We start from the raw sequence: 144179 nt of genomic DNA, 5'->3' as shown, positions 1-144179 counted from the left end.
ATGAGTAGTAGCGATATATCTGCGGATGAGAAGCTTGCAGGCAGCGATTGTATGGGAGGCATAAGGAAAGTGCCTACACGACATAGCAGCATTGCGCTTGTCTAGTAATAAGAAAGACGAGGGGAGCTGCAACTTATCGACCTAGCTGAGCTCTATTTTGGAAAGCTAAAATCATGATTCTACTGTCTATTTTTGTAAAACATACACAGAATCTTGCATTAAAAAGGTGGGCCTATGTTTCTACCTTGCGACTGTATTCAGAGATGCCCTACATGGAGTTCAACTTTACTTGGATTGTCAAAGAATTTTGTGTGAGATTGTTAATGATGACAAACCTCCCTCGTTTATTTACCAAGTCAGCATATGCAAAGTGAAAATACAAAGCGTTGTGTCCATGATCCAGCGAATGGAGGGAGCATGCGATTATTATAGTACAGCAAATACGTAAGATTATGAAAGGTTCAAGTGTGAAGCTTTGCATCTCCACACTTTCGACCCCGTTGGACTGCCTAAACAATGCCGCTACATTCGAAAATCTTTAAGGGTGATTCCTTCTTCAATCACCTAATGTATATATGCATCGCACACTTCATGGTCCCTTTTATATGGTTAGCCTTAAGGACCTTCCGAACTGCAACAGAACAATTTGTAGATATAATTCCGACGTACTAATAGGACAACATTCATTCGAAAGATTGACCTTACCGTTGGTATAAGCCTGATCTACCACAGCCTCAAAGCCTCTCTTAAGGGAGGACTTCGTCTTCTTCTTCATGCCAACCAACTTCGTAAATAAATCACCTTTCTCCGAAGCAGGCTTCACATCTAGCAAGTCCACAGGTACGTCTATCATGGTGCATGGCAGTGATGTAATCATGCATGTGGCAGAGCAGCTCACTGGCACTCCTGCTTCACGACAGAGTCGTGACTACTTTAGTGAAACAGACTTCAACGAAGACCGCAGCTAACGAGGGCTTACTTTAGTAACTCAGATTGTAAGGGACATCGAAGCTATTCTAATTGTTAAATTACACGGCACAACGGAATAGAAACTGAAAAAAGAATAGAGAGTACACAGCAAACTGGAGACGAATAAAATTTTCTTTCAATACTGATGTAGTACAGATGATCGCTCCGTCCACCCGTGCACTCCCACAGTGGAGCTTAGATGGCGATCTAGACAGATACTAGGTGAAGAGCTTCTAGCTCGAAGATCTCTCCTAGAAGATCTAATCTGATGGGGATATAATGGACTGGGAAGGTCGCCTCTTTATAGCTATGAGGGCGGTAGTCGGATCAACCTAGTCGGTGGAGCTGACCAGTCAACCTAGTCGGTGGAACTGACCAGTCAACCTAGTCGATGGAACCGACTAGTCGTCCATGGAATATTCAGGGAATATTCCCTATACTGTCGCCTCGAGGGCTCTCACCCCTGAACCCCCACCAAGGGGGCCAGCTGGCCCCCAAACCCCAGCGAGAGCAAGGGGCTCCCACACAATCACCTTTCTACCATCAACGGTCTCATTGATAGACCTCATCTGACATGCAAGTCAGGATCCATCTAGTGTCCCGAGCTCACACATGACTTCTCCTCATATGGGGGCCTTACAACTTGAGCAACTTGGACCACTGGTGGTTACCAAGAGGGTGGGGCATTGAGCATATCTAACACTAATGACCAAAATATGGGTAGTGAGTCACTAGAGTCTATCGACCTATATCTACTGTGGTACTAGTAGAGCCCTTCTAAACCTCAGATGAATTGGCATCGTCAGTGCAACAAGACCCTCCCTTTACATCATACTTCTTCAATTCTGCACACGCAAACATAATACAACCGAATCAAGTAAATTGGAATTCTGAATTGAAAATAAGAAGAAATGGAAGATGACCGCAGGACGTGCACGAGATGCAAGCAAGCAATACACACGAACGTGACAAAACGGTGAAAAAATCAAGAAATGAAGGTTGCACTATTTCATTGAACAATGGAAGAACGGATACCTCGACCAAAGGTACCGCTTCTCATGTCCATCGATTCAACATGACCTCCGTTGCAAACATTTGCAGCCTCACACTTGCGAAACAATCAAACTATAGCTCACATAAAAGATCTGAACACAGAAAGAGGTTGAAGGAGACATTTATAACGCATGGAAACTACACTTACAGGGACTCGAACTAGGTGTTCATAAATATGGACAGTCAGTCCACTGCCCCACGTTGCAGGAACTGCAATTAAGAAGACTACCTCACATGCACAATTGGTGGACAATTCCAAGAATGGCCAATTACCTGATGCCACACAAAAAAGAGCTAATTGGAAAAATCAGCAATGCAATTTCAATTCTTTGCAGTGGTCTCGTTACTATGACCTAGGCCAAAAAAAAATCATCCCACTCCAATTCACTCGTTCTCCCTCTCCTTAGAGTTGGGAACCTTGGGTAGGCCCCAATAAAAGAACTAGATTTGCGGTAGGTACGTAACAACTAACTCAAAGTTAAACTTGAATCCTAGTAATTTATCTATTTTTAAGGAAACATCAAACGAGTAAAACGGTAGACATGGGACACGACACAGGGTCCATTACAACCTGATCCTCCCTGCAAATGTTAGGGGTGGTGATTTATTATTGATTTCATGATGTACATATTCTAGAAGCTGAAGTCCAACAAATACATGAATAAGGCGATACAATAACTGATCCTCATTGAAGTCTATACAATATTGTTACATGGACTACAACCATATGAATAAAGGTATCATCATCCTTCAATCTTGCATCCATCTTGGGTTTCCTTGCTCCCTCACATCGACAACATGCATTAAAAGAGAGGAATGTTGTAAGAATTCAGATTGAAAGCAAGCAATTGTGATGGACGAGCAATTGAAAATATTTATATGATAATATATAATATATAATTACTATAACCACACAGTGTGGGCGGGGAGGTGGCGCGCTTCCTTCCCCAAAGAGTTATAATCTGACGAAACGGGCCCTTCCCTAGGTGCTGAGATAATGCCAAAATATAAACGCTGAGTATATTAGCGCCGAGATAAGTCTTGCAAATGGATAAGATACTGGCATACTTTGAGAGCTATACAACAAAAAAAGGGAGAGCTACAAAATCTGGTACCATGTTATAAAACAAGGGAGGGTGCTCAACAAGAGAAGAATGCTCAAATGGGGGGGACGGTACACACACACATCGAGAGAGAGAGAGAGAGAGAGAGAGAGAGAGAGAGAGAGAGAGAGAGGAGCTAATCCAACTAGATAACATTAGCTATCACCTACACAACACAAAAGGCTAAGATGGTCCACACATACAAATGTGGTGTCCACCAATTACCATGCACTCATCTCCTAATCAAAATCCTACCCTATATCCTCATCCACCAATCATGTGGATGTAGATTTAAACAAATTTAGTCACACTGATGTACGAATCTTGGCACCCCCTTCTACTCTCCCCTTCCCCCTCATTGATCATGCCCATCCCCTCCCCCGCTACCCCCCCCCCTCTGTGCTCATCACGTTATCTCACTACTCACCCCCCTCAACATTTGTCACCCCCACAAGTGACCATGCAACCACCCCTTTGGCCACCAATCATGTGGATGTAGATTTAAACCACTCCACTCACACTGACATACAAATCTAGACACCCCCTGCTACTCTCTCCTCCCCCCTCAATGCTCACCCCCTTCCCTTCCCCCTATAGCCCTCCCCGCTTGCTACCCACCCCTCCGTACTCATCACATCATCCCACTACTCCACACCCTCAACATTTGTCACCCCCACAAGTGCCCATGCAACCACCCCTTTTCCAACACACTGCCACCCCTCACCTAGCTCTCAATTCCCACCTACCCCACTCCTCAATCCTGTCCACTCTCTCTATGCCTACCCTCCATCACTCTTGCTCCCCAAGCCCCTCTCACTACCCACCCCTTCACTCCCTTGCACTACATCAGCCCTTTGTGGTCGCCCCCACACCCTCACTCCCCTACACCAAACCTAACCCTCCCATACCTTATCTTGACCTAAACCTTTTGAAACAAAAATGACTAAACCTAACTAACCCCCACTACATCCTAACCTAACCAATTATATCTAACCCCAATTACTTAGACCTAACTAACCCTAGTGGACATTTATGGATTTATGTCCATAGTAGGGAGCAAATAGAAGATAACATGGAGTACGTTACAAAGAGTGCATGAAAGCATGAGGAAAGAAGGCATAACAAAGAACCACTCACCCGCTCATCGTGAAAGGAAGAGAGATGTTGGCAGATTTGCAAAGGGCAAGACAAGAACTTTGCAATTTACAACAAAAGAGAGAGGAGATCTATTCTCTTCTCAAGATCATATTTTTTCATGGCACTTCCTCCCCATGAAGTAGAAGAAATAAGAAAAGGGAAAAAATTACAAGCACACATATCATACCTCTTAGAAACTTTTACTTATGCAATGTGACTAACTATGAGGATGCCAAGGTGGCCAAAAGACAAATGGCCTCTAATGTGGAGAGGTCCAATATGGGAGTAGCATAAATGAAAAAACGAGTTTGTTGAAAAAAATGCTCCAAAAATTTGAAGGCTCCACAACAAAGATTAACAACTTAAGCATGAACAAGGCTGGCTACATACTCTCTTGAGTGTCAAATCTGTTGCAATCACTTTTTGGGGCACATATCCTCGAGACTAGTAAAAGCCAACTTGAAACAATAGAGAGATTTACGGAATTGGATTTTTGACTCCATAAGAATCTTAAGGTGTTGTGCTGTGCTATATGATATAGATGTAAATGAAGGGGAGGGTAATGGCTTTTGACATAGATGTGTAAATCCTAATGGTTTTTGGGGAAACTAATTCTGCTTTGTTTGAAGAGTTACTTTGCATGTAGACAGCTTCTACCGACTGATAACCCCAATGCGACCTCCTAGCAAACAAGAGAAACATGATTGAATGTTGCAACAACGAGGACGTATGAAAGACATATGTGTTGAAAAGCATATGGAAAATTCTTCAAAATTATGCCTTTTTAGAATGACTAATAATCAATCGTAATTGGAGATACTAGCAAATAATTAACATTATGCCTTTTTAGGATAACTAATAATCAATTGTAATTAGAGATACTAGCAAATAAAAGGCTGAATGTAACCAGCACCTAACAACTAAATGGAACTCCTCCAATATTCATTGATCAGTTGACTAAAAATGGTGACTGGCAATGGCGACACTTTAAGGAATGTCAACAAACTGTAACTTAAAATAGCCTTTGATACAAAAGCCTTCAATAGCCTTTGAATTTCAAGTCTTTCAATGCTAGCCCTCTTCCAATGCTACTCCTCTTACTATAACATTGAAGAGACAACATGGAGGAGACAGCGGTGACTAGTTAGAATCATCGAGGCTTGTAGAAATGTTTGAGAACTACACAATAAAAACAGGGAGAGCTACAAGCTCTCATACCATGTTACAAAATAAGGGAGAGTGCTCAACAAGAGAAGAATTCACACACACACACACATAGAGGACCTCAAGATAGGAACTAATCCAACTAGGTAATGTTAACTGTCACCTTCACAACATGGAAGGCTAAGATGGTCCACACATAAAAAGGTGATGTCCACCTATCAAGTAGGGAGCCAAGCCCTCATCTCCTAATCCTAAGTAGGGAACCAAGCCCTCATCTCCTAATCCTATCCTGGATGTAGATTTAAACAAATCTAGTCACACTGATGTATGAATCTTGACACCCCCTGCTACTCTCCCCTCCCCCTTAAGTGCTCATCCCCATCCCCTCCCCCTGCCACCGTGCACGCTTGCTACCTACCCCCTCCCTGCTTGTCACGTCATCCCGCTACTCACCCCCCTCAACATTTGTCACCCTCACAAATGAACATGCATCCACCCCTTTGCCCACCAATCATGTGGATGTAGATTTAAACCACTCCAGTCACACTGACATACAAATCTCGACACCCCCTACTACTTTCTCGTCCCCCCTTAGTGCTCATCCCCGTCCCTTCCCCCTACAGCCCTCCCCTCGTGCTATGCACCCCCTCCCTGCTCATCATGTCATCCCACTACTCACCCCCTTCAACATTTGTTACCGCCATAAGTGCCCATGCAACCACCCTTTCGCCCACACACTGCCCCCCCTTGCCACCCCTCACCTACCTCTCAATGCCCACCCACCCCACTCATCAATCCCCTCCTCTCTCTATGCCTACCCTCCATCACCCACTCACCTTGCTCCCCAAGCCTCTCTCACTGCTGCATGCCCCCTCCACTCCCTAGCATCGTGGCGGCCCTTCGTGGTCGCCCCCTACCCTCACCCCCTCACTCACCTACACTAGCCCTAACCCTCCCACACCTAATCTTTACCTAAACCTTTTGAAACAAAAATGACTAAACCTAACCCCCACCACATCCTAACCTAGCCAATTATATATAACCCCAAGTAGTTAGACCTAACTGACCCTAGTGGACATCTTTTAATTTAAGTCCATAGTAGGGAGCAAATAGAAGATAACATTGAGTACGTTACAAAGAGTGCATGAAAGCATGAGGAAAGAAGGTATAACAAAGAACCACTCACCGTGAAAGGAAGAGAGATGTTGGCAGATGTACAAAGGGCAAGACAAGAACTTTGCAATTTATAACAAAAGAGAGAGGAGGTCTATTCTCTTCTCAAGAGAATATTTTTTCATGGCACTTCCTCCCCATGAAGTAGAAGAAATAAGAAAAGACAAAAAATTACAAGCACAAATATCATACCTCTTAGAAACTTTTACTTATGCAATGTGACTGACAATGAGGATGCCAAGGTGGCCAAAAGTCAAATGGCCTCTTATGTAGAGAGGTCTAATATGGGAGTAAAATTTGTCACCTTATTGCTCTCCAAAGCATTCTCATGTTATTGGCTTCTCCTCTTCTTACTTCTAAAATGGACATGTTTATAATAATATCTAAAGTGGAGCAAGCTATTTCTACGAAGTTGGAGTAGGTTAGGAGGCATACGGAGTTTATAAGGATTGCAAGCAAAGACTAGAAGCATGAAGACACAATATGAGAAAGATGAGTTTGTTGAACAAAATGCTCCAAAAAATGTCTCTCTCTCTCTCTCTTCTCTCTCTCTCTCTCTCTCTCTTCTTCTCTATGTGTGTGTGTGTGCAGGGGGTGCCGGGGATAGCCTATGGTTCAAAATTCAATAATGGGATGTGATTAAAGATCCTTTTCAATCTTGGTTTTGAGTCCATTGCATGCAAGGTACCCATGACATAAAGTAACTTACCAATCTAACCTTTCCCTCTCAATGGTGTAAGATATTGGAAGGCACCCATGACATAAAGTAACTAAGTACCAATCTAACCTTTCCCTCTCAATGGTGTGAGATATTGGAAGAAAAGAAGAGGCATTTGTTGGCCATGCTAGGTGAGGATGACAAATTGGCAAGCTTCAGCCTTCCTCATGAATGGAAATATATGTCAAAATGATGTTATTTGACTTGAAGATGAGAGAATTCAAGAATTTATTGATGAAGTATAGTTAACAAACTGAACCAAAAAAAAAAGCATTCCCAATGAGTATATATGCAATTGAAATTTATAAAGTTTTATTAGACATTTCATAATGTTTTTGTAGAATAAATGTGAAAATGGCAATGCCTCTCAACCTTCTTTAGGATTATCATTTAGCCTCCACATGATTTTGCACATTGCCCATTGTTTTCTAATTCCTGATTGCACTTGTGGGTCAATGGTTGCATGTTTTGTGAGAGCTCTACATGGGTTAGAGCCTACCATTGGTTATTGTTTGTTATTCTGGTAAAGTATGCTCTTAAGTATTTGGAAATGTATATCCTTTGTAAACGACATCTTTTTCCTCTCTTGTTTTGTGGGCAAAGAGTTTTGCAAGCTACAAGGAATGTGGATTTTAGTCAACTTATAAATGTGAAATAAAAAGTAGACAATCGCTTTGTATGTCTCTAGGGTATGCATATACACATGCACGCACACACTCACACACATAGTGTGTGGGGCCTTACTCCCATACATGCTTTGCCATAGCTTAGTACTTCTGGCACACCTCTCATCTGGAAGTATACGCCTTAAAAGAATATCCTTTTGAGAGTATGAAGGACTTTTCCTCGCTCCTTGCTCTCTTGCCCCAATTAATTACCCTTGAGCTTACAAGAACTATAATCGCCCTTGTAGGTGATGTCATTCGAGCCCAATGCCCACATAAGTAAGCTAAACCTTTTGGGATTTTTAAAATCATCAAAACCTTTCATGTTTGTTTTGCTAACCAAATCTAGCATGCATAAAATTCTCCCAAGGGCTTTTGTAGCTGTCATGTGAACTTGAACTTATAAAGTCCATGGATTGTCATGAATGTGGTACAAAGGTCGTATATTTTATTTGGAAATATATGTTCTTTCTTGCCAGCCAAAGAACCAACCTTTTAGTCATGCAATTTAGAAACTAGGAGATAGGGAATCATGAGAAGACTTGTAGAAAGGTAGTTAGTTAGGAGGTCTCTAAAAAAGGCACACTCGGTCAATTCTAGGTGCAAAAAGAAACTAGAATGGGTGACTTGATAGCCGGATCACATGTTGTAAGTGCACAAATGGCCATCTACATTTGAAAGGCTATATGATCATATAAGAGGGTGTATGAACAACTAAGGTAGGTTCACTCCATTCATGAAAGTGCTAGTGTATAGTAATGGGATGGTGACATTTATCATAAGATAACCATGGCCAATGGCAACTCAAGCACATGGCTATTTTGAAAATTGCCATGCATAATGAGGGCTTTATTGAACAGACATAGATTTTTCATATTATTAGCTCTTCATAGCTATACATTTGCTCCCTTTGGCTTCAAAGGGGGATGATTATGCCCCTCATTGTTCATAGTTAGATAAATCTACAACGTCACACAGGGGAGCCCTTTGAACATGATCCTAGGTCCTTAGCTTGCAAGTTTTAAATGTGGGCAAGGGCAACCATTTACATGCATGTGAAAATAGAAAGAGGTTTCATTACTTAGTACTTTTTGGTCTCCTTATCTTTATAGACTCCAAGCTATGTTTTGGCTAGAGTGGTTAGCTCTCAGAGAGCCGTTGCATGCACTATAAACTTGAAAGTGTATGAGAAGCCATTGGCTTCCTATGGCTTCATCCAACCTTTACTCCAAGAACTCTAGAGATAGGTCGAATTCCACAATCATGTGTCTAGCTTCATGCCAAACTTAGCTAAGATTGTGACCATGTATACGTTTTAGGATGTCAAAATTAGATGTGGGGGCATGTGACTAACATGCATGGTTGTTCATGGCATAGGTGGTCGTCAATACTTGTGCCTGCTAAAGGTTCGCAAGCTATAAGCCAAAGAAAAACCTCATGGGATGTCAACATGAGCAGATAAAAATTAGAGGTCGAGGGACTTTTTCAAATTGCATTGAGACATTCACCCTTGTTGAGGGATTGATGGCCCTCTTCATTCGCAATGGTTGGCTTTTGCCTTGCTTAGATGTGTTGCTTGAAATCAAGGGTTGTAATAATGCCCAAACTTTCGATGTCTCCACTTGATTGCTCAAACTAGTAGGCACAAGAAGTTAAAGATGCCACAAAACCAGGGAATCTAAGGTGGTAGGTATGGCTATTGAATGTTTTTTAAAAAGTAAAAAAATAAAAAACTTAAAGCTAAGCATGTGGTTGCGAATCAAGGGTTGTAATGACCCCAAAATTGTGATATCTTCCTTTGGAAAGTTGAAGATGCTTCATAGTTTGATTTGGCAAGTATGGCTATTGACTACTTTTTTAATAATAAATAAATAAAGAGATGCATCGATTGTTGCATGGAGATGTGTTATGTTGGGTTGCATGCATGCTTTTTGGCCTCCCCTATGTGTGGGAAGGGTATAGTGATGGTTCTCCAACTTTTGAAAGGTAAAATAATATTCTATCAATTTAACGACTACATGCTAGGTGGAAATAGTATTGAGAGTGCCACATGTGCATAGGATCCCCTCTTTAAATGCTTTCACGGCTCTTGCATTAGACTTATTTGTTCACGGCTCTTGCATTAGACTTATTTGCAGGCCTCTTGAATGATATAAATCATTCATCTTGTCCAGCTTGGCATGCTTTTGTCCATAGGGCCATTTTCCTTGGCTACTTTGTGTGTCTCCTATCATGGATCTCATCATCATCATCAATCGACGATTGCCATGCAAAGACACATCAACCCGCGAGCCGTGCGGTAGGCTTCTGGCAACTTTGTGTCATTGCCATTGCCTTTTGCCCACTCGTGCGTCTGGCTACTAGGTCAAGTGGCACATCCACAAGTACGTGTTGTGCTATTGTGGTGTGGTCCTTGGTGAGGCAGGGCGACGAGGATGAGTGGTGGTGCTAGAGACTCGAGAGTCCAAAAGGGAATCTGTGCACTGACTACGTACGTATAGATAATGATTATTATAATTACGTAAAGGCAAAAAACAAAACAGGAGACTGTAGCGATACCATGGGGGTGAAAGTACGACCCGCGGGTTTTGATTTACACAAATAATACTGAATAAGAAAAAGAAAAATGAGCCCCCGACTTTGCATCCCCTCCGACTTGCCTATAAAATTCTTTATCATCCCCACAGATTTCGTCATCTCCATCTACTCTCGCTCATCATCCGCACCTTTTCATCCCCTCCTGCACTCGCTATTCATTCCCTCTGATCAATGCAACTCCCTTTTCTCCCCTGCTTGCCCTCTGCTTTTGCACCCTCTCTTATATCTCTTTTTCTTTCCCACGCTCGCCCTCTTGCCCTATCACCACCCTTTGTGCTTTCAGGTCTTCTCCGCTTCCTCCATTGCAGCGGCCCTCTCTACTCACTACAATGACTCTGTGCCCTCTTTGCATCCATCCATTAGGTGCCTGATTTGCAAGGCGAGGGCCCTCCGCTTCCTTTCACTCCAGCGGCAGGTAGCTGCGGATTGGAAGGCGCTATGTGGACGATATGCACTGCGATCGGCCTGCTCTGTTGCCTTCGGCTGCTGTTTGGGTGGATGCGAGGCGAAAGCAAGAAGAGAGCACCATTACCTCCCGGAAGGATGGGATGGCCACTTCTTGGCGAGACCCTGGAGTTAATAGCGGCGTATAGAACACCCAATCCCGAACCTTTCGCAGAGAGCAGGCGATTAAGGTAACTGGCTGAATCCGCCGCTTAAAGCTTGTTGAGAGTCGTTGTGTTCATTACGCAAATAGGCCTAAGGCAAGAACTTCCCAAATATGTGAGTTTGCGAAGGACGCTTATGATTAGCACCTGCAACTCCATGATGCATGGTGCAGGTATGGGCCTATCTTCAAGACGCATCTCCTTGGCAAACCCACCATTTTCTCTACAGATCCGGAGACCAACAAGTTTGTGCTTCAAAATGAAGGGAGGCTCTTCGCTTCAAATTACCCGCAGACTTTGGTCAATCTATTAGGGAGACGTTCTCTGCTTTTGACCCACGGCGATCTGCACAAACAGCTCTATTCGCTGACTTGGAGCTTCACAAACTCTTCCGTGCTCAAAGAACATCTCATGGCCGACATAGAAACTTACGTCAGCATGACCCTCGATGGATGGAAGGATGAATTGGTTTACGTTCAAGACGAAGCCAAGAAGGTGCTTACTCTTATGTCGTTGGTTCCTGGAAGGGAAGGGCGGTGTCAGCATAATAATTACCATGTTTCGTTGCTTGATGGTGTGGATTCTCGAAATTGTGCAGATTACATTCAATCTCAGTGCAAGGCAGCTATTGAGCGCTAGTCCTGGCGATTGGACGGAGAGCTTGAGGGAGGAGTACTTGCGGCTGATTGAAGGGTTTTTCTCGATTCCCGTCAACTTACCCGGGACAACCTATGGTAGAGCTTTGCAGGTACTAATGGGAAACCCATATGATGTTCGTATATGTATCGAAGTACTATTTAAACTACTGCGGGCGCATGGGTTCACACTGTTTCTTCTGTTATGGCAGGCACGAGCAGATATCGCAAGAAAGCTCAAACATGTAGTCGATGAACGGAAAAAAGAAGGTACTGTTGAGCAGCATGATCTCTTGGCAGCACTTCTGAGACAGAATATGACAGATGAGCAGATTGTCGACATGATTATTTCGTTGTTGGTGGCTGGGTACGAGACCACTTCGATGATCATGACGCTAGCGGTCAAATTTCTCACCGATAATCCCTGCGCCCTGGAGCAATTAAGAGTGAGCTTCTCTGAGTACCTGGGCTCATGTGTTGTTATGCTCTGTAATTTACTGCAGGAATCCTCAGGGGATAGAAGATCTCGGTTAAGTATCTAGATGTTTACTGTCACTGAACAGGCTGAGCACTACTCCATCAAGGAGCGAAAGGAAGCTAGAGAAAAGCTGCTCTGGAGCGACTACAAGTCCATGATCTTTACTCAATGCGTGAGTGATTCTCTTCAATTGCAGGCCTTGGGCTAATGAGACTGCTCATGAAGATGTTTTGGCTACACATTTTGAAATTCCTATGTCGTAGGCACTTCAAGGGCTTTATATTTGTCATGAATCCCAGTCCGTCAAAATTTCTTTCCTAGCCCAAAACACGCTAAGGATGGGTCCTCGGACATTGCAGGTCATCAATGAAACACTTCGAATGGGTAACATGGTTGGAGGAGCATTTCGAAAAGCCTTGCAAGATGTAGAAATAAAAGGTATGGTTGTTCATCTCTTCTGGCAAACAACCTTCTGCACATTTCTCTCGGAGAGATGGCTCACGCTATAACTTAAAGCCCCCCTTGAAGTATCGTGCTCCTAGCATATTAGACCTCTATTTACATGCGTCGGGTTTCTGAGTTTCAGGTTTTACTGTTCCCAAGGGTTGGGTGGTTTTCACGTCATTCCGTGCCGTCCATTTTGACGAGGCTAATTATACTGATGCACATCTGTTCAATCCACAAAGATGGCAGGTAGGGGTGTTTGCGGAGTGCCTCTGAAATATACTCTCAGTATTGCCTAAAAGTAGAAACATCTCTTTGATTTTACAACTTGTAATCCAACTATCTTCCTCGTTCAACGTAGGGAAGCAATCCGAGCACCAATTTCAACGTCAAATTCACGCCATTTGGAGGGGGGCCCCGCTTTTGCCCTGGACATGAGCTTGCTAGAGTTGAAATCTCCATATTTCTGTATTATTTGACAACCCAGTTCAGGTAATTGGAAGGAGATTTCAAACAGCACTTAAAAACATATCGTGGCTGGAGGACAAAAATCGTAGAAACTCCTTAAGGCAAGTTTTAAATAAGAAATTTTGACGTTGTGCAGCTGGGAGGCAGCAGAATTGGATGAGCTGATATTTTTCCCAACAACGAGAATGGTGAAAAGGCTTCCTGTAACCTTGAGGCGATTGCCCAACACTAAATTAGGTTGCTAGCGGTTTGCGAAGGAGCGTCCTCTAATTCATTCTTTGGGAGGAAATCCTTCAAGCCACTGCCCATAGGAGCAGTCCATGATCTGTTGCAAAAATGTGAGGCCTCCCAAACTAGCGGCTCTTGAGTCGTCAAATTTTTGAATGGTATAACATTTTGTATTATAGCCGGACTCATTGAGCTAAGTGTTTTGGGCTAAAAAAGCTTGTAAACCGATCCCCTGTACTCTTTGTGTTTTGGGCTAAAAAAGCTTGTAAACCGATCCCCTGTTCTCTTTGATGATGACCCTTTTTTGTCGTCTTGACCCTTTTTCCCACCCTTCGATACCAGAACTTTATTAATACGATTCTCACGGTGGAAAAGCAAGGGGAGGGTCATGAGGACGTCCCTCTATTTGTAAGAAGACGGTCCCCCCTCCCCTTTTATTTATGAGGTTGAAAATTTATAACCTTGTACTTCTTACACAATATCTTTATACATCCTTGTGGTAAAACCTTTAACATTATTAATGGAGTCAAATGCATGAAATTTTGAAGCTATCTACTCAATTCAATTCCTTAAAAAAGGCCTTTCTCCTTGAATAATTTTTTAACATTAGCAGGGTTCAACTAATATGAATGTCTTGGTCTTAAATATGAACTTTCGAAAGCAAAAGACCTTTATCCTACTTATATGAGAGTGCTTTGTTGATTAATGAATTTTGGTTTTTCTCAAACTAGGGAAACAAATAGAGTGTTGTCCATCCACTCTAATTTTTAAGATTTTCGTGCTTTTGGAACACCATGGTGGGGATAAGTGTAATTTCTTTGGTAATGGCTCATGTTTAATCAACCTATCGGTCTAGGTAAACAATGGCCAATTGCAGATCTTTTGAAATTCACATTACTTTGCTCCCATGTTAAAAAGGGGAGGAGGGGGGATCCTTTCTCAAAGACTAGAACTCATAATCTCCTCCTAGACATAACCACTAAGATATTGGCAATGTTATGTCTAAAGGGGACCACAATGTTAAATCCCTTTGCTTAATGTTGTCCCCTTACTCCCGCACTCTTACCCCCTCCCTTTTGTATTGTTCCTCCTCCATTTGGTAGTAATAAGCTATATTAGCTCTCATGTATGTAGCTATTACGCTATAGTCAAAGCTCAGCTTTTGTTTTTTTGCAAAAAAAAAAAGATCAATTGGTATAGGAGATTCTCACCATGGGATTCTCAATTGCTTCAATGTAGCTCCTCATGGTAGAAACTCTTAGTTGAATATGGTCTAAATGTCTTGGTTTACCTAGTTCTTGACTTAATGTCTTGGTTTACCTAGTTCTTGACTTAGTGTCTTTGAGGCTTGGGAGTTAGCATTATTAGAAAGTTTCGTTATGGTTTGATTACATATTGGTTGCCAACAATGAACGAGAGAGTCTATAGACATCTCATTAGTCCTTTATAATATATGTTATGATGTAAGCTCAATGGTAGAATTTATTTATAGCAAGCGTATTGGAATGCCACCAAAAGCATTATACAGTACATAAGAGGTACAAGATAGTTGGAATAAAATACAAAAGAAGCCATAACAAGTTACCTGCTTATTGTGATCATAGCACAAGAAGATCAACCTAAGGTTATATGCCTTGTTCCTTGGACACGGAGCAATTTTATGGCTATTAACAAACAACCATCCGCAAAAGCCACATATAAAGCCATTACCATAGGACCCTAGAAGAAATATGGCTCAAAGGACAATTATTTTTAACAAATTACTTTGATGAGACAAAGCCGACCATGATATACTATGATAATCACTTAGCTCAAGCACTAGCAAAGAATCCAATATATCATTTCTATAGAAAATATATTGAGACAAAGCCGACCATGATATACTATGATAATCACTTAGCTCAAGCACTAGCAAAGAATCCAATATATCATTTCTATAGAAAATATATTGATGTCCGAGAGCATTTCATCAAAGAAGAGTGGTACTTGGTGACATTATATTGTTACATTGTGATAGCAAAGATAATGTTGTAGACATCGTTACCAAACCAATTGGAAAAGAGCTTTTTGAGAAACATGGACAAGTTCTTACTTCGATTCAAAGGAAGGGCATTCCCATTAAAGGTGAGTGATGGAATGTAATGCTCATCCCTTCTTTAAAACCCAAAATCACCATCTTGAGAGAAGGCCTACTTCATGATGTTGATCTTGGAATGGTGGCACCCTTGCAATCTTGCATATGAAAAAATTTCTATGCATTGTCGACATACTTGTGGTATCTACATCTCTTCAAAATTCAATACTAAGATAATAATGCACGAGTGCAAGGTTCTTAATGTCAAACTCTACAAATAAATCTTGTTTCAGTTCTATGATGAAGCCTTCACTTCTTCTTGGTATTGGCAGATCATCTACATGTCTTCCCCTTGAACTTCATAGTAGAATGTACTCTCTCTCTCTCTCTCTCTCTCTCATCTGTTTTCTTTTTCCAATTCCATATTCTTCCATAACCTCTAGCTTCAGTCTACCAACAATGATTCTCCACAGTGTAATATGAAGCCCCAATTACGTGAGAAACCCAAGATGCATTGTGTGAATGTTTAATCGTCCTTGTCTTTCTTTCTTACACTCTACAAGCATGTATTATATTTTACTAGTTCCAATCTTCTTAATCACTTCCTCTCCAACCGATCTGTCCTTAAAAACTTCACTTCCTCCCTTAAATCTACCCCAATCCCTCATCATCTCCATTTCAAGTCTAATCCCATTTTGCTAGTAGCATCTTCTCAAGATCTTGACCACCCTTTGTTGAGAGTTCATGCTCAACATCATGTCATCATGTGTGCATAGCACCATCACGTGATCATATGTGCATAGCACTAACCTTATAGAGTGCTATAAAGGAAAGGGTTAGATCCCCTAACCCTAACCCTAAAAGGGTTTGTATATATTCTATTTTTTCAACTAAATCTAGTGTACAATTAGTCATTTGTGGTGTGCTCTCTAGCTGTGCCCTCTCTCCTACACAGCTAGAGAGCACACCACAAATGACTAACTGTACACTAGATTTAGTTGAAAAAATAGAATATATACAAACCCTTTTAGGGTTAGGGTTAGGAGATCTAACCTTTTCCTTTATAGCACTCTATAAGGTTAGTGCTATGCACATCTAATCACGTGATGGTGCTATGCACACATGATCACATGATGTTGAGCGTGAACTCTCAACACCTTCCCTCAAGATCAACATCATGAAGTAGGCCTTCCCTCAAGATGATGATTCTGGGGAATCGAAGAAGGACTGAGCATTACATTCCATCACACCCCTTTAATGGGAATGTCCTTCCTTTGCATCAAACCAAGAGCTAGTCGGTGTTTCTCGAATAGCTCTTTACCGAGTGGTTTGGTAAAGATGTCTGCAACATTTTCTTTGCTATCACAATGTTGCAGTGTGATGTCACCAAGTAACACTCTTTCTCTGATGAAGTGCTCTCTGACATCAATGTGCTTTGTCCTGGAGTGATATACTGGATTTTTGGCCAATGCTTGAGCCGATTGATTATCACAGTATATTGTTGTTGGCTTTGACTCATCAAAGTAATCTGTTTCTGACAATAGTCTTCTGAGCCATATAGCCTCACATGCACCTGTAGTGAGTGCTCTATATTCTGCTTCAGTCGAAGACAAAGAAACAGTTGGCTGTTTGTTTGACAACCATGATATAGCACCTTGACCAAGGAAAAATGCATATCCCTGTGTCGATCTCCTGGTCTCATGATCTCCAGCATAGTCACTGTCACAGTATCCATGCAACCGTGGATGACTTCCTCTGTATTCTATCCCAAATTGTCTTGTACCTCTGATGTATCTCAAGACTCTTTTGGCTGCATTCCAGTGAGACTGTTTTGGATTTGCCATAAACTGTGCTAGTGAGCTTACTGCATAACAAATATCTGGCCGTGTGATTGTCAGATATATAAGAGATCCAATGAGTTGTCTGTAGTATCTGTCATTGACTGTAGGCTTTTCTGAATCTTTAGTAAGTTTCAAACTCTGTTCCATGGGAGTGGCTGCAATCTTGCAATCTGCCATATGAAACTTCTTCAGGAGACTGTCAACATATTTGAGCTGACTCATGAATGTGCTATCTGAATCTCTCCAGAACTCAATTCCAAGACAATAGTGCATAAGTCCAAGATCTTTCATGTCGAACTCTGCAGATAAGTCTTGTTTTAATTTTCTGATGAAGCTATCCTTGCTTCCTGTCACAATCAGATCATCTACGTACAAAAGTGCAATAGTAATATCTTCCCCTTGAACTTTGTAGTAGAGAGTATGATCTGCATTGGACTTCATGTATCCCAGATCAGCAAAATACTTGTCAATTCTGCTGTACCAACTTCTGGGTGCTTGCTTTAAGCCATAGAGACTTTTCTTGAGATGGCAAACCTTGTTCTCCTTTCCTGGTTCAACATAACCGGCTGGTTGTTGCATGTAGACTTCTTCGTCTAGATAACCATTGAGAAATGCATTCTTGACATCGAGCTGATACACATTCCATTTACTGAGTGTCGCTAGTGATATCAAGAACCGTATGGAATCCATCTTTGCTACTGGAGCATAAGTCTCATCATAATCTTGACCATATTGTTGGGCAAATCCTTTTGCAACTAATCTGGCTTTGTATCTCTGAATACTGCCATCTGGATTGTACTTCACTTTGTATACCCATTTGTTGGCTATGGCCTTCTTTCCTGGTGGAAGGTCGCATAATTCCCAAGTGTTATTTTTATACAAAGCATCCATTTCTTCATTCATAGCAGTTTGCCATTCTGGCTTATCTACTGCGTCTTCGAAGTACACTGGCTCTTCTATAGCCATGATGGTAGTCATAAGAGCATAGTTGGTGGTTTCCACCTGAATTGCTTTGCCTTTCTGAGCATATGTCAATCTGGCTAGTGGTCTGCTTTCCCTAGTAGACCGTCTGAGCTGCTGTGGCGCTGCTTGGGGTGTTGCTGGCAATTCTTGCTCTCCTTCATCAACCTGTTTTGTAGATGACTGTGAAGTCGATGCTTCTATCTCCTGTGTAGGTGAGGTTTTCCATTCTGATTCCTCATCGAAGATTACATCTCTGGAGATAATGACTTTGCGGTTGATGGGATCATACAATTTGTATGCTTTGTTGTCTTCACTCTAGCCAACCATGATGCATTTGCGTGACTTCGCATCCAATTTCCTGCGATGATCATCATGTATGTGGGCATATGCTATGCAACCAAATATGCGGAGATGCCCAATGCGTGGCTTGTGTCCAGTGAATGCTTCATAAGGAGTCATACCTGGTATCGGTTCGGTAGGAAGCCGATTAAGCAAGTAGTTAGCTGTAGCTATTGCTTCTGCCCAATACTGATTCGAAAGATGCTTTTCACTAAGCATTGCTCTAGCATTGTCTGCTAAAGTCCCATTCTTCCTTTCAGCTCTTGCATTTTGCTGAGGAGTATCTGCACATGTGAATTGTCTTCGAATGCCGTGATTTTTGCAAAAGTTCATGAATGCTGAAGACATGTATTCACCTCCTCTGTCAGATCTCATGACCTTGATTTTTCTGCCTGTTTGGTTTTCTACCATGGCTTTGAATTCTTGAAATCTGGCAAACACTTCAGATTTCTCTTTCAGAAAGTAGACCCAACAATATCTGCTGTAGTCGTCGATGAAGGTCAAGTAATAAAGTGAACCATTGATGCTGCGGGTCTGGGCATAACCCCATACATCTGTATGAATCAAATCAAGAATACCTCGTGCACGAGAGGTACTTCTGACAAAGTTGGTTCGCTTTTGTTTGCCGAAGCAACATGCTTCACAAACTTTTCCAAGAAACTGTAGCTTCGGAATCCCAATTGCCATATTCTGATTCCTGAGATCTAACAAGTACTTGAAGTTGACATGACCATATCTCTTGTGCCATTTTGCAGATAGTGGCATCTGTTGCATTTGAGCTGACATGGCATGCTTATCTGGTACTGTAGCTAGCATTCTGTATAAGCGTCCTTCCTTGACACCTTTTGCTACTAGCTGACCTCTTTTGGATTTGTCTCTGATAGTGCATTCATCACCGTCGAAGATGACTTTGTAGTTGTGTTCCGTCATTTGACCTACTGACAAAAGGTTCTTGCTGAGCTTCGGAACATAGAGCACATCTTTGACTAATCCTTTTGTACCAGTGAAATTGTTCATAGGGATAACACCTGTCCCTTGAACCGGATTCGGTGTATTGTCTGCTGTGTAGATGACATTCTTTTGACCTTCTAATGGCTTCATTTCTGTGAACCATTCCTGGTGATTTGTCATATGAGATGATGCACCGCTGTCGATGTACCAAGGATCCTGTTCCACTTGGTCGACTTGATAGCTAAAATCCTCTTTGGGATTGAAATCAGTGTCTAGGTGCATTGTATCAGTCTGATGCAATTCCTCACTTGCAAGAAACATATTTCCATGTTCATTTGCAAAATGACTGTGACTAGAATGTCCACCGCGATGATTTCCTCTTCCTCGGCTGGATTGACCGCCTTGGTCATACTGCTTCTTGCGGCAATCTCTTTCATAGTGTCCAAACTTGTGACAGTAGTTGCATTGAATGTTTGACACATTGGTGGATGCATTCCCTCGTCCTTGGAATCTTCCTCGGTTGGAATGATTTCCTCTTTGCTGATTCTGATGTTGCTGGGGATGATGCTGATGCTGATGCTGATTTTGACTTTGTTTTTGTTGATGATGACCACTTTTCTGATATGATCTACCTCTGTTTCTGCCTTTGCCTCTGCTTCTGTCTGAAGCTGTGAATGCCTGATCATTAGAATGACCTTTACGTGCTTGAATGGCCTGAGTCCTGAGTTCTTCACCAAGTAGAACTGACTGAAGTTCTTCCAGTGTTGGGATTTGCCGTTGGATGGCAATACTCTGGACTAGATTCTCATATCCTTCTCCCAGTCCATTCAGGATTACTTGAACCATTTCTGCGGGATTCATAGTCTCTCCTGTTGCTGCAAGTTGATTGTTGTAGTCTTTGATGCGGAGTACATAAGCATGACCGGTTTCATTGCTATTGCGAAAACTCTGGTTGATCTGGTTTCTCAGGGTGAGAATCCTGGATGTGTTCTTGGACTCGTAGAGAGCTGCGAACATATCCCATGCTTCTTTTGATGTCTTGACTGTGTTGAGCTGTCCTAGCATGACATCTTGCACATTCTGCTTGATCAGGTGATAGGCATACTTGTCTTTCTTATCCCATTCTGTTTGAGCTCGGGCAATGGCAGGATCTGCTACTGGTGTGGAAACTGTTTGTGTAGATGTAGATCCCGATGTAGATCCCGTTGCTAGTACTGTGACAACAGATGGAGTAGAGCTACTGGTGGCTGGATCGGCCAATGGTCTAGGTATAGATCCATCGACATACTCCCATTTGTCCTGAAGCACAAGAATGGTCTCCATTCGGTATTTCCATGTACCGTAATTGGAGTTGTCTAACTTAGCAGATGCCTCCAGATTGAGGTTGCTAGTCGACATGGTGCAAACAATGTACTCAAAAGTGTCCTGAAAAACTCTGTATGAATCAACTGCAAATACACTGAAGATGCCAAGTGAAATCTCTGTACCGTCGGTGAAGATAGAATTGCAGTAAATAAGATCTGATCTGTGTTACAAGGCTTGTGGCAATGATGCAGGGAATAGCCAAGAGGCTTTACAAGGCTGAAAAATGATGTGCACGATGCCGTGAGATAGCCGAATAGGCTTTACAATGGTGGCATGTGTGTGTGAAATCAAATGATATCTGCCCACTGAACCAATCTGCAATGCCTCTGTACTCTGAAGTCTGCTCACTGAACTGATGAACGTAAGGTTTCAGGTAATGTAATGATGTGAAATTGGATGTGAGCGTATGGACTGACTCCGAGTAGGTACTAGTCGGGAATTTCGGGCATGGCTTAGATTGGCAACTTGGGGAATTCAAAGCGTCCCCTCTATGGCGATCTAGTCTACTCTGATCTAGATCTAAACCAACCGTCGATCGATGAAAGAGCAGCAAATAATTCCTTTTCTTTTGTACTTTTTAAGTGCTGGGTCAGATGCGTCGATGTAGAGGCAAATGTGCGTGAAGGAAGTGGTTTTGTCGGCGAGGCTCAAATGTGAGTGTAACTTGCGCCAAAATGTGCGCGTGATGTAACGAGCGCGTAAAGCACGAAAAATCGAGCGACTTTCCTTTTTGGAGCACCCTCAAATTCTTCCTGGATCAAGAGATACGACTTGATCTAGGTGGAGGGGCAAAAGGAGTGCAAATGGTGCTCAATGATGATGTGTCACTGTGAGTCACATGCAGTGATGATGTGGCACTGTGCTTAGCAAGAGGTGTGCCAGTGAAGCTCTGTGCTGAGGTGGCAGGAGTGTGCACATGCAGTGTGTGCACAGTGTGCCTGGCAAGGGACTGTGCCTGCAGGGGTCAGTGCTGACTGGACTGCTGAGGTGGCAGTGCTGAGGTGGCACAAATGATGTCAGCAGGGTGATGTGGCAATGCTGATGTGGCACTGATGACGTGTCTTGGTGATGTGGCACTGATGACGTGGCCTGATGATGTGGCACTGATGACGTGGGCTGGTGACGTGGCACTGATGATGTGGCACTGATGATGTGGGCTGGTGACGTGGCCTGGTGACGTGCCACTGATGATGTGGCACTGATGACGTGGCACTAATGATGTGTCAGGTGATGTGGCTGATGATGTGGCATTGTGGATAAGTTGATGATGTGGCAGTCGGTGACGTGTCAGCTGACGTGGCAGATAAGATTGACACGTGGCAGATTAGATGACGTGGCGCACGGGCCACGTGTCACGCTGTGGGAAGCCGGAATCTAAAAAGATTCGGATGGAATCTTCTGGATTCCGTCGTCTTCTCCGTCAATGAAGGCGGCCGTCGAGTTCGTTGTAGGAGGCGGCCAATCGTTCGAGGGCTACTGCCGTTGGCTTGTAGCCCAGCTATGGTCGTCGTCTTCGCTCTCTCAAGCTATGGTCTGCGGCACCACCACCAGGGGGTGATGGCCGCGGCCCTGGCGCAGCAGATTCATTTCCTCCAGCGAGGCGTTCATGTCGGAAAGGAAGAGAGACGGAGCTACGAGGGTGCAACCAAGGTCATGGACTGAGGCTTGGGGAGAAGGCAGGGCAGGGGCGCTCCTCTTGGTCGTCTTTGCGTGCTATTTGCTGGAGCCGCAACACAGCCTGTGGCTGTAAACGCGACCGTCCACTGGAGGCAACTACTACGCGTCGGCTTGCATGGAGCTTGGAGCTAGGAGCTGGAGCCGCAACTACTTCGTTTGCCGTGGCTACAGGAACGACTGCACCGGTCGTGCAGAAGCAGCCCTTAGAGCGCTAAGGGCTGTCGTACGTGAGCTGGTGGAGGCTTTGGAAGCTGGTTGGAGAGGCGCGAGCGTGGCTGTGTGAATTGTCTGCCTTGGAGGTCGTTGAAGCTTTGGAAAGGGCCACCGGCTGGAGAGCATGGCGCACAGGGATGCTGTGCTTGCTGATGGAGGCTCCTGCACTCCTCGTAGATAGCCTCGCTGCTTGTTGGTGCTCTGGTTGAGCATAGAGCCAGGTCGAGTCGTCCTGAATAACCTCTCGTCACCTTGAGCGCCGCAGTTTGTGAACTGATGGGTCTCCTCTTGTGCTTTGGAGCTCACTGTTAGTGAAGTAGCTCGAGAGTAGAGAGAACCTCCTCCTTAACATAGAACCTTACAAGAAATCTCGAGCTCTAAACTCATGAAGGAACCTCTCATGAAAAATAACCATATATGAGTCTCCACAGCTTGGAATGATGAGCTTCTTGAACCAAATCGGAGAGGAGAAGGAGCTCTACGATGAGAGCTAGCTGAGAGATGAAGATGCCTCATGAAAGAGGGCTTGTTGCCTTGACGGAACAAGGTCTTGACTCTCTCAATGGAAGTGAAGGGAAAAAATCTCACAATCACTCAAGAGAACTCTCAATCTCACAATCTCTCTCACACTCTCAAGAAACTCAATGTCTCAGCGGAAGACAAGGAAGCTCTGATACCATGACAAAATATGAAGAGGGGAGAGGAGAAGAGTGGAGATGAGGAGAGAGGGCACAGCTAGAGAGCACACCACAAATGACTAACTGTACACTAGATTTAGTTGAAAAAATAGAATATATACAAACCCTTTTAGGGTTAGGGTTAGGAGATCTAACCCTTTCCTTTATAGCACTCTATAAGGTTAGTGCTATGCACATATGATCACGTGATGGTGCTATGCACACATGATCACATGATGTTGAGCGTGAACTCTCAACAATTTTGTCATGGTATTAGAGCTCCCTTGCCTTCGCAGGGAGCTCTTCCACTGAGGCATTGCGATTCTTGAGAGTGTGAGAGAGATTGTGAGATTGAGAGTTCTCGAGTGTTCTTGTGAGAGTTCACTCCTATAGAGAATTTTCGTCCATTGAAAGAAATTTCCATCATTGTTCTTGAGAGATTTCCATTGTGACAAAGAGAGTGCTTTACTTGCGAGGTATTCTTCCCTTAACTGAGAGAGATAGAGAGAGAGATATAGGGAGAAATTCTGCTGTGATAATGTATGAATAGAGTCTTGTTTGAGAGATAGAAAGCTTAATGCTGTTAGTGGAGATAGCCGCGCAGCTCCTCGAGCCTTCAAAGCACTGATTCAGTTGTGGACTAGTCTTCAAAGCCCACAAGAGCTCTCCACGGCCAGCTACAATGCCAATGCTCCAAACGTATCTCCGAAAACCAACCTTTCTTTGGGCACCTTAGCCCATCAACGACTTCATGGTAGCAAGCTCCAACCTTGTGACTCTGCTCTCTATTCCGAGACTACAACGACCAAGCTAACAACGAGCTTCTGCCTCTATCGCCTACGAATAGACACGACTCCAACAACTGCACTATATCATCGATGGTCGTGCTCTAGCCATCTACAACAGGCTTCATAGCAGCTCCTCTACGAGCCTCCAAGATCTACAGAAGCCTCTCTAACGACCGTCTGCTCTCCTTCACAGTCCAACGGAGCAAAGGTGATGCTCCAGCTTCTCCATCCAGCCAGCTAAGACGATCTGCTCCTCCAACAACCTACCTGCAGGCGACTATATCTACTAACACAAACTCCTACAAAATGAAGCTCCAACGACAACTTCTTTGATGACTTTCTAGCTAGACACAATGACCTTGAGGCTCACGAACGACCAGCTCGGTAGCGCCTCTACGCATGGGTCATCCAACGAGTTCTTCTATTCTCCAAAGGTCATCCAAGCTCCATCAGCCTGCTGCAGAATGCCCAAGCGCAACGGAATAGCCAGCAAATGGCCAAGCCTCTAAGGCTCATAGCCACCACGAGACAACAGCCGACGCGGACTCAACAATGACTGCTTTGAGAGCCTCCTCTAGAAGCTCAAGGTCCAATCGCTCAGTGCCCTGTATGCCACCGGGACTCCAACCCATTGCCAAAGGAGCGACTCAGTGCCTTCAGAACCTTCTACATAGCAGCGCAACAGCACGGGCATTGACGGGGCGACGAACTATCTCGTCTACAACGGTGCACCTACAATGACCCGTCAACCTTTGTCCCATGTCCACAAGTTTGTTGACGGAATCTAATAGATTCCGTCAAGCTCTTTGATTCCATATGCATTACTCATCCAAGGTTTGGCCACCCAAGCTCACCACACAAAGGTTTGGTCACATTTGTGACACATGGCACCTTATCTCGAAGTGCCACATCATCTTATCTGCCACGATGGCAACCACGTAATCACTACCACATCACCCTGCCAACTCAACTGCCATGTCATCAGCACCACGTAGGTAGGCCACATCAGCATTGCCACGTCCTCTGCTGACATCATCATCTGTGCCACCTCAGCTGTCCAGTCAGCACTAACCTCTGCAAGCACACACAGTGCTTCACAGTCACTGCATGTGACCACTCCTGCCACCTCAGCACAAGGCTTCACAAGCACACCTCTTGCTAGGCACAGTGCCACATCATCACTGCATGTGACTCACAGTGACACATCATCATTGAGCACCATTTGCACTCCTTTTGCCCCTCCACCTAGATCAAGTCGTATCTCTTGATCCAGGAAGAATTTGAGGGCGCTCCAAAAAGGAAAGTCGCTCGTTTTTTCGTGTTCTTCATGCTCGTCGCATCACATGCACATTTTGGCACAAGTTACACTCACATTTGAGCCTTGCCGACAAAACCACTTCCTTCACGCACATTTGCCTCTACATCGACACATCCGACCCAGCACTTACAAAGAGCAAAAGAAAAGGAATTATTTGCTGTTCTTTCATCGATCGATGTTGGTTTAAATCTAGATCAGAGTAGACTAGATCGCCATAGAGGGGACGCTTTGAATTTTCCCAAGTTGCCAATCTAAGCCATGCTCGAAATTCCCACAACTAGTACCTACTCGGAGTCAGTCCATACGCTCACATATGGTTTCACATCATTACATTACCTGAAACCTTACATTCATCAGTTCAGTGAGCAGACTTCAGAGTTCAGAGGCATTGCAGATTGTTTCAGTGGGCAGATAGCATTTGATTTCACACACACATGCCACCATTGTAAAGCCTATTCGGCTATCTCACGACATCGTGCACATCATTTCAACCTTGTAAAGCCTCTTGACTATTCCCAGCATCATTGCCACAAGCCTTGTAATATAGATCAAATTTTATATACTGTAGTTCTATCTTCACCGACGGTTCAAAGATTTCACTTGGCATATTTAGTCACCAGTGTATTTGCAGTTGATTCATACAGAGATCTTCACGACACTTTTGAGTACATTTCTTGCACCATGTCGACTAGCAACCTCAATCTGGAGGCATCTGTTAAGTTAGACAACTCCAATTACGATACATGGAAATACTGAATGGAGACCATTCTTGTGCTTCAGGACAAATGGAAGTATGTCGATGGGTCTACACCTAGACCATTGTAGACCCATACCATTGGACAATCCAGCCACCAGTAGCTCTACTCCATCTACTGTCACAGCACCATAAATGGAATCTACAACGGGATCTACATCTACACAAACAGTTTTCGCACCAGTAGCAGATCCTGCCCTTGCCCGAGCTCAGGCAGAATGGGATAAGAAAGACAAGTATGCCTATCACTTGATCAAGCAGAATGTGCAAGATGTCATGCTAGGACAGCTCAACATAGTCAAAACATCAAAAGAAGCATGGGGTATGTTCAAAGCTCTCTACGAGTCCAAGAACACATCCAGGATTCTCACCCTGAGAAACCAGATCAACCAGAGTTTCCACAACAACAGTGAAACCAGTCATGCTTATGTACGCATAAAAGACTACAACAATCAACTTGCAGCAGCAGGAGAGATTATGAACCCCGCAGAAATGGTTCAAGTAATCCTGAATGGACTAGGAGAGGGATACGAGAATCTAGTCCAGAGTATTGCCATCCAACGATAAATTCCAACACTGGAACAACTTCAGTCAGTCCTACTTGGTGAAGAACTCCGGACTCAGGCCATTCAAGCACGTAAAGGTCATTCTAATGATCAGGCATTCACAGCTTCAGACAAAAGCATGGTTTCGTTCATGATTGGAAGTAAATTCCCATAACTATGTTTCTATTACAATTGCAATCCTATGTGTGTTTGGATTAATGCATCTTACTCTAATTGTAAGCATTCCTTATGGGTTTTTAATTTAGATCATGCAAAAATCTGCACATTTTCAATATCCCTATCTTGCAAGATACTACCTTGCAACTTTCACAAAGGAGATTTGTAGCCATGTCATTAAGGGAGGTGAGCCTCTAGACAAATACAAAGTAAGGTTCAAAAGAGTGAGCACCAACTTGAAAGAAATGTGTTTGGGGTGTGTTTGTAGACTACTTTAAACAATTCTCTCATACCAATTGACCCACTGTCTGATCTCACCTTTGTCATTGGATGATCGCACTCCTATGTGTGTTTGGATTAATGCATCTTACTATAATTGTAAGCATTACTTATGGGCTTTTAATTTAGATCATGTAAAAATCTGCACATTTTCAGTATCCCTATCTTGTAAGGTACCACCTTGCAACTTTCACAAAGGAGATTTGTAGCCATGTCACTAAGGGAGGTGAGCCTCTAGACAAATACAAAGTAAGGTTCAAAAGATGAGCACAAACTTGAAAGAAATGTGTTTGTAGACCACTTTAAACAATTCTCTCATACTAATTGATGCAGTGTATGATCTCACCTTTGTCATTGGGGATGATTTTAAATACCTAGGCACATTGAATTTGGAAGATCAAACTAATGTTTTATGAGATAATCCCCAAGCTACATAGAACCATAAAATCAATTAAACACAATAAGGAATCTAGTTTCCAATCTTACAGTTCTGGACAATACATAACTTTAGCTAGTATGACCTACTTGTAGGTTAACCACCTCACTGGTGTGGTCAATAGTAGTTAACATCTCAGTAGTAGTTACCTCATTGGTACAATAGCACACATAGACAACCTATACTCCCATATGGCCTCTACTAAGCAACTAAAGAATCTACTAAGACATGCAAGCGAGCTTGTTTTATGAGCTATTATTAAAATAGGTTTAAAGCATACAACTGGGCATGACTCAACCAAAATATCTCCATATGGCATAAAGCAGTTGTATACATTTGCCTAATTAATTCCAACACAATTATTTATTTATTTGGTCATGGTAAGTGACATATATATTATTGACAAGTGGACTACAAAACATGATTACTCTTTTCTTTAAAGATCAAAGATTGTAGTTAATTTGAATTTTCCCTTTTGATTGCATTATGGACATTGGTGGATGTTGATGCACATTCATGATTTGCAAAAAACGTACTCCAAGAATCTAGGTCCTTCCATAAATTTTCACAAGTATAAGTGTGTTTCTATTAAAATTGTACTCATATGTGTGTTGTTATGTAAGCATTCCTTATGGGTGTTTGATTTTATTCACAAAAAGTCTTCACATATTTAATCACTGTCTCTTCCAAATGACTACTTTGCAAACTTTTACAAAGGACTTTTGTAGGGATGATGCCAAGTGAAAGAAGCCTCTAGACAAATATGAGAGTTGGCGGCATCCTCAATGGGCTCAAGATGAATGGAGAGCAACAATGTTAAAGAGTTGTAATTAAAACCAAAAGCCATATATCCAAACCTAAAATATGATCAAATAGATCTTAGGATTGATCGACACTAGTGATTACTATTAAGATTTAGATGGTGCCAAGTGAAGGAAAATTTTGGAATCAAAAAATGTTCCTTTTGTAGAATCCAAATTATCTGGAAGAATTACCATTCATTATTATGAATCTAGAGAGGATATATGTCATGTTGGGGATAGAGCCATTTTTTAACAAGTGATACTTTGGATATTGATTAGAAAAGACATACCATTTTGTTCAAAATGGCATAGATGTACATCTTCAAAGTAATTTTGTTGATCCACCCTCAAATATTTTATAAAGCCTTTGGAATAACACATAATGGTGATTTATAATTATCAACATATAGCTATTCATTTTTCAATCGTGTAGAAATAATTCCCAAACTCTTACAAGAATTATTTATCAAAAGAATAAGGAACGATTACCTTGATGATATTCTAAAGGAATTGCCTTAAGGGGTACTAGGAGTTGTTGATCATCAAATAGATCTACTTCCTAGTACTCAACCTATAGTCATTAATCCTTATAGGTTAAATCAAAAGGAACAAGATGAGAATACAAGCCAAATTAAATAATATTTAAGGATGGTTCATATTAGACCAAGTCAATCCCATGGGTTGCACATGAGGATGATAGGATACGTATATACATTGATTTTAAGAAATTTAATAATTTTACAATCAAGAATAAATATCCTATTTTCAGAATGGACGACCTCATGGATCGATTAGTAGGTGCTAAATATTTTACAAAAATTGATCTACATATGGGGGGTATTATTATATAATAATTTATGAAGGTTTAGAATACTATATGGCCATTATGAATTAGTTGGCCTCACTAATGCTCTTCCCCACTTTTAACAAATGATGAATGACATATTTCATTCCTATTTGGAGAAATTCATTGTGATGTTTTTGGATTATATCCTAGTCTATAGTAAAACTTTATGGTAGCATGATAGCCACCTTAGAATTTTCCTTGATATTCTAATGGCATGCAAATTTATATGTGAAGAGACTAAGGAGTGAGATCATATACCTTGGCCATTTAATCTCTAGGGATGCAAATTTATATTGATGGTGCTAAGGCTAGGAAGGCATTCGAATGGGTGACGCCTACAAAAATTAAATAGATTCAATCTTTTCTTGCAGTATTATTTTGAAATCATATTTGATATTAAGCAAGGATAGCTCCCCCACTAACAAAATTTCTCAAGGGGGAACAAAGAAGAACAATGAGCTTGTAAGTTTGAAGAAGGAGCTGAAGGATAGTTTCAAGACCCTAAAAACATTAGGTTAGTATTGCACTACACCTATGGCAGCTATTATGGATCTTAATAAACTGTTTGTGATTGAAACAAATGCTAGTGTGAGGAGTAAATGATGAGGTAGGATTGTTTCCACAATGTGATTGTCATGACGGTAGGCTAGGTAGGTTTAAATGGCTAAATGCCATATGGATAATGTATTGGATATGTCAATTGATATGGAATAAATGGTGCACTCACACATGTAGGTCCTAGGATAGGAATGAGTAGGAATGCATGGGTGCATTAATAAATGGTAGACATAAAGTGTCATAGGCTAAGGGTAGAATAATGGGGTATGCCTAAGGCATGGATCCGAAGAGGCATGAGAGGTTGTGACCTCTGAGAGTATGCATAGAGTGTGTGCATGAGGCATTAGGCATTCATATGTGGTTTGTGGATTGCAAGAGCATTCTAGAGTGGTCAATAGCAAAAGTACACTCACGTGGGCACTCCTTCCACCCCATTTGGAGGGCCAATGCTTCTCAATTTATGCATCATTCTTTCACACATGTGCATCCTTACATGATAAGTGGTATCAGAGCAGTGAACCTCTGACTGTGTGGACCTGTCATGTGGAAGTTGCGACATCAGCGTGACATCAATGCACAAAGAAATTTACCAAGGGGCTCTCTAATTCTCCATTTTCTCTCTGTAGATATCGTGATAAGAGAAGTCATTAATGAAAAAAAGAAAGAACAGAGATAAATGGAAATATTGACTAGGGATATGGTGGCCAAATTTGTCTCTTCTCCCAAAAACTCAACGGGGGGGCATAGACTTTTTGTGTGTTGCAATATTGCATTTTTCTCCCCGGTGTTTGTGCCTACCGCCCTCGAAATCTGTGTCATTTTACCTCCTTTATGGCCGCATGTGCTCGTGTGGTGCGTACCGTCGCACAGTCATTTGAGTCTCTGACTCTTGACCTAAGTAAGGCCTTGTGTAGGCCTTTTGGACAGCCTTGTGCATCCTCGACACGCAAGCCGTGTGCCATGTGGCACCGTAAATTGCATCATGATCTGTGCCGCTGCAGCCTCTATCACTATCCACCAGCCTAGCTCTCCCTTGCGACCCTGCCACGTGTCAGCGTAGCCCTTCTTGTAGTTGACGTCTCAACCTCAGCCCTGCCTCTATCATCGCACCGCCGCCGTCGCCTTTGTCTACCTTAGTTCTGCCACGTGGTGACGCTTCAGCCATGTCATCCTCTCTGCCGCTACCTCTGCCCCTCTGCCTCGTTCAACCGCCGTCGTCGGCAATTAAGGCCATTTGTCCCTCCCTTTCATTTCAAACCCCTCTCCCCTCGTATTTTATTAGTTAGTTACCCCTTTTCCTTAGTTCCCTCAGTTAGTCCCCTTTCCCTTAGTTCCCTCCCTTTCTTTAAGTACCCCTTCCTTCCTCCCTCTCCTTATTTACCCCTCTAGAGCTTAAATAAAAGACAACATATTTTTAAAAAAAAGGGAGATTATTGAGAGAACAAAAGGAAAAGGTTTATTAGAAAAAAAGAGAGAGATAAAGATAAAGATCAAAATGGAGGAAATAAGAGGAAAAGAAGGAATTAAAAAAAGAAGTTAAAACATAGTGCTTAAAATAAAAATGAGGATTATATAAAATAGAAAATAGAAAGCAAAAGTTATATAAAACAATTAGAAGTTAGAATATAAAGAGAAAAGTTATATAAATCCAAAAAAAAAGAGAGAGAAAAAGAAAAATAAGAAAAGTTTAGAAAGGGTTAGAAGAAAAAAAAAAGGTGGAAAAGAAAATTTTTATTAAAAAAAAGAAAAAGGGGTTAGGCATATTTGAGCGGTGGGATGAAGTAGATTGACATAGCGTGGTCGCTTCGCAAAAGAAAAGGGAGAGAAAATGCAATATAATACTACTATATAATACACAATTGCATGGTGACAAGGGTCAAACGAATTGACCTACTTAAACTTAAGAGAGCATTTAGGACAAAGAATGAATTAATAATGCATTTGCATGTAGGATAATGAAGTAATAAATGCATTTTCATGTAGGATCATACACTAGAAATAGGAAAAACTCAAGAATTCAGCACATGCACAATTATTACCTTGGAAATGTACACAATGGTATCGTACAGAGATGTTGGGCAAGCTGGGCTTTGGAAGGCATCCATGGTGCCACGAGTCTTGAAGTTGGAGTACTAGAGATGGTTAACTCATTCTCTTAGGTTGGGTTGATGAGCCAAGGTAGTACTTGGGCTCTTCCTAAGCAAGAGGGTGACCTTAGAGAGATCTCAAGTAATTGGTAAGTCATGGACGCATGACTATGTGTGGATCCACAATTAGACCTGGTTTAGAATGAGTACTCAAGCAATATCTGGTGATCTTGATCCTCTAATTTAGGCCTATCTTGTAAGTTTTGGGTCTGATCAACCTAAAACTCATGTTTCCAAACTGGTCACTTGGAACTTGGACCAATGCATGCATATGAGAGAGATAGATTAGGAAATGGTATCTTATTGGAAGGAAAAGTAGATCAAAAATGGATTCCTACTAACCCTAATGGATAAAGTTGAATTAGTTTTTGTAGGAATGTCTAAAACAAAGGAGTATATGGATGACACAACATGAAAGATAAACACTATGTCTTTCTTATTGACTTATTTGAAAATTTGCTTTAAAGGAACATACTAATGTTGGACTTGTTGGCAGGAGTACCAGACGTGAAGATGAAACATTGAAGATGTTGGATGGAAGTTTATTCAAGAACCTAATGACTGCTAAAGACCATGAAGACAAAGAAGAATACCTAGTAGATGAGGGCATCTATGTCCCAAGCAAGAGGGCATGTCACCACACGATTTTGTAGTCTAGAATGTATTAGGCTAGCATGATCAAATGTAATAATTAGAAGGTAGGCTAGGTAGGTTTAAATGGCTAAATGCCATATGGATAATGTATTGGATATGTTAATTGATATGGAATAAATGGTGCACTCACACATGTAGGTCCTAGGATAGGAATGGGTAGGAATGCATGGGTGCATTAATAAATGGTAGACATAAAGTGTCCAAGGCTAAGGGTAGAATAATGGGGTATGCCCAAGGGATGGATCCCAAGAGGCATGAGAGGTTGTGACCTCTCGTATGCATAGAGTGTGTGCATGAGGCATTAGGCATTCATATGTCGTTTGTGGATTGCAAGAGCATTCTAGAGAGGTCAATAGCAAAAGTACACTCACATGGGCACTCCTTCCACCCCATTTGGAGGGCCAATGCTTCTCAATTTATGCATCATTCTTTCACACATGTGCATCCTTCAATCGGTACGTGACAATGATGCAGTCATTTTAATGTGAGAGCCACTAAGTTTTCTTCTTAAAGTCTTCGATGAAAAATTTGGGATAAAGTGTACATTGGGAGTTGCCTCATAAAGATTAATAAGCAATGTGTTTTATTTTTTGAGTTTGCAATAGGTCATGGTGTCAATTGGCCTCTCATATGTTTTTGCTCTAGCTCATTCCATTGGACATTGTACTAGAGCATCATAGCAGGATGACCATGGTGATTTTCAAGAAGGTCCTCATTGAAAGGTACTTTATGTTTTTCTTAATTTCAAGATGGACCTCCACCAAAAGATAATTGATTGGAAGTCAATTATTACATTATACTTATTGGTTTGATTTATGAAATCATCTATTGGAACTAAAGAGGGGATAGCATTCAGTTTGATTGTTCTATAATTGATTTAGTTTTGAGGATTCCAAAGAAAAACCCCACAGTTTGGAGACGTGTTTGAGGCATGAAATGTTGTGTCCTTACTTAGAAAAGTGAAAAATAAGAGTGTGCATTACTATTGGAAATTAGTATTTATAGAGTAATATCCCTATGCATGGATTAATGCTTACCAAAATGTCCCCCATTAGAATGAATTAGAAAACAGCTTGATAACTTAAAGATTTGATACATTGACCATATTCTCGAATACACTAGACTATTTGAGCAAACTCCAAGAGTGTGCATGGTTGTATCATTTCAAAGCCGCTCGAAGACAACTAGTGGGTTATAGCCCACTAGTTGGAGAAAGTAATGACTTGCACGTGTGTTGAATTATGTACACTACTCTTACACTAGCATGTGAACTATACTAGAATAGCCATTGGTTTACCATTTGGTATGAGTATAATGCTGGTCTTAAGCCCGGGCCTAAAAGCTAGAAAGCCTCTACATGGGAGGTATAAGCTATCCCGGCGAGAATTCCATTCTAGACTTAGTCAACTCTCTCACTACGACATGCCCAATGCACGTTCTAAGCGCTTTGGTGTTAAGGAAGGTATTGACGACTCTCAAGTACAAATATATCTGTTTGATACTAATCTAGAATTATAGAATTAGAGGTTTGATCAATCGTTAATGCCAGACTTGTGAAAGGGCGCTCGATTTTACCTTTTCATGAATCTTGAATCCGATCGTCTCATTACTTGTCTTGCCAATTGTGATTTGCACCTTCTTGCAATTAGTTCTCAGGGTCATCACAGCTTGATGAAGTTAATTTCTCTCAATTGTTGTTGTGATTCTAGACGTACATCATCATTACTACAAATTTAATGGTGCTTCTGAACCAGAGACCCCAACCAAGGCTGTCTGAAGGATTGGAAAATACTTGCAAAACTTGCACGAGAGGTCTCTAGGATGCTTACACCTTTGGGTCAATAGCATGCAAGGTAATAATTGTAACTTTGAAATCCATGATGTTTACCAGCTTTTGATTTGGAAATTCGATAGATGAATTTTGTGAGATGCACATCTGAATGAGAGGGGTCTTTGATTGCCACATGTGGATACAACCTTCAAGCATTGGAAAGATCTACAAAACTTGCTTCTGTGGTGCAATTCGCTTCACATATCGAATTCCCTCAACTGCTCCACGGCCTTTTCTCCACCTCTAAGATCAAAGAAATCACCAAAAGATGACAAACATTGGAATTTCTCTTGGCGCGCCGCTTGTGATGATTTTACCAGCATTCGATTACGATTATGACTATTGACATTTAGGTAATATGCTAGTATCTTATCCATTTGTGAGACTTATTTTTGGCGATAATATTCTCGGCAATCTCAATCTCGACGCACGGGGAAGGGCCCGTTCCCTCGGATCATAACTCTTTGGGGAAGGAAGCGCATTGCCTCCCACACTATGCGTGGTTATAATAATTATATTGTATATTATCATATAGAAATACTTTAATTGCTCGTTCATTCAAAATTGCAATCTACTTACAACATTCCTCTTTTTTTATGCATGTTCCAAAGCTGGATACAACATGAAAGGATGACAAGACCTTTATTTATATGGTTGTAGTCCATTTCACAATATTGTATAAACTGCAACAAAGATTAGTTATACTTATGAGCTCTTGTGAGCATCGCCTTATTCATGTATTTGTTGGGCTTCAATTTTCAAAATATGGACATCACCAAGTCAGTAATAAATTATCACCCCTGACATTTGGAGGAGGATCAGGTCCTAGCGGACCCTGTGTCGCGTCTCATGTCCATGTTTTTACTCATTCGTTTTTTTCTTTAAAATTTTGATAAAATGCTAGGATTCATATACAATTTTGAGTGAGCAGTTACATACTCGATGATGCATCTCATGTCTATATTTTGACTCACTTGTTTTTTCATTTTAATAATTTGATAAAATGCTAGGATTCAAGTAGGCAACTCTAGCTTTGGATCTCCAAGGCAAGCCACTAGACCTTTGTTCACCTTGTTGTCCTAGATTTAAAAAGAGATGTGGACAATAAAAAACAAGGTGAACGATGTTCAAGTGGCCTTCCATGCAGCAAGGAAAAGAGGGGGGGAGAGAGAGAGAGAGAGAGAGAGAGAGAGAGAGAGAGAGACTGCTTGCCTTGAAATAGAAAGGGAGAGAAGAGGGAGGAAAGGTGGAGATCAAATGCTACCTTTTTGGCTTGCCGCCGTAGGTGAGGACTTAGTCGAGTTCATGGTGGAGAAGCTAAAATTATTTTTTCCCGGCTTTATTTTGGTGCTGCTGCATTTTTTCATTGGTCCATATTGTTGAATGTGCGCTCCAGTCATTCCACGCTACGTGGCCACTTTGCATGCCTTCGCCATGTTCCCGTTCCTACTCCAGTCATTCCACGCCACGTCGCCAGTTCGCATGCACCCTCCAAAGCCTTCACCATATTCTTGCTTCCCCTGAACCACAAAGCTTATGGTTGTTTCCAGTAGAGATGAATCAGAGGCTGTGTATTCAAAAAATTGCCCGACGCAAGCAGACACCAGCACTGTGTTGTACTGTTGGATTAGTAGAAAAAGTTCCAGGTTCGTTTCTGCTTTTACATTTTCAGGATGTATGTCAATCAAAGGCAGCTTATTGGTTTTGCATGGGAATGTCATTGGGTGTTTGCATGCATTTACTCATCAGCTGGCTCTGGTATATGTCTCAAGCCACTCAGGCTCTTGGAGCCCCTACTGGAACACTACTGCTGCAACGCCAGCTTCACCGCCATGACGCGATTATTGGGACGTGGAAACCAACGGCAGCGGATCGAGCAGCTAGGAGGCTACCAGGATTTGGGGTGATGATGGACGTAGAAAATGGGCAAATTGATTATAGCAAACAGACAAAGAGCGTCGGGAAGAAGATCCAAAACTACATCAACTTATGCAAACGATTCGCAGCTAGCCCGGCGGGCCCAAACGTTAGCTGCGCTAACATGAAACCTTTCTAACTTCGTTATTATCCGAATCGTCGATATCTGAACAGCCCGAAGAAGCGTTCCCCGCTCGTCACATGGAGGGATGGTGAGCATGTCATTCCTATTACTAACTCTGTCTTACCTCCCATCACATACTAACCTTGCAAATTCGTCACTCTTCTCGTCCTTCTAAATAGTAGTGCTACATCCTTGTATCATCGGTTTTTCTTGCATCGCCAGAGAAACTCTGTCTCGTGATAGTTCGTACATTGGCCGTCAAGACCATGGCTACCGAACAGGAAGAAAATCAAGTGTTGGGAGACTCTAGGACAATTTGAGAAGGGTTCATAAGGTTATTCGTTTGGCTATTTGCATTCCTAATTTTGCCTTATAAATTCTAAATTCTTCATTCTTTCCTTGTGCAAACTTGACCCTTCTACAAATATGATGAGCATCGCTGAGCCCAAGCCTAGTTGTCCTGATGAAGCGACGTCTCGCCGAGAAGGTTGGCCAGTATTGAGCATGACAACAATTTGTTTTTGCTCTCTACCAAGCGTTTTATGTAGTTAACATTTCCCTTGCCTAATAGGAGCTGGTGCAAAGCAGAACGCACCGGAAATCATTATTTTGGAGAAAAAATCGCTCAACTTTGAAACACAGTAGCGACCAACGACTGAAGGTATCCATTGTGGAAGCTTTTCTACGTCACGTTTTCTGAAGCTTTGGCTCTCTCTGGTCCAATTTTTTTGCTCGGCTTAGCTTGTCGCATCCAACTCTCTTTCCCGCTGTCTCTGTCTATCTACTAGCGAATGTATCCGTGCTTCCATCTGTCGCTACATTTCTCAACAGCCAACACGTCCCATTTGTAACTCACCCCAGAAATTCCTCTCGTTGTCTCAGTTTAGGTATTGACAGACTGTTTTCTAGCTCATCCCAGTACTCGCTCTCATAAGCTTACGCGTTTTGTTCAAACTGTAGGTCCTCTTATGGGTGAGGTTGAAGCTTTGGCAGACAACGGTTTTGTTTCAATATCTGGTGCTTGCGTGCTGAAAACCTCCTCACCTACTCCATGTTCAGTTATAAACGTCCCTATTTTGTTTATCCCACCAAAGCTTGTCTTGAAAGATAGCAGTTTGTTGAAACACTCAGCCGTCAAGGAGCCGACGAAAAAGACTTTCAAAAGCTGCTTCCATGCAGTAGCTGCACCGAAGGTGAGGTTCATTTTGCATTTCAAAATACCACTTCATATTTTGCTTAAAAAACAGCCTCGCATTAACACATCAAATCTTGCCCAGTTCAAAAAGAGTTGCAGGCCAAAGGTTGCATGTCACAACTACAGTGCAACATAGATTTGGACATAGAACCACCGTTTCTTGAAGAGGACGTTGAATTAAGTGTTGTGACTGAGTAGTTTGTTTAAAATTGCCAAAAAGAAACCAAAACCTATTTATAGTAAAACTTGTTATTTTAAAAGGCATCTCCTCAAGCCAACGTTTTTTTTTTGTCTTCTTGAGCCACATTTCTTCAACAATTTAAATGCACATTCTAAAGCTTGACAAAGGAAAGCAATTGCATTATTTGACCCAATCACTGCCGAGGCGAACAAGTTATATAACACTGCAAGATGGTCATGGCTGAGGCACCTCGCACACACCCTAATTGTCTTTCAGTTTTGCCCATAAGTGCTTTGGGGGACTACATATCATATCGCTTTGCCTTTGAAGGTAAAGCTCTGGCGAAGTACGGCACTTTTAGAGCCAAGGATGTCTCCTATTCTATATTCATGCGGGTTGACCTAATCGACATTGAGTGTTGTGAGGCAATCACCCTCCACATGCCGCATGCATACATACCATAGTTACAGGAGGTCCTTGAAGTTGATAGCTTTTATAGAATCGAGGGACCAACAATCGCAAAGCGAGTGGCAGGCGAGGGTGGCACTTCTTACGCGTCCCTACATGTGGATGCTACAACAATAGTGATCAAAGGCTAACCATTCGAGGGGCAAATCTCTTTTGTGCCGGAGAAAGCCATACGTGTTTATGCACCTTGGGAGCAAATCAGGTGGGCTTTGTTCGTGGCTTTGATGGGCACCATTGCTTTTGTGATAGTGAAGATATACTTGGATGGGCCCCCTTCCGACTAGATCATTATTGTTGCTGATGGCCCGAACGTTGAGGACCGAGCAACAGTAGTACATCCCGGAGCAAACAAATCAAGCAAAACACTTTTATGAAATAATAAATATTCCCCTGCTACTCCACTGACATTGAGCTTATTTTTCGTAGTTGACTTTTGTGTCAGAAAGGCACCACACACTTTCTTACCTAGTCCAAGAATTCATAGATGAAGGCGTAGTCATGTATGTCGTGAAAAACATCTCCTTCATACGCGTGTGGCATGCACTTGCCATATTTGATTTCACGATCCTTGCAAGCATTCCAGAAGGCGCCCTTCGCACATCATTGCTCCATTGTTTCGCAAGCCAGGTTTCCTAGTAGCTGGGTTACGGGAAAAAGGTTTAAGCTAACACCTAAGCCCTTCCATGGCAAGCAACAACTCTTGCTAACTTGCTCTTTGCCTTTGAACAGGTGAATGGAGTCCTACATTTCATATGCCTGAATAGTCCCCTTGTCGAGCACTAGTGCGGTTCCTGTAGCGGTCCATGTGTCAACAAGGACTCAGCTCAGCACTTCTATTACAGTTGCAACGGATGTACTATGAGTTCCATCCTTGAAAGGTTTCGTCGTCCACCATGACAGTTCACAGGTTGCAATACATATTTGCAGGGTACACATTGATGAGGTCTTGCAGCTGCATTGCTCTTTGATTAAGTTCCACTACCGCAATGTGGTCGCAAGAAGAAACATGCTATATGAGAAGAGGCCTTCAAGGGAATTCACTGTAAACAGTGTTGGCTTTGTGAACAGCTTTCGTCGCGAGCATATCAGTTCCTTTTTTTGTTTACACTTTGCCACTTCACCCTTGTACAGCCACACTCCCACCCTAAAAAAAGGTTTAAGTTTCCCGAGTTTCATTTGCTTTGTTCATACACAACCTTTGCTGGTGTAAATACATGCAATATTTGTTGATGTAAAAATTGTACATACATTGTTTCCACATTGCTGTATTTCCAACACTGCAAACGTCTTCTTGCTGTGCAACTCCCCCCCCCTCGTCCAAAGTATTCTGAGCGACATTAGTAATGCAACATTGACACAATTCGAAACTGGCAATGGCAACAAACGCGTTGCTTGCAAAGAGAAGTCTAAGCTTGAACTTAAATTTTCTGAGGCAATTCCCTGCAAACACCGACATCCTGACTAGTATTATCTTGTTCTACCCAATGTCCACATACGAGTCACTCTTGGACATACTTCTGCAACAAGGCGTAGCCAACCTCAACGAGCAACCACCAAGCATTGCACAAGCAAACTACAAAGAAGTCAACAGGCAAGTAGTGCTGAGCCCCAATGCACACACTAAAATAGCATTCCACAACTCCGTGGTTGTTTGGACGCTCTCCACCAAAATTACGGAGACAATTTCGTTGTGCTACAAAGAGAAGGCTCATGCATTGAGGAGCACTTGTATGTAGGGACACCAGGCAGACCATCCATGCACACACTTCTCCTTGATCAAAGACTTCTCTAGCTACAATCTCCCCATTGGCTTCAATTAAACCAAGTCTGGACAACGGAAGACAAGGCAAGGTTGGAAAGAGTAGCAGCTGAGAACTCTGGGATGGTAGTAGCAAAAGCTATTGCCTCAATCTTTTGGACAGAAGTGGGCATTGCGAATTTTAACACACAAAACATCTGCAACAAACTGTACCGGTTATGGTCTGGTAAAACACATCACACAAACCCCAGCAGCCTAGCATACAAACCAACCAAAGGCCATAAGAGCTAGCAAACCCTTAGCAGTCCCTTTGCACCTTCACGCTCGATCAAAAGAAAGAGAGAACAAGATGAAACAGGCACGGGAGGGAGCAATAACAAATCGCAACAATTTTATTACCAGAAAATAATGGACACACCACGTTTTCCATGCTGGTGCTATGGTTCTTTGGCGTTCGAACAAAAGCTACACCCAATTTGCACAAGCGAAGCCAAATTCTTAGCTCAAATGGGCTGTGGCTAAACATTTCCAATACGATTCACAATCGCTTTGCCCAATATGCCTTCGTCAAATCAAGAGGGAAAAAGTCCCAAAAATCACAATGGTAAAGATGTTGCTTTCAGATAAAACAAAGTACACTTCCACTTTGAACAAAGTTGAACAACAACTAGTTTCAATCAAAATACCTTTTGCGCAAATTTGAGAGCAAACATATGAAGGCCAGTTCGGCTCCACGATAGCGTAGTGAATGTTTTTGCTAACATTGACTGGGCGTAGACTGTGCTGCTCTGATTTATTGACGACGCAGCAACCGTTGTTGTTGCTATCAAACGCGACACCTACAGTATACTCACAACTACAACATATGCTGAGTTCACCCCACCAAGACAATCCATGCTTTGCAAGAATTGTTGTGTAGCCCATTGTATGTAGAGAACAACGTGAAGCTGAACAGCCTCTAGCTGTAACACATACAAAACATCCAAGAAAAATTTGTAAACAATGCGAAAAAGAACATCAAGGCACAGCCAAGCAGGGACACGACCCAAAAATGGAAACAGACACTTTTGTTCACGGTATATACACTTCACAACAAGTGGTGGACTTCCACGACAAAACGATTGTTGTGGCACCTTCAGAAGGTTTTAAGCCTCTCAGCCTATTCTTTGACAAACACTGTGAAGAGCTTGCATTTCCCACTCTATTTTATGGCAGAAAATGAGCTTACGAAACCACATCAACAATCACATACCAAGACATTGCCAATTGGGAGATCAAACATATGGACCGCCGTTTCGCATTTTGCATAGAGAATCTATTTTTCAAAACGATGAAAATATTAGTTCGCCAAGTACTGTCTGCATGCTGGGTCCGGTTACGGAAAGCGCAATTGCAAGGAACAAAAATTAATGCCGACACAGCGAAACTCGACACAAATGTTGAAAAGTTGCTGCAATCCAACATTGGGTACAAAGATCTTAAGTGTCTTCGAACTTCTACAGACTACAAACACAAACTAAAATAAAATGTCTTCACAATGCTGCGCCAACTTGGTCCACCACCTTTCTTTGTGACTCTCTTGGCATAGCAAAGAAGCTTTGGGAACCACTGATGGCATGTGTGCAACAACTGTCCGAATAAACAAATGGGCCCGGCGAAGACCAAATCATGGCACAGTTGCAACACATGATCAAGTTTGACCTAGTCAGCATAGCTCGATCTACTATGCACACAAGTTTCAAGCATTCAAGACTTAGGTAGCCATCATGGCTTGCTGTGGATTCAAGATGCTCCAAATCTTGGAAAAGTAAGCGATGAAGAGATAGAGAGGTTCATGGACAAACAAACAACTCCAAGCTTCCAGAACTACTGAAAGACATACAAAACACAAACATAGGAAGACATGCACAAAGAAGACACGTCTTTATAGGTTCGGATGCCCAAGGTTACCCATGAGTCGCACACGTGTGCTTCGGCCTTTAGAAAACTTGACTGAGTGCAAGAAAAGAAAGTTACAATACAAAACAATATCAAACATCTTGCTAGACAAGCACAAAATCACTGTCAAAAATTCCTAGCTGAAACTGGCTTGGAAGAGGAAGAATACATTGAGGCCATTCGTTCCCACATTCACTAGCCAACAATTTTCTTAAAACGAGAGCCAAAGGACATACATACCAGCGATTTGAACGAAAGCACGACAAAACTATGGGGTGCAAACATAGACATCCACCCTCAGGGTGTCGCCTCGTACGGCACTTCCTACATGACAAAAATTGACAAAGAGACACATGACATAGTGAGAGCAGCATCCAAAGCAACAGCCCATCCAACGAAAGAGTTCGCAAAGTTGGGAATGCAATACTAAACACCCAACACATAAGCACTCAACAAGTAGTCTACCTATGCCTATTCCTACCTCTTTCAACCGCTACCAGGGAGTTTGTTTACATAAACATAAGCAAGCCAAAGGACCGTACATTGCTCTTGAAATGACGGGCCGAACTGCAAACCATGGACCAAGCAAGCACAGATGTGTTCTACCTGACATAATCTCGAACTACAAAAAAAGGTGCCATGCCCTAGCCAACGCATGCTTGGTCATTTACTCAAGCGAATACACTATCAAACAAGAACACCATATTAGAGAATTTGGGAAAATCTTGATAATTTGGGAATTTTTGAGGGGTTGTAATTATGTAACATTCAATGCTTTTCATTGATTTTTCCCATAGATTTGGCAGTCCATCCAAATCTTGCAAATGTGCATGATTTGCATCAACATAAATAAAATGTCAAATGTTGAGGTTTCAACCAATGCATGGTATTTTTTGAGGGGTTCCAATTACAATGCATTGAGTGCACTGCATTGACTTTCTCCCTAGATTTGTTGGCCGTGTATATGAAACTCATAATTTGGAGTGTGCATGTTCTGCATTAGCCAGGAAAAAAACATCATATGTTTGAGTCCAACCAAGCATTTTTTGCCTTTTCTCGAAAAAAGGTGGTGTTCAAAAACACCATTTTAGTTTAGTTGGAGAAAAAGTAAGAATGCAACACTAGTCCTTGATATTTTGTCGAGTGTGCAGAACTTGCAACCACAAAGCAATGGTCTGTAAAAAAAAAAAGATAAAGAAAAAAGATCAATGTCATACCCTCCAAATATTTGTCGGTATTCAATTAAATTATCATTGTGCAAGGAAAAAAAAGTCATGCTTTTCAAGTACCTTCAGTCCATTGTGGAGTCAGCATCAGAGTCGGAATCTATTCTATGAGACAAACTAGATAAAGCTCGCTTGCGTGCAATGGTTGGTATCTTCACCTTGATGGGGAGGTTGGTGCTCTTCAAGGAAACCTTCTTTGAGAAGTTACCTTTTGGAACCCATGACCATACAATAGCATCGACAGATTCCCAACGTGGAGGATCGCCTTTATTGCACATCCAAATCTTGTTCCAACAATCTGCATACACTTCCTCAATTTGTGCATTGCGTCTTTTGCATATAGGTGCCCAATATTGTATGAAAACCTTCTTGAAATTTTTAGATTTATTATCCTTCTATACATCAGTTTGAGCAATGCCTAACCAAATTGGGTAAATTTTTTATGCTGGTCAGTAGACCAAAAGAAAGTGTCCTTTTTGTACATCAACCATTGGATCAAATGATTGTTTTGGCTTTTTCCTTTGAGGTCCACAGTAGTGATCAATCAACTCTTCAATTCCTTGAAACTCATCATTTTCATTATCAACTACTTGCACACAATCAATATGTTATGTCTTTGGCCAAAATCTCTCGTACATGCCCTCTACACTATTGTTTGGTTTATCAAGCTCATCAATCGTGTTCTTCCAGTACTTCACTACCGGCTCGTAAAACTTTGTGAAAGATGCTTCCGGACCTTGCAAGTGCACCCATTTTTCCCAAAAGCGTACATACTCCTTGATACCAACTATCACATCTAAGTGATCCTTCACATACTCGAACATGGGTACACAAGGTGGCTCTCCACTTGGTAGCATTGGATGATGATCCGAATGTCTCTTCCTCAACTCAATGCCACCTTCACTTGGTTGCCAATCTAATGATCGTGGATGCACTTTATATTGCATGATAGGAACTTCATTTCGCATAAAGAACGAAAATTGGAGAGGCTTTGAGTGTCCCACTAAAGCATCTTGCCCATTGCATAGGCATCCATCAACATAGCTCTTGAAATCACGGACTTCCGTTACCAAAAATGGTGTTGGAGAAGACCCCTCACATTGTCTAAAAGTATCCATGAGATGTGCAAATGTCAATGTTTGGCTAGTTCTTAACCTCTCTGAAAACCTGCTAAACATTGCATCAATATCCTCATGTGTATGCCCAACCATCAAGAATCCCAATTGAATTGACTTGAAAATCCCTTGAGCAACAAGTAATGATAGGTATGCGACAAGTACCTATTCTTGTTTTCAGAACCACAATTATCCAACTGCAACAATAGGTGTTGGGAGCTGGGATTTGTCTATGTCCTTTGAACAATTGCATAATCTAGGGATGGCTGTCATCTTTTGGTCCATCTTATCATGGATAATGCACAAGTATGTCTGAGAATACATTTCAAAAAATCTGTGCCAAGTGTAGTACACATTTCTACAACTTTTTTGTTGTAACATGTGCTTTCTTCTATCTTCCATCAACTTAGTACATTCATTTTGGCATTTTGTTGCTGCTGCAAGCTGAGCCTTGATTGCACTACATAAACCACACTTAGAGAATTCACTTGTTTTTGACAAAGTTACATGCTTGAATTCAGAGTTCTATATGCGGTTGAACGTAGAAGTTGACATCTCCTTACGACCCAAACTATGCTTTAGCTATATGTTAACCTCATAGAGAATATCAACCTGCATGTATACATCCGGTATCACCAACTATGTTTCCCTTGATGCATCCTGAAGTGTTCTACTTTTGTGTGGCATACGCTCAAAATAGTTATCCACAAAATCTTGGATTATGGCTCTACCCAGTTCTGTGTGGTCCCAACCTATCCACACGATTCCTTTATTACCATGCATGCACCTTCGTATACCAATTTCAAATTGCTCCCTGTATTGATAAAATGTTGTTTTTGGAATACCATGCATTTCATAACATGCTCTACAACAAACTTGAATACCATTCAATGAAAAGACATATTTGAACTGCCCATTGTCATCTTTTCGACAAGCAACCCCAAGAGTGTCATATACATAATTGGTGCGAGACTCCAAACTTTGGCCCCAATACTCTATGCCTAATTTGGATATCATTTGACGATCCGCAAATTGACAACAATTTTGTTTACAACAATCAATCATAGATACTTTTGTGAGTGCATCCCTTGTGAGTCTAGATGATGCTAATGGCATGCCATGTTTTTTAGCTTTCCTCTTTATCATGTAGTAATGCCTCTTTTTTGTGGATTTTTCATTTGGGTCCTCATCTTCCATGTGCTTTTTCCCAGAACCACTTGGAAAATTCATGTTGTCATCGATTCTTAATGAAGTTCCATCTAAAAAGGTTATTTGTGCAATGGGCCATTTTATTAAGTGGATGGTATCGATGCCTGATACATCCTATGATACTTTTCAATTCCCACACCCAGATTACCTTCACCAAGCATCTCAAAATTTATAGGTTCAAATGGGTAGACATACAAAACAATACCCTCAGCAATGCTCTTGGTTTTCTGCTCATCCCATATTAAACTTTTCTTGTCCTTCCATGATTCTTGAATGGAAAACTCATCATATTCACATAGAGGTTCAACATCAATGGTATCTGATGTTATATCATTCATTGGTACAATAGCTCCATTGACATTGTCCACACAACTCATTGATCGTGCTTTCCAACGAACAACACTACCCAAAGCCTCATAGACTAAGAATGCATTCATTGTAGGAAATGGAAGAAGTGCACTTTCATCCATACAAATATCGATCGCCACCGATACATTGTTTTCTCCCAAGGGCACACCTTGGCACATGTCATCATGTGATGTAGAGAATATTGTCCCAATGGCAACAATCTTTCCACTGACAAGCAAGTTGACTTTAACCCCCACTTTCAATGTGGCACCTGCATATATAGCATTTGTTATAGTTCAATATTGATATTTGATGGTGTGACTAAGGATGAAAATGCTTTACAGGATTTCATTGCATGACTAAATCTTCCTAAACCTTGGTGCTTTGAATTTCATCCCAGCAAAATCTGGCTACATGGTCAAATCTTCACAGACCATGGTGCTTTAAAAGGGAGATAGCAAGATTTGTCCACACAACCAAATCTCCCGAGATGTTGGTGCTTTCAAGAAGCCATCAAGATTTGTCCACACAACCAAATCTACTTAGACCTTGGTGCTTTGAAAGAAGCCAAATCTTCACATACCCTGGTGCTTTGAAAGAAGCCCACAAGATTTGGCCACATGGTTAAATCTCCCCAGACCCTGGTGCCTTGAAAGGAGCTAACAAGATTTGTCCACATGGCCAAATCTCCTAAGACACTAGTGCTTTGAAAGAAGCAATAAGATTTGGCCACATGGCCAAATCTACTAAGACCTTGGTGCTTTCAAAGAAGCTAGCAAGATTTGGATGCACGGCCAAATCCTTCGAGACCTTGGTGACTTCTTTCAAAGCACTGAGAAGATTTGGTTGTGGCGTTCTTTCAAACTTGGGGAGATTTGGTCATGTGGCCAAATCTTGTAGGCTTCTTTCAAAGCACTAGGGTATGGGGAGTTTTGGCCGTGCAACCAAATCCTGCGTGCTTCTTTCAAATCACCACGTTTTGGGAGATTTGGCCGTGTGGCCAAATCTTTCAAAGCACCAGGGTTTGTGAAGATTTTGCCATGCTGCCAAATGTTGCTAGCTTCTTTCAAATCACTAGGAAGATTTGGCCAAATGTTGCTAGCTTCTTTCAAATCTTCAAACGTTAAATTTAAAAATTGAAAATCCAGATTTTAAAATGTAAAATGTAAAATTCAAAATTCAAAATTCAAGATTCAAAATTTAAAATTCAAATTTCAAATTTCAAATTTCAAGTTTCAAGTTTCAAGTTTTAAGTTTCAAATTTTGAAATTCAAATGTAGAGATCCTACTTTCAAAAAAATCATACATGCTTTTCATGATTCACACTATTACACTTTAAAATCATACTATTACTTTAAAGCAAACCTGAAAATCTAAAACTATTAAAAAACCAAAACTTTAAAAGGCAAAGCTAAACAAACCTTTTAAACCAAGCATAAAAAGTAAAACTATAAGAAGGAATTGAATTCATCTTCATGGGGGATCAAGTGCTAGGCTCACCTTGTTCTCACCCTTCCTAGATCTCAAATGTGTAACTAGGGTGGTTTGAGAGCCTTAGGACAATGTCTTAGATGGGTAGTTCTTGGAAAACACTCCTCCACCCTTGGTTAGCTAATTGCAAGCAAAAAATTTCAAAACTATGTCAAAATGAGAGGTCCTGAGAGGCTCCCCATCCCAGATTTGTCCTAACAATGTGCACTTAACTATGTAGGTTTAAAACTTCCATTACCAATTAAACACTCCATAGGTTTCACACTCAATAGTTGGATTAGAAAGAGGTTTTTTTTTTTTTTTGCTCTACATGCTTTTGGGGGGATTGCTCCTTCCCTCCCAGCCCTTCCTTTTCGCCTCTCGCCCTCGCCTTCCCTCATGTTCTTCTTCCCGTCCCCAACCTCCATCTTGCTCCTTCCGCCCCCAAGCGACATCTTGCGTCTTCCCTCGATGCTCAGAATCTACTCCCTCGATGCTCAGAATCCTGCTCCCTCGACGCTCTGCTGAAGCTACTCCCCCCACGCTCTTCTAACCCCTGCTCCCTTGACGCTCATAATCCTACTCTGCCCGTCCCCAAGCGACATCTTGTGCTTTTCGTCCCAACATGGCATCCTTTGGCTGAACCCTACTCCCTCGACGCTCTTCTGAACCCTGCTCCCTCGACGCTCTTCTAATAATATCCTGCTCTACATGCTTTTGGCAGGATTGCTCCTTCCGCTCTTCTCAGACGCTCCTCCGCCCATTTTTTGGTAATATCCTGCTTCTTGGGTGCTCCTCTCCGTCAGCTGAATGCTTGTCCATCTCTGCTGTATCCGTGCACTCCTCTCTACGCTCCTCTCTATCCACTTCTCAAAATATCCTGCTTCTCTTCCTTTTGAGGCGCTCCTCTCCATCCGGTTCTAGAACAGGACTTCTCCTAGGCTCTTGCAAGTCTTCTCCATGGCCCTAGAACCTTTCGCTCCTCTTGTGCTTCTCCCCTTCGGCTCCTCTTCCGTTTTCCAGCAAGAAATACAACTCTTGCGATTGCTATAGCTCCTCTCTCCCTCCGTCTGTCCCCTTCTCTCCGTTCCTCCATCTACCCTCTTCTCCCTGCACCTCCATCTACCCTCCTCTCAATTCACCTCGATCAACTACCGCATGCAACAAGAAAACTGGTTTTTTAAGGAAACGAATAGATTCGCCTACCCGCTTGAAATCCAAAACGCACAAGCTCATGAACAACAATGGCTATTCAATCATCCAAGTAAGAAAATGAAAGAAATCGAAAGTGTACCTGATTCTTGCATGTTTACCATCTTTTCCATTTCGAAACACCATGATTTGAAAGCAAGAGTCTTGTAAAAGTAGGAATCTCAAAGTGTGATTTGAAAGTAGGGTCTGTAGTATATGATTTGACTTTCAGATCTTGAAATTTGAAATTTGAAATTTTAATTTTGTATCTAAGATTCAAAATTTCAAATTTGAATTTTGAATTTAAAAATTTAAAATTTGAATCTTAAGATTTGAATTTTGAATTTTAAATGGGGATATTTGGCCATGCGGCCAAATCTTTCTGGCTTCTTTCAAAACATAAAAGATTTGGCCACACGGCCAAATCTCCCTAGACCTTGGTGATTTGAAAGAAGCTATAAAGATTTGGCATCACAGCTAAATCTCCCTAAACACTGCTTTGAAAAAAATTTGGCCACACGGCCAAATCTCCCTAGACACTCGTGATTAGAAAGAAGCTAGCAAGATTTGGTCGCATGGCCAAATCTCCCTAGATCCTCATGATTAGAAAGAAGATAGCAAGATTCGGCCGCATAGCCAAATCTCCTTAAATCCTCGTGATTTAAAAGAAGCTAGAAAGATTTGGCATCACAGCCAAATCTCCCCAAACCCTGCTGCTTTGATCGCACGGCCAAATCTCCACGCTCGTGATTAGAACGAAGATAGCAAGATTTGGCCGCACGGCCAAATCTCCCTAAATCCTCGTGGATTAGAAAGAAGATAGCCGCAGATTTGGCTGCACAGCCAAATCTCCCTAAATCCTCGTGATTTAAAAGAAGCTAGAAAGATTTGGGCACAGCCACATCTCCCCAAATCCTACTACTTTAAAAAGATTTGGCCGCACGGACAAATCTCCCTAGACCCTCGTGATTAGAAAGAAGCTAGCAAGATTTGGCTGCACAGCCAAATCTCCCTAAACCCTCGTGATTTATGTGCAGCCAAATCTCCCTAAACCCTCGTGATTTATAAAAAGCTAGAAAGATTTGGCATCGCAACCAAATCTCCCTAAACCTTAGTGCTTTGAAAAGTTTTGGCTTGACGGCCAAATCTCCCCAAACCCTAGTGCTTTGAAAAGATTTGGCCGCACGCCCAAATCTTCATAGACCCTCGTGATTAGAAAGAAGCTAGCAAGATTCGCATGGCCAAATCTCCCTACACCCAAGTGATTTAAAAGAAGCTAGAAAGATTTGACTGATTTAAAAGAAGCTAGCATGATTTGGATGCACAGCCAAATCTCTCCAGACCCTAGTGCTTTGAAAGAAGCCCACAAGATCTGGCCATAAGGCCAAATCTCCCCAAACTCTGGTGCTTTGAAAGAAGCCCCTAAGATTTGGCCATACATCCCAACCTCCCCTTCTGGTGCTTTAAAAGAAGCCCATAAGATTTGGCCGCATGGCCAAATCTCCCTAGACCTTATGCGGCCAAATCTCCCTAGACCTTGGTGCTTTCTCAAATCTACCACTATGTCTAGTGTCGATTCTCGATTCTATTTCAAATATGTTTATGTCTGCAACTCTAATTAACAAGATCACTCAGATTCACTAAGGGTTGTCTATGCAATAAAATCGAATCAAGTTCCATCTAAGAATTCCCTTGCAGCATCAGTAGTGATTCCCATTTCCTTGCATCCAAGAACCATAGCAAAGCATTTTGCCTCAATATCTTTCAACGGCCCCATTTTGGCAATTTTTCCTAGCATGCATTCTTCCTCTTCATTCAATGTAACATGTTGAGCATGCACCATACTTCTTGTAGTAGGACATGTCCCTCTCACTCTAGTTTTGGTTATAGGTGAAGCAATACCTTTCTATGTGTCTTTTTTTGAACTACGAGTAGACATATGAGACAACACTGCTTCTTTCCACAACTGCTAGCATACCCTCTAGAGGTGTTCCTTCCTCTAGTACATCAATTATAGTTAGCTTTTCTTTCTTTGCCCCTTCTTTGTACCACCTGGTGCTTGAACCATAGTTTACTTTCCTTTCTTTGTTCCTTCCCCACTCTTGCGCTTCTTTAATGTTGCTAAAACTTTGCGATATGATTCAATGATTGTTGTCACCGTGTCAATTTCATTTCCATCAACTGATTCAACACTTATCTAGCCTCTTGAGTGCATGTTGTCATCTACATCAGACTTCATACGAGATGCTTCATAATCGCTGGGATCCAAGAGAAATTTCTTATTATTATTTATAATGATCAACAATCCAATATCTCCCTCTTTTCCAACCACATCTTCTGTGATTTGATATACCGATCCAACACAAGTGTATGCACTTTTATTAGGTAGCAAAACAAATAAGTGAACTCACGTCAACTGTGCTCCCTCAATATTATATCTGTCAAAGTACCAAGGTATGCTTTTTTCTCCAAATCCACTTACAACTTTCTCAACCTTCTTCAGATTTGTGTCTTTCCTATAAAAAAATCCAAGCAATATACAAACTATCATCTTTATATTCTTTAATGTTAGACAAAACACATTATCGTACCTACATTCTGATTTATATTTGGACACTATTTGGTTAGATTCGATTTGCAAAACTCTATGTTTCAATTTGTTTTGTGAAAGAATTAATAGACATTGAGTTAGTACCTTGTGTAAAAAATGCTCTGTGCTTTGTGATGTGAGTTTGTATTCCTCCACTAAAAGAATGATTATTTGATTTTAAACATATGATAGGTGTTGCAGATTGTCCTGAAAAGTTGAAGAGCTATCTTATTACAAATTTTGATCCTGCATCCAATGGTTTATGGAAACATGAGTTGCCCATACCCATTGAGCACGTGTTTGAAATGAATGGGATCCATTATGAAGTAAAGAAATCAACAATACATGGGGCATGATATGGTCTTTTTGTACATACAAGCATCAAGAAGAATATATAATGGTCCAAAGTATGATTATGATACTTGGAGATCTCTCCTCAAGTTTTTCCCAAGGATGAAGACTTATGGAATGTTTGAAGATCCATTCATTGAGCCATTGACAGATGTGAAATATATTGTGGGAGATGTATTATATGGAAACATTGCTTGATATATAAAGGGCTCAATGTATTATAAAGAAAGAACAAATGTTATATTTGTATACATCCCTAAGCTAGCACCTTGGGCTCAAAAGTCACAAGGAGATTTGAGTGCCCATGGCTACATTACTGTGCAAACCATAAAGGATATCTCCTCTGAAGATGAGCTACTTTGTGAGCATGAATACTAGTATGGAATTGTTAATGATTAAGTTAAACGATGTGGTGCAAAATTTAGTTGCAAAATTGGCCGCATATGTCAATGGTTTTGATTATATTTAGCACAAGAAAGTAATTAAAAAAAAGGTTTTTATCAAGACCATGTCTCTGAGTTTCATGAGCTCTATTGTGATGGAGAGTTTCACGAGCTCTATTGTGATGGAACGGTGTTTTTAAACACCACATTTATATGATGGATGTCAAAGATCTACCATAATCCTATTGCATATGTCAATGTTGCAATTTATCAACATAGAAACATATGCATTTGGCATTAATTTGATACATCTAATATACCAAATAAAAATTGACAGTTGTTGCAAGTTTAATTCTGTTTTTGAACACGATGGATATCAAAGCTCTATAATAATCCTATTGCATATATCAATACTGCAATTTAATTTACTCCATGGAATCTTCCTAACACAACATCTATAAATTGGCTCTTGTTTGTGGTTTCGATGCATATGAAACAACAAACATCTTTCTTTCACTAGCAAATCAAAAAATGTTTTGGCCATGGGGCCATGTTCACATCTATTAAAGCCTTTTGCCATAGCAGCATATGGAAGCTTGTTGCTTGGGTTCTAGGAATTGGGAAAGTATTGTGCATGGTCTAGTCTCCCCCAACATAATTGAAACTTGGCTCCTCAATGGAGCTAATGTTTCAATAAAAAACATCAAATTTTACTTTTGAAGTGAGTATATTTTATTTTGTGGGAATTGGGATTTTCTTAAATTCTATAATATAGTGTTCAAGGGGTTTTGAAGGCAAGGAAAAAGGCCAGAGTGATACGCTACAACAACTATAGCAAGCACAACAAGCCAGAAGACCACTACAAGGAGCAGTGTTTACTATATTTGCCTTTCGCCCTTTGCGAGCATTCCTCCCTAAGCGAAGCGTTTCTGACTTGGCATGACATGTACATCGCGAACAACCCCATGATCGACAACAATCAAGCAATGTTCAACAAAATCAACCCTTGCACACAAGAGCCATCCAACAAAGACACCAAAACAAGTGCCTCAACAAGGCTAGCCAGCTATTTGAAAACAAACACGGAAGAGTTTAACATGGAAAATGAACTCCGAGAGCATACAAGCAAGAAACAACAAGCACACATTATATAGCCCTCGGAGCATGTCCTACCAAACAAAATATACTATGAACTCATGAGACCAACATGCTATTATAGATGATATCCTCACGACAAAATTAGGCTTTTCTTGTCAGGCAATGCGGGCTTAAGGAAAACGTTCACTTTGATGCTGATTGTCCAAGCGCTACACCGAATATACATTCACAAAGAGACGTCAGACCTAGAACTACCTAGAGTACTCCTTCTAGCCTACACAAGAAAAGCCACAAGGGGAATTGGTGGGAACATGATACACGCAGCTTTGCACTTGCTAATACTAGCAACTGCCTACACTGGGCTCGGCGATGTGACGAGCTACAAATCCTCTCTGCTCAGTACAGAAACGTAGAGCTTGTAGTGATCAACAAAATCTCACTTGTGGGACTCAACACATTTGTGGCAGCTGATATGCGCATGCACAAGCTAAAGCACAACCACGACGAGCCATTCGGAGGGGTTGACGTTATTGTTTCTAGTGACCTTTGCCAAGCTAGTCCAGTGCCGGATGCATGGGTGTTTTCGCAAACAATCAAAAGAAGCAACAATCATGGGGTCATGCTGGAGAACACAAGTGCACTACTACGAGCTAACACACCCAATGCGACAAGAGAAAGACACATTCTTGGACTTGGTTAATAGGGTCCGTGGTGGGGCACACACTAGTGAGGACATTGACACATTGAACAATACCTACGCAGACAAGCACAACGTGCCACACCTTTTTTACACAAACAAAGCCAAAGATGACCACAACAACTATCTTTTCTAGACAATACAAGCTTTGCCATAAATATTTGAAGCAACCAACCGTAGGCATAAATCATGCAGCAAGAAAATAACCATCCCTAAAGTCCACAGCGGGCTTGTACAAGCAGTTAAACATCAAGAAAGGAATGATTATCGAAATTTGCTCAGGGAACTTGGATGTCAGTGAGGACGGAATAGTCAATGGAGCAAAGGGGATATACAAAGGGTCAAACGGCAACAACAACCAAAAGAAAACTTTGTGGGTCCAATTTGCAGACAAAAAGATCGGGCAAGCCACCCGTGGGCAAAACCTAAGCAAGTACAACGAACACACGCAACCCACATGGACATCAATTACAAAGCTAACAAGGGAGTTTCAAATAGGAAAAAACCACCTCAACATAGTCACCAAGACACAATTCCCAGTCCAGCCTGCAGCAGGCATAACAATACATCGCGCGCAAGGGCTCACTATGGACTCGACCCGGCGAACATCAAGACCCACAGATTGCTTTACACAGCACTATTACGAATCAGAGATGCACAAAATCTATACCTGCTACACAAAATCGAGTAAAAGTAGACAACATAGTTCTCCGAGAGATAGAGCGTGCCTCCAGACAAGTTGAAATTGGACTTTCACTAAGGACAGCCTAGGAAGAACACAAGTAGGGGTAAAAACAATACAAAGCATGAACACAAGATCATTCAGTGCCGCCCACACGCATGACATAATGCATTCATGTGCCATCATGGGTGCAACAATACTTTGTCTCTAAGAAACACATGCTAAACAGAATGACAACTTAAGCTTGCCTGGGTTCCGCCATGTTGCAACAAGCTAAGGGGCTAGGCTCGCCCCATACTTTAAGAGCAACATACAAATCAAACAATCAAATGAAATTTGCATCCAAGGTCGCAGGTGCCTCCTCACAAAAATGCAAATTGACTCATCCGAACAAGTAACCATTATCAACATCTACAAACCACCAAAGGTTAAAACAAGCATACTCATTCACATCTTGGAAAAAATTCAAAGTGACATTCATCCAGTACAAAAAACGTTCATTGTGGGAGACTTTAACATTGACTACACAACTGACAGTCCAAACAAGCAAAACATTTTGCGCTTCATGGAAACCATGAACATGAAACAACTCATTGCAATGCCCATGACAATGTATAAAAGCACTATTGACCAAATTTGCACACACACCAAACACCACACATGGAACATATTTCGTCTATTGGTCTAACCACTCCCTGATCTTCTCATCATTGACATAGGCGTGAAAACATTAATAAACAACTATCCCACCATTGATTAAAACTAGCAGTGAAACTCCAAGAAACAAGTGAGTACACGTACTCGTGAGCACTGCCTTCAATTGGTTCTGTTAAAGGAAAACAATTGTCAAGATGAATGAATGATTAATTTGCAACACCTGTGATGGAAGCCCAGTTATAGGAAAGTTCGAATGATTTGCAAAGAGAGAGAGAGAGTTCTTAAAAAAAGAAAGTGTGTGAGAGTGAGTGAGAGAGAAAAAACCAATATAGAAGGGCGCCATGTGGCGAAAAACAGTGTGGGACACTTTTTTAAGAAAAGTGTAAGGATAGCACTGCCTTCCAGGCAGTGCAAAAACAGTGTGGGACACTTTTTTAAGAAAAGTGTAAGGATAGCACTCCCTTCCAGGCAGTGCTAAAAAGGCAGGCCATTTGAACTATTGTTCACCTTGGTTCCGAAATTAAGAAAACAAAATGTGGCCAAAAAGTGAAAGTTGAGGGCCCCATGCAATCAAATGGGTAGAGCTGCTGCAATGTTATATATGTTGTCCATCCCAGCCGCCGCTTCTTCTATAGAGAACCTAAAGGGCAGCCATTGTCGCAGAATTGATCGCACTCACGTGACTCTGGATGCGATTGTAAAGAGCGTCGTTCTTTTCTTTCCACTAGAGATGGAGGCCGACCTCAACAGGTCACAAGAACAGCTGCCGCTAAATGCGAACTCTTCCAACGTTTCCCAACAACAACAGAGTCGGCAAGTTGTACCGTCTGCCGGAACTTCCCAAGTCGATATCATAAAACCTTGGCTCTCTTACACTGCAGCCCAGGCTCAGGAACTTCGACGCACCGTAGCCGATTCCACCGATACTGCTTTGCAATCAGCCCGTTCTCACCTTGGCGAGCTGCAGTCGCACCGCTTCCGATCAGCGCAGGTGCGTTGCTATCGACAGGACAAATCTTTTTAGAATATAAAACTGCGCTGGTATAATCGAGGTCTGATCAGAGACATTGCGTCTCTTTCAATTCTGTAACTATGCCAGCCATTTGAAATCTTTACAAGAACATTTTCTTCTCATTTTAAGTGGCCGCTTGTTGGCGTGTCATGAATTTGGAACAAACAATCCTTGAAGGAGCATGCAGGGAACATAAACTTAGCTTTAGGGTTTCAGTCCTTATTTTTTCCACCTAGCTTTTATATTTGTGCTTCATTTTCTCTCTTGATTTCCGATGGCTTTTTAATCGGTTAGGATGAGGAACTTGTTTCGAATCCATACGGGAGCTTATGCTTGGGTACTCACGAGCTTTGCTCATGAGCAAAGTTTTTCTCCCCCCTCATTTACTCATAAAGTCATTTGCAAATTTGCTTCTTTCCTTGTTCTTTCGCTTGTTCTATAAAATAATTTGTAAGAGTGGATATATTAGTCTTATGAAGGTATATATATATATATATATATATTGTTTCTGAAAGGTTAATTTGAGATTGGGGTTCGTTGATCAAGATCAAAGTTTGAGGACGTACATAAAACTACGTCTAAGAGGCATTATGTACATCACGAGTTTACTTAAGAGTCGTGCATTGTTTATTAATAAATGCTCATGCTACATTCATGAATACTGCAAAGAACATTTTCAGATCATGTTGTATGTTGTCACTTTCTTGGACGATATCATATCACGATGAAAGAAGGGAATGAGCCAGAGACAACCTTCAGGACTGAGCGACGATGACTCTTTGGTCTCACAATGCTCTAGCAACATTCCAAGCGCTAATTGAAGGTTCATGGCGGAGAGGCAGAGAGAGAGTATAGGTAGGGGGGAGAGATAATAATACTCAAAGAGAGACATAATGAAATGGAAATGAAATAGCAAAAGAGCAATGACAAAATGAAAGTACTCACATGTAGACCAAAGAGCTTGTAGGCTTGATACTTGATTGATTTGACATTAGACAAGTACAGCTCTTATATAGAGCACACACACATATGAACACCAATGCGTATGGGATAACTCCCAGTGTGACACGTGGCATTCATAGGACACACTAGACTAGAACTGACACTAGAACACACCAAACTGACTCATCTTGACTCCATTTCCTAACACCTCCCATGGAGGAAAGGTGAGTGACTACTGGAATGGAACCAAGAACATGACAATGATGGTCGTCGAATTGTGCAAAGACTGTCTAGAACTAGACATGGCTCTCATGCTAACTCAGAGGCAAGTGAGCATGGTGTAGACTCAGAGGCTCACCTAGCATGGCTCAGAGGCTCATCATGCATGGATGCATGACCAACTCAGAGGTCTAGGAGACCAATGCATCAACATCCTGGAACTCACGTGCCAGGCCTGATAAATAGACCTCTCAAAGCCAATACATGGCTCCCACAGTACATCCCCCTCTTGGCACCAGGGACTAAGTAGGGACATGGAGCCACACACCATAAATATAAAAGCACTACATCATTTTAAGAGGACAATCCAAGGCAGAGGACCTTTATTGACTCAACACACATGATCTATTGCATTCATTTTAAGGAAACATCCCAGGGCAGAGTACCCAAATAGAACATGCTTAGAAAATATATGGATCATCATCTCCATTGTCCTCTGGAGAGAAAAAGAGATGTCGGATTTCAGCAGTAAGAGCATGAACTTGTGTCGGAGGGTCGTCATCTTCATCCTCACTCGTTGCATCCCAACCCAACTGGCATGGTTCTTAGTTTTCTGTTTGGCAAGCTTTTGGTAGCATCTGTCCTCCGTATGACCAAGCTTGTTACAAAAGGTGCACTTGAGAGGCTTGAATTGTCACATGCAACCCTGCACTTGGGTGCAAAGTGACACAGTGACTACATCAACAAGTGCGTAATAGTTCCTTAATAGGAGATTTTGTCATATGCTGCGACCCCTTTGTGAGCCCTTGTCCAGGGACAGTCAGGCACAAGCTACGTAAGTCTCTCAGCCTTAGGTCAAGGCGGAAGATCAGTCCTTGTTCACTAGTACCCATTGAAGAACCATAGGGTAGTGTTTCCGTCTTAGGTTTAGGGATAGGTTTAGGTCCAGCCTAGGATAGGAGCCCGTCTAAGCCCCCTCAGGGCTGGAACAAGTGAAGAGAATGGCAAGGGAAGGGCTGCCTTTATAGGCTACCCTGCACCCCTCCCTAGGCTGCCTTTATGGGGCCTAGGGCTGGCATTTATTGGGCCTAGGGCTGCCTTTATGGGGCCAAGGGACCAGCCAACCAGCCCCAAAATCCCTATAAATAGGGGGCCTCCAGGCCCTCTTTCCTCCAGTTCTCCTTCTCCCAGCACTTCAGCCTCCTACAGCTCCTCCTCAGCCCCCTCTGAACAGCCTGACACTCACCCCCAGTGGCCCTCTGACCAGCCTCAGCCTTTGGCATCAGTTCAGCCCTCTGGGAAGGTGTTCACGCAGCGCATCAGACGGGAGTCGGGACAGCGAACGGAGTAAGGTTTGGGGTCTGTTTCAGCAGCTCTTTTCAGTTATCTTTTACAGTTTTACACAGCTCATTTTCAGCTCTTTATTTCAGTCATCTCTCAGCTCTCTTATAGGATCTATCACTCCTAGCTTTCACTCTCTTACTCACGCAGTAACCCTGCATTCGGGTGGACAGCACAAGCCTCTCCCTTGTCTTGTAGAAGTGTCCTACATCGTCAGTGTGGACAACATCAAGGTCTTGGTATTGGTAGGCGTTGCCTCTTAGGTCTTTGGATTTGCTCTACATGTGCACAGTGAGCTCTTTAGAAGCGCGTTCTGTGCTCTCTTGAAGAGTGTTCTTTGTATTTCTCAGTTCTCCAAGTATAAAGCAAATTCTTCCCTGATTGGGGGAGGGATCGATTGCCGACTCTACTCTCTCTCTACCCTTATCTCCTTTCTCTCTCTATGGTGTACAACCTAGTTACTCGCTAAAGGTTTAAAGAAGGTCTTGCTGTGAATTACACGATCAGATTACTGTTGCATGTTACATGAATGGCTTTGAATTTCCATGTGCTGGTGTAGGCCTGGGTTTCCATCTGTTGGTGGAGGCAAGAGCCTCTGTAGTATCTGAAGAAGAGATTGGAGATTCTTTGTTTCGGCGATCTTTTTTGAGAAGAAGAGTCACCATATCATCAAAGGTAGTCGTGGCAAGCCTAAGTATTTCAAGAGTATGGTCAAAACGAGTGTCCCTTCCATACTCTTCACGAGGACAGCCATTTTGTCCTTGTCGTCCGGGGAACACTTCAAGCTGGAAAGTTATTGCACAAGAGATTGCATTTTTGCTAAATGTGCACTCAAGGTATCACTATCATTTATTTTCAATTTATAAAATTGCAACTTCAAGAAAACTTTGAAGTTTGTGATTTTGTTACCAAAAAGATTCTCGAGACGCGCCCATATCGCCTTGGCCGTTGATTTGAAGTCGATGTCATGAATCAAAGTATCATCGAGGCAAAGTCTGATGATAGCAATAGCTTTTGAGTTGTGTTGCTTCCATGTCTTGAGTTATTGAGGATCCGTTGTGTGAGTGTCATCCTCAATAGCATCCCATACATTTTCTTTCATGAGGAGCAACTGAACCTTAGTTTGCCAAGTAGGGAATCCTTCCCTCTTGAACTTCTCCACGAGCAATGAGTTTGAAGAGATTGTGTACCTCGGGAAATGGCAACTTCAGTCTTCAGCACTTTAGGAGCGGGAAAAGAGATGAAAGTGAGGGCTGGAACTGAAGGCAGAAGAGGCGGAGGATAGAGATGTCATCATGCGGGAGATGGAGTAGCAATTTGTGAGCAAAATGAGGATAGCTCAGCTCATGTGGAGGAGACCAGACAACAAGCAGTAATGGCACCCATAATGACATCAATGGTCGATGTAGCATCAGCTCTCTGCAAGTAGGTCGTTTCTTCAAAAACGGGCTCCAAATGAGGTAGTTTTTAGGGCGACTAGTAGTGGAAACATCTCCACAACAGTAAGCAACTATTTGCTTCACAAAAACGCCCCCAAAACAGCAAAAACGAGCTGTTTTTGAACAAAAAACGGGCTGTTTTTAAGGAAAAAACGAGCTGTCTTTTTTCTCTATGAAGACGCCCACTAAGGCCCACAAGAATGGTGACCGAGCTGCTCCTTTTTACGTGGGCAACAAACCAGGATCCATAGCTTCCGAAGGTGAGGCTAAGGTAGGAGAAGAGAACAAGATGGGGAGAAAGGAGTGGAATGGAGCTCAATCATGGAGGAGAGGATGGCTTTCATTTGCGGGCTTCCCTCATCCTCTAGATTGAGCATGGAGAAGGGAAGGTAGGAAAGGAGGCTCTGATACCACATGAAGGTGCATGGTGGAGAGGGAGAGAGAGAGGGTAGGCTAGGGAGAGAGAGAATAATACTCAAAGAGAGACATAATGAAATGGAAATGAAATAGCAAGAGCAATGACTCACATGTAGACCAAAGAGCTTGTAGGCTTGATACTTGATTGATTTGACACTAGACAAGTACGGCTCTTATAGAGAGCGCACACACACACATATGAACACCAATGCATATGGGATAACTCCCAATGTGACACGTGACACCTATAGGACACACTAGACTAGAACTCGCACTAGAACACACTAAACTGACTCATCATGACTCCATTTCCTAACGCTAATGAATAAGATCACACATATCTACCTCTATAAATTTGCTCTAGTCTTGTTTGATGATATACTTATATACAATAAATCGGAGTTGCACTGGGATGAACATTGTGGGTGGGATTACAAAATCGATGATGGGCTCACAATGACATGTAACAGCCATGTTGTTCATTGGATTTTTAAAGCAGCATGATGTATCATCGCACTGGTAGCTCCCAATTGTCAGCCCTCTCGAAAATCTTACCAATTGCCATCTCTTTGTAGATTCTTTAATTGCACCATAGTGCTAGTGTCATCAAAGAAAGTGCCATGTGGAAGCTATTTATTCTGTTGCCGCTATCATGCCGATTGCTGGCACAAAGCCATGGGCAAGGTTCGTGGTGGATGTCCTATTGTTTGACACATGGCATCTTTAGTCCACTATTATAGTAAGATGTTTTCAATCGAGAGCATTGAGTGTGAATTGATTGAGTGGTGAAGTTTGACTTCCGAGATGGTAGCTTATGATTGATGAGGACATTAGCATAACTTTGTTTTTTTTTTTTGCGCAAAAAGTAGTGCTAGTTATATTACTTGAAAGCGAGAGTACAAGAAGGCCTGAAGGCCAGCGGGCTGTAATCACAAAACAGATTCAGCCCGAGAAGTCAAAAAGCTAAATACAAGCCTCCTAGGGCATAATCATCGGGGAGTGGACAAACAGCCACGGTGGAGGGGCGTAATGCCACTGAAGACTCTGAGTGGAGTGCTAGAAGAATAACTCCCGGTGATCCCAGTCGCGAAGGAAACGTCGTCTCTTTTCCTTCCCTGCTCGGGACTCCCCTGTATTTGATCCCACTGACCCTTGAGCGTGTGAATGATCGTGCTCCAGATATCTGCTAGGGTCTGAGTAGTAGAGGTACTCTGAGCTCCTACAGTCTGCGCGCATCTGGAAGTCCAGATATGCCAGCCTGCGATGCTCCCTATGATCTCCCAAACTGGGTGTCGAGGCAACGCTTCTGCATCTGTCTCTGTCAGATGCCAAGGGAAGCTGTCCATGTAAGCCCAAGTGGCCTGCGTGATGAAAAAGACGGGATCCTGTCTAGAGAACTCATAGGCCAAGTGATGCCCCGGCTCAGTGCTGCACCAACAAACGGCTCCCCAAGTGATCGGTCCTAGCTCGGGTGTAGCCCTAGCTAAGATCCCCATGATTCCCTTCCAAACCGTCTGCGCATGCGAACAGCTCCAAAGGCAATGCTTTAGGGTCTCCTCCTCCTGAAAGCACATCTGGCAATGCCCCTCCTGCCCCATCTGTCTCAGCCAGCTGCCAACTGGAAGCCCCTTGTGTACCACCATCCAAAGGAAGCATCCAAAGGAAGTAGGAGATCTTCCTTGGACGCCAGCTAGCCCAAAGAGTCTTCCAGAAAGTGCGAAGAAAGACCAAGGATATCCCCTGGGCATACCAGCTATGTGCCTGTGTGGGTAGCCCACGCTGGAGAGCCCCAAGAGCACGCTGACCCGTGCGTGCACTGTAAGAAAAGAAGGGGGTGGGGTTCTCTGAGGTCTCCGATGGTGGCCAACGCCACTCCCCTGGGTCCCACTCCACCTCTGATAAGGAGCGGCCCTCCCAAATCCAGAGTCTCCAATCCTGGTCCTGTATAATCAGGGGGTCTATATGCCACGTCTTCCCTTGCAGCCCTACAATGCGAAGGCGCTGCCAGGGAAGTTGGGGGTCGATCATGGCCTCTCTGCTCTGTAGGCGACTGTCATCAGTGATGGAGAAGAAGTGTACCGAAGAGTCCGAGAAGAGGCCTGCCACCACCAAAGGAATGCCTCGTGGAGTGAACTGTTCGAGCCACCTCTCATCTCCCGGGAAGAGCTGTCTGGTATCTACGGGAATCCTCCAACCTGCAGGGATGGCAGCATCAATCTCCGCTCGCCGAGCTTGGATCCCACGAGCCGTACCTACTGCTGTTGCCAGCTCACCTGGACTCAGTTGACTGTAGACGTCCCTCCAAACCCGAAACGAGCGCGCGGGCCCACGTGCCCAGAGCGCCCAAGGGATATGGGATCTCTCTCCGAGCTGACGACCTGTATCATTTGTCACCTGGCTGCACCAAATCAGGGGTTGTCTGTCTGTCTCCTCTCGGCAGCTAGGAGGGACCTGGGAGAGGCTGTGTCGCAACTTCCTCCAGACTGAAATGAGGCTACGGAGGAAGGGGGAACGGGGCTGAGTCAAAGGTGCTGAAGTGAAGATCCATCGGGCGGATAGAAGGCTGCCAAATACCCCCTAACTGGGGGGTACACCCACTGAGACCATGCTGTAGCAAGAGCTTCCATGTCTGTCCTCCTGGGGTCAGGCTGCGGATGACTAGCTTGCCAAGAAGTGCCCGACTCTGAAGCTCTGGATCTATGATGCCGAGGCCGCCCTCTGCCTGGGGGAGAATGACCGTCTGCCAGGCGACCCTAGCTCTGGTGGTGCCGGAGCCGTCTAAACCAGACCATAGGAAGTTCCGCACCAGTCTCCTCAGCTGGGCTACACAAGACCTCGAGAAACACCAGCAAGAGGCCACATACCAAGCAGTGGCAAGAAGGACCTGGTTGACCACAAGGGCCCTGCCTGCCAAGGAAAGTCGAGCCGTGCTCTAGAAAGCAAGCTTCTGTCGTATGGAGGCTAGGACCGGCAAGAACTGCTGAGCCGGTGTGATGTCCAGGCCTACCTAGAATCCCATGTAACGTGTCGTCTGTCCTCTAGGGATCCAACGAAACCCCAGGAAAATACCCCACTGTGAGCTGGCTCCCGGATCTGTAAGAAAACCAACTGACTTATGCCAGTTGATTTTCGCTCCAGCCGCAAGGCAAAACATCTCTAGGGACAGTCTCACACGCTCCAGTGACTCGACATCATCCTGCACGTATAGGGCTGTGTCATCTGCATACTCGGAGTCCAACAGCTCGGCATCCTCTCGAATAGGGAGACACATCCCGCGAAGACCAGTGGTGCGAGCTCGAAGGAAGTGTGTCATGGCCTCCGCAAAAAATAGGAAGAGGTAAGGCGCTAATGGACAGCCCTGACGTACCGAGCGCTCAAGTGTGAATCTCTCCCCCATCCTGCCGCTAATGATAACCCGACTGGAGGCCGATCTGTAAAGGCTAGCAATACCTCTAATCCACTCGTCCGGGAAATCGAACCGAGCGAGTGTACCTTCCAAGAAAGACCAGTCTACCCTGTCGTACGCCTTCTCAAAGTCGAGAAGGAGTATGGCAAGGTGCTGTCCACTGTGCTGGGCCCATTCCGTTGCCTCTGAGAAAGTGAAGATGTTGTCCAAGATGCTGCGATCTTGGACAAAACCAGTCTGGGTGTCGTGAATCAGATCGTGTAGTAGGGGGCGGATGCAACTGCTGATCATCTTGGCGAGGATTTTGTAGGCGGTCGGGAGGAGGGTGATTGGGTGCCACTGTCTGATCTCCTGGCGGTCCCCCCCTTTGGGGATGAGGCAAATCAGGCCTATTGCAAGGCTCTCTGGCATCTGCCCGCTGGAGAAGATGTGCTGGAAGGCTGCGAGCAAGGGCCGGTGGATCTGCTCCCAAAAGGTGGTGAAGAAAGCTCTATAGAGGCCATCCTCACCTGGGCATTTCTGCCCATCAATAGCACTCAGCGCATCCTGCATCTCCGCAACTGTGAAGGGTGTGAGAGGGTATCGCTCATGCTGGGCTGCACGAGTCTCGGTGTAGATCTCCACACCTCCTCCCTGCAAATGCGACCACGAGGGTCTGGGGGCTCTTGCTGGAATAAAGATCTGTAGAAGTCTGTCGCTAAGTCCCGGACCTCATCTGGATCTGTCCTGACACTACCATCCTGCGCCCTAAGAGAACGGAGCTGTTCCCCTGCTGACCTCTGTCCATGAGTCCTGAAGAACTCCTTGCACATCCTGTCGCCTTTCCTAGCCCAGAAGGACTTGGAAGCATGAAATGAAAACTCTGAGCGACGCTGGGTGATCTCCTCTAGCATGGCCCGGGCCCGAACCTCCTGCTGTCTGAGCTCCTCAGAGCCTGGAGAAGACTGCTGCATCCTCTGAATCGAGGCGAGGTCACGTCTGAGACCCCTCTCCCACGCCCAACACCGCTGTCTGACCTGAATCGCCTCCTGCTGGCAAATGCGGCTAGACTCATCAAGTGCCTGAGCTACCTGTGCTGCCATATCCCTGGTAGGGCCCCACTCCTGCTCCCATAGGTCCACTATCCTGCTGTGAACCGCTGCTCTGGTGTATATGGAATCTGGGATCCGGCATGAACGTGGAGGTGAGGACTGAGAGGCAGAGTCCAGGACTAGGATGACTGGGGCATGGTCTGAAAGTGTCGTCCCTGGAACCACTCTTGACTCTCCTCCTCTGCCAAGCGCCCAATCACTGACATAGAAACGGTCCAGTCTCTCCAAGAGTCTACCTCCCTCCCTCCTGTAACCCCAAGAGAAGTCCAGACTCCCAGGCCATCTGCGAAAGGAAGGCTCCCTCCAACTGTCCCGGCCTCCAACTGCAAAGAGGAAGGAGTCCCAATCTGCCTGCTCTGCCTGAGCTATACCGAGGAACTCTGGGCCCCTTCCCTGCTGATCCTCTAAGGTCTCAAGGTTGTTGAAGTCCCCTCCTACAATCCAAGAGTCCATCTCTGGTAATAGGTCTGTCAAGGATCTCCAAAAAACGGATCTACGTCTGAGATCAGTCGGAGCGTAGATATTGAGGATGCCGATGCGGGATCCCTCAATATGCAAGCCCACCCAAAGCGCACGTCCTGGGATCAAAGTGCAAGAACCAAACACATGCTGAACTAGAGAAGTGTCGATGGAGGTACAGACACCTCCGCTTCTCCCCTGCTCGCCAATCGAAGGTTCCCAGTAGGTGTGGGAGCGTCCTGTGAGGACCTTCCCACAAATACTAGTCCGTGAAGCCGAAAGCTTGTGTTCCTGTAGTAGGAGCACATCTACCTTTCCCACCAAAGCTGGCTGGAGCTCCTGTCTGAGCACCATCTTCGTGGGGCCACGGGTGCCTGATGAGTGGAACCCGTTGACATTCCAAGAGATAATGCGTAAACTCATGAGGAGGGAAGGTGGGCCACAAACATCTGTCTGCTTGCGGTCGAAGTCGAAGTGGTCGGAGGATGTCCTGTGTGGAGATGAAGGCGCTTCTGTGAAGGTTTCGAAGGAGAGGCCGGATCATCGGACCCATCCTCTAAAACCTTCAGTAGAGGGGAAAGGCCTTTCGTCCCGTGGTGGTAAGCTCTCTCTAACCAGCTCGACGCCTCTGCCAAGGAAATGCTGTAGAAGCCTGCAACCTCTGAAGTCCTCCAGGGGCGAAGCCCTTCCGCGTAGGCCCACTCCAGCGGTGGTCTGATAATGACCAGGAGTCGGAAACGTTTGGCACTGTGGCGCCAACGCAGACGAACATCGCCCTCCTGCCATTGCTGCTGAAGAAGCTCCGCTGCTCTGCTACCAATCCAGTCCTGCACCTGCTCCTGGGTCTGGTCTCGTATCGTCTCCCAAACATTTTCATTCGTCCATTGCTCATTCCCTTCACTGGAGATAGTGAAGGAATAGCTAGGACCATCGTGCGGAGCCAGGATGGACACCTTACCCTCCGCTCCCTTGCGGAGGAAGAAGATGCTGATGTCTAGGCATGCGAGAAAGGAGCCAATACCCGCTGCATCCAAGTAGTCCCAAGGAACTGCTCGGTAAAACTCCAATGGAAGAGCTCTAGGAGCAGCCCTTGGGCTTGGGGACGAAGATGAGGAGTCTGAACCGGAGGGAGGGGTGCTGGCCACCTGTGGGGAAAGGCCTATCCCCGCCGTCGGGCCCGGAAGGATAGACGAGGGTGAGGTCTGTGCAGGCTTCGGGGCTGAAGGTGGCGCAGGTGGGGGGGGGGTCCCTTCTGGGTCATGCTCGAGGAAGAGGGTGGAGCGGAAACCACTGGTGCGGGGGGTGATCCTGGAGGGGGGGGGTGGGGGTCGGAGAATCGAGGAGGGGGGAGGTGGGGGAGGGCGGGGTGAGGGATGAGGGGGAGGCTGGCTGACCTTCTCCTTTCCTTTCTCCTTCCCCTTACCGGGCTGTTGATGAGTAGGGATCATCTGAGGGGGCTCTGGCTGTGGCTGGAAGGTTTTTTGGGGCCTGCCTTGTTGCCCTTCCGTTTTCGTTTGACTTCCGTCCAGCCTTCCCCTTCGGGAGGGGACGTCGCTGACTAGAGCGGGGTATCCTGAGCTGCTTGAACGGGGGTCTTCTGGGAATCTGTACCCGTGAAGCGAGGACAAGAGCGACCTGGTGCTCGAAGCCATGGCATCTCAGACATTGGTTTGGGCGACCAGTGACCAGAATGCGCTGCGTCGCCACACCTGTGTCTGTCTCAATCTCGAACTCCGACGGGATGCTATGTGGATCAAGGACTGCCACTTTGACACGTGGCACCCCTTGGGCTGCGGCCGCATCAACGTAAGTGTCCTGCATAGGCCAACCAAAGTGCGCCCCTAGGTCCTTGATGATCGGGCGAAGCTCGGTTGCGAGACCTGGGAAGATAAGGGTAATTGGGTGTCGAGGAATGCGAAAGCGGGAATCGAAGTCCGCTACACTGAATCCCCTGGACCAAGAGACCATGAGGATGATCTTTCCACCCACAGAAGTAGGGGATCGCCTGACTATGTCGCTCGCAGCCTGTGCTGAGGAGAGCTTAAGCCAGAAAATGCCACGTCCCATGAGTGCCACCTCCTCAATGTGACTGTCCTCGAGGTAGAGGGTGGACTGCAACCAATCCCTGATGTCTGCTCGTGAAGGAGAGAAGCCAATGACCCTCCCATAAACTGATGTCTGGGAGAAGTCCGTGGCGGCCTGCTTCACCAAGGAGACCTGGTGCTCTGTCAAAGTAACGCGATAGGCTGGTGGAGGGGGGGGTCCGTCTGGGCCACCGGTTCCGGGCACGTAGCCGCCATATCGCTTGACTAACTGCGAACTCCCGGGGCAGGTGAAGGGAAAAGAAGAGGGGGGTGAGAGGTAAGGGGCTAAGGGTGGAAGAAGGTGGGCGGGGACAAGGGTGGGCCCCCCAAAAAAAAAAAAGGACTAAGGGGTGGTGAGGTGAACTGAGGTGAGGTGAGCGGAGCGGAGTGGTGTGAGGCGGGTTGGGTGAGGTGAGCGTAGTGGAGCGGGGTGCGGTGAGTGGAGCGGGGTGAGGTGAACGGAGCGGGTGGGCGGAGTGGAGCGGAGAGAGGGGGGTCGAGGCGGGAAGGGCGAGGTGAGTGGAGCGGAACGGAGGGAGGTGGGATGGGGTGAGGTGAGTGGAGAGGAGAGGAGGGGAGCGAGACGGAGCGGGACGGAATGAGTGTGGCGAGGAGAGGGGGGGGGGTAGCGACGGGCGGAGGAGTTGGCGGAGAGGGGGAGAGCGTAGCGGAGAGGGGGGGCAAAGACTGCACGGCAGCAGTCGACGGAGGGAGGGAGAGGGCCGCGCAGGTAGCGAGGGGGGGGTAGACGGGGAGCGAAGGGGGAGGGAGCTTGCAGGAGCTGTCTACTGTTTACCAAGTTTAAAGCAAAAATCTCATTTACTCCTAATTTTATTTAAAGTCGCTTGATTGGAGAGCATTGCGGAAGAGCATTGAATGTGAATTGATTGGAGAGGATTGAGTAGCAGTGAAGTTTGACTTCCTAGATGGAAGCTTATGACTGATGAGAACATAACTCTAGCTTTGTTTACTAAGTATAAAAATAAAAAATTTCTCATTTGCTCTTAATTTTTTTAAAACCTGCCTACAAATTTTGTTCTTTTGCTTGTTTTATAAGAGTTCTAATTTATTGATATATCTAGTTAGGACGCCTCCTACACCCATTGGAGATTCCATGTGGCAAATGGGAAACTATCTCCATGGATTTCATCGTAGGATTACCTCGGACACAGAGGTATATTTACTTCCTATTCGAGGGGATGAATTGATTCCTTTGTTTTTTATGTATTGTGTACAGGATTTATTTTACCATGCACGGTCCCAATATAACGACTATGAAGATGCTTTTTTTGGAAGAATCAAGGGTATGGGAACCTGTCATGATAAGTGATCTGATATTATGAACAATGCAAGTGTGGGTTCTAAAAGTACTCAATCATGGTTGGCTTGATATGGTGTTTGGAAATTCAGTGACGTGTTTTGGCGCCTTATTTGTTTTCATTTTACTACTACATATAGTGGTTTTGAAAATTGCTTTTTTGGTTGGGAAGATAGCTGTACTAACTGTTACCATTTGGTACTTCTCCCAAGAAATGAAGTATAATCTTTATTTTAATTGACTTCGATCAAAGAATGTTGACTTTGGTTAATTAAGAATAGGTTTTACTTTTGCTTTGCATTGGTAAAAGAGAATTGTGGATGTTGGGACTAGGATTAGTGCAAGAACTAGGAATGCATGCATTTCACTAACCTTTAATGGGTTAAAGTGTTGGAGTTTGTGTAGGACTTGAAAGAGTGCTAAAAGGCTAAGAAAGATGGAGCACGTGGCAAAAAGCAAGTCCCACAAGGCAAAAAGCACTTGGGAGATGGCGCCATTAAAGAAGGATCCATGGGGTTCTAAAAAGAGCGTAAAAGCTGCCCCAAGGTGGGCTAAAAGCAGGAAAGCTCAGCTTTTGTAAAAAGTAGCTTTAGAAAAGCAGGTATGGCTTTTAGCTAGGCCAAGTCTATAAAAGAAGGGACCTTCGAGCTCCTAGATTCATTCAAGGTTGTACTCAGCTTCATGCTCTTCTCAGAGCTACTATACAAAGTTATTTTCTATTGCAATAAAGACCTTTGTGGGGTGCCAACCTTTGTTTCTGGCCCCTAGTGTGGTGTATTGTCTTCTTCTCTCCCTCCCAGCACTGTTCTTTTGCAGCGGATTCCTCCTATTGTGCTTCCACGCCTTCCTAGATGATTGTACGGATGATTTCAGCCTCATAATTTTTGTCTTTTCACACGTGCGAGCTGTCAAAAGGAGAGGTTTGCTGGGAAGTCTGTTCACGGCATCAGAGAGCTGTCTAACTGCTGCGATTAGGGTTTTCCAGCTTTCCCAAGGGCTCCCGGACTACTGCGAATTGATCTAGGAGGCCCTAGACCCTGTTGTGAACTGTTTTCTAGGAAGCCAACTTACTACTGCAAATTTTGTTTTCCAGCTTATCAGAGTGTGCCAGGCTGTTGCAATTGGTTCTAGAGCAGCGATTTTATTGAAGAGAGAGATCTCGAGGTCTCTGGATTGGATTTCAGTGGTATTAGAGCACAGTTTTGCCACTTTCCTTGGTGGCAACGATCCAAAGACTTAGGACAATTGCGATCCAAATATTATTTGGCCCATACCCCGGATTGGTGGTTGAATCGTACAACCAAAAGCCACTCCCACCCATACTTCATCCCACATTAGGCCTGCTCACTTCACCCGCAAGCATCTACCTCTTTGAAAGTAGTGGGGTTTTGCAGTTGGTTGTCTTAGGCTCAACCAAGTTTGATTCAGTGGGTTCAGTTTGTCATCTCCCACATCATGGTTTCCAAACGAGACAGTTCAGCCACAAGACGCCCTAGTATGAGACGTTCTATTGCACCTAATGAAGATCTCGATGAAAGAATCCAGGAGTTCCGATTTCAACACTTGTTCGAGGAGATGATGCCTCAGCATGTTCTTCCTTCCCACAAAGGAGTTGATCTTAAATCTCCCTCAGTTTTAAAGTGAAGCTGTGCTACCAGAGTACTGCTCGTGATCGGTGAGCTCCCCTCTGCCTGCGGCGTATTCAAGGAGAAAACAAGGAAAAACCAGTCGACTTTGAAGCAGCTAGCTATGGCGACGTGACGTGGAATTGTGCCTCTCCTCCTCAGTGGATCTTATCTGGTATATGAGCTTTCTTTTGCTTCAGAAAGCCCTATTTTCTTTGCTTTGAAGAGTGAGATACAAGCCCTCCAAGTTTAGGCCTTTGTTTTGGACAGTTTTGACAAGGTTGTGAGTTTGATGCTACATTAGATGCTACTTTAGCATTTCTGATGTTTTAAAGTGTTGAATAGCATCAGTACAATTGTGGCTACAGCTTTTCTTTAAGTTTCTACACCTGGATTTGCTTGGAATGCTTTCATTTAGCCACCTCTATGAAGCATGCAAGTGAAAACATCATTTCCATTATGTTTTGTAGCATGGAATTTGGTTGCAAGCCTTTGCTACTCTAAATGCTTGTATTTTGAAGCTCTTCAACTCTTTCTAGCCTTGTAAAAAAGTAGACACTGCCCATTTTGGGTTAGACCCTCTCATGGCTACCTTCTTGAATTTGGATAAGTTCAATGGTAAAGGCTTTCACACATGGCAGATGAAGGTCAAGTTTGCATTAATGAGGGAAAACCTCTGGGGGCTTGTCAAACCTGCTTCAACTTCTTCTTCGACAGCCTCTAATGCTGGAGAATCCTCAGCTCCGACACGCCCAGCAAGAGATCCTGCTAGAGAGGAGAAAGCCTATGGCATCATTGCTCTTGCTGCCCGTGTACGTTCCAGCTGACTGTGGTTCAGCTCATGAGGACGGGGGAGTCGGGAACAAGGCTCTCCTGTGAGTGGGTGCCTGTGCGGCGTCATACTAGGGTGGACACTAGCTCAATACCGATCTTCCGTGCCCACTTCATCATGAAGGAGGCTTCCACCCCGAGCAACTCGGCGCATGTTTGGAGGGGCCATAAGTGTGCCTGCTCCACCTTTGCCTCCATCGGCAATCTAATAACTCCTGTCGCCAAACCACACGCCGTCTCCTCGCGCGTGAAGCTCAGCTGAAAGTTCATCTCCGCGCCATGGGCGTACCAAAGATCTAGTCCTTGTGGTCCCATCCACTCGTCCATCATGAGCATAATCTGATTACCCAAAATAGCGTCAAACACCTCCGAGGACCACTTCTCCAACCCTATGGAGACGAATGGAAATCTCCAAACGGGGTGTGTCTGAGATCCCACTGCACCATCAAACCCCCCTTTCGGGGTTGAAGGACCATGAGCGTGACCTCCAATGGTAAAGGATATGCATCCAGAATTTCTAGATAGTTCCAGGGTTCTAACCTCCAGAAGTACTGCAGTAAGGGACGCCTAGAAGTTGGGAGCTGCTGGTCGGAAAGACGAGCCTCGTCCCTCAGGATCCCTCTCTGAGCGGACCTGCTGCTGCGATGAGGAAGTAGGAGGCATCGTCGTTCCCTTACAGGATGGCAAGGGTGTCGAAAGCAGAAGAGGCTGCTACTAAAGCAGAGGGGGGGCGGCGGGAGAGTAGGTAGGGACGCGAGAGACAGGGGACGGGGGACGGGTAGTGAGGGTGACCATAGAAGGGGGGGTTGAGGGGGGGGGAGGGGGTGGGGGGAACCTTGGGGAGGGAGGGGGACATGAAGAGGAGGAGGGGGAGGGGGAGGGGGAGGGGGGAGGGGGGAGGGGGAGGAGGGAAAAGGGCGACCACAAGCCCCCTGCTGATCAAGCTCGTTGAGGCTTTGTATCGGCTCCTTCCCGACCCTCGTCGGGCTAGCATCTACGGCTTTCGCCATTGCCGCCTCTGGAAGTCCTGGGGCTCTCTGCTGCTGCAAGGGTGGGTGCGGAGGCTAAACTTCCGAAGCTGGAGGATCGACTAGATGGGCAATGGCCTCTGTTGCTGGGGGAGGTGACTACTGCTGTTGCTCTTTTGAGGCCTCTCGATCAACCTTGTCCCTCTCCCTGCGGTTGGCCCTCTGTCTGCGGCGTTTTCGCGCCTGCTTGCTTGGTTTCTTTTTCTTTTTAACATGTTTCCAGTTCCCTTCTGAGGGGGTAACCCATGGGGTCTGGGACTGCTACTACTCATGCCTGAGAGGGCGCTGAACTCAGGCCTGCTACTCTGCCTACTCTGTGGAGGAGGGGAAGGAGGCACACGAGGGTGGCCACGGGGGCAATCTATGGCGAGGTGACCCATCTGTCTACAACGAAGACACTGGCCTAGTAGCCCGGAGATCTCCACCCTCTGGCGAAGTGTGCCCCCTTCCAGGGTCTCGAGAAGAATCAGCTTTGGGAGGGACTCCGGGCTCTCCACCACCAGTCTGATCCTGGGGACTCCATCATCTGCTAGGACGGAGGTGGCCGTCTCTGGTGGGGACTCGAGCACTGTGCCAAATGCCCGGCCAATGGAAGGGAGGATGGCTTGATACTCCTTGGGGAGCCCTGGGAAGCGGAGTGTAATCGAAAACCGTGGAACATGGTGTGTCGTATCCATGTCCTCCATGGTGAATCCATGATACCAAGGAAAGAGGTAGACAAGGTGCGGGCCAAGGAGAATGGGGCTCTGCTCCACAAGTGTCGAGGCAGTGTCAAGGGAGCTCAACTGGATGAGGAAAACACCTCGTCCATAGACGGTGACTTCTTGGATGTGCTCGCCCTCTAATGTCAAGCTCACCTGGATCCACTCTCGCACCTGTCTCCGTGTAGGTGTGAGGCCCACAATTCTGCCCACAAGCGCCTTGTCCTGGAGGGACTAGACTACTTGCTGTACCTATTGCTTGTCAGCTGGGGAAAGAAGAACCTTGATGGCTGTGGGAGTGGAAGGTGTGGCCATAGAGCCCCTCTGGCCAGACCAAAGGTCACCACCAAGATTTTCTTTCACCGTAGCAAACAAAGTGCTCCTACTGCAGGGAGGCAAATGAAAAAGGGGACGAAGTGGAGAGGTGAAGGAGAGAGAAGGAGAAGGCAGGGGAGGAAGGAGGAAGCAAGGGAAGGAGAAGGAGGAAGGAATGAAGAAAAGGAAGGAGGTAGGAGCCCTGTCGAGGTCTCCCCTAGAAAGGGGTCCGCATTCCAGAGGACCTCTTGCAGGACGAGGCGATTCATCAGGTTATGGCAGAGATCTGGGAGCACTCAGAGATGGCACTGAGTGAGGGCTGGGCTGCGTGGGTGGCAGATGCGATTTAGAGGAGCAGTGTGGAGCCGCAGGCTCACGCCCTTAGGCGGAGGAGGACCCTTCAGGAGCGAGAGCGGGCTTTGAGAGACCTCGCCTCCATCGAGAGGTTCAGGGAGCAGGACTCAGTCTCTCAGTGGCTTAGTGACAGATTGGAGAGCGCTCGTCTTGAGCTTCAGGACACAGAGCTGCGGCGGGCTGAGTTCTCCTACCATTCCTCCTGGGCCCGATGGGTACAGCAGGACAGGATGACAAAGCAGTTCTTTCAGGAGCGAGAGCGGGCTTTGAGGAGAGACCTCGCCTCCATCGAGAGGCTCAGGGAGTAGGACTCAGTCTCTCAGTGGCTTAGTGACAGATTGGAGAGCGCTCATCTTGAGCTTCAGGACACAGAGCTGCGGCGGGCTGAGTTCTCCTATCATTCCTCCCAGGCCCGATGGGTATAGCAGGGGGACAGGATGACGAAGCAGTTCTTTCAGACCACTGGGCCCCGATCGACCGGCACATAGCTACAGTGTCTTCGGGACTCGTAGGGCATCATGCACACTGACCCGCAGGAGATTCTTGACATGACCACGAAATTTTATAGCTAGCTCTTTCAGACAGACAGGATGATCCCAGCAGGTCTTGTGGCCTGAGAGCTAGTTTGGGATCATGTTCCAATAGTAGTCTCGCGGGACTCATGCAGCAGACTTGAGGAGCCCTTCCGACCCAGAAGTGCCCGGGGGAGGATGGCTGGACTCCGGCCTTCTTCCGGAACTTTTGGGAGATCATCTCTACCCCCTTCCGTTTAGCTTGCCAGGAGATTTTCGACACAGGCCTTCTTTCTCAGTCCTTGTGCAGGGGGTGGATCTGTTTGATCCCGAAAGGGGGAGATAGGTCAGATATTTGACAGTGGAGGCCGGTCACTCTGCTTGATACTACATACAAGATCCTCGCCAAGGTCTTGAGTTTGCGGTTACGGCCTCATCTTACCGACATCATCCATAACACACAAACTGGGTTTGTCTAGGAGCGCAACATCTTGGACAATATCTTCACGTTCTGGGAGGCAGTGGATTGGTCTAGGGAGGAGTCACACTCACTGGCCATCCTTCTCTTGGACTTTAGGAAAGGCCTACGACAGGGTGGAGTGGTCTTTCTTGGAGGGCACTATGAGGAGATTGGGTTTCTCATACAGATGGGTCAGAGGAGTTTTAGCGCTATACGCAGGGAGCTCTAGTCAGGTGATTATCGGAGGACACACAAGCGAGGCCTTCCCTCTCTCTCGCTCGGTTCGCCAGGGATACCCACTAGCTCCCTTCCTCTTCCTGTTTGTAGCGGAGGCTCTGGGCTACTTTTTGAGATCACATGTGGCGGGTCTCACAGGGTTGAGGCTCCCAATTAGGCAGGAGGAGGAGCTCCTTGACTCGGAGTTTGCAGATGACACGTCCTTGTATGTTGAGGGCACCACAGTGAGTCTAGAGAGAGTCAGAGGTGCCTTGGCTATCTATTGTGAGGCCCGGGGGACACGGATCAACTGGACAAAATCCATAGGCTTCCTCACGGGCTTTGAGGGGGCCGGTTCAGACGGCACGAGGAACACTAGGGCCCGAGTAGCTTGTCAGACGGTGATCATGCCGCAAGCACTGGGAGGCTTGGGTATCATTGATTTGGAGATGCAGAGCAGGGCCCTTCTGGGCAAGCTGGTGGTTCATGGCCTCACCCTAGGTGCCGAGCCTTGGAAGCTTCTCTTACAGAGAGGGCTTCTGAGGAACACCCCATGCACTGGAGGAGTGCCCTCCTTACGGGGAAGGGCTCCCCCCTGATGAGAAGTCTTCACAGGGTTTGGCAGAGACTAGCAGGGGTCTCATCCGTTCTCCGCCTAGATGCAGAGAAGAGTTCGAGCGTTAGCCCCTTATGTGGCACCCAGAGGTCAGAGATCAGGACGGACGTATGCTTGGGCAGCGGACTCACATTGGTTGGGCACAGTGGGACAGTGGACCAGCATGGTCTTTTGGTCATTGGAGCAGACTACCTATGGAGGTAGAGATGAGGCTTGACGCCCTAGCGCATTTGAGAGGGGCAGGGCAGCGGATGGGCGAGATCGACTTAGCCATTCTTGAGTCTTGGTGGGAAGGACTTCACATTTGGAGAGACAGCAGATGGCTGGGGTAGTTTTCTTGTACTGGTGTTCCCTTGAGGATTTTGATGTAGCGTGACAGCACGGACCCCGGCTTCTTCCGTGTAGGATCTGGAGGCCTACTGCAGCCCCTCATTGGGAGTGACCCTGAGATGGATGGGAGTCTTGATGGGATACACTGGCAGATGATCAGAGTGGTAGGACGTTTGGGGAAGGAGTGGCACATCGATCCTCCCAGTATCTTAGAGTAGGACGCCTCTGGCTATGGGACGGAAGACCCTTGCGGAAGGTCCAGTGGGACCCCGGGGAGTGGTTCTGGCCCTCCAGGGGCGGCCTTGCTGAGACGATAGATGAGGTGCCTTTCTTTTCCTACACCACACGGATTGGTAGGAGACTTTAGATGGACTCGTCAAGATGGACCCCCTCAAGGGAGAGACACTGGGAGACCCAGAGAGTGCCCCGGGATGTTCGCTCCAGGTTTTGGACGCGGTTGTGGTCCAGCTTGCGACCGAGGAAGATTTCTTACTTCTTCTGGCTGGCAGCCCACGGAGGCTTGCCCATCGGCCCGTGGTTGGAGTAGATGCGAGTGGAGGGGCAGCGCCATTGCTGCTCAAACGGTGTCCTGGAGACTATCCCACACTGCCTATGGAGTTGTCGTAGCGCAGCGAGGATCTAGATGAGAGCCCTTAGGATCATGACACGCATGCAGAGCCTTCAGAGAGACTACACCTGGGGGATGGTGGCTTGGTTGACAGAGGGAGGACACACGTTCCAGATTGATGAGATCTCCCCAGCCTACCAGATACAGGGTAAGAGCATTCAGAGGATTGCACTCCACGAGGCAGCCCCCCTGACGCCCTAGCTTCTCCTTCCCCTAGGGAAGACAATGTTTGGGAGGTGGTAGCCAGCATCACGGCTTGGAACATTTGGGTGGCTCGCTGCAGTCTCGTGATGGGAGAGCACCTGGTTCCACCCTCGGCTACCTTGGTTGCCATCTGGCAGGATATCATTTACACTCTACGGTCCACCTGGGAGCGTGGGACTCCACGCTCCAAGGCGACTATTGAGAGGCGTGCTCGTTTTTGCAAGGCTTGGCCTGCAGGTGTTTTCTACATTTTCACTCCGCGAGGGATTCACTGGTTGTATAGTCCCCCCACTTGCTTGTTAGCCCAAGTTTTCGAGATCCCCTAGGCAGTGAGCTGGGCTTCTCTGGAACAGGCCAGTCTTTCTTTCAGCCTTTTCTGGTTTTTTCATACTCAGCACATTCGGGGCTGTTGTCTTGTATGAAATTTTTCAAGCATTAATAGAAGGTTCCTTTCTTTGGAAAAAATAAAAAAATAAAAAATCTCCCTCAGTTTCTAAAGAACCTCTTGGGCAACATTGTGCCTCAAGAAAACGTTCCCGAAGCTCCTCTTCAGTGCAAAGAAATTCAGATTCGAAGAAAAAAGGAAGGAGTCCGAAGCCTCATGGAAGACGAAAAAGAAAGCACCGATGGAGATCTCCTAGCTCTAGCCCATCTTTTCAGTTCCTCCTCCTCCTCCTCCTTCTTCTTCCTCTTCATCCCGAGAGTGTTCTTCTTATTGGCGCAAAAGGAGGAAGACCGGAACTAATTTTGATGGAAAGTATGAGGCAAGTGAGAAAACTTTGGACTTCATCCGAGAGTTTGACATAGCTTTCCAGACATGTCATTATCGTGAGAAGTCAAAATTGAAGATTGTAAGCCTCCATCTTACAAGCAATGCCAGAGCATGGTGGGGAGCTCTTCTAGTAGTGGATGAGGCATCTACGTAGCCCATCTTTTCAGTTCCTCCTCCTCCTCCTCCTTCTTCTTCCTCTTCATCCCGAGAGTGTTCTTCTTATTGGCGCAAAAGGAGGAAGACCGGAACTAATTTTGATGGAAAGTATGAGGCAAGTGAGAAAACTTTGGACTTCATCCGAGAGTTTGACATAGCTTTCCAGACATGTCATTATCGTGAGAAGTCAAAATTGAAGATTGTAAGCCTCCATCTTACAAGCAATGCCAGAGCATGGTGGGGAGCTCTTCTAGTAGTGGATGAGGCATCTACGAATGTGGAAAAGTTTCAAGAAGCAGTTTTTCGAGCAATTCTTACCAAAGAATTTATTGATGATGTTCATACAACTTGGGAGACTATATCCACGATAGCCAGGGATACGGTGGATGGACAAAAGGAGTAGGGCCTAATCCGCCTACACAACCACCCTCATCCACATTTAAATCAAGTGAACAACACCATCAGAAGGTAAAAGGCTTTCATTCAACATCCTTGTCTTTATACCTCTTTACACTCAATTCATACATTGACCACATTTCCTCTGGAGCCAAACAACCTAAACAACCCAGTGGATTACATTGCTCAAGACAAGTGGACTTCTTCCCTCAACAACTCAGAGAGCAATCAGCTTCAAAATGCAGCCAACCCACAACCCACATGAGGACTTACTTCATAACTCTTCAAGATGTCAATCCACAAGATGGCCACAGTTAGAAATCTTATTGTATTTTCCCCCAATTCATCAACAAACACTGCCATTCTTGCTTATCTCTACCTTCAAGCTATAATAGCTACCTCATAGCTATTCTCTTGCTCACTCTATACCCACCTTATATAGTAGTGACACCCACGGCCAGAGAGGAGCTCCCCACACATTAACCTTAGCTAATACCAAAACGTCCATCTCGTAAGGGAGATTAAAGGAGCCACACAACCTCTTAACTTGTAGAGCACCCATGCCATCGATCAAGACACTCTCAGTCTGCTACTTAGGAACGCCATAGTCAAGTCTCTACAAGACTCTAGCAAGATCACAGCCTCTCCTTCTTGTCGCTCACAGAGCTCACATGCTGTCAGGGCTCACCAGTTGCATACGGAGTTGCCACCCTTGTCTCAAAGCTCCCATCTCTCAGTGGTTAAGCCCCAGGCCTCTAGAGCATATCGTGCCAACCATTGCAGCCTCTCCCTTGCTCATACAACATCTGGAGATCACCAATCTCAAGACGGTGTAGTAGAGATGCCTTCCCCATGTAGCCATGAAGCACACGGTGCATGCTCTTTCTCACATACGATATTCTTCAACCCATGGCTTCTCCTAACTCTCAAAACACACACGTTGTTGCAGTTCGCCAACCTCCTCAGCGTCGCCACCTTTATCCACAAAGCTCCCAAGACCTTCCCGTCGCTACGAGCCTCCCCTGCTCAGTTCCTTCTGTCCCTTCCTTAGATCTCCTCGTGCGAGCTCACACCCCTGCTGCTCTTGGTTGCTGTCAACTTGCCTGCGAGCTCCTCGACAAGAAGCTCCCCTTATTTCTTTTTGTATTGTCCAGCCTTCCGCTCACGCACAACCTCTCTTATCATCATCGATGGTTTCTCCTTTTCTCTGGTCGTTCCCACAGGCAACCAAATAGTTCTTCACCTCCAAACCACAGTGGACCTCCCAGCCGGATTCCACAGAGGCGCTTTCATGGTTGACCTTACGTTCTCCATCCTCTTCACGGACCTACAGCCAACCAACACTCTTCATGTGTGCCTCTCCATGTAGCAACTTGCCATCCGCCTATGCGAGCAGTTCACACCCCTTTTTCCTCCATTGCTCCTGGAGTTCTCCTCTATGTCACCTCCTTTGCGAGAAGCTCTCTGCTCTCTCTCTGCATCCTTCTTCCAACCCAGCTCTCCCTCTCAGCGTATTGCGATCCTCATCTACTCCTTCTCCCACACAAACCTCTCCCACCGAGCTTCCATTCCATCCCCTTCTTCCCCTCTCCCTGGTCCTTTAGCTTCCTAGAACCTCCTCCAGCTCTCGCGCAGCTCCCTTCCCGTGTGCTCACATGCCTCCTCCCTTGCTCATGGAGCTCTCATCTCCTATGGTCCTCTCCTTCCACACAAACCTCTCCCACCGAGCTTCCATTCCATCCCCTTCTTCCCCTCTCCGTGGTCCTTTAGCTTCCTAGAACCTCCTCTAGGTCACGCGCAGCTCCCTTCCGGTGTGCTCATACGCCTCCTCCCTTGCTCATGGAGCTCTGATTGCATGTCGTCCTCTCCTTCCCCATAATCCATAGCCCCCCCCCCCCCCCCCCCACATTGATCCTTTTAGCAAGCCTTGTAGTAGCGACGCCTAACCGTCCAGGAGCTTCCAGCCACCACCTTCTATTTAGAAGCTCCTCCGTTTTCATCCTCACGTAGCCACAATTCATGCATGCTTTTTTAATTATAGCCATGTCATCACCTTATTTTCACCACTCTTCCACCTTCCTTCAAACTATACCAAGGCCATTCATGCCCAAAATCCCAACCTACCAACACCGTAACACTGGATATTATGTGCTCAAGAGTGCCTGTTGCACCCACACTGCTTTTCATTATTTCCCAGAAGTCCCTGTAGAAGTATCTACCATCTATACATCAGTGTAGAGTCTTTTATGAGAGTGTCCATAGCTCAAAGCCATCCATCTACTAGCTATGTACATAGCTATGCACCTACCCATCAGCATGCAACAAGTGAAAAACATTTTTACATTTTTATCTACACATCTCTAGCAACCCCACTCTTCTGCTGTGACATTCATGTCCAGCAGCTAAAAGAAAAAAAATCAGCAAACCACCTGGATCAAAAACAAAGCAAGCTTGTACTCTATGCATCTACTTTTCTTTTCCCGGATCAAAAGGATAACTGTGAACCCTCCACTGCCAGATATGCATAATCCACCATCCCCCTGGATGAAAAGGAATCAACAACACACCAAATTGATGTAGCCACAGGCTCCTTCCATATACCCACATCCTCACTAAGCCTTCACGATCCCATAACTTATCCTGCCAAGACATCACACAAGTCCACTGGCTATTAACCATCACACTTGTATCATGAGTCTTGCTCATCTTCACATGAGTCACATCTTTTGAGGTCACTACCTCACACATAGATCTCTCGGGAACAACCAGCCCATAATCTGTGATTAGGGACTTCTCAACATACTCTATTGCCTCAACCTTGTAAGCTGCAAAACTTAACCCATCACATGAATTATCAAGATCACCGAAGAGCAAACAAACATCCTTCCCACCTTTGGAATGCTCAAACATATGAGCACACTCTTTGCTATGCATCCTGTCCTCATTGACATCTTCATTCTCTGAACAGTCATAAGAAGTACATATTTTCTTGTCATTGCCAACCACATGCAAAATCCACAAGGGTATCATCAAGGAAAGCATCTAGCTGGTCATCAACCACTCTATCACTACCATCTCGCTCAACATGCATACTGGTGTTTACATTCTTTTTCGAAGAGATCAATGCTAACATATCATCCAGTGCATCATCAAGAATGCAATCCAGCTCATCACCTGAATCACTATCATCTTGTAAACACTGAATCTTAACCTCATCATACACATCACAGTCCGCATGCACACAATCAACACTTGCTGGACCCACCCAAACTAAGAGTTTTAACTGCAGGTCTTTTACTTTATCAGTGATAGCCACATCAGCTTCATCACTATCAGACATGATTGAGCTCTCATCTTCACTGCTAGTTTCATCTCTCTCTTCCTCACTTGTTGAACCTGAAACCTCAGCCCCTTTGGTATGCACAATTACAGTGTCAACCACAAACTGATTGCATTCAGCCATGTACTCCTTCCAAACCTTGTCTTCAAGTGGCTGCATATCTGCTGCAACATGACCAGCCATCATATGCACATCATCACACAACACTGGAGCATGATCATCATCTACCACTACACACACAGACTTATCCTTAGCTGCCTTTAATGGGCTTTCAACCTTTTTGACACCTATGGCAGCAACCCCTTCGCTCGGGCTCTCCTCTGCCACCTCACACAGATCTGGCTGAGCAACACCCTCCTCCATAGCAACTGACAAGCCTCCATTCTTAATGATTTCCAGCTCCCGTACATCATCAACTCTATATGCATCCGGTTCCTTCAACAGTGAAGACAATTGACTCTCTTCCTCTGATGAGATGCTCTCTTCCTCTATCTCACTCTCTGTCTCTTCGTCTGTGACTATCTCCTCAGGTTCCTCTTCCAATTCCAGCCTACAGCTCATATTGCACTGCATGGGTACATAGTACATACATAATCTCTAGTATGGTCTCCATTCTGATCAGGCTAATTGCCTTTTCTTTCCCCTTATCCTCCCATTTCACACCACTGGTACAGAGCTGATTTAGATCTTTCACCTCCATACTGTAGTCACTTGGTCTATCATTTGTTCTCTGCTGCTCAGGATAGACATCTCCCCCTGCCCTTTCGCTTATCACACTGAGGGCTGATATGTCCCCACTCCCTACAATTCCAGCATTGGACATTGCTGCTGATATAACCTCGTCCTCTCCCTGCATTAGCTGAACTTCCTTCTCCTCCAGCCATAACTTCTATGTGAGGTAGTGCCTGTCCCGCCCTGTTCAGGTCCTGCTGTAGCCCATAACCCTGCGCACAAGCCTGTCCAAACAGGTCGCATATACTCCTGGTTCATCCCTCCATGCTGCTCTTCAAGAATCGCCTTCTGCCAGGGCAGATCCAGGGGTATGTGCCCTCGCCATCTCTCCTATATGATGACGCCATCTGATGCAGCCACGAGGGTACCTCTAGGTACTTCTTTCTTTCTCTGATCTCTACCCCCATGGCAGCCATGCTGCTGCTCATGTGGCATTCTCTCAGTTCCCAGGTTCACCCCCCCCATGCTCTCCTTATATGGGGGCTTACAGGTGGGGAGATGACCTTCCCAACAAGTTTGTGATGGAATGTCTCAGGTGCCAAAAGGTGAAGTATGATCGGCACAAGACCCCTCATGTGGCTGCCCAGATTGCAGGGATCATGGGAGAGTATTGCTATGGACTTCATCTTTGACCTTCCCAGATCCAATACGGGATGATGGGATATGGACCATAATCAACAGGTTCAGTAACCAAGCGTACTTCATTCTAGTAAGAATGCCCATTGAGGCAGTCCAAATGGCGAAACTTTTTCTAGCACAGATCTTCAAGCACCATGGGATGCCTAAGTCGCTTGTTAGTGATCGAGACCCCAGGATGACTAGTTTGTTCTGGCAAGCATTGTTTGATCTTCATTTCGTCCTCAGACGGACAGACAAAGCAAGAATGCCAATTCTATGGTATTGGATCTTCTCAAGTGTTATGTGTTTTAAAATCTTGATCTTTTGTTGCCTTGTCACTAATGCAACTTGTATCTGCGTCCCCCTGTGGTGAATATTCTAGACAGCATGTGGATCCCATTCCACTTGTGGAATCTTCTCTTTAAGGTAGTCGATTTTGACTTCTATGTATGTCCCTGTGACTTGGCAGCCATCTACTAGTCCCCCCACACATAAGGTCAGCTTGTGAGAGTCTTTGGTTTCCTGTTCTTTCACTTCTTTGTAGAGGTCTGCTTTATTGACTTTGCTGCTCACATCTATTGTCATCTCTTGTTTCATGGATTTTGTTTGAGTGTTGACAATTTCCTGCACTTTAGAAACCAGCTATGGTGTCAGTGGGGATGCATTACACTAGTGGAACACCTCCTTGATGATTCTTGCTTTCTTTTTCCCTCCAGATTGTAGACTTTTCTTTCAAGAGCTACAAGCGGAAGGTTGAGTTCTCAGACTTTAAGTTCTAAATACTACACCTTCTTGTGGATAGGGGGCTTTGTTCTCTGATATGTTTTCGAGGCTTGGGGAGAAACCTGCAACAAAATGAATACAAGGGCTTCACAGGGGTGAATGCCTTGATCTAGGGCATCTTGGGTGTCTCCATAATGACCTGTGCAAGCTGGAAAACCCCTCTCCTGTTGTGGTAGCCCCTGAGATGGGCTGGAGGTTTTCAGCCCAACCCAAAGCGCACGCCCCCCCCCCCCCCCCCCGGTGGCCCCCGAACTTAGGGTCTGTTGTTGATGTATACTGAAGTTCTAGACTATGACTTGAAGAGGGGGCAGCGGCGAGTTGAACTGAGGGTTTGGGGCTTGGAGTGGGGATGCGGTGTAACCTTGTGGCTGACGAGCGACTTGCTGCTAATCCGTGACGCGTACAAGCTCCCCCGCGCTACAACCCGAATTTTATGGTACTCAAAGTGTGTCACATCAAATATGCAGCGAGACACACACACACACACACACAGAGAAAGAAAGAAAGAAAGAAGGTCTGTTAATGTCCAAAGGGAGACCAAAGGTCTATGGGACAACAGAAAAGCCATCCAATACATCAGCTTAGGGAGGGCACATGGCAGCTCCCTGAGAGTGCATGAAGCAACTCCATTTATTTAGAGTACCTAGATTATACACTAGAAAAAACATATAGTTGGCCATACATCATTTTAAGACTGAGAGTCTTTTGGTTTTGATTCAAACTCCTTAATGAGTGCTATTCCTGTCATAGTTGCGAGGGAATTCTGTTCCCTAGGTGTGCAGTGTTGGAACGGTGTTCCCTTCAAAAATGGTTATGGAACGCCTATGGAACGTTAGACTTCTGGAATGGCTACAGAACGCTAGAGAACACCTATGGAACGTCTAGGGAACGTTCCCTATGCCATTCGCCAACCTAAGTCATGTCTATCATTAGGATTTTGTTTATGTCCCAAGTTCCTCACTCTAAATTTGGAGTCCTGATTCATCTATCATCAGGATTTTGCTAATGTCCCGACATCTTGACTCCAAATTTCGTCCAAAAGCAGTTGTGCAGATAGTGTGTTTTTTAATGAGTATGGTAATGTGGTGTTCCCTTCCCGTTCCCGTCCCCTAGGATTTTGGCGTTCCCATTCCCTAGGGGGTTGGCGTTCTGTTGGTGTCACGTTCCCTAGTAACTATGATTCCTCCACGGTACACTACCCATTTACCATCCTTCCTAGCAGCCTTAACTTTGGCTAATTCTGTTGCTTTATTTTTCAGCTAAGCTTTGTGAGTTCCTCGGCTATCCATAGTTTAGTACCTTTCAGCTTGTAAGATTATCGTCAAATCTTGAGTCGTACTTGTGAATTAAATGTAAGGACAACATGACCTTTACTCTGGGAGATAGAGACTGTTCTAGCTTCACCATCATCATCAGAATCATCAGGCTTGTCATCCTTGTCAGCCGTCCAATCAATGTTGTCAGGCAGTGCTTCTTTGACATTTGCTAAGGTATCGCTGGATGAGTCCTCCTCAACTTCTGGATTAGTAGCTCTAGAGGCCCAAGCTCAAGTATAAATAGGTGGTCTAGGCCTCTTAGGCACATCAAACTCCTATACAGGAGCCTTCCTTGTACTATTAGCCCTAATCCTTGTATTCTCATTTTGCTGTAATAATGCTTCATTTCAGCTCAGTCCCGCCTCCTTTCACTTGTTTCTTCACATATACTTTTTGGCGTATGTTGATGATTTGTCAATGTCGGCTTGTGAAACTATGTCTTTGGCAAGGTCTTGGGTGTCCGGCTACCACCATTGTCCTAGATGCTGATGCAATCGGTTGTGAGGTTGGAAGAGATCCCAGCCCCATGTATGATAGCTGAGGTGGTGTGTGAGCTTGTAGATGAGGTAGTTACATGTTGGGGTTGATGGAGCCAGCTGGATGGTTAAGCTTCTTTGCCTTTCAACGTCACCCTCCTTGTACTCCTCATAAAAGGTGCTGAAGCTCTGTTTTAAAAAAGGCTTGTGGGCATAAGTTTAGACAGCATGTGAAAAGCTTTTGAGGAAGACCACTTGTGCTTTCTAAGTAAGGGTTTTAATATTGCATCATTGTAGGAAGTGGTACATAAGTGTAAGCGGTTCTTTTAGTTTTTAATGGTTTAAATAATTTATTTCATTCCGTCATTCTTTCTTTCATTCATGTAAGAGAGAGAGAGAGAGAGAGATTTTATTCCCGTCTTTTGCTCTCTGTTGTTAATTGGTGTATTTTAGTAAGCACTGGGTTTGGCCAAGAGACACTGCGGGTCTTTAGAAACCCACTATAGCTGCCTAGGCTTGGGCACTAGTGAGGACATAAGCATTGCTTTGTTGCTAAGTATGTCTACCTTTTGTTTTTTTGTTTTTTTTGTTAGCTCTTTTTTCCTCTCTTTTGTTTTCTCTTTTATTTTCATTGTAGAAGTTTGGACTCTAGAACAATAAAAATCTGAATTGTACGATTGGATATATTATAGTCTTACAAAGGTATATGTTTTATTTCTTGATGATCAGGGTAGGAATATGTGACACCCTTTCTTTCGTAACCATTGTCAGTTTGGGCTTGTTTTATTCTCTTAGCTCAGTCTTTAACTGGACTTATTTCTTTTGTTCCAAACAGAGGGCCTACAGAGTGCCAGTAATCATCCTGCAATTTCATACAGTATGGTGGCTGGCTTGAGTCTTCTCCTAATGAAGCGTAAGAATGATCCAGAAAGATATAGCAGAGAATCTTGCTCTTGCATCTGGTTAGTAGATTTGCATTTTTGAATATAACAGAAATAATAGATTTTTACTTTCAATGCAGGGCCAAGGAGACTTTTATTCCGATACACGATAGGTCGATTTCGGAGCGATGAGGTATTAAAGTTCTCACTTTGTAGGGCTCAAATGTATTTCTTGTGTGTTTGCCTGCTTTGTTTCTATTCATTTGAACACCATTGTCTTGCTGCTAGTCTTATTGGTTAGGCATCTTGGCAAGGGAAGATTGACTCATGATTCCTTAAAGTTCTTAGGCACATTTAAGCATTCTAAAAGGATACTCGTGCATGATCATATGAGGTACATAAGGGTGTAAGCGAGAGCATTATTATTTTTGCTTCTTGAAACCTGGCTCTTAGAGTTTACTATGTTTAATCTGCTTATGACAGCCAACTAAGGGAAACGTTAACTAAGTTGGATTGGAGATTTTAAGGGGTTTTGGGTTTTCAGAATCTATGGAGGTGAATTTGAAAATTGTAAGGCCACCTCAACTCATCGTATGGTATGTTAATGTTATTGCAATTCGTAATCACGGATTTTTTTTGCTTACAGCTCCCAGCTCTCCCCTCATGCTCTAGTACACTCTCTCTTCTTACTTATTTCTCTCTTTCATCCCACTTCTCTTTCTCGGCCTACTACTTTGCTTTTGCTGCTAGCATGCCTTCCATCTTGAACCTGTCCTATCGCTTTTGCCAATATTATTCTGCCTTTCTGGCTCTCCCTTTTTGTGACCATACCTTTGTATAGACACTGAGAACATAATTTTCTGGAGCCGATGAAGTGATTTGGAAGCAGCCACCTGTGAAAGTGCAAAGTTAGCAGCACCAAGGGAGGTCCAATGACTATCCCCTACACATAGTAGACCAGGGTTACGAATTGTCAGTGGCCCTCAATGAAGCAGTGTTACCTATTTCCAACGGTGACTCATTAATAGCCCAAAAGTATTGAACATAGATTGCAAATCAAGCACGCTCTTGAATTGCCAGCAATGCAGATGTAATCAACTCAGATTGCCAATCGTCAAAAGAAGCCATTACAAAGGAAGGCACTAACAAGTGTCATCAACTAAGGGAGATCCAATGGGCTGTCTTTTTGCTGTGTGGCAGAGTAGAAATATTTCCGTCAAATGTATCACCTCTTCGTCAGTTAACTTCCCCTATCTTTGAACCATTTGTAGTCTAATTTTTTTTCCTTTTTGCCACATCGTTGATGGTTGTACAAAATAGGTGGAGAGGGGCACATTCCAGTCTCACCAACTCCGTGTATTGAAAACAGACGTCTAGTGGCCCCCTTAGCCCCATCAATCTGTCCCTGTACAGGGGGGGCATCCAACTCTTCTCTTGGGGTCCTTGTGGGCCCATTTGTGTGTGTTTACAGTTGGAATTCTAGAGAATTTTGACATTATTTGGTAGAGTAGTCTCTAAAAGTTGCTGACTTCTCTTTGTCTAGGCATACCATCCTGTACTTTCTCCTCAAGATATCTACCACAGTTTGCAGCAGGAGGGCATCCAATCCCTTGTTTGTGTTGCTGCCATGGGACTATGGGAGGGCATGCTTTCCTCCGTCCAAGTGACGTTTCTTCAGCAAAATCACCTTCAGCAAAATCATACTTTCCTCCTGCTCCGTCCAAGCAGGAGCAAACATAGCTGTGGCTATCAATATTGAGCACAACATCTGAACTTATTGGTCCTTGGGAGCTATTTTGGGAACTTCAGCTTTGAGTTACACATCTCTTATTTGCCATTGTAAAAAGTAGAGCTCATTTTGACCTAGAAGCTTTTTCTTTGCCATCTGTTGTGTAGCCATGCTTCTCACAGGGACACTCCTTCAGTATACTCATCTTGACCATTAGTGATCTCTTGTCTTATAGAGGCTATTACGGCACCTTACAAATGTTGGATGGAAGGAAACGGATGAGTCTATGCTTATTACTAATGACAAGATAGAGTCCACTTAAAACAAGGAAAAGGTTGTCATTGCATGAGCTCCAGCTACTGCAATGGAAATGCCTTCTTATACTTTTGCACCTACTTAAAAGGGCATGCAAGCCAATTTTTGTGGGGATGTGACGTTTCCAACACCCCCTCTCACCGACACATCTTGACCCAATCCAACAAGTTGATGACGATGCTCCAGTACCTCCCTGGTCGTAGTCCTCTGGAACATTTCAATGTCGAAATATTTTCATGGCTTTTCATCCAATGGCTCCTACTCCACCGGGTATGGTTCCGCTTGCGCACACCATCCTAGTACACAGGTCGATCTATGGTAGCACCTCCCGGCACCACCACCTTCAGTCACGTTCCCGCCTTCGAACTCGAACAACCTAGAGTCTTCCAGGCACCATGCTCTGAGGGTCCACTGTTTCAAGTCGTCCTTCCTTTGGCAAGGTCCGCAACAAAAGAATATCTCCAGATAACCTGGACCACGAACTCTCACTGAGCTCTCAAGCAGGTACTCTTTTGGCTTCAGTACACCTTGTACATCACCTTCCAACAATCTGTGTCCGAGATTTGAAGAAGCACCCACACTTCCCTTTCTGCCTTCGAAGAAGGCCAATTCCTTCCAATCTCACATTACCTAGTCAGTTGAAGAGCAGATTCTCTCCACAGCATGCTATAAAGGCTCAAATTAAGAACATCACCAGATCTCATACTATCCGTGTGCTTGCTCTGAAAGCAAACCATGCACCTCATTGAGGCACATACCAATAGCCTATGTAATCCTATATTGTCCCCTTCTGAAGTACAGTAACCATCTGAACATGAAACCCTAGGGCACTCCATGGAATCCACCCTTGTGTCCTTCACCTTCACAAAGGTTTTTGACTCCTCGTCGACCCACATCTCAATGTCAAACATCATCAGTGTGGTTTCTAGGTCGGCATATCTAACCTTAGTAACACACGGCGATGTCACCAAGAACAACTCTTTGATTACCACATTAGCTTTGGCTTTTGTGTCACCCTCTGAATGTGTGTCGGACTCCTTCTTCTTGTTTTCTGATCCGCCTTCTTCTTTCTGCAATCCTTTGCAAAATGGTCTAGCGTGTCACAATAGAAGCACTTCTTCTGCTTCCTCTTGGAAGTGTCCTCGTCATCAGAGTCATCCTTCTTGGACTTGCCACCGTTGGGCTTGCCCTTTCCTTTGCCACGTAATCCTTCGCCAACAATGCCTTGTCATCTTTGTTGTTGTTGTAGAGCGACCCAACTCCTCAAAAGTCAGAGGTTTGGCCCTCTGTCCTGTTGTCACAATCGTAACAAACCTTATTGATCTTTGGCCCCATGGCAGCCATAGTGCTACCCATGTGGCCTTCTCTCAGGACCCAGGTCCACCCCCTCCATGCTCTCCTCATATGGGGGCTTACAAATGGGGAGGTGACCTTTCCAATAGATAGGTCTTCCATTGGAGTAACGTCATCTTTAGAAACCAATCTATTTGTTGCACTAAGATTTTCTTTCACTCAGCTCACATGAAACACTGGATGAATAGCTACTTTAATTGGTAAATCCAAGTGGTAAGTGGTATCATCCTTCTTCTTCTTTCAGAATGGTATGTCCCCAGGTCAAAGACACATGGGTAAGCAAAGTTAGACCTTTTAAAGGCCACAACATCTAAAAGATTTCTTATAATGTTTACTAGGCCTCATAGTTTTGAAGGTGTTCTTTTTTTTATAGTATGAACTTGTGCTTTATTCTAAGTGTTGTGCACAATTTCCTTTGCATTTGTTGCATGTCTTGCAAGAAATCCACTACTGCTTGAATTTTTAGATTCTTAAAATGAGTGACCTTGGTTGATCAAGGGCTGAACCTTGTGGCTGAATTCTTATTGCTATCGTAAGGAAACTGTATCTGTGGAAGATATGGTTTCCACCTAAAGCATCATGTCTTTCATAGCTTATTTGTAGAAAAGGGGGTGGGGGCAAATTAGAGAGAGGGAGATAAAAGAGCAGAAGGGAGATGAGGGGAAGGAGGGAGAAGGGGTAGGGGAGAGAGGAAGAGGTGGGGAGGAGAGAGAGAGATAGAGAGTGTAACCCAAACCAGATAAAATTCACAATTCACTTCGGCACCGTGGGACAATCGCAATCAACGCTGGAACAAGGATACGTGGCATTGGAAATTCTGTACACTTCTCGAGATACGTGCGGGAGCTGTGGTAATTGAATCGCCAATAAGATAGAGTGCTGGGAGAGAAGGGTGAGGAGCAAAACACAGCACTAGGGCCCAGAAATAAGGGCTAAACCCTCCCGAAGGTCTTTATTGCAATAGAATAATCTTTGTACAACTGGCTCTTGAAAGAGCATAGAACCGAGTACAATTCTGAATGAATCTGGGAGGCCTAGGGCCTTTCTTACAATTCTGAATGAATCTGGGAGGCCTAGGGCCTTTCTTTTATAGACTTGTTTGGCCTAGCAAAAAGCTAATTTTACAGAAAGCCAAGCTTTTAGTCTTTTTCCTTCTAAATCTGGTGCTTTTAGGCGTCTTTTAATCTTGTGGGCCCTCCTTTTAATGAGGTGCCTCCTTGTCTTTACTTTTTGAGCCTTGTGGGACCAGCTTTTTACATCCCACTCTTGGGTCCTTTTTGCACTTTCTTAGGTCCTACACATGGCACAAACAAATTTCAACACTTTAACCCATTAGAGGTTAGCGAAATGCATGCATTCCTAGTTCTTGGACTATTTCTAGTCCCTTGTGGGCATCCCCACAGTTCTCTTTTTACCAATGCAGGGCAAAAGTAAAACAATAAAACTTATTCTTGGTTAACCAACTTTACCCTTCTTTGACCGAAGTCAATTCTAATAAAAATTACTCTTTATTTTCTTAGGAGAAGTCCCTAATGGTGACACAGAGAGAGAGAGAGAGAGAGAGAGAGAGAGAGAGAGAGAGAGATTAACGTCCGCAGGAGGCCTCGCGAGCCTATGGGACAAAGTACAGAATCAAGTAACTCCTACAAATCACTGTGGGCCGGGGCAAAGGGCTCACTAAGGGCCTTGCTGAGTAGTGAAATGCTATACTAGTACAAAATAGCATATGAGGGTGGCATGAAAAATTATCAAGTGCTTAGAGCTAGAGTCCCAAGTTCATGAACCGGTTCCACATATCCAGGCTCCATGGTGGTCACATCAAAAGTGTACAATGAGTGTTGGATGGAGAGAGAGAGAGAGAGAGAGCGGCAGGCATGAGGAGGAGGGAGGAAGGAGGAGGGTAGATAGGATTTGATGTCACATCAAAAGTGTACAATGAGTGTTGGATGGAGACTTATATAGTCCCTCCACATTTCCCACCTAAAGAGCCACTAAAGTAGCCCTTTCCCCCCCCCTTCATTACAGCCATCCCTTTCCATAGAAATTTGCCCTCAAAAATTACATGTACCGGCTGCTACGCAATGGGGTTGGCACATCAAGGTGATGCTGATCACAGCATGGTAAAAGATAGGGGTACTCCTGGACAATACTCTCTGACTGCCATGATTGTTCATCCTCTGGAAGCGCTTTCCATCTAATGAGGTACTCAATGTATACCCTGTTGCGGAGTACTCGATCTCTGAAACACACAATGCGCTCACGAAAATAGAGAATGCGACCCTCCTCATCCATGGGTGGCAACTCAGGTAGGACATGCACATGCTATCCCACATGTGGTTTCAGCAATGATACATGGAAAACATCATGGATCTTGGAGGTATTGGGTAGCTCCAATTGATACGCTACCTCTCCAACCTTCTAGATGATCTTGTAAGGACCATAATACCTATGAGCAAGCTTTGTATTGGTATTTCCTTTTAGCCAGGCATAACGGTTCTTATGGAGACTCAAGTGCACATAATCCCCCTCTTTAAAAGACAAATATCTCCTATGTTCATCCGCATATTTTCTTCTCCTTGACTTGGGCATCCTGCATATTCCTTTTTGCCAATTGCAGAAGGGCATCCATCCTTTCCAAATAAGTCGGTACTTGCTGATTTTCCACAGCCATGTCTGCAATTGAAGAGTGCATTCCAACCTTGCATCTATACATTGCCTCAAACGGGCTCATGCCAATAGAAAGATGCTTGGTACTATTGTAGCAAAATTCAGCAATTGCCAACCATCTATCCCAAGACTTCTGAGTATCATGACAAAAATGCCTCAAGTATTCCTCCACCCGTTTGTTCACCCTTTCCAACCGTCCATCAATCTCAGGATGGTATGCAGGGCTAGGTGTGAGCAAACTACCCACTGCTGTACATAACTCCTGCCAAAAGTAACCCATAAAATTTGCATCTCTGTCACTGACAATTTCTTGAGGAAAGCCACGATGCTTAAAGACATGCTTAATGAATTGCGAAGCAACCTATGATGCTGAATAACGTGTCATTGTGTTGGAATGGTCACCTCCCCATCTGTAAGCCCCCATATGAGGAGAGCATGGGGAGTGTAGACCTGGAGATATTGGTATTGGAGATAAGTGCACACTAAGTGTACTATTTCCCTAGTCTACATTTGTCTAAGTCTAGTCTAGTCTTTGTGTCTTGAGTGTGTGCCATGTGGCACCTCTACAATTATCCCATAAGCACTCTTGCTTTATGTCTTGTACTTTGGCCCATATATTCATGGGTCACATCATTGCAATCTATCTATCTAGCTTGTGTCTTGTCTACACTCATCTACAAGGTAACTCTTTGTCTGTCTTTCAATCTTGTTCTTATTTTACTTCTAGTTTTCTAGTTTCTAGTTCTTCCTTTTATATTCCAACATGGTATCAGAGCCATGTAGATTCCTCTTCTCTCCCTTCAGTCTGTTGTAGCCATAGCCGCCTCTTCTCAGTTTTTTGCTCCGCTCAGCTGGTCGCCATCTCCATCTTCTGCCCGTCTTCTCCATGCTGCTGCCGTTCCTGCTCAGGTTGCCACTGCAGATCTGCCCGCCTCTTTCTGCCCCACCATCTCTTTGCCAGATCTGCGCCACCACAGCACGCCATTGCTCTGCCAGATCTGCGCAGTTCCGCTCCAGATCTGCGCACCATCTCTGCCAGATCTGCGCGCCAGATCTGCGCAGTCCCGCTCCAGATCTGCGCCCATCAGCTCCCGCTCCTGCTATCGCTCCTGCACCTGCATCAACGTACGAAGTACAGCCAAGATTGTCCGTACAGTCCGTACGACTGTACGCACAGGTCGCACCTCTCCAGCTGCTGTTTGTGATTTGTGCCATCTTCACAGAGATCTGCACCATCTGTTCGTGACTGCACGGAGATCGCCTGAGAGCTGCCCACGCCTTCCCTACGGCATTGCTTTGGAGCTCGCGCTGCCTGCACCTCCTAGACCGCGCCTCTGCCTCTGCCTGGGATTAAGGTACTATGCATTGCCTCTTTCAGTCTGCTGAGCAAACCTTTTTTGCTGGTTCCTCTTGCTTCGATGGGCTGTCACATGCTATGGCCTTGACAAAGTGGTGAGAGAACCGGCTTCTTGGATCTCTCCTTTCATTTATTTCTGCAATATTGTAAGGGAATAGACACTTCCCTTGCATCCTAGCAAGAGGTAAGACCTTCCCACATGGCATCTTCCTCTCATTCTCTCATGTCTATCGACAAATTCAATGGGTCCAACTTTCATACTTGGCAAATCAAAATCAAGTGCCGTCTAATGAAAGAAGGTCTTTGGGACATTGTTTACCGTGCTGCTCCCAAAGGTCCCGACATTGAGCAAGTTGTCACTGCCAAAAACGACAAAGCCTATGCTATCATCGTGCTCGGTCTTGGAGATGATTACATTAATCACATCTCCGACATACAGTCTGCTCCTCAAGCATGGATCACTTTGGATACCCTTTTTGGACCCCAATCTAAAAACTCTAAGATTGCACTTATGATCTCATTCTTTGATCTACATATGCAGGAAAGAGCTACTATAGCCTCTCATTTCAATTATCTTCGCAGTCTTATGGTTCAGCTTGCATTAGTAAAGTCTCCCATCTCCGAAGATATTGCTATTGCTGTGCTTCTCAAAAGCTTACCTGACACCTATGCTACTCTTGTCACTACCTTCAAGTATCACAATAATCCTTCTCTTGAAGGTATCATCAATGCTCTCCAAGAGGAAGAAAGAACTCAACAACGAAAGGTAACTGACACTGCATTTTTAGCAAAGAAAGGAAGTTCTAAGGTAAGAAAGCCTTGCACCCATTGTGGCAAAACTAATCATATGGAGAAAGATTGTTTCAAGGCTCATCCATGCACCATTTGTGGCCGTGATAATCATTGGGAGAGGGACTGCTACTCTAAACCCTCTACATCAGCCCCTGCATCTACCTCAGCCCATGTTGCTGCAACATCTCCATCAGCAGATCCTGCTGTTCCTTCCTCATATGATGAGAAGTGGGCTTTCTGATTACTTCATATTTCTTGTCTACCACTTTGACCACCGATGATGTAGGTCAAGGGGTCCTAGTGTCTTGGTCTTTCTGTTTGTCTACAGTCAGTCTTCTGTCTATCTAGTCTTGTCTGTCTATCTATTTGTCTATCAATCTGACTGTGTTTTGTTTTAGATCCATGTTGTCCCTGCCCTTGTGGACCCATATGAGGATATCACTTGAGGAGGGGTGTCTCAGGATCTTTGTCTATCATGTCTTCTATCTTGTCTCTCAGTCTATCAGTCTTTATGTCTGTCTTCTAGTCTTGTCTTTCTGTCTTACTCCTAGTGTCCACTTAAGGAGGGTGTTGGAGATAAGTGCACACTAAGTGTACTATTTCCCTAGTCTACATTTGTCTAAGTCTAGTCTAGTCTTTGTGTCTTGAGTGTGTGCCATGTGGCACCTCTACAATTATCCCATAAGCACTCTTGCTTTATGTCTTGTACTTTGGCCCATATATTCATGGGTCACATCATTGCAATCTATCTATCTAGCTTGTGTCTTGTCTACACTCATCTACAAGGTAACTCTTTGTCTGTCTTTCAATCTTGTTCTTATTTTACTTCTAGTTTTCTAGTTTCTAGTTCTTCCTTTTATATTCCAACAATTGGGGCTGTCACATGGGCAGCACATGAGCTGCCATGTGGGCAGCTGTCAAAGCAAAAGACAGGCGTACGGCTTGCAACAAGTCCCTATGAAGGGCGCGCTGATGTCAGCTGATGTACGGACCTGTATGGCACTGCACACGTGGTTGGAGAGAGCCTGGCAAAGGGCAGGAGCACATGGCTCAGCATGGCAGGGCAAGGGTGCCTGCAAGAAGGACCTGTTGATGGCGAAACAGTTGCAGCCATCCAGCCCTAGAAGGACCCAAGGGTAGGGCCCTATATGGGCTGCCCTTAGGGCCTGGCAGCAGCCCAAGAGAGCCGCCCCAGGTCAGCCAATCAAGGGCTGCCTGGAGGTCGGTTTACAGACTACAAATTCAGGTAGGGAGGGGCAATCATCACTCGGAGCAGCCCTCAGGACAGCAGACAGGAGCAGCAAAGGGGGAGCCTTAGGCCTACATTCAGGAGGACAAGGTGACCTAGGAGAAGCTGCAGACTGAGCTAGAGTGGCTGCTGACCTAGGCTGGCTTCCGGACAGCAAGGTGGAAGGGATCTAGACAAAGAGTCTACATATGCTCGAGGTGGAGCACGCGGGCTCAAAGATCTAGAAGTGCCAGGCTTGTAGTTGAAGAACCTTTTGGTATTGTATCATGTCCTAGGTTTTGAACGGACAGAAATATAAAGTGTTGCTTCTATATTTGTCTTTGAGCATTGTCTATTTACTGGCTTGCACATCTATGCACATAAGTTAAGAAGTTTGTGATTACACACCCCACACGCACACTGTGTGAGCTCCTAGGCATTACTATCAGTCTTCCATTGTGCGTACCCTCTGTTGGGTCATTTCTAACATGGCATTAGAGCCTAAGTGGGAGGCTCACAGGTGTGGGAGCCTGAAGGCAAGGACCTTGCTGAAGGACGACCTTGATTCAGACACTCTTGGGAATCGACTTCCACGGCTGGAGGATTGTGCCCTTGCGAGAAGGAGGGTGACTCGGGTTCAATCAGGTGCGTTCAGAATTCTGGTCTACTAAAAAAATTTGAGTTTGGTTGACTTTGCTGTGTGATATAACAGTAGAGATGTCGACCTCTACAGCCTCTTCAGCCCCTGCTCTCCCTTCCTCCTCCCCCAGTTTTCTCTCATTCACTATCCCTAACTTTGGAGAGTCTGGGAAACTAGACGGGACCAACTACCCAATCTGGAAAGTGAAGATTTGGAGTCATTTAGTGGCTCGGAAGCTATGGAAGCTGACAACGACAGTGGAGGCGAAGCTGGAGGACACGGTGGACAGGCAAGGGAAGATAGTCATGGTAGTAGACAGAGAGGAGCTTGAAGTTTGGGAAGACAGAGATGCCCATGCCTTGGCATTAATCATAGGGACTACGGCGGACTCTGTTCTTCCACATATCCAGATGGCCGAGACATCAGTAGAGGCGTGGGTCACTCTAAAGGATCTATACGAGAAGGACAACACCTCCCAGATTTTGCTTCTTCAGCATCAACTCTACAATCTTGATATGGAAGAAGGAGATACAGTACATAGCCATTTGACGAAGGTCAAGGTGGTGAGGGATCAGCTGGCAGCAGTTGGTCAGAAGACAGACTCATGCCATTTGGCCTTGATGGTACCGAGGAGACTACCTCGGAGTTTCAAGAGATTTATTACGATCGTGATAGCAGGATAGAGGACCAAACCTCTAACGTTTGAGGAGTGGGGTCCATTATTGCTACAGGAGGAAGCTCGAGAGAAGCTCTACAACGATGACAAAGACTACAAGGCGATGCTGGCGAAGGATTACGCTGGCAAAGGAAAGGGCAAGCCTAACAGTGGCAAGTCCAAGAAAGATGACTCTGATGATGATGAGACTTCGAAGAGGAAGTAGAAGGAGAAGTGCTTCTACTGTGATACGCCATGACATTTTGCAAAGGACTGCAGAAAGAAAAAGGCCGATCGAAAAAACAAAAAGGAGTCCGACTTAGATTTAGAGGGAGAGGCCAAAGCAAATGTGGTAATCAAAGAGTTGTTCTTGATGACGTCACCGAGTGTTACCGAGGTTAGATATGTTGATCAAGAAATCATAGTGAGGATGTCTGACATAGAGATGTGGGTCGACGAGGAGTCAGATGCTTTTGTGAAGGTGAAGGGCAGCATGGAGCACTTGGTACCTTCTAGGTGCGTGGCTGTTGACAGTGCAACTTACACTCATTAGCACCACCAGGATCAAAAGGAAACTCATCACCCTTCGTGGCTCCAGCGTTTGGAGCTTCTTCTGCCTCCATCTCATCATGATAAGGCATCTAGGTCATCTGTAGCATCTACCAATTCCTCATTGTCAGATAGCTCGATGATTTTGCTGAGTTTGGCTACACCAAAGTTGCACATCTTGCAAACATCTCGATGCTCAGAGTCCACTTCTCACCATACTTAAAGCATAAATTTGCCCTTGTATGCTGTTTGATCTCTGATTTCTCATTGCCAACATTTGTCTTGCGCCCTAGCTTGGCATAGGATATCTGTAGGGCTTGGCATACGGCACCTTGCTGCCCGATACAGTAGGAAATGTAGGGAATGGTGCGGCTGCAGATTTCTTATCATGCCAATGAGCCCATTTAGGCTTCTTTCCAGAATCATACGCATTCCCATGAGTGCTGCCCATTGCATCCTTATATCTGCTGGCATACTTAGGCTCAAAGACCTTTGCAAGTTGGGTAGATCGCTCAATGATCTGAGGGTTATGTGCCCTCACATCTGCAGCCAAAGGATGGTGAAGTCCTTGTATAAAACGCAGCAATTTTCCCTTTTCCCGATATGTCCTACACACAAAAAGCGAGCCTCCAAAAATGCTGCAGATACCCCTGGACCATTCCGGTATGTGATAATGCATAGAACTCAGCCAATTACTGCTCTAATATGAGCAAGGATATGAATCCCTTCCATGTGGGGTTTGCTGTGGCATTGCCATGGTATTTTGTCTCTGTAGATGTTTTTCAAGGAGACCTCATTGTACAATTTCCTGCTATTGATAGGGGAGTGTACTGTAAAGAAGTTGTGCAACTGCATAATTTTTAATCAGGAAATTTAAGACAAGTGACAATATATCATGGCAATTTCCTGCTATCAAAACAGGAGTCTTTTTTAAAGAATGTTGCACTGCATAGTCTTTTATCAGGGATCAGGCAAGTGGCAAATGTCACTCTTTTTTGTGACATCTGAACAGTTTTCGAAAAGTCTGTATTTGATGATTGAATTTCCCTCAATGATTTCGGGTTTGGTTCTGCAGCAGCCTATCTTTTAGTGAATGTTTGTCTGACTTTGAGTATCAGATCAGAATATTTGTAAAGGTCATATGTCCTTGTTTACAATGGCTTTTTAACATCTTTTATTAAAGAATTATCAATATGCATATAGTCTTGTTAGGTTATTCTAGTGCTTTTTTGTGAGTTGTGAATGATTTGTGAAGGAGGAGTTTCCACAGTCTTGATGTTAGTCAGTGAACGATTCCCTGTTATATAAGATCTTTTTTTGTGAACTTGTCACTCCTTTTGTTAGGGATGAAGGGCTTGTTTAAGTGTAAGCAAGTGAAAAAAATTCAAGCCTGTCATGTAATATGTCAATGTTTCCATCAAAGATGTGTGTGCTGGATTCCGATGCATGAGGGCACAACTCCCTGCTAAAGAAAATTACTTTTAACTGCCCCTGGTGAATTTTGCAAGTGCAAACAGAAATTATTTAATGATCTACTGTTCATGTGAATGGAATCTTCAAATTCTCTTCTCACAGAAATGTCAGGGTGAGCTCATTGAGAGCTTTTCTTCTCTGTACCATCAAAATTTGGATGTTCTTACTGTCCACAAGTTTCCAGCTTCCCCTGAAACTTTCCCCCAGAACATATTGCTAGGCACAAGTTCTGCAACATATTCTATGTACAATTCCTGGAACATATGACCAGGTGGAAATTGAGAGTCTGTAATCAAACTTTAAAAAATGCACATTGTTGTTTTGTGCAGTCCTTACTGGTTAATTCAGAGAAAAAGGTTACAGAAATGCGCCAGTCTGTGAATCTTCTAAAAAATGAAAGGAAGAAGCTTGAGGTTTGACTCTCCTACCCCCCATGCTTAATCATTAGGTTGAGTCTTCAGTCCAGCCCTAGTCAGCTTTGTTAGGCTTTCGCATGTGTTCATTTACGGATAACTGCACATCTTTTGATTTCCAGGAGCGAGCAAGACTTGCAGAAGATGAACTTCAAAGAGGGCGAGTAAAACTTAAGTATGCAATCTCTTCATATTGTAATTGTTCTTTATCAACAACTCTCTTAGATATCTTCTTTCCTACAGTAGTCTGGTGTTTTGTTTTGTTTGTATATGGCATCATTGCTGTGCTTTTATCCACATAAATCTAACGACTGTTTGTGGATAGACAATCGGGAAGCCAGCTTCAGAATCTTATAAACTCGATTGAGAAGACAGAAAATCAAGCGAGAGGTCGGGTGCAAAGGATTATGCCATCTTTAGGATTGCAAAATTTGTTTCCCTGTCATTTTTTGGCCAGCTTGTGTTTGTCCCAACTGTCTTCATAATCAAATGCATTTAAAACTCTATGATAGTTGAGTCGTTTTGTGTTTGTACTTACGATCTCAATGTACTGTTTTTCTGCAGGTCTTATGGATAGTCTCAGAGATTTGCCTGCAGGAGATGCCTTAAAATTTAGAGCTGAGGTGCATATTTTCTTTTGATTCTCACCATATTTAACTTTATCGTATGCCTTGCACTGTTTTTCCTTTTTTGGGCAAAAGAATTGTTTTGTTAATTTCTTGAAATAACCTATTTACAAGTGACATAACGTTTGAAAAGAATGTAATAACAAATGACACTTCAATCTTCACGAGCGCATGTCAGTTGCCAATGTGGAGTGATAAGCATGAGAGGTGTTACTTGCATGTTAGTTTTATGCGTTGGAGGTTTCTGAAGTACCGCTTTCATTGCAATGAAGGGCTACAGGATATGATCTGTGCAGGGGTTTATAGGTTTTTAGATGAATCCTATCTGCACTGAGAAGGGTGAACATCGTGGGGTCTGAGATATAGAATCTTGCCAAGATGTGATCTGTGCAAGGGTTTATAGGTTTTTAGATGAAAACCTTGGTGTTGATGAAGCTATGAGTGCTCCCGCTGTCCACAAGCATGTGAACAGTCCAGCCCTTGATCTCACCCTTTAATCTGATAGTCTCAGCACATCTGGCACCCATCAATGCATCAGGGGAGATAGCATATAGTGCTGGCTGAGCATCCCAATAAATCTCCTCCTCAGCCAGGAGCATTCCCATCCGCAACATCCGGTGCATGGAATGGCATGGCAACACCAAAAGAGGCTCTAGGCATACCCATGTTGTCTACCACAGGAGGGCTGAATGTCAAATGTGTCACTAGCATGCATGTTAGACTCAGTCGCACCTCCAGGATCAAAAGGAAACTCACCACCCTTGGTGGCTCTAGTGTTTAGAGCTTCTCTGGGCCTATGTGCTCCCTCCATCTCATCATGAGAGGCATCTAGGGAGTCTGTAGCATCTACCAATTCCTCATTGTCAGATAGCTCGATGATCATGCTGAGTTTGGCTGCACCAGTGTTGCGCATCTTGCAAACATCTCGATGCTCAGGGATCCACTTCTCAGCACACTTAAAGCATAAATTTGCCTTCGTCGTGCTGTCCATAATTGCCCTTGTATGCTGTTTGATCGCTGATTTTACATTCCCAGCATTTGTCTTGCATTAGTCTTGCATCCTGACTTGGCATCAGCATATCTGTAGGGCTTGGCATACGGCATCTTGCTGCCCGATACAAAAGGAAATCTGGGGAATGGTGCTGCTGCAGATTTTTTATCATGCCAATCAGCCCATTTAGGCTTCTTTCAGAATTATACGCAGTTCCATGAGTGCTGCCCACTGCATCCTTATACCTGCTGGCATACTTAGGCTTAAAGGCCTCTGCGAGTTGGGCAACTCGCTCAATGGTTTGAGGGTTATTGCCCTCACATCAGCGGCCGAAGGATGGTGAAGTCCGTGTATAAAACACAACAATTTGCCCTTTTTCGATATGTCCTGCACAAACAAAGATAGCCTTCTTCAAAAACGCTGCAGATACTCTTGGACCATTTCGGTCTGTGCTAAGGTGTAGAACTCAGCCAAGTACTACTCTAATATGCGTGAGGATACGCCGGTAGTGATCATGAGTTCTTTTTGAATCCCTTCCATGTAGTTGGCTTCAGAGGTGAATCCCTCATATACCGCCACCACATGTGAGCATAATCCTGCATATATATGCCAGCAAAAATGATGCGATCCTCATTAGAATTGGGGTAGAAGCGGAAGTAATCAGCTTCATGAGCCACTCTTCCAACTCATTTGGAGTGTGCATGTCACCCTTGACCTTGTGCATAGTGAGCTTATCCTTGACATCTTTTGCTACATAGTTTTTGCTCTAGCCACTCCCAAATGCACAGGCCTCATCATGCTTAAGGTTCACGTAATGATGAAATGGCATTTCCTTGTGGATGGACAGAGGTAAGGCGTGTTAAGAGCGCAATGCCTCGGAAAGCATATCATCAATCCCGAACTGCTGTCCATAATCAACACTCTGATGAGATGTAGAGCCAAACTCTGATGCATGGCCTGTGTATGGCTGTAAGTACTCATCGGTGGTGGAATGGGAGCATGAATCCCTGGCTGGACCTCTCTCTCACTCCTGTGGATTCCCAAGTGAACCCAGGCATGTTGGCTAGTGTGGTGAAAGGGCTAACTATGCTCGTAGGAGCACTCATCGAATGCACACTAGTAGGTCAGCCCAAAATAGATTGCTCCATTTTTAGAGGTGCATAGAGATGTAAATTGTAGGATGGCCTTAACTCTGATAATAGGGTCGATACTGCAGAGAATGCGTCCGCAACGCCTCGATAATCCCCATACTGGGGAGCAAGCTGCTCAAAATGAGGCTGACTAAAGGGATGAAATCCCACCGAGTGTTGGGCACATGCTTATGGTGAGCAGCCTCATCGCTATCATGTAGTGATCCCTCAACACGAGTGGCACGCTTGGGAGCCATGGTGACTATCACGGGAGAAAAGAGCTCGAATGTAGCTAGCTTCCTGCAAGGAAATCCCAATTTGACAGACATGGCTGCCACAAAATGCGAGTACGAATGTAGGGCAAAGAAAGGAAGTCAGCTATGAGAGAGAGGCAGAAAAAACATGAGCACTTGATACAGTGTGTTGAAATATTGTACATGTCGAGGGAGAAGCTTGAGAGAAGGGTCGATGAAGAGGCTTCAAATGGAGCCCAAATGAGTCCAATTTGAGTTGTGAAAGGGCCTCAAAAGAGACTGAAGAGTTGCCTTTCTTGCCCCTTTTTTTTTTTTGGGGGGGGGGGGGGGGGGGAGGGGGGGTCCCAAGTCACCTAAGACACGTAGGACTCCTAACCTAGGACAGTTAAGACTATAAAGTCACCTCTGGTTAGTGTAACTCAACCCAACCTACAACTTAGCCTAACCCTGGTTAAGTCAACTGATCCAACCTACTAACTAACCCTCTGAAACTAACCTGACTCAACCTAACTTGGAAATTAATTGAAGATTAATCTAAGGCTTGGAAACTCGTGGAGCAAAGGGGGCGACGGCGGGAGAAAATCGCGACGGCGCAGCGTGGATAGGTGATGGCGTGTGGGGCTGTTCTCGATAACCGTACGCCGTGCACCAGGCGCCTCTACTATGGTGGGCTGGAAGGAAGGCTGATTGTAGCCGCTTTTGTTCATCAGGTCAGTGCTACGAGGCAGCTAGTACAGCATCGTAAGAGGCATCATTTAATCGTCAGTCCATCTGGTCTTTGCAATTTGAAGAACCACATGAAAGTTTGGTTCGTGGAGCTGGTTGTCTGGTGCTGGTCAGTAGACACGCCTAGTGCAGCAGCCACAAGAGCATTGTACTCAATTGCAGCAGCCTCTGGGGTTGACGTTAATTCAAGCATCACACAGCTCAGTGCTAGTATCCCATGGACTTACTCACGTGCACAGTCACAGTCAGGCCAATGATCCTCATGTTGCAGGTTAGTGAGAGCAAAGGAATTGTGAAGACAAGGGTGCCAGGGTCGAAGCTCTGATACCAATGTAGAAAAGGGGTAGGGGGCAGATTGGAGAAAGGGGGATTGAGGAGAGGAAGGGGGAGAGAGGGAGGGAGAGAAGGAAGGATAAGGGGTAGGAGAGAGAGAGGGAAAGAGGTGTCGGTGTGTGTGTGTGTGTGTGTGTGTGTGTGTGATGTGTGTGTGTGTTTGTGTGTGTGTGTGGGGTGTGTGTGTGTGTGTGTGTGTGTGTGTGTGTGTGTGTGTGTAATGGTGTGTGTGTGTGTGTTGGGGTGTGTGTGTGTGTGTGTGAGAGAGAGAGAGAGAGAGAGGGTCGATCGTGAGGGTCTGAGTGCTCGCTGATCAGCGTCGTCCGTCATCGTTTGGCGCCCGCCTTTTTGTCCGTACCACCGTACGGCCGTCGTACGGCTTTTGCGTCAGGTTACCTTACCATCGCGGCTCCGTTCAACCCTGCACGACAGTTCTTACATGCAGTCTTCCTTCCCAAAGTCCATACAGTCTGTCCGTACTTCTCCCGTTTAATCATTTCGTACAGTCGTTAACTCTTTCGTACAGACTGTCTGTTGTCCCGTACAGCCTGTCAGGGATCATGTACAGCTTGTCAGTCCTTTCCTGCAATCTCTCAATCTGTCCGTACAGTTTCTGTCAGTTTCTTCGTTGCGTCCGTACAGTGCTTCATCCCAGTGTCGGTACAACCTGCCAGCCTTTCTTTGTGCCCTGTCCGATTCTCCCTGTTTGATATCTATTCAATCCCTTAGCCTCCATGGCAGAAGCAAACAAGTACTATGTCAAGAGAGCCCTCTCTCCTAAACCCAAAAGACAATCAAGGGAAACCTCTTCCCCCATAGCTCCTTCTTCTGAAGATGCTTCCTATGTGTTTGATATGCTAAATGATGATTTTCAACAAAGTCGAAGGGAATGGATTCAACTTGCTCCAGAACTCACTTACAAAATGAAGTTGCCATCTCTTGTGCATCCTTTGAAGAAGCTCTCTCAAACTGCAACTATCATCTTTTTCCCAGGCAAAATTCCCTCTGCTAATGATGTGGGACAATGGGTGAATTCTCTCCTAGGTGGATGCTATGTAGAAGGAGTCTATTTTGCCTCCCGAGGATTTTATGAAGTTCATCTTTTGGATGCTTTGACAAAACAAAAAGATGCTGGAAATGTCTCCTTTATTTTTTGGTCGCCAAATGGTGCATATCATGCCCTGGTCCCCTAATAAGGACTATCAGAACCTCATCAAGCATCATTGCCCTGTATGGGTTGAAGTGGTTGATTTTTCAGATTACATGAGAACAGAGCTTCCAGGTTTAGCTATGACATTGGGACAGGTGATCTGTCCCCCTCGTCCCACAGGTAATAAAAATCGTTTTTGCATCTTATGGGATACTGATAGACCGACCCCCTCCTCTATTGCAGTTGAGATTGAGGGTGTTAATTTGGGAAAGAAATATTTCACTTTAAAATGGGGCATTTTTGTTGGAGCTTGTTTTTCTTGTCACAAGTTTGGGCATCTTGCTTCGGAGTGTCCCTCTATCCTTCATCCACCTCCTCCAGCAGCTATTCCTCTGCCATCTAATAAAGGAGGTCAGAAGACATATGTGGAAAAGATTGAAGCTAAAGGAGCAAAGCCTTCAGTTCATACAGGGAGCCAGGCCAATTCAGCTCAAAATAAGGATAAAGGAAAAAGCAAGTTAGGGGAAAATAACTCATCTTCTCATGAGGGATGGCAGACTGCAAATAAGACGGTGCCTCTCAAACAAAGACCTCTCCAATCTCGTAATTGGGACGCCTCTGCTCCTTCTCGTAATTAGGACGCCTCTGCTCCTTCTCCAGGACAATCTTCTACCTCTTCAAGCAACCCCATCTCAAAGGCATGGGTTAATGCAGTCAAGAAGGGTCTTCCCCTTTGTGAAGAAGATGATATTATCAGGGAATTGGATTCTGAGGGTCAGCAAGACCCTGTGGCAATGGCAGAGGCTTGAGGCCTCCTGTTCTTTTGGAGGACCAATCATCTCTTGTATATATTTTCATGCGTGCTTCTCTTAAATGTTTTTCCTATAATATACAGGGACTCTGCAACCAGAATAAATGGAGGCTTCTTTGGCATTATATAAATACAACTCATCCGGATGTTGTGTGTCTGCAAGAGCATAATCAGCATTTTTTTGCTGGCCAGCATGGGTTTTTTTCTGGATATGATATATTTTATTCAGGATCTGAACAATTCTCTGGGCTGTGCATTTTAGCCAGACATGGTTGCAGTGCATTTTAGCCAGACATGATCTGCAACCCTGGATAGCATATAATGATCTTGGTGGACGATGGATGATTAACCAATGTATGATCAATGGAGAAATTTTTGAAATAGGATCTTTGTATGCCTCTCGAAATTCAGCTTTCAGAGCTCAAATGTGGAACTCCATAAAGCAATATCCTTGGTCCTCTAATGCTCTACTTTGTGGTGATTTCAACAATTCTCCTCTCTGGAAGGACAATACCACACATAAATCCCATATGCTGCCCTCTGAAATCCAGCAATGGGAACATATGACATCATCTCTTCAATTTGCAGATTTATGGACAGCAACTCACCCTTCAATTATGGGATTTACATATCATCATAATGCTTTTACAGAATATTGGGCCAGGCTTGATAGATATTATCTCATTCATGCTCAGCAATATGATGAATATACATGTCAGATGTGGACTGATTATTCACAACAATTATCTGATCACACTCCACTTTGGCTCACCCTTTCTTTTGGTATGCCTCTGGATGACTTGCAGCTCTCTTCAGTCAGAAATTTACAGGTCAATCAATTATATCTTTCTCATGAAAAATTTCAGCATATGATCAGACTGGCTTGCCGGCCATTGCTATCCCATGCTCAGGAGGATCTGGACTTTGCTTGGACCTCTTTCATACATCGTATTCAAAATGTCATTAAGGAATATGGAAGATGGTACATGGCAGAAACCAGACAGCATATCTAGTGGGCAAAATCATACAAGCAGTATTTGGTACAGATTAGCCATCAAAGGTCTCTATCTGCTTCTGAGCAGCATTTATTGTCTTGTGCTTTCTCCATAATTGATGCCAATGATAAACGCAAGCTTTCCAAATGGTAGACCAGAGCTAGAGTTAAACCTATGCTAGATAAGGGTTGTTCCTCGAAATCTTTCTTTCGGAATTTACATGCACATAGACAAAGTCAATCTATCATGAGGCTCAGGAAACCTGACGGTCTTTGGACCCAAACTTTATCCAAACAATGTCTGGATCATTTTCAGCTTCTTTTTTCTCAGCCATCTTGTTCTACACCTCAGGTTGCATTGGCTCGGAACAGATTTATTGAGCTTGTTTCTCCTATTGTTTCTTTGCAAAAAGCTTCAATGCTGGAAATGTCTTTCTCAGATATTGAATTGGATGAAGCCCTCAAGCATTTGGGTAAACATAAATCCCCTAGCTGGGATGGTTTGACGGTTGAATTTTTTGCATCCTTCTGGGCTGAATTGAAGGGTCCAATTTTGAAGTTCATTAATGTAGCCTAGCAGCATCAACATCTTCCCTCAGCTTGGAAGCATGGTCTGGTTAAGCTTGTGCCCAAAAAACCTCTATGTGAGACAATGGATGACTGGAGGCCCATCACTTTGATGCCGGTTATATACAAACTTATTGCTAAAATGTTGGTACATCAAATAAAGGATATCCTTCATGATGGACTTCATCCCAGGCAATATGGTTTTGTTCCAAGACGGCATATACATGACAATATCTCTGATACTCTCATCGCCATGGAATATGCAAAATATTCAGCTCAAGATGTTTTGGTCATGCAAGTGGATGTGGCAAAGGCATTTGATACGGTACAGTGGGATTATGTCTCTCAAATCATGTTTAAACTTGGTTTTGGGCCAAAGCTAGTTAATGTCATATATTGGCTTTACTCAGATTCCACTGCACAATGCTTTATAGGGAATAATTTGTCTGAGTCTTGGACTCTGGAACGATCAGTTCGACAGGGATGCCCTCTCAGTGCTTTGCTCTATGCCATTGCTTCACATCCTTTGCTTCTTTATATGGATCATCTGGTTGATACTAGACAGTTAGTGGGGCTTCAGATTTCTGGTTCACGACCTTTCATTGCACAGGCTTATGCAGATGATTCATTCTTCATGCCAAAGAACAGTCCTTTGGAGCTTCGCCTATTGATGGATACCCTTTCAGATTTTGGGTTGGCAGCTGGTCTTAAAATTAATTTTCAGAAATCAAAACTCTTGCCTCTCAAGCATTGTGACTGGCATGCTATCCTGTGGCCCGGCCAGATTATTTATCCGGAAAACATAGTAAGACATTTGGGCTATCCCATTGGCTGGAAAATCAGAAATAAGCAACAAATATCATGGGTGTTAAACAAAATTCAGGACAAATTAGAATATTGGAAGATCTCCACTTGGCCCCTGCATGTACGGCTTCCAATTGTCCAGTCCATTGTTCTAGCTTATGTCCAGTTCTATCTTCCTCTATTAGATTGGTCATCTCGAGATCTCACTTATTTTATGTCTCAAGCGGAGATTTTTTGGAAGCTGTACAACAACCAATCAGAGCTTACAATCTTATGAAATTGGGCATCCGGTTCATTGATGACGTGGTAGATACGCAAGGACATATTCTCTCTTTTCCGGTAGCATGTCGACAATACAATCTTGGGATGCATCACAGACCTATTTGGAAAGCTATTGCTGATCTCTTACTCCCTTTGGTTCCGATTCCAACATTGAATGTAAGAGACAGGCTTCAAGATTGGCACCTTCAGTCTTCAAGTCCAAGAATATCCTCTTGGCCTTTGCATTTATTGACTTCTATACAGGCTTATTAATTGATATTACCTCCTCCTTGGATTGCTCATCATGCTAATTCTCTATGGCATCTGAATAAGTCATTAGCCTGGTGGAAAGGAAAATTGCAATTGATATGGAAGTTGAAAATGCCATTGAAGCAGAGACTCTTTTTATGGAGATGCATTGTTGGTATTCTTCCAGTGGGAGTGAAATTGGCTCAAAGAAGGATTGCCTCACCTCTTTGTCCAAGATGTCACCATACTCCTGAGAGAGTTCCGCATTTATTGTGGTTTTGTTCATATTCCAGAGATCTTCTAGACAAGATCTCCTATTTCTTATCTCTCAGATTTCCTGCACACAGGTTCTTCAGGTTTTTCTGGATGTATGGCAAACTATCAGCTTCTTTGTCACAGTATGCTCTTTTCTTCCAATGGATCAGATACTGGGCCTTATGGACCCTCTGGCTGCAGCGAAATCATGCATATCTGAATTCTCCCCTTCAGCACCCTTATGAGTTCTTCCGAGCCTCATTGCGGCAGTCTTTATATGATGCCTTACATGAGGAAGATTTGGATGTTTCTTGTATTTAGCTTTTCTTTTACTGCTTCTGATGGATAGGGCATTGGCTCTTTTCTCGAGCACTGCCCTGATGTAAATGAATGTTTCATAATGTATTTTTTTGTTTTCACAAAAAAAAAAGTGTGTGCGCGCGAACAGGGCTCCAGCCATGGCGACGATTCCAGCCCTCAGCCGGCCCTATTGGTGATCATGACCTGCCCCTACTGCTGCCTACGGTCCGTTCATCCTCCTGATCTTGCTCGTTGCTACCAGCCACCTTTCTAGAGGTCCATCTGGTCTCTTTTCCACTTCGTTTCAGCCTCCTCAGCTCCCCGTTTGTGTGTGTGTGTTTCCTGCAGCTCCCCGCTTCTGTGTGTGTGAGCGAGTCAGGTGGTGTGTGTGTGGATACATTCCCCGCCTTCATTTGCCTTCTGATCTTTTTCCCTCGCCGGCCTTTTTCCAGCCTGTCTACTGCGCTTACTGCCCCGCCTATTGCCTTCCTTTTTCCGCTGCCTTTGCCTATCTCATGGCTCTTCTACACTCTGGTACTGCTGCTCTTTTCTTCCTTCTTGTCTTGTCGTATTTCAATCATGGCTTCAGGTTTGGATGTTTGTACATATGCTCGAAAAGAAAGACCCGCAGATGCTAAGCGCCGCCTATCAGAGCCTGCATCACAAGATGATGAACTTACTATGGAAGCTCAGTACGTGTTTGGCACCCTTAAGGATGACTTTCAGCAGTCACGACAGGAATGGGGAAAACCGGTTCCAGAGGTCACGTACAAATTGAAATTGCCGTCCCTCGTGAATCCTCTTAGGAAGTTGTCTCAAACTGCGGTTATAATTTTCTTTCCAGGAAGAATCCCAGCGGCCAGTGATGTCGCGCAGTGGATTAAGTCCATCCTTGGAGAATGCTTTGTAGAGGGAGTGTATTTTGCTTCCAGAGGCTTTTATGAGGTGCATTTATCAGATGCTTCGTGCAAGCAGAGGCTTCTTGAGTTCTCTCCCCTGTTTTACGGGAAGCAGATGGTACATGCTATACCATGGTCCCCAAACAAGGATTATCAAAGTCTTATACGACACCATTGCCCTGTATGGGTTGAGGTTGTTAACTTCCCGAACTATATGCGTGAAGAGTTGCCTGGCCTGCTGACTGCTTCTTTGGGACAGGTCATTTGTCCTCCACGTCCCATGGGAAACCGTAACAGGTTCTGCATTCTCTGGGACATTGATACACCTACCCCTCCTTCTATTGCAGTGGAAGTTGAGGGAGTGCAATTGGGAAAAAAGTTTTTTGATTTGAAGTGGGGCGTGTTTGCAGGAGCATGTTTTGCCTGCCACAAGTTTGGGCATCTAGCCTCTGAATGCCCAATGGTTCTGCATCAGCCCCCTCCCAATGCCTTGCCGCCTCAGACACGGGAAAAGAATGAGAATTTGCAAGCTAAGACAGCAAATAGAAATGGAGCAAAGAATGACAAACCAATCAATCAGGTGCAGTCACTTGTTGGAAAAGGAAAAGATAAAGGAAAAGAGAAGATGAAGGAATCTGCGGGGATTGATCAGGATGATTTTCAACAACCTAAGAAGGTGGTTGTATTGAAGCAACACCCCCTTCAATCTCGTCAATGGGATGCTTCTTCTCCCTCACCAGGACAGGCTTCTACTTCAGCTCCTGTCCTTCAAAATTGGGTGGGGGTATTGAAGAAGGGCATCCCCATATGTGATTCAAAAGAAGGGGAGAATGCTATGTCTTTCATGGGTCATGAAGGAATCCAGCCCATGCAGGCAGAGGCTTTGCCTCTCTAATGTCTTGTTTTATTCTGATACTTTGTTGTATATACCTCTTTCATGCCTCAAACACTTAAGTGCTTTACATACAATGTATAGAGCCTCTGCAATGTCTCAAAGTGGAGGCTTTTATGGAATTATGTACATAAAAGGCTTTTATGAAATTATGTACATAAAATGCGGCCAGATATTGTTTGTTTGCAAGAGCATAATCAACACTCCATGGTTGGTCATCATGGTTATTTTGGCGGTTGTGATATATATTATGCTGGTACCACTACCTACTCAGGTGTATGCATACTGGTTAGACATGAGCTGGAGCCTCAGTTAGCCTTCAATGACAGCAGTGACAGATGGATGGTCATACAATGTAATGTCAATGGTGATATTCTTGAGTTTGCATCAGTCTATGCTTCCCAGACCTCTGCCATGAGGGCTTCATTGTGGGATTCTTTATGCAGATATCCATGGAGATCCAATGCATTCATCTGTGGAGATTTTAATAATTCCCCTTTGCCAAGAGATAACACCACTTCAAGATCTCATATGCTATCATTGGAAAGGCAGAAATGGGATAGCATGCTTCTTTCTGTGCTAGGCTGAAGATTTATGGCTGCTTCTCCAAGGGTCAGTGCCTGGATATACTTTTCATCATAATGCACTTACTACATACTGGGCAAGGCTTGACAGATGGTATTTGTTTTACCCACAACAATTTGCAGATTTTAGCCCTCATCTCCTTATAGATTCTCATTGGGCTTGTCAGATCATGCCCCGTTGTGGATGAATTTGCAGCTTGGCATGCCTCTGGATGATTTGCCACCCCTTTCCAGTAGATTATTGCATGTTAATCAGGCTTATTTCCGACATCACTATTTCCAGCAAATGATCAGACTTGCAATTCATCCCTTGCCTTTGCATGCCCAGGAGGACATGAATTATGCTTGGGACAGTTTTGTCTCTCGTATGCAGAATGTCATTAGGAAGTATGGCAACTAGCATATGACTGAATGGAGGAATGAGGTTGAATGGGCAAAAAGGACAGCATAACAATTGACTGAATTTTCTCAGTTAAGGCCTCTCTCTGATTCAGAAAAGGATTCCCTTTCACTTGCTCAGTTTAAATTGACTGTTAATGATCAGAGGAATTGCACAAATGGCAGATTAGGGCAAGAATGAAGCCCCTCATGGATAAGGGCTGCTCATCAAAAGCCTTTTTCCAGAGCTTACATGCTACTTGAAAGAAAAACTCATGTCTAAGGGTAAGGAAGCTAGATGGCTCTTGGACACACTCTTTCTCTGATCTCCAAGATGAATGCCAAAATTATTTCCAGAAATTGTTCTCCACTCCTGGTTCCCCATCAAATCAAATGACTGATGCTAGGACTGAATTTCTCCAATATGTTTCTGGAATAGTGGAAATGGATGATGCTCTTACCTTGGAGAGACCTTTTACTAACACAGAACTTGATAATGCATTGTTCCACCTCAGCAAATACAAGTCCCCTGGCTGGGATGGCCTTACGGTGGAATTTTATATTTCTTTTTGGGATGATTTGAAAGAAGTCCTCTTGCAAATGATCAATGTTGCCTGGCAAGAAAATCAGTTGCCGCCCTCTTGGAAGCATGGCATAGTCAAACTTGTGCCCAAAAAATATCTGTGTGACCATATGTCAGATTGGAGGCCTATTACTTTGATGCCTGTAGTTTACAAACTCATTGCCAAAATGATTGTGCATAGGCTTCACAGGATATTGGATGCGGGACTTCATCCTCATCAGTATGGGTTTGTGCTGCGAACACAAATCCATGACAATATATCCAATGCCTTGACTGCAATTGAATATGCTAAGTATTCGCATCAAGATGTGCTTATATTGCAGGTGGATATTGCTAAGGCATTTGACACTGTTCAATGGGATTTTATCTCTCAAATCATGACAAAGTTGGGCTTTTGGTCCCAAGATGGCAAATGCAGTTTACTGGCTTTATACCGGCTCTACTTCTCAGTGCATTCTTGGGGGTCATTTGTCTCGGTCATGGACATTGGGTCGATCAGTTAGACAGGGCTGCCCTCTTAGTGCTCTCTTCTATGCCATTGCGACCCATCCCCTTTTAATGTATCTTGATCATCTTACAAACACAGGACAGATGACTGGTCTTAAAATCCATGGGACTGCATCTTTTTTGGCACAAGCATATGCTGATGATTCCTTCTTTATGCCATAGAATTCTCCCCAGGAAGTTCACATGCTTATGACCACTCTTTCATTGTATAGTTTGGCAGCGGGATTGCATGTCAATTTTGACAAATCTAAATTACTTCCCCTGAAACAATGTGACTGGCATTCTATTCTTTGGCTAGGTCAGGTGGTGCATTCCAAAGATGTAGTCAGGCATTTGGGATATCCCATAGGATGGCATATCACCAGGAAGCAGCAGCTAAAATGGATCTTCCAAAGACTTCAACATAAACTGGAATACTGGAAGATTTCTACTTGGCCTCTTCATGTCAGGCTCAGAATAGTACAGTCCATTGTAATGTCCTATGTCCAGTTCTATTTACCTTTGCTGCATTGGTCCTCCAAGGATATTTCAGCCTTTATGTCTCAAGCTATGGAGATGTTATGGAGGACAAAAACTGATGTGAAAGCATTGAGACTGATGAAGATGGAAATGGTGTGCTCTCCTAGGATGCATGGTGGACTTAATGTCCTCAATAAAAGATATCATGTACTTGCAAGGAAGGCGACTATGCTGCATACTTTTTTCCGCCAACAACAGCCATGGACCTGTATGCTAGCATCCATGTGTGTCAACATGAGGACTTGTGCTTATGGTCATTGGACTGCTGATCATTGGGAGGTTGTCATTGGGAGATTTGTAGGGAAGATACTTGGCTGTCCTTTCTCTACTGCTCTGATACTTGACTGGAAACAAGTACTTTCTAAGGTCAAATGGGCTCCTGATAATTGCTCGGGGATAAACTCAATGAGGAAAGAAAGCATTCATTGGAGTGCCATCTTTGACATTCCACTCGCTTTATAGGAACCGGTTCGGGCATACAATCTTATGAAATTGGGAATTAGATACATACATGATGTGGTAGATGATCAGGGCTGTGTCTTGTCTTTTCCTCAGGCCACTGCTTCCTATGCATTGGGAATGCATCATAGGTCTATATGGAAGAAAATTGCTGATTTGTTACATCCTTTTCTACCTGTTCCTCCTGTGGCTGACATAGACAGGCTTACGGATTGGCAATTGCAACCCTCTGCTACATGCACTCATCTTGTTCCTCTTCCTGCCTTAACCTCCATCAAAGCCTACAGGCTTCGTCAGCCTGCTCCATGGATTCAGCAATATGCTAATTCTCTGTGGCATATAAGGAAGCCCCTCTCATGGTGGTGGAGGAATCTCGGGATGTTATGGAAGTGTAAAATGCCATTGAAACAAAGACTTTTTCTTTGGAGATGTATGACAGGCACATTGTCAGTGGGGGTCACACTTGCTAAACGTCGCATTGCACCATCCACATGTTTAAGATGTCAGGCTCCTTCAGAGACTGTTCTTCATTTGCTTTGGCACTACCCGTGTTCTAGGATCCTCCTCAGGAGAATTTCATATCATCTTCGGCTCCGTTTCCGAAGTCATAGATTTGGGAAACATTTCTGGCTCTTTGGCAGATTTATGAGGTCTTTGTCTCAATACTCACTATTTCTCTCTTGGGTGAGATATTGGGTTGTTTGGACAATCTGGAGTGAGCATAATTTGGCATACTTGGGTCGGCAGATTCACAAGTCATACGAATCTTTCCGAGCCTCATTGCGGCAATCCTTAGATGATGCTTGCCATAAGGGTGATATGGATGCTTCTTGCATAGAGCTTTTCTTTTTATGTTTCTGATCTTTGGGATACTCTCCATTTCGGAGACCTCCCATCGTGTAAATTTATGAGCATATAAATATAATGCACTGGATATTACCCAAAAAAAAAAAAAAGTGTGTGTGTGGTGAGTGTGTGTGTGTGTGTGTGAGAGAGAGAGAGAGAGAGAGAGCTGCAGCCCTTGCTTCAGCCTTCCCATCAGCTCCCACAAGGAAAGAGTGGAAAGACTGTGTTCCATCGGTTGGTCTGATGGTTGAAGTGGATGTAATTGTGGATCCAGTTAGAGAATATGCAAAAAATGCAGTTATTTTATTTTTCCCAGGTCGGATGCCACCTGCTGCAGAGGTAGGCAACTGGTTGACCCGCACACTGGCTGGCTCATTTGTTTGGAAGGTACACTATGCAGGCAAGGGCTTTTTTGAGGTCATTATGGTAAATGAGATTCACAGGCAAATGCTTTTGGAACATTCACCCCTCTTTTTTGGGCAGCAAATGGTGCACGTTTTGCCATGGTGTCCCACAAGGGATTTTCGGGCTTTCATCCGACACCGATGTCTGGTCTGGGTTGAAGTTGTAGATTTCCCGCAATGCTTGGCTTCACTCTTGCCTAAAATTGCAGCGACTTTAGGCAAAGTGGTTTGCCCACCACGGCCTAATGGCAATTCAAATCGATTTTGCATTCTTTGGGATACTGATAATCCCACACACACTAGAGTCTTATTTAGTCACAGTGAACAATGTTGACATGGGAAGTGCTTTTTATAAATTGAAATGGGGCTTATTTGCAGGGGCTTGCTTTGACTGTAAAAAATTTGGGCACATGGCTTCGCAATGTGCAATGAGTCAGCATAAAATGCCTCTTGCCACTTACCTGTTCAGATGCCCACTAAGGATGCTCCTGCCTCTATTGGGAATAAAAATAAAGGTAATAGGCAGCTTTTTGTGAATCAGGATAAAGGCAAAGCTCTAGTGGTTTCAAATGGGACTGCTTCTTCCCCTTCGCTTCCTGCTATTCAACCCTCAGCAAAAGGACCGAAACCTCCAATTGATGGATGGCAAAGTCCAAGAAAAGTTATTTCTGTTCGACGACCTCCACCCCCTCGCACTTGCATCTTCTAGTGGAAACTCTCCAGAGGTCAATTCAGGAATTGGGATCACTTGGGCTGCAGTAATAGCTAGCAGAACCCTCTTCCCTGAAGAAGAGGTTGTTGCTTTGTTGTCCTCAGGCAGATGTTTCTTCTCAGGGAAGAGGCCCTAACCCTGAGGTAGAAATGCAGGGTTGATATCCTGAAAGTTGCTGCTGTACATAGCTGTTATTCTGCTATAAATATCTGTAAATATGACTGCTCATATCAAATGCTTTACACTTAATGTTCAGGGGATGTGTGACAGAAGGAAATGGAAATCTGTGTGGCTGTATATCAATAGATTTCAGCCTGATATAGTGGCATTCCAAGAACACAATCAACATGTCTATGCAGGAAAGACAGGTCATTACTGTGGCTATGATATCTTCTATGTTGGGGAGCACTCTTTCTCAGGAGTAGTCTTTCTGATCAAGCATGAGCTTCGGTTAGCTATTGCTTTAAATGACAATCAAGACAGATGGATTATTCTTCAATGCATCATTCAAGGCGAGGTGTTTGAATTTGCTTCTGTCTATGCACCTCAATCTTCTTGGAATAGATCTGCAATTTGGGATGCCATGCAGCAATATCCATGGAGATATCATGCCTTTATCTATGGGGATTTCAATAATGCTCCGCAACAGGGTGACAATACATCAAGACATACTCATATGTTAACCCTTGAAAGGCATGCATGGTCTCAATTACTGATGCACCTTGATTTGGTAGATCTTTGAAAGGAATTGCAGCCTTTGTCACCAGGATACACTTTCCAACATAATGCCCTTTCCTCTTATCAGGCACGTATGGATCATTGGTATAGTGTAGCTCCGCAACAAAATGATGATTTTACATGCAAAATGTGGATTGACTATGCCTTTGTGCATTCAGATTATGAACCTTTATGGTTGAGGTTATCTTTTTATGATATGCCAGATGATAGACTGCCTCAAAGGCGACATCTGATTGTGAACAATAGCTATTTGCAACATGTTGCTTTCAAGGCCATGGTTACTGAAGCATCTCACTCTCTGTCTTCTCAGAGCCACTTTGATATTGATAATGCTTGGGATTCTTTTGTTTCTAAAATGCAAGCTGTAATTAGAGGTTATGGCAAGTCTTACATGAAGACTCTGAGGGAAACTGTTGCTCATGCCAAATTAACTTATCAAGACCTCACTGAACTCAGTCATCTTCGTCCATTGTCATTGCATGAGCAAACAACACTGCCCAGCTAAACATTGTCTTCAAATCAATGATTACAGAAAACTGGCTAAATGGGAGACTAGAGCAAGACAAAGAGCCTTTACAGATAAAGGCTGCTCTTCCAAACAATTTTTTAAAAGCTTGCATCAGAAGAGATTAAAAACAAACATTTGCAGGGTGCTTCTGCCTGATGGTTCATGGACTACATCACGGCCACAGCTTGCTTCTGTTTGTGTACGTCATTTCTCTCGGCAGTTTGGTTCTGCAAATCCTCCCTCGCAGCAGGTTTTGTCTGCTAGAAATTTACTTTTACAGCATATTTCTCCTATTATTTCCACTACTCAAGCTTGGGAATTAGAGGAACCTTTTACTGAGAGGGAATTGTCAGATGCAATCAAATCCTGTGGTAGATGGAAATCTCCAGGATGGGATGGTCTTACAGTTGAGTTTTTTCTAGAATATTGGCCTCTATTGAAGCACACATTGCTGCATATGGTGAACTTTGCTTGGCAAAATCAGAAAATGCTAGACACATGGAAGCGAGGTCTTGTTAAACTCCTTCCAAAAAAGCAAATTTGTGAATCTTTGGCTGATTGGTTATTTACAAATTTACTACCAAAATGATTGTTGATCGGTTGAAAGGCTATTTACATGATGGGTTGCATCCTGCGCAATATGGTTTTGTTCCTCGTAGGCATATCACAAATAACATTGCTTATGCTTATGTTGGAATCGAATATGCCAAATATATGCAGCAGGATATTTTGCTATTGCCAAAGCTTTTGATACTGTTAAGTGGGATTTTATTTCATCAACTATGCAGGCCTTGGGATTTGGCCCGCAAGTTATCAATTGGTTATATCAAGATAGTAAAGCTGCCTGCATACTTTCAGGGGATATTTCTACAACCTGGACTCTTGGTTGTTGTGTTCAGCAAGGATGTCCCCTCAGTGCTTTACTTTTTGCCATAGCACTCATCCAATGCTTCAATATATGGACCACCTTTTGGACACTAGCATGTTGCATGGATTGGAAATTCTTGGCAGTCGTAGCATGATCGCCCAAGCATATGCTGATGATTCTTTCTTTACCCCGAAAAATACTTGGAGCGATCTCTCCATGATTATGCAGGCTCTTTCTACATATGGTTTGGCTGTTGGTCTTCGTGTCAATTTTCAGAAATCAAAATTATTGCCGTTGCAGGCTAAAGACTGACATAGTCTTTTGTGGTCTGGGGAAATTGTTCCAACATCTCAAATGATTCGACATCTTGGCTATCCTCTAGGTTGGGGGCTTACTCGTTCTTAACAAACTGATTGGGTGCTTACAAAGTTAAGGGCAAAACTTGAATATTAGAAGCTTGCAACTTGGCCATTACATGTTCGTTTGCGAATAACGCAATCCATTTTGATAGCATACATAGAATTCTATCTGCCTCTCATCATGTTCACTAAGGCAGATCTGGTTTCCTTTATGTTTGCTATCATGGAGATTTTCTGGTGTTCAAAAAATGGCAAGAAGAGTCTCAGATTACTCTTTATGCATCACCTCTGCTCTCCAAAGATGCACGGGGGTCTGAACATACTTAATATTCAAATGCATATACTTGCTCACAGGGGGAAAATGATGTTGCAGTTCAGGCAAGGGGATCAGCCTTGGGCTTTCATGATCCGCTCTCTTTTGTTGCATATTGATACTTTTGCTTTTAGGCATTGGCAGCCTACACAGTGGGATTTCCTATTTGGCTCTATTCAAGGTAAGATCAGAGGCTGTCCTTTTGTCTCTCGTTTGCTTCTTGATTGGAAGCATATTTTATCCCACCTAGAATGGAATGGCAGGGATTCTTTGTCGGGAAATTCTTTGAGGGCTGAGAATATTTATTGGTCCAAAGTATTTCACCCTCCTTTGGCTATATAAGAACCCAGGTGTCCTTACTTTCTATCTTTCAAAGGCATTTCTTCTGTGGCGGATGTACTTCAGGATGATGGCACTCTTTTATCTTTTTCTATGGCTACTAGCAAATATGGTTTGGGAGCTCATTATCGTCCTTTATGGCATCAAATTTCAGAAATGCTTCAACCATTCTTGCCGGTACCTCAGTTGGAACTTCAGAATAGGCTTGAGGATTGGACTCTACATTCTTCTTCCTCTTGAGCCCGTCCTTTGAAGCTCTCACATATCACAGTGCCTTCTCTGTATAAAGTGTTATTACTTCCGCCTTGGATTTTTGACAGAGCAAATTCTGTTTGGCATATGGATCACCCACTAAAGTGGTGGAGAAAGCGGCTGCGTCTCCTTTGGCATTATAAAGTCCCTCTTCGGCAACAGCTTTTCCTTTGGCGAGTCCTACTTGGCATTTTTCCATCTGGGCAGTTACTCGCACATAGATATATTGCTCTGGCTGTTTGCCACAGATGTCTACATTCTACCGAATCTGTGCTTCACATCTTCTGGCACTGTCCACACACTTGTGATTTCCTCGCTCTCATCCGACAGCGGCTTCGGGCGAGATTTCCCACTGTTACTTTAGGCAGGTTCTTCTGGTTATTTGGTTTTCATCCAGCTAGACAGGGTTTTGATTTTATTTTTTGTTTGGGTGCGCTACTGGGCACTGTGGACTCTATGGATAGACAGAAATCATAGAGTCTTTGGTGATCCTACTTTTCCATCTTTTGTTTTTTTCAAACGATCTCTGTGGCAATCGTTCTATGATTGCTTTCAGACTCGTTTGATTGATCATGATGTATATCTAGCTTAAACTGAGATTTTTAGTTGAGTAGTAGTTACTCCACTTTGGAAGTAACTACGAATGTAATTATTTCACAGCAATAAAATATTTCTTTTCACAAAAAAAAAGAGTTTGTGTTTGGTGAGGTGTGGTGTCGAGAAGGTGGTGATGGTGTGTGCGCTGCTATGGTGTCGAGAAGGTGGTGACGATGTGTGCTGCTGTGTGCGCCTCTTGCAAAGCCTTCGCAACACGGAACCTTTCGACCCATCATCGAAAGCATTCCACCGATGAGCTGCGCTAGGTCCCGGCTGCCCACAGTATTCCTGCAAGTCCCGTGCCCTTCTGTCAAGGTCCCGTGCCCAGCTTTCCTCGCTTCTCTCCTCGTTGCAAGTCTTGTGCTCTTCTGTCAAGGTACCGTGCTTAGCCGTTCGAGCATCACTAGCCCAACGAGTCTACTTCGCGTCTTGTCTGGTTACTCCCTCTCAATTCCTAGTTTCTTCGCTATCTGCCCTGATTGTGAATATTCTGCCCGATTGCTTATTTTGTTTTCAACCTCATCTCCCTCTATTTCAACGTTGAACTTTCTATTGAATCGACTAGCTTCAATATGACAGAAATAAGTTAGTGTTATACAAAGAGGGCGCTCTCTCCTGAACCCAAAAGACAGTCAAGGGAGACTCTGCCCTTCATAGCCCTTCATCTGAAGATGCTTTCTATGTTTTTGACATGTTGAATGAGGAATTTCAACAAAGTAGAAGAGAATGGATGCTGCGTGCTCCGGAACTCACTTATAAAAATGAAGTTGCCTTCTCTTGTGCATCCTCTGAAGAAGCTCTCTTAGACTGCAGTCATCATCTTTTTCCCTGGGAAATTACCGTCGGCTAATGATGTGGGACAATGGGTAAATTCCCTATTAGGTGGCTGTTATGTGGAAGGAGTATATTTTGCATCTCAAGGGTTTTATGAAGTTCATCTCTTGGATGCCTTGACAAAACAAAAGATGCTTGAAATGTCCCCTTTATTTTTTGGCCGTCAGATGGTACATATCATGCCTTGGTCTCCTAATAAGGACTATCAGAATCTCATCAAGCACCATTGCGCAGTATGGGTTGAAGTGGTTGATTTCCCAGATTACATGAGGACGGAGCTTCTTGACTTAGCAATGACATTGGGACAAGTGATCTGTCCCCCTCATCCCATAGGTAATAAAAATCACTTTTGCATCTTATGGGATACTGATAGACCAACCCCTCCTTCTATTGCTGTTGAGATTGAGGGTGTTAACTTGGGAAAGAAATATTTCGCTTTGAAATGGGGAATTTTTTATGGAGCTTCTTGACTTAGCAATGACATTGGGACAAGTGATCTGTCCCCCTCATCCCACAGGTAATAAAAATCACTTTTGCATCTTATGGGATACTGATAGACCAACCCCTCCTTCTATTGCTGTTGAGATTGAGGGTGTTAACTTGGGAAAGAAATATTTCGCTTTGAAATGGGGAATTTTTTATGGTGCTTGTTTTTCTTGTCACAAGTTTGGACACCTAGCTTCTAAGTGTCCCTCTATCCTTCATCCTCCTCCTCCAGCTGCCATTCCCCAGCCATCTAATAAAGGAGGTCAGAAGACTTATGTGAAAAAGACAGAAGCCAAAGGGGCAAAGCCTTCAATTCATACAGGGAGTCAAGTTATTTCACCTCAAAATAAGGATAAAGGAAAGGGCAAGCAAGTGGAAAACAACTCATCTTCTCATGAGGGTTGGCAAACTGCAAAGAAGACAGTGCCTCTCAAACAAAGACCTCTCCAATCCCGTAATTGGGATGCTTCTGCTCCTTCTCCTAGACAACCATCCACCTCTTTTGATAACCCAATCTCAAAGGCATGGGTCAATGCAGTCAAGAAGGGTATTTCGCTTTGTGAAGAAGATGATCTTGTCAGGGAATTGGATTCTGAGGGTCAGCAAGACCCTGAGGCAATGGCAGAGGCCTGATGCCTCCCTTTCTTTTTGAGGATTACTCATTTCTTGTACATATTTTCATGCATGCTTCTCTTAAATGTGTTTCTTATAATATACAGGGCCTCTGCAACTTGAATAAATGGAGGCTCCTTTGGCACTATATAAATACAACTCATCCAGATGTCATGTGTCTGCAAGAGCATAATCAGCATTATTTTGCTGGCCAGCATGGGTTCTTTTCAGGATATGATATATTTTATGCAGGCTCTGATCAATTCTCTGGGGTGTGCGTTCTAACCAGACATGATTTGCAGTCCTGTGTAGCATATATAATGATCTTTGTGGCCTCTCAAACTTCAGCTAGTAGAGCTCGGATGTGGGATTCCATAAAGCAATATCCTTGGTCTAATAATGCTATACTTTGTGGTGATTTCAATAATTCTCCTCACTGGAAGGACAATACTACTCATCAATCCCATATGCTGCCCTCTGAAATTCAGCAATGGGAAGATATGATTTCATCACTTCATATCGCAGATTTATGGACAGCAACTCACCCCTCATAATGTTGACTGACTATTCTCAACAATTGTCTGATCACACTCCTCTTTGGCTGAACCTTTCATTTGGTATGCCTTTGGATGATATGCAGCTCTCTCCAGTCAAACACTTATAGGTCAATCAATTATATCTTTCCCATGAAAAATTCCAGCAAATGATTTGATTGGCTTGCAAGCCATTGTTATCACATGCTTGGGAGGACATTGACTTTGCTTGGAACTCTTTTTTGCATCGCATCCAAAATGTCATTAAGGAATATGGAAGATGGTACATGGCAAAAACCAGGCATCATATCCAGTGGGCAAAATCACAAAAGCAGTCCTTGGTACAAATTAGTCATCAAAGGTTCCTTTCTGCTTCTGAACAGAGTTCATTGACTTCTGCTACTTCCATAATTGATGCCAATGATAAACGTAAGCTTTCCAAATGGCAGACAAGGGCTAAAGTTAAGCCATTGCTAGATAAGGGTTGTTCCTCAAAATCTTTTTTTAGGAATTTACATTCTTATAGACAAAGTCAATCTATCACGAGAGTCAAAAATTCATATGGTATTTGGACCCAAACTTTATCTCAGTTAGAAAAACAATATCTGGATCATTTTCAGCTTCTCTTTTCTCAGCCATCTTCTTCTACTTCTCAGGTTAAATTGGCTCGGAGCAAATTTATTGATCTTGTCTCTCTTATTGTTTCTCTGCCAAAAGCTTCATTGCTGGAAGTGTCTTTTTCAGATATTGAATTGGATGATGCTCTCAAACATTTCGGTAAACATAAATCCCTTGGCTGGGATGGTTTGACGGTTGAATTTTTTGTTGCATTCTGGGCTGAATTAAAGGGTCCAATCTTGCAGTTCATTAATGTAGCTTGGCAGCATCAACATCTTCCTTCAGCTTGGAAGCATGGTCTGGTCAAGCTTATGCCCAAAAAACTATTATGTGAGACTATGGCTGAGTGGAGGCCCATCACTTCGATGCCTGTTATATATAAACTTATTGCCAAAATGTTGATTCACCGGATAAAGGATATGCTTCATGATGATCTTCATCCTAGACAATATGGTCTTCATCCAAGACGGCATATACATGACAATATCCTCGATACTCTCATCGCCATGGAATATGCAAAATATTCAGCTCAAGATGTTTTGGTCATGCAGGTGGATGTGGCAAAGGCATTTGATACGGTACAGTGGGATTATGTCTCTCAAATCATGTTTAAACTTGGTTTTGGGCCAAAGCTAGTTAATGTCATATATTGGCTTTACTCAGATTCCACTGCACAATGCTTTATAGGGAATCATTTGTCTGAGTCTTGGACTCTGGAACGATCAGTTCAACAGGGATGCCCTCTCAGTGCTTTGCTCTATGCCATTGCTTCACATCCTTTGCTTCTTTATATGGATCATCTGGTAGATACTGGACAGCTTGTGGGGCTTCAGATTCCTAGATCACGGCCTTTCATTGCACAGGCTTATGCAGATGATTCTTTCTTCATGCCAAAAAATTGTCCTCTGGAGCTTCGCTTATTGATGGATACCCTTTCTTATTGATGGATAACCTCAGGTTGCATTGGCTCGGAACAGATTTATTGAGCTTGTTTCTCCTATTGTTTCTTTGCAAAAAGCTTCAATGCTGGAAATGTCTTTCTCAGATATTGAATTGGATGAAGCCCTCAAGCATATGGGTAAACATAAATCCCCTGGCTGGGATGGTTTGACGGTTGAATTTTTTGTAGCCTTCTGGGCTGAATTGAAGGGTCCAATTTTGAAGTTCATTAATGTAGCCTAGCAACATCAACATCTTCCCTCAGCTTGGAAGCATGGTCTGGTTAAGCTTGTGCCCAAAAAACCTCTATGTGAGACAATGGATGACTGGAGGCCCATCACTTTGATGCCGGTTATATACAAACTTATTGCTAAAATGTTGGTACATCAGATAAAGGATATCCTTCATGATGGACTTCATCCCAGGCAATATGGTTTTGTTCCAAGACGGCATATACATGACAATATCTCTGATACTCTCATCGCCATGGAATATGCAAAATATTCAGCTCAAGATGTTTTGGTCATGCAGGTGGATGTGGCAAAGGCATTTGATACGGTACAGTGGGATTATGTCTCTCAAATCATGTTTAAACTTGGTTTTGGGCCAAAGCTAGTTAATGTCATATATTGGCTTTACTCAGATTCCACTGCACAATGCTTTATAGGGAATCATTTGTCTGAGTCTTGGACTCTGGAACGATCAGTTCGACAGGGATGCCCTCTCAGTGCTTTGCTCTATGCCATTGCTTCACATCCTTTGCTTCTTTATATGGATCATCTGGTAGATACTGGACAGCTTATGGGGCTTCAGATTCCTAGATCACGGCCTTTCATTGCACAGGCTTATGCAGATGATTCTTTCTTCATGCCAAAAAATTGTCCTCTGGAGCTTTGCTTATTGATGGATACCCTTTCTAATTTTGGATTGGCAGCTGGTCTAAATATTAATTTTCAGAAATCAAAACGCTTGCCTCTCAAGTATTGTGATTAGCATGCTCTTCTTTGGCCAGGTCAGATTATTCATTCTGAGAACATAGTAAGACATTTGGGTTACCCAATTGGTTGGAAAATTATCAATAAGCAACAAATGTCTTGGGTATTCAACAAAATTCAGGACAAATTAGAATATTGGAAGATCTCCACTTGGCCTTTGCATGTGCGACTTCAAATTGTCCAGTCCATTATTTTAGCTTATGTTTACCTGCCTTTACTACACTGGTCATGTCGAGATCTCTCTTCTTTTATGTCTCAAGCTATGGAGATTTTTTGGAAAACAAAGCTTCATAAAAAAGCTTTGAGGTTGCTCAAAATGGACCTTCTTTGCCCTCCAAGGATGCATGGAGGTTTGAATATTATAAACATCAAATTTCATGTGTTGGCAAGAAAGGTCACTAAGCTAAAGGGTTTTTTTCAGCAAGAGCAGCCATGGTCTATTATGTTGGCGTTTTTGTGTGGCCAGATGCACACAAATGCTTATGGGCATTGGCTTGTTGATACATGGGAAGTAGTACTTGGCAAGTTTCAAGGTAAAATACCTGGTTGTCCATTTTCTACTGCCTTGATTCAGGATTGGAAGCAGGTGCTCTCTCGTATCAAATGGTCTCCCCATCTTGCTTCTATAACTCCATCTCTTCGACTGGAAAGCCTTCACTGGAGTGCTGTTTTTTGCTCTCCTCTTGCTGTACAACAACCAATCAGGGCCTACAATCTCATGAAGTTCAGCATCCGGATCATTGATGATGTGGTAGATATTCATGGGCATATTCTCTCTTCTCCGGCAGCTTCTCAACAATACAATCTTGGGATGCATCATAGGCCTATATGGAAAGTTATTGCAGATCTCTTACTCCCTCTTGTTCCGATTCCACCATTGGAAGTAAGAGACAGGCTTCAAGATTGGCATCTTCAGTCTTTAAGTCCAGGCTTATCCTCTCAACCTTTGCATTTATTGACTTCCATACAGGCTTATAGATTGATATTACCTCCTCCATGGATTGCTCATCATGCAAATTCTCTTTGGCATCTGAATAAGTCTTTATCTTGGTGGAAAGCAAAATTGAAATTGATATGGAAGTTGAAAATGCTATTAAAGCAGAGACTCTTTTTCTGGAGATGCATTGTTGGAATTTTTCCAGTGGGAGTGAAATTGGCTCAAAGAAGGATTGCTTCTTCTCTTTGTCCAAGATGTCATCATGTTCCTGAGAGTATTCAGCACTTATTGTGGTTTTGTTCATATTCCAGAGACCTTATGGACAAGATATCCTATTTCTTATCTCTCAGATTTCCAGCACACAGGTTCTCCAGGTTTTTATGGATGTTTGGCACCTTATCAGCTTCTTTGTCCCAGTATTCTATTTTCTTTCATTGGATCAGATACTGGGCATTATGGACCCTATGGCTTCAACGAAATCATGCATTTTTGAATTCATCTCTTCAGCACCCTTATGAGTTCTTCCGGGCCTCATTGCGCCAGTCCTTATATGATGCCCTGCATGAGGAGGATTTGGATGTCTCTTGTATTGAGCTTTTCTTTTACTGTTTCTGATGGATAGAGCATGGGCTCTTTTTTGGAGTACTGCCCTGTTGTAAAATGGATGTTTCATAATAAAATGTTCTTAGTTTCACAAAAAAAAAGTGTGTGTGTGTGTGTGTGAGAGAGAGAGAGAAGATAGAGTGGGTGGTCTTATTTTTTGGGGCTGACCAAGAGAGACATTGTAATGCTTTTGTGTGTGTGTGTGTGTGTGTGTGGTGTGCGCGCGCGTGGTGTGTGTGTAGTGTGTTGAGCGACGGTGAGCGAAGGCGCTAGCTGAGAGCCTCGCCAAGATACCCTTGCAGGTCTCTCCCCCTCCGTCCGTACGGTCGCCATACGGATTTTCCCGACAGTCGTACCAGCTGCAAAAGTAGGGTCACAACTCCTCTACAGATTGACGTGCAGGCCCGTACAACTCCCTCACCTTGTCGTTTTCCGTACGTACGTACGGTTCTTGTCAGCCCTTCCGTACAACGCGGTACTTTCAGCGCACTTAGCTTCCCCGTACAACCCCGCCTTTCCCGTACAGTTCCATACATATTTTCGTGCAGCACTCCTTTGTCCGTACAGAACCTCCGTACAGCCTTCTTGCTGTTCCGTACGGTCCATCCCGTATACGCTCCTCCGTACAGGTTTTCTCGTACAGTACTCCTTCGTCCGTACAGTACCTTCCGTACAGTTTTTCCTGTTGTTCCATAGAGCCTATCCCGTACAAGGCCTTCCGTACAGTTTTTCCGTACAACCTCTGCCGTACAGTTCTGCACCTTCTCCTTGTGCCTTTCCGTACATTTCCTCTGTCTGCTTCATCTTTCACTCTATTTCTTCCTTGCTTTGCCATATCTCAATCATGGCTTCAGGTTCCGATGTCTGTACATATGCTAGAAAAGAAAGATCTGCAGATGCCAAGCGTCGTCCTTCTCAGCCTGCATCACAGGATGATGAGCTTACTATGGAAGCTCAATATGTGTTTGATACACTTAAGGATGACTTTTAGCAGTCGCGACAGGAATGGGGCAAACGAGTTCCGGAGGTCACATACAAATTGAAATTGCCCTCCCTTGTGAATCCTCTCAGGAAGCTATCTCAAACCGCGGTAATAATTTTCTTTCCAGGAAGAATCCCAGCCGCCAATGATGTTGCGCAATGGATCAAGTCTATCCTTGGAGGATGCTTTGTAGAGGGTGTCTATTTTGCCTCCAGAGGCTTTTATGAGGTGCACTTATCAGATGCCTTGTGCAAGCAGAGGCTCCTTGAGCTTTCTCCCCTCTTCTACGGGAAGCAGATGGTACATGCCATGCCTTGGTTTCCAAACAAGGATTACCAAAGTCTTGTACGCCATCATTGTCCTATATGGGTTGAGGTTGTTAACTTCCCGGATTATATGCAGGAAGAATTGCCTGGCCTGGTTGCTTCATTGGGACAGGTCATTTGTCCTCCACGCCCCATGGGAAATCGTAACAGATTCTGCATCCTCTGGGACACTGACACACCTACCCCTCCTTCTATTGCAGTGGAAGTTGAGGGTGTGCAATTGGGCAAAAAGTTTTTTGACTTGAAATGAGGTGTGTTTGCAGGCACTTGCTTTGCCTGCCACAAGTTTGGGCATCTAGCCTCTGAATGCCCAATGGTTCTGCATCAACCCCCTCCTAATGCCTTGCCGCCCCAGACAAGGGAAAAGAATGAGAATTTGCAAGCCAAGGCAGCAAATTGAAACGGAGCAAAGAATGCTAAACCAGTTAATCAGGTGCAATCACTTGCTGGAAAAGGAAAAGAAAAAGAAAAAGAGAAGATGAAGGAATCTGTGGGGACAGATCGGGATGGTTTTCAACAGCCTAAGAAGGTGGTTGTATTGAAGCAACGCCCCTTTCAATCTCGTCAATGGGATGCTTCTTCTCCCTTACCAGGACAGGCTTCTATTTCAGCTCCTGTCCTTCAAAATTGGGTGGGGGTTTTGAAGAAGGGTATCCCTATATGTGATTCTGAAGAAGGGGAGAATGCCATATCTTTCATGGATCATGAAAGCATGCAACCCATGCAGGCAGAGGCTTTGCCTCTCTGATATCTCGTTTCATACTTAATACTTTTCTGTATATATCTCTTTCATGCATCAAACACTTAGTGCTTTACATACAATGTACAGAGCCTCTGCAATGTCTCAAAGTGGAGGCTTTTCTGGAATTATGTACATAAAATGCAGCCAGATATTGTTTGTTTGCAAGAGCATAATCAACACTCTAAGGCTGGTCATCATGATCACTTTGGCGGCTATGATATATATTATGCTGGTACCACTACCTACTCAGGTGTATGCATAATGGTCAGACATGAGCTGGAGCCTCAGTTAGCATTCAATGACAGCAGTGGCCGATGGATAGTCATACAATGTAATGTCAATGGTGACATTCTTGAGCTTGCATCAGTTTATGCCTCCCAGACCTCTGCCATGAGGGCTTCTCTATGGGATTCTTTAAGCAAATATCCATGGAGATCCAATGCATTTATCTGTGGAGATTTTAATAATTCCCCCCTGCTGAGAGATAACACCACTTCAAGATCTCATATGCTTTCATCGGAAAGACAGAAATGGGATAACATGCTTCTTTCTGTGCAGGCTGAAGATTTATGGCTGCTTCTACAAGGGTCAGTGCCCGGATATACTTTTCATCATAATGCATTTACAACATACTAGGCAAGGCTTTACAGATGGTATTTGTTCTATCCACAACAATATGCAGATTTTAGCCTTCATCTCCTCATAGATTTCTCATTGGGCTTGTCAGATCATGCCCCATTATGGATAAATCTGCAATTTGGTATGCCACTGGATGATTTGCCGACTCTTTCCAGCAGATTACTGCATGTTAATCAGGCTTATCTCCGACATCAATATTTCCAGCAAATGATCAGATTTGCAATTCATCCCTTGCCTTTGCATGCCCAGGAGGACATGAATTATTCTTGGGACAGATTTGTCTCTCATATACAGAATGTCATTAGGGAGTATGGAAACTAGCACATGGCTACATGGAGGAATGAGGTCAAATGGGCAAAAAGGACAGCACAACAGTTGACTGAATTTTCACATTTAAGGCCTCTTTCTGAATCAGAAAATGATTTCCTCTCACAAGCCCGGATCAAACTGACTGATAATGTTCAGAGGAAATTGCACAAATGGCAGATTAGAGCAAGAATGAAGCCCCTCATAGATAAGGGCTGCTCATCAAAAGCCTTCTTCCAGGGCCTGCATTCTACTCGAAAGAAAAACTCATGTCTAAAGGAAGCTAGATGGCTCTTGGACGCACTCTTTCTTTGATCTCCAAGATGAATGCCAAAATTACTTCCAGACATTGTTCTCTACCCCTGGCTCCCCATCAAATCAAATGACTGATGCGAGGACTGAATTTCTTCAATATGTTTCTGAGATAGTGGAAATGGATGATGCTCTTTTACTTGAGAGATCTTTTACTGACACAGAACTTGATAATGCATTGTCCCATCTCGGCAAATACAAGTCCCCTGGCTGGGATGGTCTTACGGTGGAATTTTATAAGCATTGAGACTGCTGAAGATGGAAATGGTGTGCTCTCCTAGGATGCATGGAGGACTTAATGTTCTAAATATCAGATATCATGTACTTGCAAGGAAGGCGACTATGCTCCATACTTTTTTCCGTCAACAACAGCCATGGACTTGTATGATAGCATCCATGTGTGTCAACATGAGGACATCTGCTTATGGCCATTGGACTACTGATCATTGGGAGGTTGTCATTGGGAGATTTGTAGGGAAGATTCCTGGCTGCCCTTTCTCTACTGCTCTGATACTGGACTAGAAACAAGTACTTTCTAAAGTCAAATGGGCTCCTGATAATCGCTCGGGGACAAACTCAATGAGGAAAGAAAGTATTCATTGGAGTGCCATCTTTGACATTCCACTTGCTTTACAGGAACCTGTTCGGGCATACAATCTCATGAAATTGGGAATTAGATACATCAATGATGTGGTAGATGATCAAGGCCATGTCTTATCTTTTCCTCAGGCCACTGCCTCTTATGCATTGGGAATGCATCATAGGTTGATATGGAAGAAAATTGCTGATCTCTTGCATCCTTATCTACCTATTCCTCCTGTGGCTGACACAGACAGGCTTATGGATTGGCAATTGTACCCCTCTGCTACATGCTCTCATCCTATTCCTCTGCCTGTTTTGACCTCCATCAAAGTCTACAAGCTTCTTCAGCCTGCCCCATGGATTCATCAATATGCTAATACTCTGTGGCATATCAGGCAGCCCCTTTCATGGTGGCGGAAGAATCTCCGAATATTATGGAGGTGTAAAATGCCTTTGAAACAAAGACTTTTTCTTTGGAGATGCATGACCGGCACATTGTCAGTGGGAATCACACTTGCCAAACGTCACATTGCACCACCCACATGCTTACGGTGTCACGCACGCTCCTTCAGAGACTGTCCCTCATTTGCTTTGGCATTGCCGGTCTTCTCGGAACCTTCTTGGGAAAATTTCAGATCATCTTCGCCTCCGTTTCCCGAGTCACATATTTGGGAAACGTTTTTGGTTATTTGGCAGATTTAGAAGGTCTTTATCTCAATACTCACTCTTTCTCTCATGGGTGAGATATTGGGCTCTTTGAACAATCTGGGAAGAGCCTAATTTGGCATACTTGGGCCGCCAGTTTCACAAGTCATATGAATCTTTTAGAGCCTCATTGCGGCAATCTTTATATGATGCCTGCCATGAGGGTGATATACATGCTTCTTGCATTGAGCTTTGCTTTTTATGCTTCTGATCTTTGGGATACTCTCCATCTTGGAGACTTTCCCTCTTGTAAAGTTATGATAATATAAATACAATGCACTGGATTTTACCAAAAAAAAAAGTGTGTGTGTGTGTGTGTGTGTGAGAGAGAGAGAGAGAGAGTGTGTCACATCCAAAAAATACCAATGACGGGTGGATGGGGACTTGCATAGCCCTTCCCCGATTCCCACCTACAAGGCCACTAACATAGCCCTTTTTCCCCCTTCATTACAACTGCAAAACATCAGTTACAACTTTCTTCCTGGCTTCATGATCTCTAGCTGGTTGAATTCTAGATGCCAACAAAGTCCTATTGGGTAAATTACTTCTTATTGGTGCTCCTTTGGTCGCTGTATGAGTTATATATGGGGACACTTGCAATTTTATATGGTGCAGGTCATGAGCTGCATGTCATACTTTGACTTTATTGATCTCACAAAGTGGTTTGAAATTGTTGGATGCTGAGATGCAGAGTCGTGCTCTTTTATGTAGGCTGCTTGTTCATAGTTTCGCTCCTGGAGATCAGCCCCAAGAGGCACCTTCTTCACAATTGCATTCAACACCATAGGTGAGTTTTTTCCACTAGCTGGCAGGATTCTATATCTCAGACCCCACAATGTTCACCCTTCTCAGTCTTGCCACCAGATTGTGGGGTGCAGATAGGGGGGCTGATTGCTATAGAGATAGACCACGGTCTGAGAATGAAGTGGCCAATGGACAGCATATAATCAATAGATTGTGTTGCCAGGGTGCAAGGATCAAGCTCTCTGATGACTATGTTTTTGCAGGAGATCTTTTTGCATTGGACATTGGTCCAATTGATGTTGTGAGTAGATGAAACCTCTGGGAGAATTCAGCATGGACTTGAATGCCTTGACACTCCACTTTGCACACATGGGTAAGCAAGTGGTATTACATGGCATGACAGCCCCGAAAATACAGGTCATTTCAGCAAGATAGTTGGCCAGAGAGCTCAAGAATTGGAATGCCATCTATGCCCTGAATGTGTATGTAGCTCATAAAGGAAGCATTCCCCATGTGGATGACTTGGATATGCAGAAATTGCTCTCTGAATTTGCTGATGTATTTCCTGATATGCCATCCCAATTGCCTCCCAAGAGGTATGTGGATCATGTCATTGTTCTGGAGCTTGGCAGTAAGCCCATAAACAAAGCCCCATATTGTCTTTCTAAAGTTGAGCAGAAGGAACTGGCAGTATAGGTGTGGGAATTGCTTGAGAAGAACATCTCTCATAGTACTTCTCCTTTTGCCTCCCCAGTTGTTCTAGTGAAGAAGATAGATGGATCGTACCACGTGCATTGATTACAGGGATCTTAACAAGGTCACTATCAAGAGCAGGTTTCCAATCCCCAGGATTAATGACCTATTGGATGAACTCAAGGGTGCTTAGGTTTCACGAAGATAGATTTGAGGACTGGCTACCATAAAATCAGGTTGACAAGATGGGCTTCCGCACAGAACGGGGCTTGTATGAATTCAAGACGATGCCTTTTGGATTGACTAATGCACCGGCCATGTTCCAGGCACTGATGAACATGATATTGCAGCCACTTTTCAGATTCGTGCTGGTTTTCTTTGATGATATCCTCATTTACAGCAAGGATAGGCACCAGCACATTAAGCATGTGAAGCAAGTGCTGGAAATTCTAAGGATGCATCAAAGTTATGCAAAGGCCAGCAAATGCACTTTTATGGCAGAGGAGGTTGAGAACCTGGAGTAGACATGGCTTCGGGTGGATCCCGCAAAGGTGAAATGCATTCGAGATGGGCCACAGGCACAAAACCCCACCCATTTAGAGGATTGCTTCCTTCTACAGGCGCTTGTCGCAATTTGCCAAGAGGGCAGCCCCTCTTACTCACCCTCGAAGAAGGATGCTTTATGTGGTCAAAGGAAGCACAATGCAGTTTCGAAGATCTGAAATTTGCTCTCACTCATTCACCTATCTTGGTGTGCCCTGATTTTTTACATCCTTTCATTGTGGAGGCAGATGCCAGTGGCAAAGGATTGGGGGCTGTTTAGGAACACGGGGTAATATCCTTTGAAAGTAGAAAGTTTGATCCCATGAACTCAATTACCTTGTTTATGATCAGGAGGTGTTGGCTATCTTGCATGCTTTCAAGAAATGGCACCATTATCTTTATAGCAGCAAAACTAAGGCGAAAACAAATCATAGGACACTCAGATTCTTCCTCACTCAGCCAAATTTGTCATATAAGCAAAAGAGGTGGTTGGTTGTAGTTCAATCCTATGATTTTGACATTGAATACAGACAAGTGAGTACAAGTACTCGTGCGCACTGCCTTAGGTTGTGCCAGATGCAAACGATTGTCAAGATGAATGGATGATTAATTTGCAACACCTATGATGGAAGCTTGTGAGTAGAACCATTGGAAAGTTTGAATGCTATAATGCAACCCCTCGCAAATGCAAAGCCATTTGCAAACTTTTGTGTGTGTGTGTGTAAATGTGTGTGTGTGAAGGCAGAGATGGAGAGCTCCTCTGCTCCCCCGCTCTTCCCCGTTTCAGCCTCCATACCTCTCCCGCTGCTCTCCGTACCACTCCCGCCGCCCTCCGTCCAACTTTCGTTGCTGTCCGTACCTGATTCGCAGCACTCTGTGCTTGTTGCGTTGCAATCTGCTACAGATGCCTCTCCGTCCCTGCTTCTTGCTACTCCAACAGCTTCTGTCTCTACCCTATTTCCATCCCGGCTGCCTTTGTTCATACTTTATCTGCTCCTCCTGCTCCTCTCCTCTTTTCTTCCCCTGTCTCTTCTTTCCTTGAGAGCTCTACTTTTCCTGCTCTTCACTATGTTCGTAAAAAGAAAAGGGGCTCTCTTTCTTCGTCCATTTCGGAAGGGGTGAAAGCAACTAAGTTTGGTTGTTCTGGGTTCCCCTCTTCCTCGCTCCAGAAACATCTGCTTTGTCAATTGTGTGATGATTCGGTGCAGAGATATACGGGTGTGTGTTCTTTGGGATATGGAGCAACTCATTCCTTCATGCTTGGAAGTGGATTTTGGATTGCCTCACCCTCTCCGGATTCCACTTCGTTTTTCCTCCTTTCCAAATGACTGTTATAAATGTCGACAATTGGGCCATTTTGCTAGAGTATGCCCTTCTCCATGCTCTTCAGCTAATGCTCAAAAGCCTTCAGCTCCTCCTGTTCCGGTTCATCCTGTTCCTCTCTCTTCTTCCAGCATACAGGAAGTCATGCATTTTGTTAAACCCTCTAAGGTTTGGAGAAGAGTTCAGGAAGACAAGGTGGTTAAAGATTCCAATCCATTTGCGGTTTTGGCAGTTCCAGATCCTATTACTACAGTGCCAGATTCTCATGTTCCTTGTGATCCTGCTTCTGTTTCTATTTCAAAGAGTGAAGTTGCAATGTTGGATGCTTCCTCACTATTGGACAATTCTGTTGTTATGCAAGATGTCATGAATTCTTCTTCTATTCAGCAATTTCCTGCAGTAGAGGAAAATTTAGAGTGCCTTTCAGCTCCGGTTCCGGATACAAATGTTCAGGATGCAGCAGTTCCCTTCTCCTTGGAGTTTCAACCTCCTTTGATTGAGAACACTGCTACAGTGCAGCCATCTTTACAGGGCCTTTCATCTCCGGCTGTAGATGTTTCCTTTTCACTGGAGTCTTTTCATCCTTGGTTGAGACAGGTTTTTGATCCTTTGGTTGTTCTGGGTTCCCCTCTTCCTCGCTCCAGAAACATCTGCTTTGTCAATTGTGTGATGATTCGGTGCAGAGATATACGGGTGTGTGTTCTTTGGGATATGGAGCAACTCATTCCTTCATGCTTGGAAGTGGATTTTGGATTGCCTCACCCTCTCCGGATTCCACTTCGTTTTTCCTCCTTTCCAAATGACTGTTATAAATGTCGACAATTGGGCCATTTTGCTAGAGTATGCCCTTCTCCATGCTCTTCAGCTAATGCTCAAAAGCCTTCAGCTCCTCCTGTTCCGGTTCATCCTGTTCCTCTCTCTTCTTCCAGCATACAGGAAGTCATGCATTTTGTTAAACCCTCTAAGGTTTGGAGAAGAGTTCAGGAAGACAAGGTGGTTAAAGATTCCAATCCATTTGCGGTTTTGGCAGTTCCAGATCCTATTACTACAGTGCCAGATTCTCATGTTCCTTGTGATCCTGCTTCTGTTTCTATTTCAAAGAGTGAAGTTGCAATGTTGGATGCTTCCTCACTATTGGACAATTCTGTTGTTATGCAAGATGTCATGAATTCTTCTTCTATTCAGCAATTTCCTGCAGTAGAGGAAAATTTAGAGTGCCTTTCAGCTCCGGTTCCGGATACAAATGTTCAGGATGCAGCAGTTCCCTTCTCCTTGGAGTTTCAACCTCCTTTGATTGAGAACACTGCTACAGTGCAGCCATCTTTACAGGGCCTTTCATCTCCGGCTGTAGATGTTTCCTTTTCACTGGAGTCTTTTCATCCTTGGTTGAGACAGGTTTTTGATCCTGTGGTTCAAAAGTTCTGGTCGCCAGTCTATATTAAGAAGAACCACAAGGGCCAAAAACAGCTTTGTTTTATTGATAATGATGTCACTCCGTTACATGGTTTTCTGCAAGCTAATAATCTTACTTTGGAGGATATCTTACTTGATCCTCCTTTAAGTGACTTGTAATCAGTTTTATATTTTCTGGCAGACTTCTAAGGTTTCTCTCAGAAACATACTTGTAATCTTTTAAACTTTTGTACTTCATGGTGGGTTTTTTTCCTCATTTTGAGGTTTCCCACAAAGAAATATATGATTTCATTTAAAATAAAAGTGTGTCCTTTCTCGCTTGGAATGGCATGGCTGCGATTCTCTAATGGGAAATTCCTTGAGGGCCGAAAACGTTCACTAGTCAAAAGCTTTTCAGCCTCCACTGGCTTTACAGGAACCTAGACGTTCCTATTTTATTACCTTCAAAGGCATTAATTCTGTTGCGGATGTCATTCTTGATGATGGAACTATTTTACCTTTTTCTCTCACAACCACACGGTATGGCTTGGGATCTCATTATCGTCCTCTGTGGTAAAAAATTACTTGTATACTTTCACCTTTTGTCCCAATTCCTCCTTTCGAACTTCAGGATAGGCTGGAGGATTGGATTTTTACTTCTCGAGAGTCCTCCTTTCGTCCTTTGAGGCTATCTCAGATTACAGTGTCTGCATTATATAAAATCCTTTTGCCTCAGCCTTGGGTTTCAGATAAGGCTAATTCTATTTGGCGAATGCATCGGCTAGCTAAGTGGTGGAGAAAGAGACTAAGGCAACTTTGGGCATATAAAGTTCCTCTTCAGTAACAGGTCTTTTTTTGGAGAGTTCTTCTAGGGGTTCTTCCATCTGGCCAACTTCTTTCTGGAGGATTGGATTTTGACTTCCGGAGAGTCTTTGGTGATCCAAAATTTTCTTTGTTCACTTTCTTCAAGCGTTCTTTGCAGCAATCTTTTTTTGATTGCTTGCAGACTCGCTACATAGATCATGATGTATATGTAGCATATACAAAGATTTTCAGCTGATGTAATTTATAGCTCCTCGCTTTGAGGTGGCTTTTCTTGTAATATAAACAATTATGGCTTTCACTATATTTAAAAAAATGTGTGCGCGTGTGTGTGCGTGAAAAAAAAATCCCAAAAAAAAAAAGTATCTTCTTCACTAAGATTGTTCGTTCTTCTCAAATCCAATCTCTTTAGAGACACAAAAATAATAAGAATCAAATTTTGGTTCATACTTCAGTTAGATTGTTGAATATTTCATGTTAAGATCTCTTCAAATAATGACATTCTCTATAATTTTTTCCTATTTAAGATCTTCAATTGAGCAGTGTATCCTAAAGTCAATTGAATATTCATGTTAAGATCTCTTCAAATAATGACATTCTCTATTATTTTCCCTATTCAAGATCTTCAATTGATTAATCTATCCTAAAGTCTAAGGGTTCAAATATGATGTTCTTGGACCCAAAATCTCTCTTAACGTACGAAAAGAGCTTATGGTCATTAAGTTTACGCCTTTGACCTTGACAAGATACGCTCAAGCTCTGTCTTATGGCCACCTGAGTGTACTAACAAATTGGCTAATCATCCAATAGCTGCTTAGAAAAACGCCAATTATTCAGAAATCTATAGAATTCATGGAGCATAGAAGGTGACTAACACAATCTTGCAGTAGACCTTTCATCTCCGGCTGTAGACTTTGAGAAAGCCTATGACAGAGTAGATTGGGGTTTTCTAGAGGACACTCTTCTACGATTTGGATTTTCAGATGCATGGATTAGAGGGGTGGCCTCCTTTTACAGATCAGCCCACAGCCAGGTTTTAATTGGAGGGGTAAGGGGTGACAGGTTTCAGGTTTTTAGATCAGTTCGTTAGGGATGCCCTCTAGCCCCCTTCCCTCTTTCTTTTTGTGGCAGAAGCTATGAGTATCTTCCTTAGATCTCAGGCTGAGCTTTATGGGTTGAGATTACCCTTAAGACAGGAGCAGGAGCTTCTTGACTGTGAGTTGGCTGATGACACTACTATTTTTATTGAGGCCTCTTCGCAGTCACTTGATTCTTTCCGGACAGCCTTGGATATTTTTTGCTCAGCTACAGGGGCACACATTAACTTGCATAAATCCTTTGGCTTTTGGTTCAGTGATGAGAACACTCCAGGATGGGGAGTTGACATTGGCTTTTCCTGGATTCAGAGGGGTGTTCTTGTCATACATTTGGGATGCCAGGTAGGATTGGGCATCTCTCCAGCACAGCAGTTTGTCCTAGTGCTAGAAAGTATAAGAAAAAAGCTCATTTTTTGGAGCTCAGCCAAACTCGACCTTGCCTCTAGAGTTGTGGTAGTGAACCAGGTTCTCTTGGCCACCGCCTGGTTTGTGTGTTCTTGCTGGTGCCGGTCTAGGGATTGCATCACTCAGCTAATTAGACCAGTCAGAAATTTTTTATGGAGTGGACTTGATGGCATGGCAGATGTTGTAGCGAGGGTGGCCTAGGAGACTATTATTCTCCCTACTTGGGAAGGGGGCCTTAATATCATTGACTCGGACTTGCAGGGCAGGGCATTGCTTTGTAAGGTGGTGGTGAGGGGACTCATGCTTGGGCAGGAACCTTGGAAGGATTTCTTTTTTGGACGCATTCAGGCTTGTATACCTACCTTGGGAGATGATTGGGTGGACAGCCCTCGCTGGATTTTTACTTCCGCCTCTCTCAGGTCTCTTGCCTCTCCTCTCATGACTGCCATCCTAAAAGCTTGGGGGAGCTTCAGGAACACTCTTTGAAGGGTTCCGTCCTCTACCCTTCAAGAGATTGATAGGCAGCCGATCATTTGGAATGATAGTATACTTGATGAGCATGTCAGACCACTGGGCACTTCCCATTATATGCAGTGGTCTAGATGGGAGAGAGGCCCCGCCTACACAGTAGGCACTTGGAAGGCTTTTATCAGGCTACTTGAGGATCAGAGGCTACAGTCTGTGAGTCACCTCAGAGGGGTAGCACGCAGGATTCAGCAGATAGATGCAGCCATCCTGGTGGAATGGACAGTTGAGATGCCTATTACTTCCACCACTTGGATGGGAGCTTTTTCGAGGACAGCAGTTTCTCTACAGGTGATCGCTCTTCGAGATCTCGGGAAAGATGCTCTAGTCTTTGACGTTGGGGATGGAGGTATACTCTCTAGATCCACATATGATATTCTTCTAGAGGTTGCCTTTCAGCCTGTCAGGATTGTTGGTTTTGTGAACCATGGAGCGGGCTTGCAGTGGTACTTAGACCTCGACCCTTTGCTCTTGGCCCTGGGATCTTGGAGGTTGTGGTTATATGGAGGTGCACCTATCAGGTGCTTGTAGTGGGACCCAGGAGAGTGGGAGTGGATAGATCATGGGCACCAAGAGAGGGGGATTCTCTTCTTTCGTTTTACAGTTGGTAATGCAAGGAGATTTCAGCTGAGCAGTAGAGGTTGGATTCCCTCTAGAGCCCCTCGTTGGAATAGCTTCTTCATCACCGCAGATTTGCGTAGGAATTTCTGGAGGAGGCTCTGGAAATCCCTCAGAAATAGAAAGATCACTCTTTTCTTTTGGCTTTCTATTCATGGAGGGATTGCAGTCAACGTGTGGAGATCACGATTTGGGGCTGATTCCACTTTCCCTCGCTGTCATTGCAGAGGAGTCAGTGCGACATTGCCTTTGGGACTGTAATCAAGCGAGAATTGTTTGGAAAGAAGTTGCTCAGATACTCAGCGCTTTTCATACTTCCCCTTTCTTCATGACTTGGGACTCGGTCGCATGGTTATCTCTTACTAAGCCCCAAGTGTTTTATGAGGGTGAGCCTTCTTCTTGGGCACTCTCGATCCACCGACAAGTGATAGAGCCCTGCTCTCTTCAAGATGTATCACATATTCCTTTCAGAGCTTTACATGTTTCAGTGAACACCTCTTGGGAGATTTTGGCTAGCATTTTCTCTTGGCACATTTGGAGAGCCAAATGCACAGAGGCCTTGGATGACACCCAGATACACCCATCACAGGTGTTCACGGGTATTTGGAGTGACACGGTTCACACTTTGATAGCCATATGGGCTAGCATGCAAGGCCCTTCATGGGCAGCCTCTTCTAGGAGGACTGTGTTTCTTGGAGTTTGGAGGGGTTCTTCCTTTTTCTCGGAGGTTGCTACCGGTTTCTTTTTGGCTTTTGAGCTTTTCATGCATTGCATGGTATATCCCGTATTCTCGTGTGGAGCTTGCTCTAACAGTTTTCTTTAATACTTAATAGAAGTCTCTTTTTTGCCAAAAAAAAAAAACTTTGCAGTAGGGTCCATGTGACTTACATTGAAAGGTACTTTACAGTCAACTTGTATAGAGAAGTACTAATGCCAGAACTAATCCTGGATTGAAATGCTATTAATGTTGATGGTCGTGAATATCAGTTTTGCTATTTTGCCTTTTTTTTTTTGAAAAGTAGTTGACATAGATGTTGTGCTTTAACTCACAGGTTGCATCAATGGTAGCTGAAGCTAAACAACAAAGGACTGCTCTGGCAAAGAAGGTGACCAAAATAGCCAATTATGGCATTGCTGTGTGATGCTTATTCAACCTAAAGTGTATGAATTTTGTTGAATTGAGGCAGTGAAGCAAACGGTACTACATACATTATAATGACTGAAATAGTAACCAAGAGAAATTGAAAAGTCCTTAGATTTTTTTCCAGTTCATTCAAGTTGTTTGGGATCATTACTCGATGAGGGATTCTCGGGTCCCTCAGTTAAGATTGGAAGACTGCACGATTAATTGGTAGAAACGTGACTGATAGAGATGTAGCAAGTCACAACATTTTTTGTTACTATTGTACTGTTTAAGAGAGTAATCGTTTTATGGATTAATAGATTGGATTGGAGATTTAGAAACTCTGAGAGAGAAGAAAACATGCATTTCATAATAAATATTTTATTTTTGAAATCCAAATCTTAAGATCCCTTGGAAGCACATAGTGATGAGTCTAACAACATTTCAAAGTTTAGTGGGTCAAGTATCATAATAACAATTTGAAAACTTATTATGATACAAGAAGTAAAGATATCATCTTGAGCATAAAATTAAAGCCATGCTTGTTTTGCCTGCAAGATCTCGAATAAGTTTCATGATTGTGAGTAAGTTTTTTTATCTTCATGTCATAGTCCTTGGGATAAAATTAAAAAGAGCAATCTACTTCTTTCATATGACTCATATTCGATTAAATGTGGGCATAGACAACTGCTTGTATCGTAGCTAATTCAATGTTGTATTAACTTTACTCAAGCTATTTAGACTTAATATATATTTGGAATCATCAATTCATCGTCATGTTTTTCTTATAATCTATATTGCATTCTTCTTCACAACAATCTTAAAATTGCCCTTTCCATTTGAATATGATTCTAAGCTTTCCTTGAAACCCCTTGTTTCCACGGGTGACTCTCCGCACACCTTGTTTGTATTGTTTTTTGTACGTGTAAAATGTAGTCTTTTGGGATGTTGTATATCTAATACCATGCTATTGCATACACATTTTCTCCATTAATCACAAAATTATATTTTCTTGTACCCACACTATCAACATGATTTGATTGAGTCAAAAATATTATCAAGTGCACGCATACTTTCATAAATATTTTTTTTGAATCAATGATCTTGCAATATTTTTTATCGTAACAATGAGTTGTTGCTACTTGCAAAATATCATATATAAATTATCTCAATGTAGAAAATTTTTATGCAAGAACTCTAGCATCCTAACCATATAATTTGTTCTCTTTTTTACATAGATTGAGATGAAGTCCTGACTAGAGCTTCTTATTTCATCCATTATGAATGCCTCACATATTAAACATTTCGTATTTATGTTCTTTAGCAATGGTCTTCCATCGTTAAAGCTCAGTCTCTTGATATGCCAATCTCACCAATTGACATTGTTTAGATCGTCATTCAGAGTTGTCAATGCATTGACATTGTATGTCTTATCCATTACTATATCACATCGAAATCTTCGAGTGGTTTGAGATTAAGAGGCTCATATGGGTAAGCTAGAACGATGACGACTCTTGTCATAAGCCAATCTCCTTTCTCTTCCACTATCACATATATTAAGCTAATCATGATCTTCAAGCACTTCATTACATTGTAGTGTTGTCTCATCATTATTGTATTTGTCAATTTTATCATCTTCATGGTCAAAAGCATTGTGTTGTGTTTCATTATGATATTTTAGTACTCATCACATTTTTGTTGTCCCCTTGACAAAACTACTATTAACACAAATTTTGCATGCATCATTTATTGGGAATGAAAAAAGTGTACTAATATTGAGACATTTCTCCATCGATATGATAGACATCCAACACCAAGCATTTTTTTGTGGCATGTGTCAAGTGGGTTTGTTGCATGTATCATCCCTATGGTCACAAATTTATGGTTTACCAATAAATTAATCATACCTCTACATTGGATTTCTTCACCCATGATGTCTAAAAAGTAGGTAAACTCATTGCCTAAAAGTTTATTATGCACAAGTTTGGTAAGGAAGTGTCATCCTTCGAGATTTTCATGTCAAAAATATTTGACCAGATGGCAAGATCTCTTGCTTTCTCTCTCTCCATATCAAAATCTCTCTCTCTCTCTCTCTCTCTCTCTCTCTCTCTCTCTCTTTCTATATATATATATATATATATATATATCTTATTCATAGTGGCCTCAGAGAGATTTGGGCACAGGGTCAAATTGTCATAGAGATTTGGTCCTTGTAGAGCCTGCTTGTTCATAGTGCGTTGCCACATGATCAAATCATATTGTTCATGGCTCCTCAAGGTTTGTTTAAGCACCATCTTTTCCTCGTTAAGATTTATCCACATCATCAAAACTTCTTCCCATCTATTCATGGAAAATATTATTTCCCTCATAAACATGGATCCCTTATGGTCTAATCATGCGAATGAAAGTTTTGGCTACATGGTTAGCGTCTTGTCTAGGCTTTGTGATTGTGTGCACTCTTTCAAAGTCCTACTATCTTTTCAAGATTTGATTTAGACAACATCTTGCCTGCGTTGAGATTTGGCCACATGGTCAAAACTTTAAATCCTCTCACCATCTTGTTCAGAAAGTCCCCATACAGATTTGGCCACATGGTCAAAACTTTAAATCCTCTCACCATCTTGTTCAGAGAGTTCCCATACAGATTTGGTCGCATGGTCAAACCATATTGTTCCTACTTAAAGATTTGATTACATGGTTAAATCTTCACTAGGGTTTGTGAACTTCCTCACAATCGTAATCCTTCTCCAATACCCTAGAGAGATTGTTAGATGGCCAATATTGTTTCCATGGTGTTTAAAGGTCCATGCTCACATTCCCAAGGTTGTTGCTGCCTTCACGATTGCTTGTCGCCAATGCTCAAATCATTGAACAAGATCAAGGTAGTAACAAGAGCCTAGTGAAGCCCAAATTGTGAGATACTTTGCCTTTATTAAAATTTTATTTTCTCAATAATGCTTGCATTATCTATGATAAATTGGATGAGATTATGAGATCTCAAGTGATCAATTTCTTTATCTAACTTTTTCATAATTTACTCTCCTTATCTTAGGATTTCTCTTACTCTCATATTCTTAGAGCCCTTCTAGAGTTTTGTCCATATGGTCAAATTCGTTTACTTTATGGCACTCATGTGGTTCATAACATTACATCCAACTAGTGATCTGACCACATAGTTAAATCTACTCCCTAGTTTCTCAATGTATCTCAAGTTTTGGCCACATGGTCTAATAATGTGTATGGAGAATTTGGCCTCATGGTCAAATCTCCTACATGCTTTTTGATTGTGTGGATACTCTTCTAAGGTCCCAATGCCTCACTTTTAGAGACCATATTGCTCTCATTGAGATTTAGCCATATGCTCCAAACTTATTTCCATCATGTTGATGTGGACATTCTTTTACTCACAAACATTATGGTCTAATCATGCATAGAGAAGTTTTGGCCATATGGAAGGATTGATTTGGATGCCAGCTTGCCCTCATTACATGGTCAAAAATTCTTTCCATCTTGTTCATGTGGACCTCCTCTCATGGTTTGTCCACTCATGTTCTTGGAGCCCTTATAGAGTTTTGTCTACATGGTCAAATCCTCTCACTTTTCGCTCTCACAGATTTTGCCACATGGTTCATAGCATTACACACAATTAGAGATATGGCCATATCGTTAAATTTACTTTCGAGTTTGTGAATGCGTCTGGAGTTTTAGCCATGTGTTTCCAATGGCTCCTTAAGGTTTGTTTTAGACATCATATTTTCCTCATTGAAATTTGGCCACATGGTCAAAACTTATTCCCATCATGTTCATTTGGATAGTCTTTCCCTGACAAACGTGGAGCCTTTATGGCCTATTCAAGTATTGGTCACATGGTAGAATCTTCTCTAGGCTTTGTGATTATGTGGACACCCTTTCAAGTCCCTCTGCCTTTTTATGGATTGATTCAGATACCATATTCCTCTCATTGAGATTCGCCCACATGGTTAAAACTTCTTCTCATCTTATTCATGTGAACCTCTTCTTAGCATTTTTGAGTCTCATGTTCTTGAGTAGCTTTTCTGGAGTAATGTCC

General features: G+C 43.8%; 2 protein-coding genes across 2 annotated transcripts; both read left to right on the top strand.

The window, feature by feature from the left end:
* Positions 1-10650: 10650 nt before the first annotated feature.
* Positions 10651-13735, top strand: CPD (Cytochrome P450 superfamily protein). Its single transcript, XM_087376028.1, has 9 exons — positions 10651-11215; positions 11362-11683; positions 11787-11936; positions 12036-12269; positions 12387-12473; positions 12661-12739; positions 12888-12994; positions 13107-13237; positions 13350-13735. The coding sequence occupies exons 1-9, from the start codon at positions 11019-11021 to the stop codon at positions 13456-13458; spliced, it is 1416 nt and encodes a 471-aa protein (XP_087232154.1). The 5' UTR covers positions 10651-11018; the 3' UTR covers positions 13459-13735.
* Positions 13736-55772: 42037 nt separating this feature from the next.
* Positions 55773-140436, top strand: LOC147900639 (RGS1-HXK1-interacting protein 1-like). Its single transcript, XM_087376060.1, has 10 exons — positions 55773-55880; positions 55913-56268; positions 68925-68991; positions 86250-86327; positions 86436-86488; positions 99383-99466; positions 99589-99641; positions 99792-99856; positions 100031-100089; positions 140040-140436. Exons 2-10 carry the CDS (start codon positions 56008-56010, stop codon positions 140127-140129), a joined length of 810 nt encoding a protein of 269 aa, XP_087232186.1. The 5' UTR covers positions 55773-55880; positions 55913-56007; the 3' UTR covers positions 140130-140436.
* Positions 140437-144179: the final 3743 nt, after the last annotated feature.

The sequence above is a fragment of the Dipteris shenzhenensis genome, chromosome 6 (genome assembly GCF_047967505.1).
Source record: "Dipteris shenzhenensis isolate YYH24624 ecotype China chromosome 6, Dip_SZ_1.0, whole genome shotgun sequence".
Taxonomy (NCBI): domain Eukaryota; kingdom Viridiplantae; phylum Streptophyta; class Polypodiopsida; order Gleicheniales; family Dipteridaceae; genus Dipteris; species Dipteris shenzhenensis.
This window is presented reverse-complemented; position numbering and strand designations above follow the sequence as displayed.

Excerpts from the sequence above, each read along its gene's own strand:
- CPD (XM_087376028.1), top strand. The coding sequence starts at position 11,019 with ATGTGGACGATATGCACTGCGATCGGCCTGCTCTGTTGCCTTCGGCTG. Across the intron at positions 11,684-11,786 it reads TTCAAGACGAAGCCAAGAAG|ATTACATTCAATCTCAGTGC; the intron begins GTGCTTACTCTT and ends GAAATTGTGCAG. Across the intron at positions 12,740-12,887 it reads GCAAGATGTAGAAATAAAAG|GTTTTACTGTTCCCAAGGGT; the intron begins GTATGGTTGTTC and ends TCTGAGTTTCAG.
- LOC147900639 (XM_087376060.1), top strand. The coding sequence starts at position 56,008 with ATGGAGGCCGACCTCAACAGGTCACAAGAACAGCTGCCGCTAAATGCG. Across the intron at positions 68,992-86,249 it reads TTTTTTTGGAAGAATCAAGG|AGGGCCTACAGAGTGCCAGT; the intron begins GTATGGGAACCT and ends TGTTCCAAACAG. Across the intron at positions 86,328-86,435 it reads GAGTCTTCTCCTAATGAAGC|GGCCAAGGAGACTTTTATTC; the intron begins GTAAGAATGATC and ends CTTTCAATGCAG.